This window comes from Neofelis nebulosa, chromosome 4 (assembly GCF_028018385.1).
Source record: "Neofelis nebulosa isolate mNeoNeb1 chromosome 4, mNeoNeb1.pri, whole genome shotgun sequence".
NCBI lineage: Eukaryota > Metazoa > Chordata > Mammalia > Carnivora > Felidae > Neofelis > Neofelis nebulosa.
Window position 1 is genome coordinate 12,529,010 of NC_080785.1, and position 140,279 is coordinate 12,669,288.

Below are 140,279 nucleotides of genomic sequence, written 5' to 3' on the forward strand. Positions count from 1 at the left end.
GATGAATAGACTAGCATCATAATTGTACTTACTTGTCTTGTATATAATCTGGCATCCACCCTCCCCTTGAATGTGAGCTCCATAGGGCAGGAATTTTTGTTTGTTCTATCCACTGCTGAATTTGCTTAATGTTAAAATAAGGAATAAAGTTAGTATACCTATCAAATCAGGTAATAAAAAGTGCTACAAAGGATGGTAAGAGCAAGCCATTCCTAATTGGTGTAGGATTACTGGATAGAATCCTCTGAGGAGATGACATTTGAGTAATAGGATGAAAAAAGTGAGAGGTCGAGTTCCAGACAGACATCCTAAGGGCCTACTGCCCTCATATCTATCCTTGTCAGTGCCAGGTGCCACTTTTCCTCCCTCCCAGCACTTTGCAAAACACATGGAGTTAGAGAAGAATGATTCTTCCCTGGGAAACTATCTCAAGTTCTATAGTTCTCATTTACAGATGTTTCTGCTCTGTACAATGGAAGTTTACACTCTGGGGAAAACAGAGGTGTTGGTCTTAGTCCTCTGCTGCTTTTCTACTGCCCCCACGATAAGTCTAGACAGTACTAGTAAGGATGAGGCACAGGGTTCAATATTCCATGTTTTGAACATCATCTAGAACACCTTTGTATCATCTGCTACAATTAACATAAGAGGAAATGACACAATCCCAGGCCTGGTGTGGCTGATCAACACAGCTTCATAAGTGGCCAGTTTAACACTCTTATCCTCTGTCCCCTGAGAGAAGGCATATCCAGTGGTGTAAAAAAACAAGAAAGGGTTATTATCCTCTATAGAGATGAAGGAGTCTTCATCTTCAAGACAGGTGATCTTGAGGTAGATTGGAGGTCACCACATTGAGGTGTGGCCTTGTGCAGAGCATTGCAGTTGGGACTTTTCACCTGGTCTTCAGGTTGGAGATAGTTTCTCATCCTAACCTGTCTTCCTTCTCTTTGGAGAACAGGACCATGTGGAGCCATGTTACCAGTCTTCGAGCTCTAGGTTTTACAAAAACAGAAACAAGGAGTAAATGATGAACAATCTCTCTGGTGCCACTGAGTTCTGCCTTCTAGGCTTTCCTGGGTCCCAAGAACTACACCACATTCTTTTTGCCATATTCTTTTTCTTCTACTCAGCAACGTTAATGGGAAACACAGTCATCATCATGATTGTCTGTGTGGATAAACGTCTGCGGTCCCCTATGTATTTCTTCCTTGGACATCTCTCTGCCTTGGAGATATTGGTTACAACTATTATCGTGCCTGTGATGCTTTGGGGATTGCTGATCCCTGGGATACAGACAATATCTCTGGCTGCATGTGTCACCCAGCTCTTCCTGTACCTTGCTGTGGGGACCACAGAGTTCGCATTACTGGGAGCGATGGCTGTGGATCGTTACGTGGCTGTCTGTAACCCTTTGAGGTACAACATCATTATGAACAGCCACACCTGCATCTGGGTGGTCATTGTGTCATGGGTGTTTGGGTTCCTTTCTGAAATATGGCCAGTCTATGCCACATTTCAGTTTACCTTCTGCAAGTCAAATCTGTTAGACCATTTTTTCTGTGACCGAGGGCAACTGCTCAAACTATCCTGTGGTGACACTCTTTTCACAGAGTTCGTTCTCTTCTTAATGGCTGTTGTCATTATCATTGGTTCGCTGGCCCCAACAATAGTCTCCTACACCTACATCATCTCTACCATCCTCAAGATCCCCACAGCCTCGGGCCGGAGGAAAGCCTTCTCTACGTGTGCCTCTCACTTCATCTTTGTTGTGATCGGCTATGGAAGCTGCTTGTTCCTGTTTGTGAAACCTAAGCAAACACAGGCTGCTGAGTACAACAAGATAGTTTCCCTGTTTATTTCTGTGGTGACCCCTTTCCTGAACCCTTTCATCTTCACCCTGAGGAATGACAAAGTCAAAGAGGCCCTTCGGGATGGTATGAAACGCTGCTGTCGACTGGTCAAGGATTGATTCTTCTATGTCAATTTTGTGTGGAAACACAGTCATCATTGGGGATTATTAAGTAACCTAGAAAACCCTAATTCCTCTCTTATCATTATCATCCTTTCAGAAGCAAATGGTATGTACAGTTTCCAGTCAGGCCATGGAAGAAGACAAAGAAGATGAAAATGAAACCCATCTGTGCTCACTAGAATCTCATTCATCAGTTCCTGCTGCTTCCACTATTGAACTATGGAAGCATATCTTTGGGAAGTGGGAGGAAGTAGAGAAAAGAAGCACATATATTTTTGTAGCAATCTATAGCTCAGTTAATTCGCTTATAATCCCTTTCTCAAAATGTGTATCCTGATGGAGGAAGGATATGGGAGAAGGCTAAGGGTGCAGGTCTGGAATAATTAGAGTACCAAGGAAGAGAAGCTCACTTTTGTTGTTGTTGTCACCATTGTTATCTGTTGTAGACTTTTTCTATATTTTGTCCAATTTCTTGACAAGATCGCCACGTGTATTTTAAATATTGTGTTTCTCTCTTACTCTTGTGGTTTATTATGCGGTTTATTCTGGTCCCATTCTACTGCAAAGTAAATAAAATGTTATACACATTTTTTTTTTTTTTTTTTTTTTTTTGCCACAGAAGCAACCTAGATTGGTGAGATGGGGATTGGAATACTTTTTTTTTTTTTCAGTAAATCTTTGTGAAGTAAATATATGAAATATTTTGGGATGTTTGGGAATTGAGACAAATAAGAATTAAATGACTAATTCTACAGAGAATTAGCATTCTACAGCTGCTTAAATCAACTATTTCTAGTGAGACTGCTCCCAGACCCAGACTTCAGGCTTCATGATGCCTTATTTCTTTGTCTCCCAAATCCATGTGTATTAGTACCTTTTCATAGATCTTCTCTGTGGGGAGCATCAAAGGAATGAGAAGCTACCCTCTTAACTCACAGTCCTTCAGGAATTCCAGGGCATGGCTATTTAGCAATGCAGTTGTAGGATATTCATAATGTTTGAGGAAGGGATTTGATGGAAGGTGTTGATTAAATGATAACACTCAGCACCTCCTGCCAGCCCTGAACTGGGTGGATATATTGAGCCACCCAGCAGTGGATGATGGTGTTCCATAGGTTTGCAAAGAGTGCTGTATGGGGATGCCTTCCATTTGATGAGGACAAGGAAGACCACCACATATGACCTAGCTGATTTCACCTCATATGAGCACTAGATGAGGTGTTGAGTGGGGCTTTAATCCAACCCATGTTCTGCTAGCCAACCAGTGGGTTGTCATGGGACTTCATTGGCTAGAGAAAGGGCTGAAGGTTGTCACAAAGGTATTCACCCACATCCACATTCATTTTTTGAGGTCTGTCATTTTTTTCTCCTTCAGTAATGCAGAAAGGATGCCTTTTCTAATTTGTACAAAGGCTTTTCATAGTGCAAGAATAGGAACTTTTATATATTTTTGGTGGGAATATAAAATATTTTGGTCCAAGTAATTAGACAGTAAGAAACTTAGTAAACATATGCTGTACATATATAATATTGCCTATTCTCAAATATGTTGATTCTTTTTTCAGCTTTATTGAGTCTACTGATGAGCTTATGAAAGGAGTTCTTTTCCCCTCATGCAGTATTTTTTAGTTTATAATATCTTCCTTTGATTCTTTCTTACAGTTTTTATTTCTCTACTGAAAACCCTTCTTGTTTACGCATGTTGGTCACCTTTTCCACTATATCATTTTACATATTAATCCTAGTTACGTTACTTTTACAGAAGTCAATATTTACTAGTATAATATTTTATTTATTTATTTACTTGGATTATAGTACTCTTTATTTTGAAATTGAAGTGCAATTAACATACAACGTTACACTAGTTACAGATGTATGGTGTATTGTTTCAACTATTCTATACATTACTCAGTGTTTACCACAATAGGTGTAGTCAGCAATACAACATTGTTACAATATGATTGACTATTCCCTATGCTGTGCTTTTCATCTTGGTGCTTACTTCATAACTGAAAGTTTGTACTTTTTAATCCTGTTTATCTATTTCACCCATCTCCCAACCCGCCTCCTCTGGCAAATACCAATTTGTTCTGTACTGAGTTTTTTTGGCTTGTTTGTTTTGTTTTGTTCATTTGTTATGTTTTTTTAAGACTCCACATATAAGTAAAATCATATGGTATTTGTCCTTCAATGTCTGACTTACTTCACTTAGTATATATTACTTTCTAGGTCCGTCAATACTGTCTCAAATGGCAAGAGCTTATTTTTTAATGAATGAGTACCATTCCATTTTACACACACACACACACACACACACACACACATACATTTATCCATTCAATTATTAGTAGACATTTAGGTTGCTTTCATATCTTGGCTATTGTAAATAATGATGTAATAAACATAAGAGTGCATGTATCTTTTCTAATTAGTGTTTTCATTTTCTTCGGGTAAATATCCAGTAGTAGAATTACTGTATCATATGGTATTTCTATTTTTTTTTTTTTGAGAAAACTCCATACTGTTTTCTACAGGGGGTGCACCAATTTACATTGCCGCCGATTGTGCACAAGGATTTCTTTTTCTTCACATCTTTGCCAACACTTGTTATTTCTTGTATTTTTTAACTTTAGCCATTTTGACAGGCATGAGGTGATATCTCATTGTAGTTTTGATTTGCATTTCCCTGATGATGAATGATATGGAGCATCATTTCATGTGTCTATTTGCTATCTGTAAGTCTTCTTTGGAAAAATGTCTATTCAGGACCTTTCCCTATTTTTAAACTGGGTTATTTATGGGTGGTTTTTTTTGCTGTTCAGTTGTATTGTTTTTGTTTTTTTTTTTTTTATTTTTTAATTTTTGGGACAGAGAGAGACAGAGCATGAACAGGGGAGGGGCAGAGAGAGAGGGAGACACAGAATCGGAAACAGGCTCCAGGCTCCGAGCCATCAGCCCAGAGCCTGACGCGGGGCTCGAACTCACGGACCGCGAGATCGTGACCTGGCTGAAGTCGGATGCTTAACCGACTGTGCCACCCAGGCGCCCCCAGTTGTATTGTTTTTAAATAATAATTTAATAATAATTTTAATTTTAGATCATAATTCCTATCAATATATCATTTGCAACAATCTTCTCTCATTCAGTGGGTTGCCTTTACATTTTCTTGGTGGTTTTCTTCACTGTGCAAAAGCTTTCTTATTTATTTATTTATTTATATTTTTTAATTAATTTTTTAATTTAAAAAATTATTTATAGTTTAATTTACATCCAAGTTAGTTAGCATATAGTGTAACCATGATTTCAGGAGTAGATTCCTTAATGCCTCTTACCCATTTAGCCCATCCCCCTTCCCTCAACCCCTCCAGCAACTCTCTGTTTGTTCTCTATATTTAAGAGTCTTTTATGTTTTGTATCCCTCCCTGTTTTTATATTATTTTTGCTTCCCTTACCTTATGTTCACCTGTTTTGTATCTTAAAGTCCTCATATGAGTGAAGTCATATGATATTTGTCTTTAAAGCCTTTTTATTTTGATATCTTTGATTATTTTCATTTTAAAGTTTAAAACTTTTAAAAGTTCATTTTTTTGATGATGCTCTATGACTTGCCATGTACATCTTAATTTAGAATTCACTTCACATGTATACTAACAATGCCAGTTAGCTAGGGAAACATTACTCCTATGTAGCTCTCTCCCCTTCTTTTCTTACTGTTCTTACAGTGTCTATATAGTTGCAAGCTTAGCAATACATTGTTACAATTATTACTTTATATTTTTTTATTTAAAACCTTTTTTACTTTATATATTTTTTAAAGAACATGGAAGAAGAAAGAAGAGCAAGTATATATTTATAGCATTTGTTGTATTATCCTCATTTACCTTTTCTGGTACTGTTAACTTTTTCCTCAGATTCAAGGTGCCATTTTGTGTCATTTTCTTTCTCCAGATCAGCTCTGGCTCTATCCACCTCTTTTGTGCTATTATTGGCAAATGTATTACATTTGTTTATGTTATCCATTCAACAATACAACTATTTACTTATTTTTTAATACAATTGCTTTTTAAATTAGTTAATAGTCAGAGAAAGACAGATATCATATTTTTCACTCATATGTGGAACTTGAGAAACTTAATAGAAGACCATGGGAGAAGGGAAGGGGGAAAATAGTTACAGAGAGAGAGGGAGGCAAACCATAAGAGACTCTTAAAGACAGAGAACAAACTGAGGGTTGATGGGGGGGCGGTAGGGGAAGATGGATGGTGGGCATTGAGGAGGGCACTTGTTGGGATGAGCACTGGGTGTTGTATGTAAGTGATGAATCACTGGAACCTACCCCCAAAACCAACAGCACACTCTATATACTGTATGTTAGCCAACTTGACAATAAATTATATTAAAATAAATCAGTTAATAGAAGGCAGGGGAAGAAATATACATTTATACTGTCTTACATCATTACAGAATTACCCTTACCAATGCTGTTTCTTTGCATGTATATGGATTCTAATTACTTCCTGGGGTCATTTGCTTTTAGTTGGAAGAGATTTCTTCAGTATTTCTTATAAGAGGGGTCTGTTTTAGTTTATCTGGCAATGTCTCTTTTTGACTTTCATTTTTGAAAGATAGTTTTTCTGGATATAAGATTCTTGGTTGACTATTCATTTATTTATTTATTTTTATTTAAGTATGGCTTGCACACAATGTTATATTAATTTCAGGTGTACAACATAGTTATTGACCATACTTTCTTCTTTCAGCACTCTGACTATATCATCCCATTGCCTTCTGGTCTTAAATGTTTCAATGAGAAGTCAAGCATTTAACCTTATTGGGGTCCTTTTTTCCCTGAGATGTCTTTCTTTTACTGGTTTGAATTTTTTTCTATGCCTTTTAGAAAATGCACTATTGTGTTTTAGTTTGTGGATTTCATTGAATTTATTTTACTTGGATTTCATTGAACCTTTGCGGATGTGTATATTAATGGTATTAAAATTTAGAAAATAACTATCATTTCCTTAAATATTTTTTACTATCCTTTGTGTCTCTTCTATGCTTCTAGTGCTCCCATTGCATATATGTTGGTGACCTTAATGGAGTCCCATATTTCTCTGAGGCTCTGTTCCTTTTTTCTTCATTATTTTTTTCTTTCTGTTCTTTTTGTTGCATAATTCCTATTTATTTGTCTTCAATTTATTAATTTATTTTTCTATCAGTTAAAAATCTACTATTGAGCTCTTCTACTGAATTTTGAGAGAGAGAGAGAAAGAGAGTGAGAGCACAGGGGAGGGCAGAGAGAGACAGAGAGGGAGAGGGAGAATCCTCAGCAGACTCCACACTGTCAGCACAGAGCCTGACGTGGGGCTTGTTCTCACAAACCATGAAATTGTGACCTGACGCTTAACCAGCTGAGCCACTTAAGCACCCCATCTTCTCTTCCACTGAATTTTTAATTTCACTTATGCTTTTCAAGTCTTGAATTTCCACTTGATTTTCTTTTTTAATTTTGATCTCTTTGTAGAATATCTATGTGGAGAAGCTTTAGCAACATATCTTCCTTTTTTTCTTCCTTAAGCATTTTTTCCCTTTGGTTGTTTGAACATATTTTTATGGCTACTTTCGTATTTATAATGGCTACTTTGAAGTCTTTTGACTATAAAATGTGATATCTGGGCCCTCAACAAGCAGCTCCTGTTGTGTGCCTTTTGTATTGTGTATATGTCGTACTTTGTTTCTTTGCATGTCTTATAATTTTTCATTGAAAACTAGACATTTTAGATATTATATGAAAACACTCTGGATGCTGGTATCCCACCTCAGGGGCTTGTTGATACAGTTTACTTGTTGATTTGTTTAGTATCCTGGCTGGACTACTTTAGTCCATTTCTCTGGCAGTGTGTACACTCTGGGGTCACTCCTTAGAGGCCACAGTCTTCACCATATGCACAATCTCCCTAATGTAACAGTGGTTTTAACAGGACTCTCTTTGACTGTCTCTTTCCCTTATCACACCTAGTTGTTAGGCTGTACTGATTGCTGGCTAATTCTTCTACTGTTTTTGACAATGTCCTGAGGCATAAATTGCTCCATAGTTGGATTCAACTAACTTAAGATTCCTTTACAGAGGTAATTTTTGAGGTCAGAGTTTGACATTTATTCTGACCCCAGGGAGGCATTTCTTAGCTGTCTCTTTCTCCGTTTCTGTTAAACTAGCTGCTCTATACTTTTCTTTGTACCCCTTTATGAAGTTACCACACTCCTCCTTTGCTCACCACCAAAACTTTTATTGTTTTTGAAAGTACTCTAAAGCTTGAACTTCCCCACACTGTTTCACATAGTCAGTTCCTTCAGAGCTGGCTGTCCCCTGGGAAAAATATCTGGGACATGACTCTGTAGCTGGGATTGAGGACAGTGGTGCAGTTTTTTCCAAGTGACACCCCTGCTTCAGTTTCAGGGTGATGGGGCAGTAGCAATTGTTTTTGAACTTCTTGGCTTGCCTTTCTGCAAGGGAGGGTGATTGAGGCCCTCATATTCTCAATGTGCTGTTCCTGAGGTAGAACCTCTGCTCTATGAATGAAGACTGAGCAGGAGCAGGAAGTCCCAAACCTGTTGTCTGCATTCTCCTGGCAATTAGCTTTTGCAACATGTAGTTGTGAGGGAGGAAGAGGAAGAAATGCAGACCCCTGCCCCTTTTGGGAAGATACTGTAGCCCTTGGCTTGGAGCTGGGGCTAAGGGAGCCCACTGTTCTTGGCTATATCTGCCTGAAGTGGACTTTCCTTTCCATACTGAATTAGGAAGGGGGAGGAAGGTGTTGGGTCATGTTTAAAGTGCCACAGACTCTTGCTGTTCTTGGCATATTCTCTTGAATTAATGTTTCTTCATTTGCTATATGCCTTTAGTACAATTTCCAGAGACTTCAAATATTTTTAAATAGTTGTTTTAAAGTCTCTCACTGATAGTTCCAATATCTGGATCTGCTCTGAGTTTAGTTACATTACTTTTTCTGCTAAAACTGGGTTGTTTTTCATGTGTGTGTATGTGTGTGTGTGTATGTCTCATATGTTTTAAAATTAAATTCTTGGGGCGCCTAGGTGGCTCAGTTGGTTAAGCGTCTGACTTCAGCTCGGGTCATGATCTTGTGGTTGGTGAGCTCAAGCCCTGCATCAGTCTCTGTGCTGACTGCTTCAGATTCTGTGTCTTCCTGTTTCTCATCCCCTCTCCTGCTTGCGCTCTGTCTCTCTTTCTCTCTCTTTCAAAAATAAGTAAAGATTTTTTTTAAAGTTAAAAAAAATTAAATTAAATTCTGTACACTATCTGTAGAACAGTTGAGTCTGAGGTAAATAGTATTTGTGCCTCGAAATAGGCAGACCTCTTCTTGGGTTCAGTTGTAAGTTTGAGGAGTTCAGTTAATATGATGAGGAAGTTGAGCTGGATTGGGGGTATTTTGTTGCCTTTAGTGAACCAGATGCTTCAAATTCCTTTAGTGGTAGGCTGCTGTGCCTTGGTCTTAAAGTATCTAGACTGGGTATATGCATTATTGGATTTAACAGAAAACAATAATCACCTTGATACTTTATAGTTGTGAAATGTTTTTAAATCTTCCAACTGTTTTTGACACTGTTGACCTTTCCTTGCTCTACCCATAGATATGTTTGTATGAGGGATAATCCCCTATCTTGTGGCCATTGTTCTCAGTATGCTCAGATAGTCTACTCTTGGTGAAACATTTTTTTCACTGCTCTTTCTCCCAAACTTATTTTCTATTAATCTCAAGGCCACAAATGTGCATGGTTTAAGATACAGTTTTAACCAAATCACTCATGTATACAAATGATCTATTTCCCTAGACTTCCAGCATTTCTTCCATAGGGTTAGCACTAAGCACCATTCTTTGAAAATTGACCAGGTTCTAAATCTATTTTCTCTTCTTCACCACTAAATAAAGACTTTTCTAGAATTCTCTTTTTTTAAAAAACTTTTAGTTTTACCTTCTATTCATTTTTTGAGAATAGGATGTTAACAACTGTACTGAAGACAACAAAAACTGTTCTAATTTTATAAAGAGTAATCCAGGTTCTAACATTACACACACAAACATTACATAATTTATCTATAACTCCCTTGAAATTCGCTTGTTGTTGGAATTTTCTCTAGTTACTTGAGACAATTCCATTCTTATATGAGATCTGTCTCTCACTAGATCAAAAAAAGTATGTCTTTTCTGAGGTGATTTTTTTGGAAGTTGTTGTGGAAATGGGATTGTTGGCATCCCCTACTCAGCATGTCCTCTACCAACTCACTGCATCAATCCCCCAGCTACTGTGAGGGTTGGCTTCAGCCAACGGCTCCTTCTTCAGACAACTGCCCTTGACTGGACAGGAGCCCCCTCATGCAGAACGTTTATAACCTACCCTTCTCCAGAGAAAGACTGACAGACTGAGAGAGACAGAAAACCATTCCATTTGTCTCAACATGCGACCAACTCTATGGAACAATTATTTTGTCAAAAGTCCTATGGGACCAGGCTAAACTAGTCCTCAGTTGAGACCATGTCTTTGAGTAGCTTTCTTTCCTTTTCCTATTCTGCTTCCCTCACTCTTCCTTTCCAGAGAGCACTCCCACCATAAATCACTCCTCAGAAATCCTTGTCTTAGGCCATTTCTAAGGAACCCAATCTAAAACAGTTGGTATTAGAAGCGGTCTTAAAAGCAGACACAGATGAGGAGACTCTGGAGGTGGATCACTTGTTGGTCAGATGTCAATTACTGACAGCTTGGATAGACCCTGGAATGATTATAAGGATATATCAAATGCAATTGTTAAGATTTTTTACTCTGGTAGACTAGTATCTGAGAGGTTCAAGGAAAATAGTAACTGTAAGGAAAATGGAATTTGGTAGATATTGTGAAGTGCCATTATTGAGGAAAGAAAATGGCAGGCTCCACTCTATTTAAAGCTAAGTGTGAGACTTCCAGGGCCCTCTTTGGCAACATTAAAGACACTCATTCTGTATAGTCAGAGGACTGACAGAGTGAAAAACAGACACAGAATTTAATTATAAAAGTAATTTAATTTCAAAGAAGGCTCATTCAACCTTGCCAATTCTCCTTGTTCCAAAGACAGGGCCCTGATAGGAAATGAGTGGGACTCTCAGTCTCAGTATGATGATTTCTGGGTAGATACAAATGAGAGCTTTGAACCCCCCAGATTCCTCTAAACTCTCTTGATCTGCAGTAATGACGCATTCCCCTTTTGGAAGACATGCCCCCTCCTTTCCTTTAGGACTAAAAGAAGTCAGATAAGGCACAGGCCTTATAAGACAATGCCATCTTCCTCAGGATCTTCATCCATCTCTTCTCCTTCTACCAGATTCATAAATTAAGTTTAATCTCCACATAAACTAGGGAAGAGCTAAATCTGCCAGCAGAAGAGAGATACACATCAAAGTTTCTGCAAGAACTGACTAACATGCACTAGCAGGCACTGGAAGAGCCTGCCCAGGAGTGAGTTTAGAGGGTGGGAGATCAAAGGATTGTTGGAACTTAAAACTGAATAAGAGAGAGTCTGTTGATATGGAGCCACTCCCCCATCATGCAGGATTAAAACCTTGGCAAGGGTCCTGGGGATAAGGTCTAATGTATGCAATTTTCTGACTCATAGAATTTTGAAAAAGGTGAGAGCCTTCATTAAATTAAGTAAAAATGCCAAAAATTGCCTTGGAAGACTTGGAAGGAAGGAATAAAAAGGCTTAGAAAAGTAGAAATGTATAATGGGGCTATTATATAAGACTGAGAAACCCATCAGTTTGCCATGTTGCTTGGGAGGGAGGACCAAGAAGGTGATAAAAATGTATGGTTAGGGAGGACATCAGCTGAGGCTGTTGTTAGGAGATATTGTTACAGAACTGGGCTTCCTAAGGGCAAGAGCATACAGGTGACCAGAATAACAGAGGCCACATGGCAACACTTAACTGTCAGATGCAAAGTGCACATACTTTCTCTATTAGACAGCAAGGTCAAAATGACAAACAGGAGGAGCCAGAACTGCATCTTTGGATATAGAAAATAGAACATGGTGTTCATGGGGCAAGATATATGGACAACCAACAAGAGTATTGCTTAGTGTACACAATGAAAGAAAGAATGAATGAGAAGGCTCAGATTAGCTACTCCAATGGAGTCATGATCCCTTTGCGCAACCTCTAGATTTGAACCATCTCTCAGCTCAAGTATCATCAAATAAAAGAGTGTGAAGCACCAGAAGTAAGACCCTATAATACCAGAACAAGTATATTCAATGTGATTTCTCCAGACTTGCCCCTAAAGCCCACAACCATTTACTTGGATAACCATCACTAGAGAAAGGGGGAATACTCAGATATTTTAAGAGCTGTGGGATATAGTAGGAATTGAAGCTTATATTCAGGGATATGAGGCAACAGCAATGCTCCCTTACTAGAGAAACATGTGGGAGCCAGGTAATTAATGGAGTTTGGATCCAAATATCTCATAGTAGTTTCACTGGATTCATCTATTTTTAACTCTTTTTCTCCCTGTTTTCTTCTCCATTTTCCCTCTTTCTCTCTTCTCCTTTCCTCTCCTCTTCTACCCCTCTAAATTCCAATCTCTCTCTGTCCCTCCACCCCCCCCCACTCTCCCTCCTTTATAAACACAAACTGCAAATATTCATTCTGCATCAGGCCCTATGCTAAGTACTGAGAATTCAAAGATGAGATCCAGACTCTTCCATCAAAGAGCACACAGTGCAAGGAGGGAGAGTCGCAAGTCACAGAATAGCACATTGTGATAGGATCCCTCTCAGAATCATGCATAGGGGTGTGTGTCAGCATAGAGGGGGAGCCTCCAACTCAGCTAGGAAGGAGTAAAGTAAGGAAATTATTCTCAAAATCAATCGTGTTTCACTTCATGTTTGAAAGAAAAGTGAGCATTATCAGGCAGAAAATGGGAAATCCCCTGCGTTCTTATGCTCATTTTCAACTGGACCTGACTTCCTTCAAGGTTAATCTCTTGGCATGTATTCCTAGTCATGTTAAATAGACGTTTCAGAGAAGACACAGCTGGTGTTCAGTCAACCATAAGAACATTCAGAAAGCCATCTTGTAAGCAGGCACTTCCCCCCAGGAGTTTGGATTCTAGAAAAAAACTGGCTTTTGCCAGATTATATTATTTCTCTCTCACAGATGAGCTACCTTCCTTGAGCAACCTGGAATACTCCAAGATGTAAGTAGAAAACTGTTCCAGTTAGAGAAGCTATACATGCAGAGGAGAAGCTTCCCCAGGAGCCCAGATTCTTTCTCTGAACTCTCTCTTGCCTTTGGAAGATGATTAATAGAGAAACATGAAATTTACAACCAGGCTTAGGCTCAAGGCTCTGCTCTACTGTTTCTGAGTTGTGTGACCCCAAGTCAGATACCCAACCTCCCTGAGAATTACAGGGTCAACCTCTAAGGAAGTTGCAGAGAATTAAAAATATGATATTTAAAGGAGCAGGTCCTCAACCAATGCCAAAGGTGGAACAGCTGTCTGAAGTTATCTACACTTTTCTTTTTACATAAATCATTGTCTAAATTCACATAATCAGTGCCCATGCTAGAAATTAAACTTGGATCTGCTAAATTAAAAGGAAGATGGTGGACTTAAGAGCCAAAGGTCCAAGAGAGAGTATGTACTGAATGGGCAGGTTCATGGTAACAAACACTGCAAATTGCTTAGGTCACTTAGGAATCAGTGGAAATCAGGAAAGATTCACGATCGAATCCTAGAAAGAATTTGCCAGGGAGCAGAAATGTAGGTAAAATATGAAAGAAAAAATAAACGGCTGAATGTTGGTAGATTAAGGGGTCTGTAAATTAATCTATAGGCAGGACTCCACACTCAAAGTAGGCTAAGACCTCTCTCAGAGAGCAGACCAGATGTGATGGGCTCAGGAGACTGGGGAGACTGGAGTCCACAGCACAGTGATGACATCTACCTGACAAGCCTAGTGATGGTCGTTCTGTTCTTTTTAAGGGAGAGATCTGTTTCTTTATAAGAGGAACACCTTGAGGGCCAAGCCACATTAAGGAAAAAGGGGACTAGACCAAAATGATATGTGGTGATCTGGGGAATCTTAAGAGAGGGAGGTGCTGATGAAGCGATGACTCTAGAATATTGTATGTGACAGAGGAAGGAGAGGGTAAGCTGTCTGGTAGACCTCGCTGAACTAGGAGGCAAATTATCCAAGTAAGTGCGTTGAAAGAAGTCGGTGTGCACAAGCAAGGTGTTAGAAATTTCGGGAGATTAAAAAACAAAAAAGAATTAGGAAAAGGTTGATCACATTTAGTGATATGATAAATTGGCCAATCTCTTACTTACATGTGGGTTATAATGGTGATTCTTTCCCCTTGCGTTAAAAGTATAATGCATTGATGTAATTTTGAAAAGGAAATTGGAGAGATGAAGGAGGAGACTATATGGTAAATAGATATCAAAATAAGGTCATAAACATGTAAAAGGAAAGACACAGGTAGCAGGGGACTTGACTGGATACAGAGGAAAGTACTCATTGTTTGAAAGGATGGCTCCATGTAGAAGCCAAGAGAAGATACATGGAGGCAGAGGTTGGGCCGGTGCAGTGGGGGAGGCAAAATCCTGGGACAACTAGATCAGTTGGCTGACAATTGGATAGAAAACCTGGGGTCCAATAGGAAAGGATAAAGATTGTCTCTAAATATCAGAGATACAGCAAAACTGCTTAAGAGTGAAGTTAACTTTTAGCAACAATTACCACCATTGCTGGGAACACACCTACAGACCTCATGTTGATGACCCTGTATACATTATTTGGAATCCTCACAATGACCTTGCCAAGAAAAGGTTATTATCTCCACTTTACAGATGAGGAGTAGGAGACCCAGAGAGGTTAAGAAACACAGCTTGAAAGTGACAGAAATTGTGGGGCGCCTGGGTGGCTCAGTTGGTTAAGCGTCCAACTTTGGCTCAAGTCATGATCTTACGGTTCATGAGTTCGAGCCTCACATTGGGCTCACTGCTGTCAACACAGAGCCTGCTTCAGATCCTCTCTCCCTCTCTATCTGCCCCTCTCCCCCCCCCTCAAAAATAAATAAACATTTACAAATTTAAAAAAAAGAAAGTGACAGAAGTTGTATTTGAACTCGAGTCTAGCTGATGCCAAAGCACCACCCTGGTGCTTCCTTCCCAACCAGGGTTATTGCAAGGTACTTGCAAATACGTGTGCACACCAAGCATTGCCAATACACTGAATAAATAATAGGGCCAGTGTAAATGTAGGTAGCTGCTGCTCTGATAAATGAAATGTCCATCTGTTAAAAAAACATTGCTGATTTTGCAGTTTTGCGTGAATTTTCTCAACTAAGGAATATTGAAACTATCCATTTTATAACTCGTAGTGTCAAGGGGAGGGGTTTCATAATTTGTTACCACTTAAAAGAGAGTCCTGCAACTGAAAGGCCCCATGCTGTCTCACCCAAGCTGGCCCCATCCTGCATCACATTGGCCCAGGTTGTATGTGTCCTGCAGGCCAATAACACGCACAAAGTATGTACCCTGAAGTTCTTCACGGTGTGCAAAAAGGCACTGTGTACTTTATACAGATGTGTGAATATGAAGTGCATAGAGAAACACGTTATGAAATGAATGAGAAGGAAAGGCAAATGCCTTGAGTCTAAGGCACTTAGGTAGAATTTGAATGCTGTTAATTAGAGACCAGAGGTGATAGGAGAAGCCTTTTGCTTAAGATGGTTTCTGCTTGATTATACGTATCTTCATTATATTTATCTCATTTTTTTCAAGTTAATTAACGTTCTTAAACAACTACTGTTACCCCCTACCCTTCAAAATTGAGAGCCAGAACCTTGGGAGATCACAATTCCCAAGTCTCACAGGTGTGCACCTTCTCAGAAATGTGTCTACACCTCCACCTAGTGGCGGCTCTGAAGAATTCAGCTGTGATACCTGGGAGCTGTCAGGCAACAAACTGCGTATTCCAGGGATGATGTCATAAGGAAAAGTGAGAACCAGAGCATATGCTCATTTTTCCTGAGTGAGGAAGGAAGAAAAAAAATGAAAGAAAGAAAGAAAGAAAGAAGAAAAGAAATAAGGATAAGGGAGGAAGAAAGGAAGAAAGAAAGAGAAAAGAAGGGAGGAGGGAAGGAAGGGAGGGAGGAGAAATAGAAATGAGAAAAATGAAAAGAAAAAGTTAGGGAACTTTTTTTTGAAACTTGAAAGTAGTAGACATTTCTTTTTGTAGATGTTCATTTATTTATTTTGAGAGAGAGAGAGAGAGAGAGAGGAGAGAGAGAGAGAATGGGTGGAGGAGGAGCAGAAAGAGAATCCAAAGCAGGTTCCACGCCTAGCACAGAGCCCGTGAGATCATGACCTGAGCCAAAATCAAGAGTCAGATGCCTAACTGACTGAGGCCCCCCCCCAAGTACCCCCCAAATAGTAGACATTTCTGAAACAAATTAGATTTTCAGAGATTGAGGGAGATCCATGAACAGAGAGACGCTCACTACCTGAGAATAATGAACAGAGTTCATTTCCAAGGATAGGAAAACAGAATTGAACTGATTGTTAAGAGCTGGATTGAACAATGGCCTGAAGAAAGTAGCATAGTGAAGGGGATTCAATATTATGTTGATTCCCTCCAAGACAGCTGAAGACCTGGGGACAAATGTTGGGGCCACAGTTTGAGCTATAAAACCCAGAATGCTATGTCTGAGAAGATCAAGTTCTCAGATACATACTTAACTGGGTTTACCATCTCTGGGGATTATGGGTGGTACACATGAACGTTTTTATGACGATATTGAGTGCTATTAATAATGTAGCCACCGTCTGTGAAGCCCACACCATGTCACAGGTCTGTCATGGGGATTTTGCTGCCTCATCTTCACCATCACCATGTAAAAGAAGTGTTCTGCCCCAGGTTAAGGATGAGGAAAACGGAGATACAGAGATGCTGAAGAACTTGCCCATACTGTCCTAAGAACTCACAGGTCAAGATGGGATTCAAATTCAGGACTATAATTCCAGGTCCTGTTCTTTCCACTACATCATATTATTTTCTTAGAAGTACATGCATTAAAAATTTAATTTTAATGTTTACTTTAAATTGTATTTATTTGTTGAATTATTAATAAGTTGATGTGGTATAAAGTTCAAAAAGTACAAAATTGTAAGAGCAAGTGAAAATCAAATGAAAACAAAAAGAGCAAGTGAAAAGCAATCTTCTTCCCACCCTAGCCATCCAGTCCCCCTCCTGAAGGCATCCCTCTCTTGCCAGAATCTTCTATATCTTTCCAGAGTATATTATCCACATGCATGATGACCACATGTTAACAGCAATTTATTAAGCCTCCAACATAATAGGAAATTTTATTTGTATGGTGAATGCGGAAAATCACAAGAGGTAAATTAATTTAAATATCATAATCAAAATTACCTTGCTTGCTCCAATAGAATTTTCAGTTCAGTCAAGAGTTAAGTATAGAGGATTTTCAAAATAAAATATGTGTTAATTCATCATTCAATCATTTGAATAGTTTTGAGTGACTACTAATGGGAGGCTTTAAAACAATTTCTTAAATTTTCTCCAGAGCTTGCATGGATTCCCAAAACCCTCTTGAGAAGCTTCCAAATTATCCAGAGGTTTTCCCCCTTCTTTTTTCTTTTATTAAAAAAAGTGTTGTTCTTATTCCCAGATCCCTTTCTTGGTTATTAGAGTGATCCTTAGTCAATCAAGTTAATGTTGGCTGGAGACACCCTCATCAAAAGAGTCTGAGCCAAAAATGCCAGTCTGGATTTTATTTCTGGATATATTACGGGCAAGCTAGCTGGTCATTTCTCCAACCAAATGCCTTGAAGTTTTGAAAATGCTCTAAAACTCTTTCCCCACATGTTGTTTTGTCAGTATGAGTTCAGTTTTCACATGCAAAGTGAATCAGATTCACTGCATTCAGTTTTACAGTACATTTTTGCAAGAGATCCCATTTTTAGCCAAGTCACAGCTGAGCTTTACTTTCAGCTAATTAGTACTTGTTCTCAAATTGGGCAGTTCTAACCCAAGCTAGGAGATGAGATGCAATTTACTTCCTCTCTACTCTCCTAAAATTAACTAAGCTATAAAATGTGAGTATTCCCTTGTTTTCCCCTTTGTCTGTCCCAGGATTTGGTTCCATCATAAAGAATTCAACAGAACTCAGAATGTTTCAACAAATCTTGCCGTTCTGATTTGAACAGTAATGGAGTACTTCCTTTCAAAATCTCAGCTCTTTGGTTGCCAAGCAACCATTAATTTACTGTACCTAGCTAATATTTAAAACTATACTTGATAATTAAACAGAACAGTATGCATTTCATATTCCTGAATATACACAGCTTTGGCCAGATCACGATGAATATGGCTGGTTTGGGAGCATCAAAAACAAATCACAAGGAATGCTTCTTGAGATTAAAAGGAGAGGGAATCTGCCTGTTCCTATGTACAAGCCCTGTAAGTGGTCTTAGAAACTACAGTGATCTGTGAGGGTCACACAGTTAAACTGTCCACAAAATTGGAGGAAGCCCAGGTACTAGAAGATCCTAGTCCCTAAAGAAGAATTCTATGACTTAGGGATAAGATATAGGGATCCCTTGAAAGGCCCCAACTATGCTTCAATTAACTTGGTTAAGCTGATCCCTTTAATCCATGATTTTTTGTATAAGGACATTTCCAAGTGTGTGTAACTAACATATTAAATGAGCTTAATGGGATAGAAATAAGTGGCTTTGTTTTCCTTTGAATCTTTGCTTTCTACGTGCTCCATCAGATATCCCTTCCCTCCCTCTGTGTGACATTCAGGGTATATCCCACAATTTTCCAGTCACTTTTCTTACAAAAACAGCCTCATATTGTTCACGAAGACCTGTTATCAGGTCCTAAACCACGCATGCTAGTCTATATTAGAACTTCAATGTTTCATCTCACTTAAAGGTTTTCTTCTCCCCTGGTCATGTCCGAACTGCATCTTGGAGACCTGCAGATGGAAAGCAGGAATGGTTTGCTCTTTCTCTCATCCTTGTTGATCTATTCCAATTCTCCATCTCTGCCCTGAGTCTTCTTGGGTACTGACAAAGAAGAAGAGGTTAGGGGAAAGGGACTGAAGTCCTTATACTTGCCTGGAGCCATTCATCCTTTCCTTTCCAGCTGATGCTCTTTGTGGGACAGGGGTTCTCATTGGACACATTTGTGCATTCTTTAGATATCCTGAAAGAACATGTGCATTTCAAATTGCTTAGTGACTCCTCCTCCAACTTAGAGCCTCTCAGTGCCAGGGTCTCCTCCCATACAAGGAGGTAACCCTCTTGGATCAGGAACCTTCAGATGGCTCTTACCTTCCCTGTTATCTACTTGGCTCCTTTTGCCTTATCAGTAATAGGAGGGCAGTCTTGCTATAATCCTCACCTGTGATGAGACAAAGCTCTCCCAGTCTTCTCAAACTATGAGGATGGGTATTTATTTCTTCCTAGAACTTTGTCACCATGCTGCTTCTTTAGTGGCACCAGAGTGGGTCTGTAGGGTTTTGCATCCAACCAAGCAGTGGGATAAGTAGCAGACTACTCCTGCATTTCTAAACTCTTTGGCAATTTCATTTTGGAGGCTGCCTTTACCTGCCTACAGTGTGTGGGGGCAGTTGGAGCAGGGACTACAGAACTCTACTCCTTTGAACTTCTTCCCACTAGTAACTATTGTCTTTTGTTTTTATAGCCTGGCTGGGTGATGAAATGAAGGTCACTCCATTTTTAGTAAGTCTTGCAGAGTTGTGCCTGGTACTTCTCCTTTAGAATTTGTGGTACTTGATACCTATTTTCTGAACTTTGGCCTTTGAAATTCTATGATGATGAAAAGGGACATTTCAATATGTCAGTATATAGGCAATCAGAAAATGACCAACATTTCCTCAATAGAAGCAGAGCCATGGGAGGGTGTGATGCTGCCCATCTTGGAGTCCACCAAGTTTACTTAGATGACTTTGGTTTACTTAGGTTGAAAGCTAGATGGGAAGTTCAGAGTTGGAACAAGGTGAGGGATCCCACAGGGAGAATGAAGGCATTGAGAGTAAAGCTTGATAAGATAGCAGGACATGTGGCTGGCAGGCAGACAAATACTAGAAAGTCTGGAAAGGAATCTGCAGGAAAGAAGATAGGAAATCAAGTATTATTCTGTTTCTGCTATTACCCTTCAAACCCACTCAAGGTTATTCAACTCTGTGTTAGACTCGGTTCTTCAAGAAGTAGACACCAAGCAGGATCAGAAGTCCAAGAAATTTCTTAGGGAAAATGCCCATGAAGAAGAAGGGAGGAATCCTGGAGTTGGGAAGTCAGGGAGATCCATCAGATTGTCATTCAGGTATAAGCGTTGTGAAGGAGAGAGGACAGGTTATAAGGTTGGGTGACAGAGCCTGACACTGTAGCACAGTCATAACACAGTTCAACAAGGCTATCAAGTTGTTCTTGAGCCTAAGTCACCTATCTGAACTGTCCTGATTGTCGTTCCAGGAACAGACCTGCTTTGGTGCCCCTGCCACCCACAATCATCAGCGGGGGGTAGCCATGGGAGGCATGGCAGACAGGGAAGCATTTCAAAGCACAGCATCTGGAGCTGCCTGTCAGTTACAGTCCTGCCATTAGAGATACTAGGGGTACCTTTGCATGGTCGCTTCACACCCTAGACAATGAATGAATGAGCAAATAAATAAATGAATGAATATCCTTTTCTTCTTTCTTAGCCATTGAGTTACCATTCAATCTTACCTTTCTCGCCAAATTTCCTGAAATAGAACTATACACCCACTGTTACTATTTCCATATTGTCCACTCATTTCTTCATCCACAGCAAGGTGTGTTCTCCTCCCCATTGCCCAGTGAAACTGCTCCAACCAAGATGACCATGGACTTCCCAATTACCCTATTTGAAGGATTGAGTGAGTTTGGAGTTCAGAAATAGTTAATAAGGGATAATACTTGTGGATACAGTGATGTGGAAACAGCCACAAATCTGAGGGAGGAAAAGAGGAGCTAAAAATTTGGAAGTTTTATAAAAGAGACCGAAGAAATGAAAGAGGCAGGGAAATTAAAGAAAAGTATAGGATTTTAAACTAGCTGTTGGGATATTGAAAAATCTTTTCAGACAGAGAGTCTAGGAAAACCCTTAGGAAAAATAATCAAAACTCCCATCTTCTGACTGATTTCATACTTGCCAGAAGAGGTCAGCAAAGGCATTAATATCAGTCTGCCCTCCCTAGAGGAAAGGTGGTTGGTTAGGAAGGGATTTTTGCCTCGGGCTGGGCCATATTTAACAGGGCTTCTTCCATCCAGATTTTCCTTTTTCTCAGACCTTCTTCCTAGAGGTTAGCCTTCTCTGTGTTCCTGGTGAAGGGATGGATTGGGTTATGTGTTTCATGAAATGACAGATCTTCAGTTTAAATGTATACACTTCCCCTCTAAGTCTGAGTAAATGAATTAAAACTTCTGGCATGTTAGCCAATGCAATTAGACAAGAGAAAAAAATACAGGGGTAAAATATTAGAAAAGAGGAGAAGACAAAATTAACCTTAATTTCAACTAAATTGATTGTATATCTGGAAGACTCAAGAAAATATTCAACTAAAATACAGTAAGGCAACTTGGTAATGTGGCTGGGTACAAAATATATACTCAGAAGTCAGAATCCTCACACATACAAAAAGATCCAATTAAAAAAAGTAATGGAGGAAAAGGACCCCATTTACAGAAGCTACAACAAAGAAATATAACATATTACTAGGAATAAACCCAAGAAGTTCATGATTTACATAAAGAAAACTTCAAAATACTCCTGAGAAACACAAAAGAAAAGTGAACAAATGCAAAGGTGGACTCAAAGGTACAAGGATATCAATTCTCTCCTAAGTTTATCCATAAAAACTATATACAATTCCAATGAAAGATATCAACCTTTCTTTTGCTAGACAAGCTGATTAAAATTTGTATATGGAAAATAAGCAAGAAAAGATAGCCAAAGACATTCTGAAAGAGAAGAGTAAGGAGAAACTATCTCTGTAAAACAAATTATATAGCTATAGTTAAAATGCTCAAGTATTATCATTTGGGAAAGGTGGATTATTCAACACGTAGGGAGACAACGAGGTGATCATCTAGGGAAAAAATTAAGTTGAATCCATTCCTGCATGTTTCACACCAGGATAAATTTTAAGTGGGCCAAAAGTTTAATTGTAAAAATTAAACCATATATTTAAAAAGAAAATAAAAGAATGCATATAGGAATAGATAAGACCTTTTTAAGTATGACATAAACACAAAGTCAAAAAAGAAAAGATTGACAAGTTTGATTTTATTAAGAATTAAAAAAAAAACGGTGTGGTTGATATCACCTGAAACAAAGTAAATAGACAAATGCCAAACTGAGAAACATATCTGGGACACATATCATGAAAGATTGATTTGCCTAGTGTATATAGAGCTTCTACAAATCAATAAAAAAGTATAATAACCCAACAGAAAAGATGGGTAAAAGATAAGAACATATGAGAATATCATCATCTTCACTCATAAGGAGATCAATGCAAATTAAAACAACATTAAGATACCATTTCCACTTATTAAATTGACAAATATCAAGAAGTTTTATAACACACTGTGAGAAAACAGGTAGCATAAAATGAAATAACCTGCATAAAGGGCAGTGTCATAATATCTATCAAAGATACAAGTGCTTATATCTTTTGTCTTAGCAATTCCTCTTCTAGGAGTTATCATTTAGATATTCTGGCACAGGGATATGATGTATGTGTTTAGTTATTAAAATGCATCATTGGTTGTAAAAGCAACAGATTGAAAACAACTTAAATATTGATCAGTGGGGAAACAGTAAAATAAACAATGGGACATCCATATGGTAGAATAATCTGGAGCCACTGAAAAAGGAAAAGCAAAAAAAGTGATCCCTTATGTATGGATTTATAATGATCTGCAAGATATTTTGCCAGGTGTAGGACATGTGTTTAATACACTGCCATTTGCCCAAAAAAAGAAAAATGTATTTGTGTGAATTTGCATACACATGGTTAAAATACCTCTATAAACTTACACTAGAACATTGATAACATTGGTTGTCTTCGGGGAGGGGTAGTCAGGTGGCTGAGGAACAGATGGGAAGAAAAATGTTTTAAAGTATTTTAAAAATTTTGAACCATGTGTGTATATTATGTTTTCATGCTTTAATATTTGAGTATGGTTATATCTTCCTTTGATAGTCTGGCATTTAAAAAAAAAGTCTGTGTTTGGGATACTTTATAATCCTAACTCTCTAGGTATGCTAATTAATATATACAGTAAGATCTTGTTCATCCAAAATTCAACTATAGAATCTTTTCATCTACCCAGAATCTGACTAAGATCAGGAAATAGCAAAATAAGCCATCAAGCAGGCAAAAGAGATGTCCCAAAGTCCATGTACAAAATAAAGCCTAGGCATTTTTCTCACCGGAAATCCATCAGACTTCCTTTAATATAATTATTTAATTTATTTATTGGAGGCAATTATATTAAGCTTGATAAAGTGGTTAACTCATAGAAAGTATACAGGGCAGGACAAGGCCGACTGAAAGCACTGAGCAGTGTTGGTTCACAACCTGAGAAGCATGTTGGAGAAAAGAAGCACATGAAGACCATCCAAGACCTGAAGACAGCAAGATCTGAGTTCATTAGTGCAGGCACAAACCTTCTCAAAGATTATTCCCTATGGCCATGACATCGTAACAGTGCTCTTGAGGAACCAAAATCACATTCAGGTATGCTCAGTAGGATATGTTGAGACTGATTTTTATCCCTGATGTTTAAATGAAATAGAAAAACTTTTCATGATAAAGAGTCGTAGGCTTTCTGGAAAATAAAATTATATATTTCAGATAGGTGGTGTTTTAGAGTATATTTTTAAAAACACTTAACTGGAGACATCATCAAAAATGGGAGAATAACTGGTCAATGATTCCTTTATCTAATGAGCACAGTAAAATTACTGCACAAAGCCTCAACAAATGAAAACATCAGTATCTAAAACTGACAGTAGATATGGAAAACATGAGGCAATAAAAATATTCTAGCACAAGAAAAGAATCTCATAAGAGCCCAGAAGAAATTTCTAATTTCTCTGTAATAGAATGACTTCAAAAATCATTATTCAAATTTAAAGGATGGAGAATATTTATTAGCAAAGAAATGAGAGGAATCGTAGCAGTTATTAATCTAGGACGGGTTGGAATGAAAGAGACAGTAACTTAATGATTAACCAATAGAGTAATTAAGAATGTTGCTGGCATACTCTTTGACCCAGCTATCCATTTCTAGGAATCGTTCTCTAGATATACCCACACCAGGATACAGAGATATATATGCAAGAAAATGTATACCCCTGTGGGAGACGTATATATCAAATAAGAAAGCTAGAAGCAACTAGAAATAACAAAGCCATAAGCAACTTAAAGCAACTTAAATGCCCACTAAAAAGGGAATGATTAAGCCAAGTATGTATGTCCACAAGATGGAATATTATGTAGTCATTAAATAGGAGGGAATACTATATATACTGATGTAAAAAGTTGAGTACTTTGAAATAAATAAAAAAGCAAATTGCAAAACATCATTATATATTTTGCTTCAAGGAATTTCTTTGTGTTGTGGGGCACACATGCATGTGTGTATGTGTTAGGATGTGGATGGAGAAAGGGTTAGAAAGACAAACATGAACTGTTGTATCAGTTGACCATGAATTTGGGGGAATGGGCTTAGGCCAGAAATTCACAATTTACTTGACCCTACCTATTTTATTTGATGTGTTAAGAATTATTTTTTAATGTTTAAAAAGAAGACTATTGTTAACCCTGAAAAGCCCAGTTGATGGGATACACTAGGAAATGAAACCCTGTATAGTCAAACTATAATTGGACTAAAATAAAGTAACAAAAATGACTGAACTTGAGAATGGTGTACAATAATCTGCCTTGGGTTTAATTCCTTTATAGGAATTCCTACAGAGAATATAGGTGATTTCAAATCAGCAAAAGTTACTGTAATGAATAGGCATTGTTTTGTTTGCCTAAAATTCCTCCCTCCCTTCTCTGCAGCAGCACCCTCTCCTCTTGGGAAATGCTTCTTTCCCTTTTGCAAACATTTGGCTTAAAGAATATTAAGCTCAGGGGCGCCTGGGTGGCGCAGTCGGTTAAGCGTCCGACTTCAGCCAGGTCACGATCTCGCGGTCCGTGAGTTCGAGCCCCGCGTCAGGCTCTGGGCTGATGGCTCGGAGCCTGGAGCCTGTTTCCGATTCTGTGTCTCCCTCTCTCTCTGCCCCTCCCCCGTTCATGCTCTGTCTCTCTCTGTCCCAAAAATAAATAAAAAACGTTGAAAAAAAATTAAAAAAAAGAATATTAAGCTCAGAACTTGTCTTCTATTATATTTACTATCATTTATCCTTCCTCTATAATTTAGTAGTATCTTAGCTCTTATTCTACTTTTAAACTATAAGTTGGTTTTCCTTTTAAATATAGAATGAGACCTTTTTTTCAACTCTTTCAACTCTATGCTCTTGACCACAAATAATAGGCCTAAATGCGATTACCTACCCTACCCACCTGAGCTAATCACTTAAAGACCACCACCTCACCCCAGTTGTAACTGATGATATAGGTATCTCCCTGACCCAGGCAAGACCAATCACAGCCCTTTCTTGGCATTTTTCACACTGGACTTTGAGGAGAAGGAGAGTCATTCCTTCTTCAGTGGTGAGAATTAAGGAATATGCATCCCCAGAGTTGTCACCACCCATGTGGAGGAAGCTAGTTTGCTGGAGATCATGGAGTCAATATTAGAAGCTGTCATGAGAGATGGAGAGGAAATTACCACAGTTGTACTCCTGCCCTGCTTCCCTTCTTGGGGCTACATGGAGAAACAAGTCTCCTTTTCTGACCAAGTTCAGGTTGGGCTTCTGTCCTTTACAATCCAAAACACACGGGCTAATAACAGAAAAAAGGGATGAGCAAGCTAACACATTTATTTGCTTCCACCTTCATTTCAGTGGCAGTGCAATGATGATACATGAACCTAAAAAGGAACCAATAATATTGAAAATATTACAGATTAGGATGGCTACAACTTTTAGAAGCTAAATAATAAAATCCTGGAAGAGGGAAGTATTTATAAGTTCTTAAAGAATATCTATTCTCCCAAAACCATTTTTTTCTGGTTGAGTGACCAATCATTTTGGGGGAAAAAAAGTAGAATGATATTTTACAAGTTCAAAGTCCATAGAGAGATTTTTTTTTTTGACCCCACATCTCATCTCTATCATTTAAAAGTCATTTTTGGCAGCTTTACTGTGTGGGAAGATGATGCTGAAAAGATTTAATTGAAAATTCATGATCCTCATGATCAATATAATGCTGGATTCAAAACCATATATGAAATCAAGAAAGAGAATGAACGAAACACCTACTCAGACATGAACAATTTGTGCAAAACTTAATGTCAGAGAAGGAGTCCAAAGTTTCTATTCTCGATGTTCAATGTAAATAGAGATAAGAATGTTAGTTAACCTTGTAGAATTGAGTTCAATAAAGCTATCTTCAACCCATTTTAGAAAAATAGCATGGGGCGCCTGGGTGGCTTGGTCGGTTAAGCGTCCGACTTCGGCTCAGGTCATGATCTCACGGTCCGTGAGTTTGAGCCCCGCATCGGGCTCTGTGCTGACCGCTCAGAGCCTGGAGCCTGTTTCAGATTCTGTGTCTCCCTCTCTCTCTGCCCCTCCCCTGTTCATGCTCTGTCTCTCTCTGTCTCAAAAATAAATAAACGTTAAAAAAAAAAGAAAAAAAAAGAAAAATAGTACATGTAAATGCAGTCTGCATATAAAAAGGCATAGTTGTCAAAGAAAAACAGAATAACAAGTACAGGAGGGAGAAAATTCACTAGAGTCGATTTCAGAGATTCTCAAAAAGACAAAATTCACCTCTCAAAAAAAAAGGTCTCATTCTATATTTAAAAGCAAAAACCAACTTATAGTTTAAATAAGAGCTAAGATACTACTAAATTATAGAGGAAGTATAAATGATAGTAAATATAATAGAAGACAATGTGTAAGTTATTAATTATAATAGACACTACATAAGATAATGATAGGGCACAATGAGAAAGACCATTTTATTTATTATTTTTTAATATAATTTATTGTCAAATTAGCTAACATACAGTGTGTAAAATGTGCTCTTGGTTTTTGGGGTAGATTCCCATGGTTCATTGCTTACATACAACACCCAGTGCTCAACCCAACAAGTGCCCTCCTCAATGCCCATCACCCATTTCCCCCTCTCTCCCACCCCCCCCATCAATCCTCAGTTTGTTCTTTGTATTTAAGAGTCTCTTATGGTTTGTCTCCCTCCCTCTCTGTTTGCAACTAATTTTTTTTCTCCCTTCCCTTCTCCCATGGTCTTCTGTAAAGTTTCTCAAGATCCACATATGACTGAAAACATAATGATATCTGTCTTTCTCTGGCTGACATATTTCACTTAGCATAATACCTTCCAGTTCCATCCATGTTGCTGCAAATGGCATGATTTCATTCTTTCTCATTGCCAAGTAGTATTCCATTGCATATATAAACCACATCTTCTTTATCCATTCATCAGTTGATGGGACATTTAGGCTCTTTCCATAACTTGGCTATTGTTGAAAGCACTGCTATAAACATTGGGGTACATGTGCCCCTATGAATCAGCACTCCTGTATCCCTTGGATAAATTCCTAGTAGTGCTATTGCCGGGTCATAGGGTGGTTCTATTTTTAATTTTTTGAGGAATCTCCACACTGTTTTCCAGAGAAGCCGCACCAGTTTGCAATTCCACCAACAGTGCATAAGGGTTCCCTTTTCTTCACATCCTCGCCAGCATCTGTTGTTTCCTGTTAATTTAAGCCACTCTGACCTGTGTGAGGTGATATCTCAGTGTGGTTTTGATTTGTATTTCCCTGATGATGAGTGACATTGAGCATCTTTTCGTGTGGAAAAAGACCTATTTAACAATTTTACATTCAATCAAACAATGTGGCACTTGTATATATTAATGAAAAGTTATTTGTAATGAAGGAGAATATGGCAGCCATCAGAACTCTGCCCAGTACATTGAGAGAAGCTCCAGCTACTGGGCTGTGGGATCCATCATTGTGGGAGGCTCTGGAACCCATGGGCAGCTCCCATGAGCACACTCATTCCTGGAGATAAGGAATTCCTCTCACTGAAACTTCAGCTTAGGGACTCCTCGATGAATTTCCAAGCATCCTGAGACCATGCAGCAGTCTAAAATGCTTCTGCCCACCTTCTCTCCCCCTTTCTTCCACTGAGGATCAGACTTGCATTGTACCTGATGACTCTCCCAGCCTTCTCGGTTCCTTTCCCATATTATTTCTCTAGCATTTTCTTTTCTTTTCTTTTCCTTTCTTTTCCTTTCCTTTCCTTTCCTTTCCCTTCCTTTGTCTTTCTTTCTCTTCTTCTTCTTCTTCTTCTTCTTCTTCTTCTTCTTCTTCTTGGTGTTTATTTGTTTTGAGAGAAAGGTGGGGAGGGAAAGAGGGAGAGAGAGAGGCACGACAGGCTCTACTTAATGTGGAGCCTTATGCAGGGCTTGATCTCACAAACCATGAGATCATGACCTGAGATGAGATCAAGAGTTAGACGCTTAACCGACTGAACCACCCAGGTGCCCCATATTACATCTTTTTTTATCCATGCATCTATCGATGGACACTTGAGCTGTTTCCATAATTTCGCTATTGTAAATAATGCTGCAATGAACATAAGGATGCGTATATCCTTTCAAATTAATGTTCTTGTATTCTTTGGGTAAATACTCAGTAGTGAAATTACTGAATCACATGGTAGTTCCTGTTTCTTCATATCCTCACCAACACTTGTTTCTTGTGTTTTTGATTTTATCCATTTTGATAGGTGTGAGGTGATATCTCATTGTAATTTTGATTTACATTTCCCTGTTGATGAGTGATGTTGAGCATCTTGTTCATGTGTCCATTGGCCATCTGTAGGTCTTCTTTGGAGAAATGTCTCTTCATATATTCTGCCTATTTTTATTTGTGTGTGTGTGTGTGTGTGTGTGTGTGTGTGTGTGTTGGGTTGTAGAAGTTCCTTAAAAATAACTCCTTATTGGGATGCCTGGGTGGCTCAGTCAGTTAAGTGTCCGACTTCAGCTCAGGTCATGATCTCACGGTCCGTGAGTTCGAGCCCCGAGTCGGGCTCTGTGCTGACAGCTCAGAGCCTGGAGCCTGTTTCAGATTCTGTGTCTCCCTATCTCTCTGCCCCTCCCCTGTTCATGCTCTGTCTCTCTCTGTCTCAAAAATAAATACACGTTAAAAAAAAATAAAAAGTATCCTTTGATTTAAATACCTAAACAGAACTCTCTATGCACATCCACTCATCCTCTCTCAATTTTCTTTCCCTTAGGAAATGGCACCAGAATTCATAGAGGTCTACAGGTATCAAATCTAGGCATTATGCTTGCTTGCTATATCTCTCTCTCATCTCATCTCATCTCATCTTATCTCATATGAAACCCATCAACTAGTGTCTTACTGGCACTGTCTTTGAATAAATCTAGAATTCAGCTGCTTCTTACCACCTCTATTGCTATTGCTTTAATTCATATGTTCATCTCTTACCTGGATTTTGCAATGATTCCGACAGCCTCCTAACCAGCCTTTCTGCTTTTCTTTTTTTTTTTTTTTTTTTTTTTCAACGTTTATTTATTTTTGGGACAGAGAGAGACAGAGCATGAACGGGGGAGGGACAGAGAGAGAGGGAGACACAGAATCGGAAACAGGCTCCAGGCTCTGAGCCATCAGCCCAGAGCCTGACGCGGGGCTCGAACTCACGGACCGTGAGATCGTGACCTGGCTGAAGTCGGACGCTTAACCGACTGCGCCACCCAGGCGCCCCAACCTTTCTGCTTTTCAAAAACACCTTCCCAGGAGGCTGGCTGATCCTTTAAAAACTGCCCCATGAATTCCCATCACACATAAAGGAAAGTTCAAAGTCTTCCCTCAGCTCACTTGGTTGACTCTATCACTCCTTTGGCACAAATGACAGATCACATTATCAAAAATGGTGCTACATTACCACTATCCTTCATCTCTCTCTACCCCTGTTTCTGCTTTATTTTTTCTCACTACCTAAAATTGTAGTATTTCTTTGTATATAATTGTTTTGTTTGCTTATCTCTCCCCCTGACTCTGCTCCACCTCTATTACTTCTTTTTTTTTTTTTTTAGATCTATTCAGAATCAGCAATTCCAAAAAATATCTAAGCAAGAAGGTGGATGGGAGGTTTGGAGAAGGTAGTGCATTCTCTGAGGCTGTGGAAGCTCCCATGCGTCATGGTCAGAGGCAACTACAATGAACACAGTAGTTTCAATGCATGCTAGGAATTAGAGTTTTCACACAAAATGGAGAAGCTATGACCTCAGTAGAGACTAGCTGTATTGATTCATGCCTGCTAGAAATGTAGACAAGGCCTGAAAGTACTACCTGCCATCAATAAATAGGAGAATGGGGATTCTGGGGTGGAACCAGAATGGATTCTTTATTTTTTAAGTGAGTCTCAAGATATAAACAAAGCACGCTAGCTTTCATCCACCTCTCAGAAGAATCTTAAATCAAAGAAAGGATTAAAGAGTTATATTATTGCTTCTCACTACTCCAAGTACAATGAGTATGGAAGTGCTGTGAGAAAAGTTGGGGGCAGGGGGGTCTCTTGACAGCCTGTGAGCCCTCAAGGAAATGTGTTGCCCCCAGGTTCAGTCAGTGGAGGAACAGCACTTGCACGTGGGTTTCAGTAAGCTCAGGAGTAGTAGCTCAGACAGGTGTGTGTGTCTTGTAGTTGCAGACATTCACAGTCAGCCAGCATCTGCATCACCTCTTTTTTGGAGAACCACAAAGGGTGGTTCTGAGCCTTCTCAAGAGTGATTAGGCATTTCAGGCTCAAATGACCCACCAGTCTTTTAAACATAGATAGTACAATTCCCATAACATCCTTACGTTTCATACACAGCATTGGCATCAAAACTCAAACTGCTATACTAAAATCAAGTGGCATCCTCCAGCTCTATATTTATGGACCACAGGCTTTAGAAAATGTACAAGACAATCTGGAAGGCACAGTAAGAAAATTTCAGTTCGAAATAGGGTTTGCTTGGGAAACTCCAGCCCCCGAAAGAGAATTGTCCTGGAGGCCCCTTACCAAGACAACCACACAAATAGATCTAGAGCTGGGATAGAGGCAAAATACACATTTTCCTAAATCTGGCAATCTCATCTTGTTCAATTGAAGAGAAAAAAGCCGGGGACTAGACTTAGGAGAATCTGGTTTTAGGAACCAAATGATGGGATGAGGATATGGTTTCTCCCTCTCTATTGTTAACTCCAACTCTTGAATATAAGCTCTACTTCCTCACAGGTTTTCAGCAGCTCTGGGGCTAGAGCTTCCTCCTTTATGCTAGTCTGACCTGAATTGGGGTGGGGGTGGGAGATTCTCTTCTCCTAACAGGTAGGAGCCTTGGATGTTTTTAAATTGGACACATAGGTCATGTGCCCACGCTTGAACCAATCACCGTGGGCAGTAGGATGCCAGGCACTGATTGATTATAACTGAGCTATTTGCATTGGTGAGGCAGTGTGTGTGTGTGTGAAATGACTCTAATTGCTTTAGGTCAAATGGGACCCATCCCCAAGTATGGTGGTGGAGTCAACCCACCTAAACTGCATTTCCAGTGGCATATGAATGGAATGGCTGTTGGAGAGATCATTGGAGTTATTACCAGGTCCTGGATTTCAAATGATTTTTGTTTTCTTTTTTGTGTTGGTTTTTTTGGGGGAGGGAGGGTTGGGGGGGTTGATTTTCAAATTTGCTATAAGGAACATGTATTTTGTAATAAAAAAGAGAATGCAATACAAAATAAAATAAGATTAGAAACAGAATATATAACAATGGAGAAAATGTTAAAACTAATTTTAAAATGTTAGGCACAGTAAAATCAAAAAGACAAGTGAAATGTATGAATTTTTCAAAAAGATTTTTAATGTTTATTTATTTTGAGAAAGAGAAATAGAGAGCAAGCAGGGGAGGGGCAGAGAGAGAGGGAGACAGAGTCTTGAGCAGGCTCTGCGCTGTCAGCGCAGAGCCGGATGCGGGGTTCGAACTCAGGAACTGTGAGATCATGACCTGAGCCAAAATCAAGAGTCGGACGCTTAACCAACTGAGCCATCCAGGTGCCCCAAATGTATGACTTTTTAATAAAATACAATATATCATCATTGGACTAAAAAATAGAAACTCACAAGAACTGAAGGGGAAAATGGGTAAGTTATCAAAGAGGCATACTTCCTCTATCTACCATATTCATCAGAATTTGAAATGTTTCTTTAAATTTTCAAAAAGTAAATCATCTCTTGATTGCAAAACATGTTATTATACTTATGGTGGACATTTGTCATGTTTGTGACTGACAAGTATCTTTTGGAAACCTTTCTAGAACTGGGGAACTTCCCATTTTATAAATCCCACTTCTCCAGGATAGAAGCCAGGCCGTGCTCTCTCAGACTCTCTTGTAGTCAGGCAGAGGCAGTGATGTAGGTTTTACCAACCAGAGACACCTGCACTGGACATCATTTGCAAAGTGAAAAATAGGAGAAAGAGTACATGATGTGGGTCATCCTGGGGCAAATGTGGTGCCAGAGATTCTGCTGTCTGTTCACTGATGGGAACCACAGGGCCTGGGCAGCAGCGGCCTGCAGGAGAGGTATATGGACAGAGCATGGTGTGATTCTGGTTTTTTTTTTTTTTTTTTTTTCCTGCATAGCCTTCGATTCTGTCTCTCTGCCCAACCGATTGGAATTTGTGAAATTCCAAATATCATTGAATAGATTCTCTTACTGACTAAATTATCCAGAATAGATTCTGTTACTTGCAATAAAGAATCAGATTGAGGGGCGCCTGGGTGGCTCAGTTGGTTGAGCGTCCGACTTCGGCTCAGTCATGATCTCACAGTTTGTGGGTTTGAGCCTCGCATCATCTTGCTCAGAGCCTGGAACCTGCTTCAGATTCTGTGTCTCCTCTCTCTGCCCCTCACCCGCTCATGCTTTGTCTCACTCTGTTTCTCAAAAATAAATAAATGTAAAAATTTTTTTTTAAATGTTTAACAATAAAAAAAAGAATCAGACTGATACATTGTCCAGTTAATTCTATGGGACAATTATAGAACCTATCTTGCAACTTAACTATCATTAAAAAAATTTTTTTTTTTGAGATACTTGAAGATTCACAGGCAGTTGTAAGGAATGACATGAGAGGCCCATGTACCCTTTACTCAGTTTTCCCCAATGGTAAAATCTTGCAAAACTGTAGTACAATTTCACAACCAGACATTGATAGAATATTGATATGACATTGATAGAATCAAGAATATTTCCTTCACCACCAAGGATACTTTGTGTTCCCTTTTTATAGCCATGCCTACTTCTATCCCATCTCTACATTTTCCTAACCACTGGCAACCACTAATTTGTTCTCCATTACTATAATTTTGGCATGTAAACTTTGTTATATAAATAGAATCGGTAAGTATGTAATTTTGAGGGATTGACTTTTTTTTCACTCAGGGTTTGATTCATCCAGGTATTGTTACTTTGTTCCTTTTTATTGCTGAGTAGTATTCCAGGGTATGGGTTACCATGGTTTGTTTAACTGTCTACCCACTGAAGGACATCTGAGTTGTTTCAAGTTTACTATGAATAGATCTGTTACAGACATTTGTGTACAGGTTTTATGTGAACATGACTTTTCTTTGGGACTCACGCTCGGAGTATAGTTAATGTGTAAAATAGTAGCAGCTTATTTAGTTTTTAAGAAACTGTCAACTTGTTTTCCAGAATGGCTGTACCATTTTACATTCCCATGAACACTGGATGAGTGATCTGGTTTCTCTGTGTATGCCCTAGCACTTGGTTGCCAATATTTATCTTACCCATTCTGATACATACTGGTGATATCTCATTAAAATTTTAATTTGCGTTTCTCTAATGGCTAATGATGTTGAACATCTTTCAAGGTGCTTATTTGCTGTCTTTATATCCATTTTGGAGAAATACCTCTTAATGTCTGCTGCCCACATTCTAAGTGGATTGTTTGTCTTTTAAATGTGGAGTTTTGAGAGGTTTTTAAAAATGTATGTTCCAGATACTAGTCTTTTGTTGGATATGTAGTTTGCAAGTATTTTTTTCCCAGTCTTAGTCTGTCTTTTCATCCTCTTAACATGATTTTTCGAACAGCAAACGTTTACAAAAATTCTTTTAATGTTTATTTTTGAGAGAGAGAAAGAGACAGAGACAGAGAGCAAATGGGGGAGGGGCAGAGAGCGAAGGAGACCCAGAATCTGAAGCATGCTCCAGGCTCTGAGCTGTCAGCACAGAGCCCAAAGTGGGGCTCGAATTCACAAACCCTGAGATCATGACCTGAGCCGAAGTCGGATGCCCAACTGACTGAGCCACCCAGATGCCCTGCACAGCAAAAATTATTAATTTTGATGAAGTCCAACTTGTTATTTCTTCCTTTTACAGACTGTGCTTTTGGTCCAAAGACCTGTGAAGCAGGAACACCAGTGTCCAAGGGCAGGATATCCCAGATATCCCAGATCAAGCAAAAGCAGAAAATTTGTCCTTCCTCTACCTTTTTGTTCTATTTGGGCATGTGGCACATTTGATGGTGTTTACCCACCATGGTAAGGATGACCATTTTGGTAAGGATGCTCTTGGGATATAATTGACATAGGCATTGTGTAAGTTTAAGGTGATGATTTACTACACATATAAAGAGAAGAGAAGGTGGCATGAAAGAATACTAAAAAATTAAGGACAAGGATCTTCCTTTTGAGACATTATTGACATGTACACATTTCAAACTTCAGTCTTCGAGGCATTACTTTCAAGTTTTTGCCATGTTCACCACCAATCCATATTTTTTATTAATTTGCTAATTTTGAAAAAAGTTTTTATTTATTTTTCTTTCGAGAGAGAGAGCACACATGCATGCATACACTTATAGATGAGGGAGGAGCAGAGAGAAGGAGAAAAGGAGAGAGAATCCCAAGCAGGCTCTGCACTGTCAGCACAGAGCCCGATGTGGGGCTCAAAGTCCCGAACTGCAAGATCATGACCTGAGCCAAAGTTGGAGGCTTAACCGACAGAGCCACCTAGGTGCCCCCATTAATTTACTAATTTAATTAAACAGGCCTTATGTATTCTAGTCTTGCATCTATAAAAGAAAAAGTATATATGGAAATTGAAATATTAAAAGCATTCCATCTAGACTTGTCACTTAAAGTGTTTCAAAAACATAAGTTTTTCTTCCCAGAGGTAATCTGCAACTTTCAATATGGCTTCCTTTGAAAAAGCAATTAGAATGCCCCCAACCCTGACCCAGTGATCTGGTTTTTCCTCCTCTGGTCAGTGTCCTCAGCATTGTCTATGACATCGAAGCTTACTCTGGGTCATCCAGGGTGGGACTTATTGCTCCTTAGGAAGAAGCTTCTTCGTTGTTATCACTGAAATCAAGTGATCTGAGAGGTAAACTGCCACTGACATACATCCCTGAGAGTGTAGATAAATGTCCCGTCCTTAATTTTGATGCTTTAAGCACTGTCCATGTTGGCTGGTTATGGACAACAATAAAGACACGATCTTCAAAATGTGAAATGGATGTTTGAGAGTCTGGGGAGTAACAGCCCCCAAGGCAGTCATAACAAGATCATAGTAAAGCGTAGTTGAAAGAGTTTAGACAAAAGATTCTGCCAAGGAAGAGACTTCGAAAAATAGAAACTTAATGACTGAGGGTCTCAGTAGTGAAGGCTTTCCTTCAGTTCTCAGCTCTGATGATTGCTGACTTTATAACTTGGGGCAAGTGTACTGCACTTCATGCATCTGTCTTCTCATCTGTAGAATGGGGAGAACAGTTCTCATCGCCCTCATAGAATTGAAGACTGAATGGAAAATATGTACATAAGCAAAGCATTTTTATTGGAGTCCTGGCACATAGGAAGTGCTCAGTAAAAATTAAGATACTATTGCTACTGTTATTACTAGTTAATATTATTCTGGTATCAAACAAAAGATCCTGGAATTCAAGTAGACCGGATGGAACAGTGAAAGAGACCAGGAGGCAGTGTCTGGCTGCCGTGCGAGCCTGTGGTTGCTAGCTGGGGCTCTCTCGGTGCTTACGGCTAATGATGATGGCACTGGTGTGTGGGGCTCCGGGCCGGCGGTGGTGGCGGTGGTAATGACTCACTGCACAGGGGGATGAGGGAGATAAAGGGGTTGTGCTTCTGAGGCAGCTCCCAGAACAGAGGCGGCAGGGTGGGCAGGGCGGACAGCACCCGTGTTGCCACAGGTCCATGACTGGCTCAGCTTCTCCAGGACAGAGAGACACTAAGTCCAGGCCTTGGTGGATGTTCGCAGTCACTGATGTAACACAGCGCACCTGTGCCTTAACCAGCTCTTATCTAACCTGAATTGCCCCCATTACCATTTTCCTAGAGAAACATCATCCCAGAGGGCTCCACTGGTACAAAAGGAGTGGGGAGGGAGCTAGAAGTTCAAGGCTGAGTATCTGGGGGAAGGGGAGGTAACAGACAAGGCACAGTTGATTTGTATGCAAACAGACCGAAAACCTCTAAAATCCCGAATCATCATTTTGGTGTCAAGATGATTCCTACAGACACCCTTAACCAAGGTCCCACTTTCTGCCACCGCCATCACCATGCTCCTTGTCATCCAGAAATAAACTATGCAGCTCATCTGTGACTGTTACACTCGCTGTCTCCTCCCTGACTCTATCAGTTTCCATGACTTTATTTCCTCCCATAAGATTTTTCCTTCCAAGTATTTACATCCCTTCTGCCGTCACCCTGGACCAAGCCTTCCCTCATCACCCCTGCACCACCGAAGTACCACTGTGTCTCTTGTCTTTCATCTAAGCAATCCAGATACAGTACCACACCAGCTTTTCACAGCTACTAGGTTCATCATGTGAAACTCCTCCTCAGAAGACTTCAGATCCTCCTTTTGAAAAGCCCTGACTTTTCTTCATGACTTTCATGATACCCCATAGTATGGCCTCCATAGGCATGTGACCTTTGTTCTTCTTCACCAACCATGGACCCATCCTTGCCTCCATCCCGATAAAGCCACCATAGCACAGTGTCAGGAAACACTGCCGAGGGGTCTTGAGTGTGACTGTCCTATTTTACCTGGGACAGGAAGACAAGGGACAGACGTGAAATGCCTTCTCTCATAAACGTGCTCACTGGGACCCCAGGTGAGACCTCAGTGTGGTGTGGGAAGGAGAATTTCTGGCTTGGAACGCAAGTCATTCCTACAAATATTTATAAAGCATCTCAAGTGGACATGAAAGAAAAAGGGACACTGTCCCGGCCACTAAAGATTTGCCATCACTAGGGAGGTGAAGATGCCCGTGGAAGAGAGTGCTGAATGAAAGGCATGGTAATGCCTCCTTCTTTTGTAGAAGGTATCAGACCCCAGGGCAGGGGCAAGGCAAACATTAGACTCATTTTCTAGATGATGAAACTTTCTTACCTGCCTGAGAGTTTAAATGGCTTATGTATTATCACAGGGCTAATAATTAGCTCATCTGGGTCTCCTGGTTTGTTGGATTTTCTTTGCGCTGCTCTGCTCTGCCTGCAAACAGCAGGGTTATGACACCCTGAGAGCCATCGAGCATTCCCAGGAGCAGGGGGAATGGACTCCGAGCTGTGAGAGCTCCTGGGGGAAGGTGGCATTTACCTGAGAATCGAAGGATCCGGAAGATTTCAATCAGAGAAGAAAGAAGGGAAGAAAGAATATTCCAGAAATAAAGAAACTCCATGAGCAAAGGCACAAAGCAGGACAAGAAGAGCCACCCAAGGGCAAAATTACTTGAGAAGTGAAGACTCCCTCCCTTTGCCTCCCCTGAGAGTCTGAGATAAAGGAGGAGGAGAGGTCTGGGTGTCTCTGGACTGATAAACAGACTCCACCCAGAGGCCAATAGCATGGGTATATGGGGACAGGAGGGTCAAGTGGCAGAAGTTCCCCTTCTCCAGTACAGAGGAACTGGGGGGGGGGTGGTAGGAGGGAGGCCATTTCCTGAACCCCACTTCTCAGATTCAGCACCTAGAGCAGAACCAGGAAGGATTCTGGGAGCCAGAGAGGACTGACAGACGGCAAGTCCCCTAGAGAAAACTGTTCCCCTCTGGGGTCAGGTGACTAGGGTGGGGGTGGATGGGCACTGTGTGTGAGTGCCCTGCCCCATGGGAGAGGAGGAAATGTAAGGCTTGGAGAGCAGAAACGGGAAAGGAAAGGGAGGTGTCAGGAGGGGGAGAAAAGTCGGGGTGCATCCAGGGGAGGGGCCGTTCTGAAGCCGGTCTAGGAACACTGCCCTGGGATGATAGTGGGCGCGTGAAGGGAAGCGTCAAAACCACCTGATAGACCTGATATAACTCTCTTTAATGCACCCCCTTCCTGACCCAGCTTCTCTCCCTTCTCTCCTCCTCAGTTCGAGAGGGTGGAGACCAGAGTGGGGAAGAACCCGGCCAGGGGGAATGAGCCGGGCATGGGGAAGGGGGCCTTTCTTAAGGCAGGAGGTAAGTGCGGTCCCTGACCTTTGCGGGGCAGACGTGTGACCTCCCTTCCAGCTCTAACACCCCACAGACTCTCACCCCTCACAGTCTGCCTGGTCCTTAGCATGTTTGTGCATCTCTCCCGTTTGCTGTCCCAAAAGGGTCCGAAACGGGTTGGGTTTAGGGAGAATGAGGAGAATCATCTCTCTACGAGGGGGCCCTGGCACTAACTTTTTCTTTCCCCTCTCTCCCTCTCTCCCCCACCCCTCTCTGCCAACCCCCTCTCTCTTGTGGCTTTCCACTTCCTAGTTCCCTGCACAGCGATCTCCAGTATCTCAAGTAGAGTGGCCCCAGGAACGCCACATAACGGCGGGGTTCATGGTCCGGCGGGTGCTAGTGGCTGGCCTGCTTTTCAGTCTGCTCCTTGGTTCTTCTGTGCTTTTGGTCTACATCTTCAGGAGCTGTGGCCCTAGTGAGCACAATCCTGGAATCCCCCAACCGAGCCAGCCCTCCTCATCAGGGCCTCTGTGGCTTTGTGCCCACTGACTCGTTCACCTCCCCTCCTGCCTCACCCTCTCGCCCTCTCCCTCCCAATCTGGCCCCGCTGGGCTCGGTCAGGCCTTGTCCTTCTCTTGGGGAGCCCTTCCCTTTTCCCCACCAGGCTGTCCTTTGCCCAGCACCTCGGGGGACCCCTGGCCCTTTCTTTCTCCCTCTCCCAGCTCTGAGCTCCCCCCCCCCCCCGCCCCCACCTGGCAGGGCCCTGCAGGACGCCCGAGTGTCATGATCTTCAGGCTCATTACCTGGCCTCTGGGAACACCAGTGTGGCCCCCTGCACCGACTTCTTCAGCTTTGCCTGTGGAGACGCCAAAGGCACCAAGAGCTCTTTTCAGGCTCTTGCAGAGGAGAACAAGAGGAGACTTCGGAAAATACTGGGTGAGGCTCGCTGGGTGGAAGCGTCTCTGCAAGTGGGTGGCCCTGAGCCTATAACTATCTTGCTGTCCCAAACCTGTGTGGTTTGTGGCACAGCCGCTGGTTTGCTGCTCCGTCTCAGTAGCTACCACCTCAGTACCTCCTCCCTTCTCCTCTCTGTCCCTGTTTTCATCTTTCCTTTGCCACTTGCCTATGACTACTGTCCTCTCTTCAAGCCCCCCACATTTCACCGATCTGCCCCTTCTCTGTTGCTGCGCCTAAATCTTCCATTTCTCTCCCGCGCCTGGGACCTCCCATGCCAGTGGCCCTCAGCACCTGCCGCACTAAAGTCCAGGTGTGTCGGTTGCCCCCAGCCCCGCCTGTCTGCTATCTCTGGGGTCACTGTTAGCCTCTCCCTGCAGTCACTTCCCCACCCCCTCCCTCAGACGCTGGTGTGCAAGCTCTAGGGGAAGAAGTGGGGTGCTGGGGCTGGCTGGGAGGACGTGGCCACGCGGTGAGAAGGGGAGGCATCTGGCTGTGTGCCAGGGAATGGATCCAGCCACAGAGGGCTTGCCGGAAGAGGAGAGGACCAACCTAAAGCCCTGGGGGCGCAGAAGTCGCCTGTAGGCAGTGACTGTGCAGAAGACCGAAGAATTGAGTTCATCTCTGAGGGAGCAACGGAGGCCATCTGGGAGGTTGGAAGCGGGCCCCAGGAAGTTGGAGGATGGTGTGAGGGTATGAGGAAAGGGAACAAGAACAGGTATGATAGGCACACATTTCCAGTGTAAGGGAGCCCAGGACATGTGACGGGATTCACTGGAATTTGGGAGGAGTGAATGTATCCCTCTGCCCTCTTTTTGATAGACAAAAGAACTGCAGGCAGGCTTTCTCTGGAGGGGCCATGCTTCCAGTTAAGGCCAAGATATGAAAAGAAAATGTACGTTTAGGATAAAAACTGTTGCTCACTACAGAGTGAAAGGTATGGTGACTGAGTGGGTGGGAGGTGCCACAGGGTAGGTGATTGCAATGCACAGGCATGCGGGTTACTGCCGTGTGTGTGTGTGTGTGTGTGTGTGTGTGTGTGTGTGTGTGTTTCCTGGGTCACCAGCCAGGGTCTGGACCTTGTTTCTTCTTGCTAAACCTGTCTGGATGAGTTTTCCTGTCTCCGGCCCCCCAAAGTTCTCTGGTTTGCCAAATGTTTCTAATTTCTTTACTCATCTCCGTCCTGCCTTCCATTTGGACCCATAGGTGTTGGTAGGTGCTCCCATCTCTTCCTTTTCTCCCGTGTCTTTTCCTCCCCATTTCTCTTTCGTGTCTCCTTTGTTCCCCTCTGTCTTCCTCCCTGCCCTCACTCTCCCATCGAGCTGACCCAGCCCTCCCACCTTCTGACCTGTCCTCAACCCCGTATTTCCCCCCTTCTTTCCATTTCCCTGGGAGTCTTCCCCTTCTGTCCCACCTTCCCTGCTTGGCTTTTCTCCTCTAACTCTCCTATGCTTCCTTTCTAGAAGAGCCAGGTTCCCGGCACCTGGGCACTGGGGAGGACAAAGCTTTCCAGTTCTACAGCTCCTGTGTGGACACAGGTGCCATCGAAGCCGAAGGGGCTGCCCCCCTCAGACAAGTCATTGAGGAGGTGAGACCCAGGGCAGTAAGGTTTCTAGATACATAACACGTGGGACCCATGCATGCTCAGGGCTGCCTTTTCCCCCTTTTTTTCTAGAAAGGGAGGGGGGTGTCTCTTTCCTGGGCATCTCCAAGTTCCAGGAGGGAGATGGAAATGGCAGTACCCTCTGGAAGCATGAGGACCCTGGGTGAGGGCAGAGAAAGAAGGATAGAGATGGAGCCAGCCCTGGAGGGCTCCAAGCACCCAGAATAGCAGTCAGGAAGTAGCAGCTGGCTCAGGAAGGGGAGGGGTGGGGGGGGACCGGTCTCCCAGGCCACCCCCCACTGCTGAGCCCTGTCTCTCTGCTCCCCAGCTTGGAGGCTGGCGAATCTCCGGTAATTGGACTTCCTTAGACTTTAACCGAACCCTGAGCCTTCTGATGAGTCAGTATGGTTATTTCCCATTCTTCAGAGCCTACCTGCGACCTCATCCTACCCTTCCACACACGCCAGTCATTCAGGTGAGGGGCGCACCAGCACACAGCAGGACCGGGCCTGCCTCAACTTCTAGCCTAGCATCTCCTAGAGGAAGGTTGCGGACTGGACAGATAGGACAAATGGGCAACATAGATAAGATATTTATCTTGAGGGAAAATTATCAATGTGACAGTCAGGGATACTAGGTGAGATCAGAGAAGGGAGCAGGAGAGCCAGTCCTGTGAAGATTGAACTAGTTCTGGACTAGTTATCTGGATCTAACTGCTTATCTGGATCACCCCCCCCCCCAACAGCCTTTTAATTAGACCCCTCATCTCCAGTATTGTCCTCCTCTTATCACTCTTGAGTTTTGCTGGAGGGACCTTTCTAAACCGAGAGCTAATTATGCTATTGTCTCTGTCTAAATGCCTCCAGTGACCTCGCCAGATCCAGGTCATCAGGATCTAGTTCTTAACCCCCTAGTCTCCAGCTTTATCTCCTGCCACATCCCTTTCCCCCTTAAACCTCAAGCCATGCTCTGTCACTTCTAGCTTCAAGAATATTCCTCAGTGCTTTTCATCCACGTTTCTCTTTGCTTGCAACACTACTCCCCAACGCTATTCCCACACTCAGCCTGGAAAACTCTTGCATGTTTTTCAAATTTGGGGTTTGATTATTATCTCTTCCAGGAATTCTTCACTGACACCCTAGCTATGTGTTAGGTAGACCCCTCTGTCCTCCCAGCTTCCCAAGCTCTCATCATTGAAGACCGTGTTAAAGACTGTGAGCCCCTTAAGAACAGGACCATACCTTACTCACCTCTGTTCCTCAGGACCTAGCACAGGGCCAGGCATCTAGAGGCCCATGGAAGATGTTTGTTGAGCAAGTAAATAAATATAAATGTTGAAGGCATCGGTATTGTTGTAGATAATGCAATGCCACCTATTTGGCCCCTGCCCTCAAAAATTCCACAAAATTATATGGGGATGAATATACAAGAAAAGCTGTTAATCAGTATGAGATGCTCTAAAGGGTATGTTCAGGAGCTTCTGATGTGGTCTTTAGGGAGTACCTAAGATCTGAAATAGTTAAGGAATGGCTCAGAGAAGGGAGAACGTGAGCTGAGCCTTGAAACATGGTTGAATCACGCAGGTGAAGGTGAAGTTAAGGGCATGAAAAGGACTTTGGGAAAGTCCTGAGCTAAGGCTGGAATGGTATGACTCTTCTGTGGGGTCAATGAGAAGGCTGGTTTATTGAACAGAGGATTTGGGGTAGGGGTGAGGTGCAGTGGGAGATAGGAGAAGAGTAAGGCTGAAGACATGAGGTTGGGCCTGATTATTCCTGGCCTAAGAAGTCAGATGGAGGTGATTGCTTCTGACTTCGGGGGAAAAAATATGGCTATGCATTGAGTGTAAGCAGAGGGAGCGATTTTGTAGGTCAACCTGGAGTGGTTGAGGAATCTAGGTGAGCAATTTGGAGCAGTTTAAGATGATTGCAGTAGAACTTGAAAGGAAAGGCCAGGAATGAAGATTTAGGCAGCTTCATCTCAGTGGTGATGGTCCGTGGTGCTTCTAAAGGACTTGGCAACTGGTTGAATGTAAATGCAGAAAATGGAAAAGTTGGAAAATTAGTTTTCCACAGTTTTGATGTGGTGTGAGTAGGAGGAGGGCAGTTACCATCAACTGGAGACTGGGCGGACTCTGAGGATGGACTGCAGAGGGAGTACCCCACCAAGGGGCCTGGGGGCAGGGAGGGGGTATGAAACCAGCATGGCTGTGCCACAGAGGACAGGGGAGGAGTGATTCAGCAGGGAAGGATCATCATGGATTCCAGAGATTTCTGATCTCAGAAAATAAACGATGATACCATTGAGAACCTTCTAGAAGAGAGTATTGAAAACAGTTTTGGAAATGGACAGATTGTACAGCGTTTAAGAGGAAGGCAAGAAAGTTGGAACAAGAAAGGGTCATGGATGACTTTTAGTTCTTCAAAGTGTGGACATAAAATGTGACAAAGGAGCCAAGCGAAAGATTTTTCAAGATGGGGAAAGTATACAGTCCTAGGAGTGGGCGGGATATTGGAGTTGGAGTAGAAAAAGAGCATAGTTTGGGAGCAAAGATCAGAACAGAATCAAGGACATGCCAGGACTAAGGTGGGGCAGGCAGGTGTGGTAAGTGAGCCACTCACCTATGTACAAAATCAAAGAGGCTACCAAAAACAGTAACCAAAATAAATATTTTTAAAAATTAAAAAAAAAAAAAGAGGGAGGGAGCCAAAACATAAGAGACTCCTAAAAACTGAGAACAAACTGAGGGTTTGTGGGGGGTGGGAGGGAGGGGTGGGTGGGTGATGGGTATTGAGGAGGGCACCTGTTGGGATGAGCACTGGGTGTTGTATGGAAACCAATTTGACAATAAATTTCATAATAAAAAAAAATTTTAAAAGCCAATGCAAAAACCTGTGATGATCAAAAAATATCAAATTTTTGTTAATTGTGGATTTTTTGGAAAAGAGGTCCTTTCCCCCCCTAAAATGGACTAAAATTTTATTGCAGACTTAAAAAAAATCTATAATTTTTCTTCAAAATGGGTAAAAGATACAGTCTAGATTTTCAGAAAAAAAAATCTGTGATGAACAAAGTTTTGCTATTTTAGTCAGCATGGATTTTAGCTTTGATTTTTATTTGAAAAATATCCGTTAAGACATTGATCTTCATTACTGTTTTCAGTACCTCTTAAATTTTGCACCTGAGATGGTTTCCCCCTTCCTTAACCCTGGACTTGGACCCAGCACAGGGGCTGGCCCCCTTCAGGACATGGATTAGTGGGCTTCTCCCTTGACAAACACCCCAAAACTGGTTGAAGCACTGCCCTGTCCTCACATTTTCCATGTCTGTATAATATAAAGAGTATCCTTTCCCCCCTTGCCCCCGACCCCAATCCCTCCCTCTCTTGCTGTCCTCTCTCACACCTTCTCTGTGTCCTGAGGCTGTCTCCTGTAGTACCTTCCCCATCCTCCCACACCTGTCCTCTCCTCCCTCCACGCTCCCTACTTCTCTCCAGTATCTCTTGTGTCCAGATAGACCAGCCAGAGTTTGATCTTCCCCTCAAGCAAGAGCAGGAACAGAAGATCTATGCTCAGGTAAGATGCCTCCATGGACAAAGGTCAGGCCCTGATCTCTGATGTTCAGCCTCTGGTGGCTGTGACTGATGTTGCCCCTCCCCCAGATTGTGCGGGAATACCTGGCTTATCTGAGTCGGCTGGGAGCCTTGCTAGGAGGAGACCCAGACAAGGTGCAACAACATGCCTTCCTGTCCATCTCCATTACCTCACAGCTGTTTCAGTTTCTGAGGCCCCTGGAGGAGCAGCAGGCACAGAAGAAGCTCTTCCAGCTGGTCACTATTGACCAACTGCAGGTGCCTTGAACCAGGGACTGGAGGAGGATGGGCAGGAGGGTTTCTCTCCTAAACTTTCTGGATCTCCTGAAATCCTTTCTCCTCATTCCTTAATTCCTTTCCATCCCTAACTTTCCCAGGCCCATCCCTTTCCCCAACCATCCCCTTCCCCACCCCCTCTCAAACCCTGAGGGAGAGGACCCCCCTCTCCTGCCTCCTCTCCTCCTTTTCTGTCCCCCTCAGCCTTGTGTCCCTCCTCTAAGGAAATGGCCCCTGCCATCGACTGGTTGTCCTGCTTGCAAGCGACATTCACGCCAATGTCCCTGAGACCCTCCCAGCTCCTCGTAGTCCATGACCTGGAGTATTTGAAAAACATGTCTCAGCTGGTGGAAGAGCAGCTGTTGAAATACAGGTTTGCTTCAGGTGGGACTGGGGGAGTATGAGGGCGATGAAGAGTCCGAGGACCTGGAGGCCTCAGGGACAAAGGAGATTGTGGAAACTGCATGCTGGTAAGGTCTTCCCAGGAAGATGGAAGGGATCCACGGATATGTGACAGCAGAGAAGTGTTGGGGTGAATGGCCCAAGAGAAAATTGAGGCAACAGGAAGCATGAGAGGCTTGAGGGGCACAGGGAAGGGAAAACACACATGAAATGAGGCATTCATGTGCCCAGCACCTGGGTTTGCTGGGAGTAGAACCCAGTCTTTGAAGAGCCTCTAAGCTATAGGAGATGCTGGAAGGCCAGTCACTAGGGACAGCTCAGGCATGCATGTCTTATCAGCAGCTAGGAGGTAGGGGTAGGAGGTGGAGGCCCATGGGGCCAGTGGATGGAGGTGGTGAAGGCTGGGGGTTCTCTTGGGGGAGGGCTGGGGGAGAGGCCATTTCTCAGCTGTGAGAGGATCCAGAGGCCCTTGCATGTGAGACTCTGTTGGGCTGTCTGCCATCCCCAGTAACTACATGGCCACTGCCTGAAGACAGGGGCTTCCTTCCAGGGACTTGGGCTCAGGGCCCTTCTTCATAGTACCTCAGTGGCAGCAACATCTAGAGATTCTTTTTAAGGAAGTGAAGGACCATTCTTGTGGGTGTGAGCAGGTTTATGTAAAGCTATAAATCAGACCTGGAGAGAGTTGACAGCAGGGCAGAGGAAGGTCTCAGGTCCCAGCTTTGCTGTGCTTAGAAGATACATCTTAAGGTGAGCTGAGATTTCTTGGTTGGGGAAGTAGATGAATCTGTTTTGTTACATTTTTTAAGTCTAGTCTTCATCTAGCCCAGACGCTTCACTCCCTGCAATTTGAGAAGTCACTTCTGCATCTAGTTCCTTCTATGACCATTTTCCAACTCACACCAAGAAAAGCTCTTCTTGACTTGTTCAAAGGTCAAGCCACTATTTTCTATAGATACAGAAGAGAAGGGGCTTCCTTCAGGAGTACCAGGTGACTACACAAGGGGAGGCTGTTCTTGAGGCACCTCGAGAGCCCTGAGTGTATGTGTGGGTCTCTTTTCCCTCCACAGAGACTTTCTGCAGAGCCACATGATCTTGGGGCTGGTGGGGACCCTCTCTCCAGCCCTGGACAGTAAGTTCCAGGAGGCACGCAGATCACTGATCCAGAAACTGCGGGAGCTGACCCAACGACCACCCATGGTGAGGAGAGAAGGGAGGAATTTTCCCAGATTGGGGGCTAATGGAGCATCTGTCATTTTGAGGGATAATTGTTGGTGTATCTCTCCCATGGAGACGGCATGGGGGCAGATGCCATTCAATGTCTGGATTTTCCATAGAAGCAGACAGGCTGTGCATACAGTGCTTATGTTGAGAACTGACATGCCAGGTACCAGAACTTTTGGCACACATCTGGCTACTTTTACAGCCTTTTGCTGAATATTAAAGTTTAAATATAAAACTTTAAAATTATCAGCAATTGCTTTTCCTTTCAATGACCTTTAAACTATTTGCCTAGTTAGTTATCCAGAACTCTGTGATTTAAGGACATGGACTTAAAGCTTGGGATTCGTTGGGATGCAAGACATGACCAGCAAGTGGCCTCTCCTCTGTTTAGGTGCTTCCAGTGTTTGATGTTCAAGGGTGCTTCCCAAAGAGTTCATCTCTGACATCCAGTGGGATCTGTGGGGTCATAGCATGGGCTTCACAGTGCAGAGCCTGATATATCTGAGGTGGTAGTTCTGTGCCAAACACACTAACCAAAGTCTCCTGTGTTGCATAAGATGTGGAGACACTCCTTTACCAAGAACTTTGAAATCCTAGGTCGGACACATCTAGATGCAAGTGAAGGTATCCAGAACGTTAGATATGTTCCAACCTGAGTACAGGCCTCAGTGTAGTCTTGAAAAGCACGGGTTTTTTTTTCCTTCATAATTTGTGGACCATTTCTGTGTCTTGGAGAAACTCACTGCTTTGACAACTTGAAATACCCGTGGAATTCAAAGAGGGTAAATGGGTGCACAGGGACTGGCATGTAGTTATTGAGTATCAGGAGTGAGACATCTTTCTTTTTTTTAACAGGTTCCTTTTCAAATTAAATTAAATCAAATTTTTTAATGATTTAAAAAATTTATTTATTTATTTTGAGAGAGATAAAGAGAGAGCATGAGGAGGGGAGGGGCAGAGAGTGAGGGAGGGAGGAAGGGAGAGAGAAACCCAAGCAAGCTCTGCACTGCCAGCACAGAGCCTGACACAGGGCTTGAACTCATGAACCGTGAGATCATGACCTGAGCCAAAACCAAGAATGGGAAACTTAACCGACCCAGGCACCCCAAAGTTCTTTTTTTAATGTTTATTTATTTATTTGGAGGGGAGGGGCAAAGAGAGAGGGAGAGAGAGAATTCCAAGCAGGCTCCTTGCTGTCAGTGAAGAGCCTGACATGGGGCTTGAACTCACTGGGGCTCGAACTCACGACCCATGAGATCATGACCAGAGACAAAATCCAGAGTCAGATGCTTAACTGACTAAGCCATCCAGATGCTCCAGGAGTGAGACATTTTTCTAAACCCTTTAGATAGATATGAACTGAATTAATCCTCAGAAGAATCCCGTGAGGCAGGCACATCATTTTATTCCTGTTTTGTGACAGGGAAATTGAGGCACAAAAGCTAAGGAACTTGCTCAAGGTATTACACCTAGTAAGTTGGTAGATCTAGGATTTGAATTCTGGCAGTCTGGCTCCAGGGTCTGTGTGCTTAATCCTTTGGCTAAGAAACAAACAAACAAACAAACAAACAAAACAACAGTAAAACACTCCTTTTTGGGACTTTTCTCAGGTTGGTAAGTGCCCAAGAAGCTTCTGCCCAGCCTTTCTCTTGACACGGATGAGGCTGACAGGGCTCCAGCTCCTCTTAGTTAACATTGCTACAAAATCCCTGTCAACCAATAGCTTCCTGTCAATCCCAGAACCATGGTCTGATGGAACTTCTTGAAGGATGTAAATGGGCCAATATTGAAATCACATTTAAAGGACAGGAAAGTCTTATAAATTGCTGAAGCTGCCATCTTTTGTATACTTCTATACATCTGTTATATCTATTATGTCCATCCTCATTATACCCATTAGGATTTATAGTTGTCCTTGGGCTTGAAAATTGAGTCAAGTTCTACCAACAAATAGAATAACAGTTGATATGAGGGTTACTGTGTATCAGGCACTGCATGGAACACTTTAACGTGGATGATTTTATTTAATTCTCCAGAAACACTCCGAGGTCCTCAGAAAGGGCAAGTGACTTTCCCCAGACCACACAGCTCATAAGTGAAGGAACAGGTTTCAAAACAGATCACTCCTGCTCATGAGGACATGTTGTTAATCACATACTATGCAGGATTGAGGAATGAGTGGGTAGGAAAACAGAAAATGAGTTTGAGAATTCTTTCTACAAAGGTCAAGATAGTAAATACTTTTGGTTTTGTGGCCCATTACAGTCTGTGTTGCAACCACCCAGCCCTGTCCTTGTAGCACAACAGCAGCTGCATGTGGAGTGAATGAATGGGTGTAGCTGCGTTCCCCAAAGACTCTGGCTCACACAACAAATGCTCAGAGTTCCCAAGAGGGACACATGAGGGAGGGTTTGAATGGCAGTGGTGGATCTCCATGCAGGAGGTGGGACAGAGGCAGTTGCCTAGAGAGTTTAAAGGGTTTTCTGGTGGGGTGTCTGGGCGGCTCAGTCAGTGGAGTGTCTGACTTTGGCCCAGGTCTTGATCTTGTGGTCCGTGGGTTTGAGCCCTGAGTTGGGTTCTGAGCTATCAGCTCAGACCACCACATGAACAAAAGACAGAGGTCCCTGCCCTCAGACGCTTATGCACTGATGAAGGAAGGAAGACAATAAACTAAGTAAATAAAATATAGCAGGGCGTGATTAGTGTTATGGAGAAACACTCCAGAGACATGGCGTGCTACGTGGGGAGTGTGTACGAGTGGGTCAGGCAAGCTCATGCAGACTTGGAGTCATTAATCACTAATGTTTCTTTATGGTTCAGCCAGTTATGAAGCCACACAAATTACACTATCTTCCAACACAGAGTTCTCCATCTAATTCACAAGGATTCAATTTGCGGTTTTACCAAAAGCCTCCATGAAACCAGTGCCAACACAGTGAGGGAGTACATTAAGATTTACAGAATGATTTTGATGTGTTGCTTCACCTGATCTCCTGAGCGGTGCTGCCAGGGAGGTAGAACAGGTAGTACTCTCATGGTGACAGTTCGAGTAGCTGAAGTGCAGGGGTGTAAGTTAATAACCCACATTTGGTAAATGCTGAATTCTCTGTTCAGAGGTAGTATTTGGTAGCTCCTTGAGGATGAATCTGGCCAATACATGTGTTTTCTTGGCCTTAAAGCTTTTTACAAACTTTTAATCACCAGAAGTCAAAAATTAGGAGATGGTGTGTTAATAGTCACATTTCCAGCATTTGTCTGTGTGTGTGTGTGTGTGTGTGTGTGTGTGTGTGTGTGGTACATGGGAAGCTTGAGCAGCACCAGACTAGGCTTCTCCAGGGGTCACAAGTGACTGGGGCTGAGTGGTGCAGCTCTCTTCAGCCCGGCTGTGCTGTACCCATCGCCCTGGCCCCTCCATGCCCCATGGGCCTGATGCTGGCTGCTTCTCAGTTACATCACCACATGGCCCCTACATGAGTTCATAAGTCTGGCTCTCTTAGGTTATCCTGGTTTGATGAAGCTTTGAACCAGAAAAATTGTTATTATTTTGGCATTATTTGTCCTCAGTGATCCCCAGAAATCCCTTAGTAGTTACATACTATTTTCCAAGTATTCAAAAATGATCAGTCCAATGACTCATTCTAGAATTTCCTTTAGAAATTAGCATTAAGGATTCCTGGCTGGCCTGTAATCTCCAAAATCTCTTTCCCTCTATGGCAACTTAAGAAAATTTTTGTTTCCTCCAGACTCCTGGAATTTTTTCTGATTTCCGTTATTTCTTAAAGTGTTATTACTTATGGTTCTAAGCTTATATCTGCAACTTTTCTTTTGTTCCCTAAAATTAATCTACTGGGTGTCAATATCTTGGATCTGAAGTATTTCTTTCATTTTTTTATATTATGGCAATGATTGTTCCCTATATTTCTCTTTGTCTCATATATTTTTAATACATATGGTATGCTGTGTCATTCCATGTCTTGAGAGACAGCGTGGATACTCATAACCCCCAGTAGATGAATATTTAACCTGTCAACCTCCATCCCTGAGACCGACATTTATTTAGAGATTCTGGAAGTCATTTTCCTGCTCATGGGAGATGTGACCCAGCACAACAGTGATGAAAAGAATCTCAGAGTTTCACAGGAGTTAGCAACGGGTAGTCTGAGGTGGCATCTGTGTTCTCCAGGAACCAGGTCAGAGTCTGCTGTGGCCCAAGCTATGGGCACAGGCATGGAAGAGGCAAAAGCTTTTGGAGAAATGGGTGGGCATTAGCAGAAGGGATCAGGAAACAGCTCAAGGACCAGGAGTTGTGAAAAGGGCAGGTAGATCACACTACCAAGCTGAAGGTTGATGCGTTTGCTGCTGCTCCAGCAGTAGAGCTACCTCCCACACCAACAGGCTGATGAAAGGCAGTCTCCAATCGAAGCCCTTTGTCAGGAGGGCTGTGGGAGATGCACAGACACTGAAGGTGGCCCACAGATCCTGCCCTCGACCCAGTCATGGGTATCAGATCCATGTTTCCTTTCACTTCATCTTTGCTTCTCACAGTTGTGTTTTAGAGCCGCCACTAATACACTATAGAAAGCATCTGGCTCCTTATCCTCACAAGAGGAGAAGTCCTTAACAGACCTCACAGTAAGGGGACAAGAACAAAAAATGTGGGCAACCAGGTCTGGAGCAGCCTCCAAAATGGTAAATGTCCTAACAGGCAGAGGCCCAGGAGCTCCTTCTTCCGTGACAACAATACTGGTCTTCCATTTCTGTTTCCTCTCTTGTGGGAAGCCCCACAAACTCTCTCTCTAATTTTGGCACCAGAAAGCATGGTAGCAGCCTAACCATCTTCCCTGTGAGGAGATCTGTGAAGAGTAAATAAGTTACAGGAATGGAGTCTTGTGACTTCATCCCACTTAACCCAAACTGGCATGTTAGCTGTGTTTTCAAAGTCCCAGCTCAGCTCTCCCCCAGGCTGGTGCTCTCACCCTAAGCCCCTTGGGCATGTTCCTCTGTTTGTCTTGTGTCATCTCTAGGCCCCCTTCATGGTCAGCTCCTCAAAGCCATCCAAGCCCACCACAAACATCCCCCCCGCCGCCCTCCACTGAGCATCTCTCTCTTATGTTGCTTATTTTTTCTGTCCCTGTGCTAAAAACACCCCAGTTGCCCAAGACTCTACTGAGTTTTTGTCTAACCATCTTTCTGCCTTTGAAGTTGATAATGTCCCTCATCTCATCCTATTTTCCCTGATTTGATCCAAAGTTTCTTAGGTCTCTGAATTCATGTTTAGTCTTTTCTTTTGTCCCCTTCTCCTACCAAACAGTATGGGGTCTAAAGCCCATTTTCACTCTGACAGTTTTCTTCTTTATAAGACAAGGTCCTATCATATGATCCACGGCAACCATTTGGAGAGGCAGGGAGAGGGGCAGAAAAGAAGAGCAGAATTACCTTCTCCAGTTTCCATTTTAGATAAAGAAACATGGAAGGGTGGCTGCCTTGGCTGGGCTACCAGTGTGGTGCATGTGGCGGGTGGGGATGGAGTGGCCAACAGACCTTCTATGGTAAGAGGTTTGGTATGTAGTCCTCTCCTATCCAGGAGCCTTTCTGTTCTCCAGAAGAATACCTCAGAGAGGACTTGCTTTCAATTCAATAGTCAATAAATAAGGATGATTTGCCCAATCCAGGCTCACGAGACTAATCCTGGAGGACATAAACCCCTTTTTACCAAGCAGCAATAACCCATGTGTATCACCAAAAGGGAAAATGAAGTAAAGTGGGACAAACCCAGAAAGACCAGGAAAGAGAGCATCCTCTGGGGGTCAAGATGTAGACAAGATTGACCTGGAGAGATGGATGAGAAAGAACCCTTGACAGGAGCCATTCATTCGAGCTTTGTCTCTGCAGCCCACCAGCCCTCGATGGATGAAGTGCGTAGAGGAGACAGGAGCCTTCTTCGAGCCTACCTTGGCAGCCTTGTTTATTCATGAGGCCTTCAGTCCGAAAACCCAAAGTGCTGTATGTGAGGGCTCTTCCCCAGCCCATGTCTCTCTACCCCTTCCTACCCAACCATTCTCTCCTAATTCTATTCACTGTGCCCTTCTTGATGGTCTGCATGGTTGGGGGTGGCGGGGGGTGGGGGTGTCAGCCAGTCACAGAGAGAAAGAGTGAACTATGTGAGGGATGCCAAAGGAGGCCAGGCCATGCTGTGTCCCTAGGGTTTGCCTAGTTTTGCTATGAGACACAAGTGTATACAACATGCACGAGTTTGGATAAGTTTCCCAACTTCCCTGCTCTTATGCTTCTTCAACCATAAAATGAGAAAATTGAACTCCATGGCCTCTATGGCTACTCCCTGTTTATCTATGATTTTTTAACAACACAGGAAATGGTATGAGAATGGAATGATATCATCTTAAGAAGTGCAAGTAAATGAGTACTGAGTAGTCTTTGCATGCCTACTATGTGGCTAACACTCTTGTTAGCACTTGGCATGAACTACTTTAATTGCTAGTATTATCCTAATGTTAGAGAAGAGAGAACTGAAGCACAGAGAGGTTAGATAACTTGTCCAAGGTCACACAACTACCAAAAAGTAGAGTCAGGATTTGAATTCAGGCTTCAAATATTGTCATCCATTTTCCTCTATCAAGAAAGGATACAAACAAGATGGTAGATGGCTGGGAAAGCAGTAACTACACAGTTGTGAAGCTGGGAGAACTTCAGCTTGTTGGAAAGCTGAAGAGCCCAGAAAGATGGAGAGAGGAAATGCATGCGTTAATAAAAAGAGTGTGAGGACAAGGGCTCTCAAGAACAGAGAAGGGAATGATGGTCCTCTTCCTTTGCTTTCTGAGCGGATTGTTGACCAAGGGTAAGGACAGCATCTCCCTCCCCTGGCAGGCTGAGATCTTCCCACAGAAAGGAACTGTCTCCCCTATCGACCCTCAGGACTGACCAGCTCCCACCTTCCCTTTATGTTCTTGGTACCTCCTTTCTGTCTCCACAGATCTCTGTGCCCTGGGTTTCCAGTCACCTAGTAAATATTACTTTCTGCTTTCTCTTTGGAGTTCTTCCCCCTTCTCTGGTAGCTCCCTGGGGCCAAGGCCCTTCCTAGAGGCCCAGGGGGCAGGAACCCAGACCAAGGCTGACCCTGATCCTGTGTCTCTATCCGGGCCCCTACACAGGCCATGGAACTATTCACTGCAATCAAGGACACCCTCATCGCTCGCCTCAGGAGGGTTCCCTGGATGGATGAGAAGACCCGGAAAGAGGCCCAGGATAGGGTAAGTCCAGGAGTGAGAGACAGAAGGAAGGGGGGAATTGAGTTTTGGGCCCAGAGATCACAGTGACAGAAAGACAATGCAAAGGCACAAGAACACATGGCAATGTAAACACCAGTATGCCATACACACATCCTGGTGACAATATAAAAGGTGGGACTGGGGCAGTGAACACAAGAAATTCCCTCCGATAGACTTGGGGTAGCTAGGTTTCTTCTACCTTTTGTGTCTCTCCCCAGGTCACCCAACTGCAGGTGAAGATGGGGGGCCCAGAATGGGCCCTGAAGCCATCACTGGCCAGGGAGGAATACAACGATGTGGGTCCCTGCCCTTGCCAGCTCCTCATTAGTCCTCAGCTTCTCCTCACCTTCTGACTCGCCCAAATGGCAGACAATCTGTTTGCCCTGGGCTATCCTAACTGACCCCTTGCTTGCCCTGGTGTTGGCTGGGTTTTATGGGTGAATATCCACACTGTGGGTCTTGCCAGCAGAAGAAAGGAACCTTTTCAGGTCACAATAAGTGTGTGTGCACACATGCATGCATACATTCTTGGGACTTGCCTGAGTGTGTTTATCTGTGCGCTGATTTGTGTGAAGCCTGTCTGCGTCGACGTGGTGTCATTGTGCTGCTTTCTACTGTACTGCGGATGTCTGTATGTTGGGGCTTACCGTCTGTGTTCAGATGTACCCATTGGCGTATATCAGTGTGCATCCGTATTTGTCTCTGTGTATCCGAGTCACCTCCTGCCTCCTCCCAGATACAGCTTGGACCCAGCTACCTGCAGTCCTTCCTGAGCTGTGTCCGATCTCTCCGAGCTAGAATTGTCCAGAACTTCTTGCAGTCTTTCCCCCAGCACAGGTATAGGAGCAAGGGAGACATAGACACTGCATCCCAGAAATGCCTATTCAAGATTAGCAGGAAAGAAAGCTGGGGGCCTGAGGGAACAGGAACAGTGACAGTAGTTGGGAGGGTGGGGCCTCCCATATGTCTGGTGGGCAGGGCCATACATGACGGAGCTGGTGTTAATATGTGCTCTTCCCATAGGTGGCAGGTGTCCACCTGGGGGGTCAGTGCTTACTATTCAATATCTGACCATGTGGTGGTCTTCCCAGCCGGACTCCTCCAACCTCCATTCTTCCACCCTGGCTACCCCAGGTAGGGGCCGTTCTATGAGGGTGGGCAGGGGATTTCCCAAGGGCGATGGACAGACATTATGATGTATAGGATTCATGGTTGGCGAACTGGGGTCAAAAACTTTGAAGGACTCTCGGAGTAAGATAAACCTTTGTCTTCCCAGAGCCGTGAACTTTGGCGCTGCTGGCAGCATTATGGCCCATGAGCTGCTGCACATCTTCTCCCAGCTGTGTGGGTAACAGTGGGCCATTGGGAGGTGGGACCATTGGGAATCCAGGTGAAGGCCCTAAACGAGGCCAAAGGAAGAGAAAGGGAGGGCTCCAGGTGGCACAGTTAAGAATCTTTAGCAATGCTTTCGGGGGCTAGCCCAGTCTGTGGTACCCCCTGGTCCTCATCCTTACTCCATATCTCACCATTTCTTTCCCTTGCCCCATTTTCAACAGTACTCCCTGGGGGCTGCCCAGCCTGTGACACCCATGCCCTACAGGGGGCGCTGCTGTGCCTGAAACGCCACTACCAATCCATTCCGTTACCCAGCGGACTTTCCTTCAATGGCTCTTGGACACTACTGGAGAATGCCGCCGACATCGGGGGGTTGGCCATTGCACTGCAGGTAACTCCAATCCCAAGGGCCAGGATCTATTGAGAGCCATTCTGTCTTCACAGGTTTTTCCTTCTACCATCCCTTGTGCAAACATAGTTGTAAAGCCTCCCGCCCTTCACACCCTCACTGAGCAGATGGCAGTTTGGGAATCCCCCTCTGACCCCACAGATCCCTCTTTTCTAGGTTATCTATAGATCTCACAAGTACGTTTTTTTTCCTGGCTCAGACCAGTGTGTCTGTGGAAAAGGGCCGTGAACTGGTTTTCGGCATTGTGGGTGGGGCATCAGACTTCTAAGTGGCCATGGGTCTAGAGTCTAAGGGTTACTTGCCATCCCACCCCCATATCCAGGCGTACAGCAGGAGGCTGTTAAGGTACTACGGAGAGACTATCCTGCCCAACCTGGACCTCAGCCCTCTACAGCTCTTCTTCCGAAGCTATGCCCAGGTAGGCAGTGGCCACCTCCCTCCGCAGCTTGCTCCATGTCAGATAAGTACCTTATTGGCAATGCTTGAAGAGGGGTGCCTCCCTGAAACACCTTCCCCCAAACAGCCCCAACCCTCTGCCACAGATGTCCCCGCTGTCATCTTTTCATACATGCTCCTTGGGACCATCTTTTCATATTTCTATAAATTCTTCTACCAAACTCATCACCCTCTTCAAAAACAGAAAAAAATTCTACTGCCAAATCCCTCTCTGAGATGAGCCCAACTTTTTCTTCTTTCATTTCTCCTAAAAAATGAACCTTCGACAGACTGTCTATAGACCATATTCCTTGTTGGAGACCTCACCCCCCCCCCCAGGTCCCCACATGAGTACCACATGCTCCCTCAACAGACACTGTCCCCAGTTCCTCAGTATACTTAAAGACCCCTCAGGGTGCTTGGGTGGTTCAGTCAGTTGAGTCTGACTCTTGATTTCAGCTCTGGTCATGATCCCAGGGTCATGAGATTGAGACCCAGAGCAGAGCCTGCTTAAGATTCTCTCTCTCTCTCTCTCTCTCTCTCTCTCTCTCTCCCTCATCCTCTCTAAAAAATAAAAATAAAAAAGACTCCCTCACGGAGTTTTTACAATAAATCCCACCTCCCCACCTTTCCGTCACTTACGAATGATCTGATTACACAGCCCATGCCCTCCCTCACACACATCCTGCCAGATAAATGACCTACAGGGGCATCTGGGTGGCTCAGTTGGTTAAGCATCAGACTTCAGCTTAGGTCATGATCTTGCAGTTTGTGAGTTTGAGCCCCACATCGGGCTCTGCACTAGACAGTGTGGAGCCTGCTTGAGATTCTCTCTCTCCATCTCTCTCTTTGCCCCTGTCACGTTCTTTCTCTCTCTCTCTCAAAATAAATAAATAAACTTATAAAACAATAAATTACATACAAATGTGTGGCCCTATCTCTGCTCTCATCTCTGTCTGCTGTCCCTACTCACTACATTGGCACCAGGTCTGCCTCATCCTCCTGACCCTGATGGACGCTACTATTCTGCTCTTCTCCTTACCCTGCGTGGACCTCTCTTTCTCCACAGGTGATGTGTAGGGAGCCCAGCACCTGGGAACCCCAGGATCCTCACAGCCCTCCCATGCTTCGAGTACATGGGCCCCTCAGCAACATGCAAGCCTTTGCCAGACACTTCCACTGTCCGCGTGGTGCCCTCATGAACCCCTCCAGCCGCTGCCAGCTCTGGTAACCTGGCTACCACAGAGACTCCAACTTAGATGTAACAACACCTCCCTGCCCCATCCATGGAATCAGACGCTATCTCCTTTCCCTTTCCCTTCCAAAAATAAAAGCTGGCACTTGGCTTCTTACTGTCCATTAATGACTCTTTCCTAATATGTTCTATGCCTAGAAGTCAGAGAAGATAAGAGGAGAAAATGCCAAGAGAATTCTGTAGACACAAGAAAAGCGAACAAACCAATGGGTCTAAAGGTCAGTGGGCCAAAGGTTGGGCAATTAAACAGACCAGTGAGAGACAAAAGGGCTTTGGTTAAGTCTCAGAAAGCTGTCCCCAAATGTTTTCAGGACTTTACTGCTATTACTTTTATTGTTGCTGCCTCTTTCCCCTAATGTGCTGTCCAGAGCAGAGCCGGGAGAGGTGTGGGAAAGAGAAGGCCGTGGGTCTGGTGTCTCCGGCCCTGGGAGAAGGTGCTCAGAGTGTGGCGAGGCGGTCAGGCTGGGGCAATGGACAGTTGAAAGGCCAGCACCAGGATCTCTCAGATGCTGAATCCTGAGGTGACGAGCCACTGACGAGAGGCAGGAAACTGTGTGTACACCTCCCCTTGGGAGTAGTGACCTGGAGCCCGGTGGGGAAGAGGGGGTCAGTAAGCTATCATGAAGCGGAAGTAGATAGCAAGGTCCTCATCCAGGAGCCCGGCTACCACCTCAGCCTCAATGTCCCTCATAAAAAAACCATGATGCTGGCCAGATTGAAGCAGAAGGCTAGGTTAAATAGGTGGTCACGAAGGGCTGCTGTGTCTGATGTCCCGTCATCCTCTTGTTGGGCCATGTCCACAACCTGCCACATCTCCCCCACGGAGGAGGCCACAAAGTGCTCTTCAAAGTTCTCTTGATCCTGGTCTGCAACCGTGGAGAGGGGGAGGCACTGAAAGGGCCGATCCTAACCTGCCCCCGCCCCGATCCTGGCCTATACCAGAAAGGTGATGAAGTTAGAGAGTCTGAGAAGAAGTTAGGGCCTGGGGCTTTTGGCCTAATTGTGCATCCCCTTATCCTTGGTCAGGGAGGTGGTGCTCCATCTGGAGGTCTCCTCTGGTCTGTATTCAATCACAGCCCCAACTGAGGTGCGCACATACCCCATTTCTACCTCAAACGGCCTCCTCCAAAGCATTACAACACTTGGGGTTGGAGGGACCACCCCAGGGAAGGGATGGAAACTGCAACCTCTTCCAAGATAAATGCACCCCTGCCCATACACACGAAAGCCACCTGTGTGGTGCTCTAGCCAGCCCGTGGTATGTCTCTGAATACATCCCCCGCTAAGAACCCTGCTCTAAACCCTTTACCTGACTCTCTCACGTTACAATAATAAGGGACTGGGCTTCTCTCCCCACAACCCGACCTATCTCAGGTTTCACTCTAGCCTGATAGGAACTGGGGGGCTGACTCCAAAGAGGTCTGATCCCTAGCTCCAGACACTGTTGTCCTACCTGTGGAGGGTGTTTTCTCGTTCTGACTCCTCTCGTTGGGATCCAGGCTGCCTTTCTGAAGCTTCACTCCCTTGACCCGCAGCAGCAGCAAGATGGCGGCCAGGAATGCTGCCCTGCAAAGCTGGGAGCCCGGGGAAGTCATGGGCCTGCCCATCCACCACCTTTGGTCTTCCCTACTCCCCTATGCCCAGTCGGCTCCCCCCACCTCCCTCTCCTGTCCCTGTCCCAGCCCTTACCACTTCCCTGCACCGTTTTCTTCCCTTCCCTTCCATAGGACCTCTGATTTCATGAGCTTTGTGACATCACAGCCATGGGCCTGTCCCTCATTCAGGTCACTAGAGAGTTCCCTTGCCAGGCAAGAGAGTGGTGAGTGGCCAGCAGAGGCTTCTAGGATGATCCTACTGCATCATCCTGTGGAGGGCAACAAAATGACTTCAGAGTTTGTGAAGTACTTTCACATCCATTACATCATGACATCGATATAGCAACTGGGACTCAAAGTAGTAGTGTCATCATACCCATCATATAGATGAGGAAACTGAGGTTCACAAAAGAAATGACTCTTCTGCTTAACATCACACAGACAATAAAGGGCAGAGCAGGACTCTCGACCACCTCTTTTTGTTTTAGTGTTTATTTATTTATTTTGAGAGAGAGGGAGGGAGAGAGAATCCTGAGTAGACTCCATGCTGTCAGTGCAGAGTGTAACACAGGGCTCAAACCTCAAGATCATAACCTGAGCCAAAATTAAGAGTCAGGCACTTAACCGACTGAACCACCCAGGTGCCCCTTGACCACCTCTTTTGATTTCAAACATCACAGCTTCCTCTCTTCCATGCAGCCATTCTCTAAGGTAAGTGGCTTGTATAGAATGTGGCCCAGAGCAGATGTGGAAATATCGGATCCTCAGGTCCTGGGCTGTACCTGAAACTCAGGTCCACCAAAACAGAGGAAGGTAGAGGGGCATAGGTGTTGGGGGAGAAAAGAGTACACGGTGTGTGTGCGTGTGCGTACACACACACACACACACACACACACATGCATGTGTACATAGAGAGAGAAAGACAGAGAATGGGGTACCCTGTGCCCAAGCAGAAATCATTCCCTCATTCTTCACCCTCCCCTAGACTTTCCTCTCCCTAAGCCTTTGGCCTCTTGAACTGGTAGACAAACCCCTCTTCTCTCATTTTACAGCCCCTCATACTCTCAGACACAAAGAAAAAGTTGTTAGAGGCTCATTCTCCAAACTCCTTGCTTGATGGAAGCAGAGTCTTTTTTTTTAAGTTTTATTTATTTATTTTGAGAGAGAGAGAGAGAGCATGCATATGAGCAGGGGAGGGGCAGAGAGAGACACAGAAAGAGAATGGGCAGAAAGAGAGAGAGAGAGAGAGAGAATCCCAAGCAGGCTTTGCGCTGTCAGCACAGAGCCCAGTGCGGGCTCTTGAACTCACGAGCTGTGAGATCATGACCTGAATGGAATCAAGAGTTGGACACTCAACTGGAGTCCAGTTGAGTGTCCTCAACTGGATGTCCTGGCATCGAGGCCAGGATCCCAAATAACAGATTTCCAGAAACTTGCCTCAAAGCCCCAATGCCTGCCAGGCCTGTGAAGCTAGTGAGCACAGACTGCTGGCAGTAATGGGCGGTGGCTAATTATCTGCTTCCCAGAGCAGAGATGGCTGGGGATGGGGCAGGTGGGATTGGGGAGATAGGATGGAGTCCTGGTAAACCAGAAAGCAATGCAGGCCAGAAGCTACAGGGCAGGTGCTGGGGCAGGTGGGAGGAGATTGTGGGCACACTTGAGCTATCACAACCCTCTCACACCACTCGTGGAGCCCATGCATCCCACGCCTGAGTGAACCACCAAGTGCATGTGCAGGAACGTGTACCCTTTCTGGAAGACGGAATTGTAGGCGTGGAGTACAGCTGTACCTCTGCTAGCAGAGTGCTCACCAGGAGGCCCCCCTGGGACAGCTGCAACCTCTTGTATACTTCCTGCCCACCCAGGCCAGGTGACTGGGGAGTGGTACACGAGGTCACTGGACGGTGGAGGAAGAAAGATTCAAGTAAGCAGGTGACCCTGTTCACCCCTACCGTGCACTCATTGACCTTCATGTCCAGGAAACAATGCTTGGGTGGAAAAAAGTCACTAATCTGGTTACTTTGGGGGAGGAGCTTCTTGGTTCCAGGCAAAAAGAGAAGCCAACCCAGGCTCAGTGCGTGTGGATGGGGAGGGCCGCTGGGGGTGGGACAGGCAGGCGTGAAAAGAACTGGGTTGTACTGACCACCGTTCCTTGCGTTTCCTCACCACCTGCTGCTGGTTCCCTGTGTTGGGAGAGATAATTCGAGCAGGAATTTAATTTGTTTTAGTATAAAAGCAATTTAAGAAGTCTGGAAAACAAAAAGGGTCAGTGATTCCACTATTCAGTGCTAATCACTATTAATGTTTTAAAGTGTATTCAAATCCTTTCCTTACATGGCTGTGGGTATGTGGGGTGGGAGTGTATTTCCTAAAAAGATAAAATCCAGGCATGATGCATTTCCCTCTCCCTACATCACATCCAAATAAGAGTTGTGACTGCTTTGACACCAAGAGGCTCTGGGACCTGAAAGTGTAGTGAGGGGCTCCTGGTCCCCTAGGGGACATCAGGGACTCTCCTGAGACTGAGGGAAGCTGCTACCTGGGGGGAGAGGGGTCCTAGGTGTTCTTGTCCACAGAAGGCTGAGGGAGCATGAGAAGGGACGAGGGAGAAATAAGGTGGTGGAGGGGGGTATGACAAAGGAGAAGGAGTGGAGTGAGGGGAGAAAGCCAGCGGAGAGCAGGCAACTCCTTAAAGATCAGGGGTACGGCTGACCCTGGAACAACACAAGGTTAGGGGCACTAACCCCCCAAGCAGTCAAAAGTCCAAGTATATACTTTTGACTCCCCCAAACCTAACTACTAATGGTCTACTGTTGACTACAAGCCTTACCGATAGCAAACTATCGACTGGCACATATTTTGTATGCTATATGTATTATATATTGTATTTTTATAACAAAGTACGCTAGAGGAAATACATTGTTAAGAAAATCATATGGAAGAGAAAATACGTTTACAGTATTGTACTGTATTTATCAAAAACTATCCTCATAGAGGTGCACTTGTGAATGGGGCACCTGGGTGGCTCAGTCGGCTGGGTGTCCGACTTCAGCTCAGGTCACTATCTCACGGTTTGTGAGTTCGAGCATCGGGCTCTGTGCTGACGGCTTAGAGCCTAGAGCCTGCTTCAAATTCTGTGTCTCTCTCTCTTCCCGCTCCTCCCCCGCTCATGCTCTGTCTCTCTCTCCTTCAAAGATAAATAAAGACATTAAAAAAAAAATTTAGAATTGGACCTGTGCAGCCAGCTTGGGCCAGTGAGAGGGTGAAGACCCAGAGAGGGGCACCTGTTCCTGAGCCCCCCTCTCTCCCCACCCCCAGCCCCAAGGACGGGGCCCTTGGTGGCGAGCCCCCCTGTACCTGCTCTGTGCGGCTCTGACTGGGCCGGCCCCTCCCCGCCCCCACCGCCTCCAGGATTAGCTTTATGGGTTGAGTATTTCTTAGGCGGGCCTCCTTCCTCTGCCAGTCCCTGCTTATCAGAGCATCTACAACCCCCACCTCAACCTTATCACTCAGTCCATCTCCTTAGACTGGAAGTCCCAAGGCTGCAGAGGCCATTACCATCCCACACAGCCCCAACCCCCAGCAAAGCAGAAAGTTGCCCTACAAGGTGACCCCCCTCCCCTTTCCCAGCTGGCATCTCCCTACCACCTGGGTGAGAGCATGGTTCCTCCTGGTCTCTGGCATCCCCTCTCCCTTTCCTTATTTGTTTTCCTTTCAATTCCCCTTCTATAAAGGTCACTTTGTCCATCCTTCAATCTTGTAGTAAAAGAAGACCCCTGCTCCTGAAGACCCCCCAAGGTCCTGTGTCCCCCCAAGTCTCTCATATCTGTACAGGCCGAAGATTCAGAAGAAAAAGCAAGTTATGGCGGATGATTTGGAGCTAAGTTTCCAACTTTAAAGCCAGTCTAGTTTTGTTACTAGCCATGGGCCATCACCCTCCCTCTCTGTGCTCTGCCCTTCTCTTTAGAAAATTAGGAGAGCCCTCAGCCTATTCCCAGGTACTGCATCTGTCTCCCGGGTGACTCGAATTCAGTAACAAGCATTTCCAATCAGAAGAGAAATAGAAACCACCCTATTAGAAAATAACACAAAAGGTGATGTGTCCTCAGTCCTGCCTCATCATTCCTGAAGAGAGTCCCCAGATTTCTCTGTCCACCACCTCGGCTCAGCTCCTGCTGTTCCAGTTCTGGGGTCTCCCCTGACTGGGGCTCCACAAAGCTGGGAAGGAAGAGAAGTTTCACTGAGGACGTGGCCTGGAAGCCTCCGGGAGGCTGGCTGCAAGGTTGAGAACAGAGACAACCACAAAGACCGCAATGCAGACAAGCAGCGCTCAGGGCTTGGAGCCCATCTGCGGAAGGAGAACCAATAGTCACTGAACTCTTACGCTCAGGCTTTACAGACACATGAGACAGTACAATTATTGGCCCCGTTCTACAGATTGGAAGACTGAGGCCTGGGAAGCTCACTTAACTGATCTGTAAGGGGACAAGAGCCAGCGTTCAAGCCAGAATCTGCCTGATTGTCAAGCTGGAGGGCTTTCACTTTTCTGCTTTCCTGTATCCCAGTAAGTGCTCACCTTGCATGTGGGGCCCGCATTCTGGGCTTCATCCTTGCTCCCCCTCTACATCCCACAGTCTCCTAGCCTTCCCCTTTCTCCCCTGCAGCCTCAGCCCACTGCTGGGAAGGAAGTTCCCTCCTCCACCTCCCCTCCCAGCTCTAGAGCAGGTTCTGTGCCCGGGGGCTCTCTAGAGAGAGCTCCTCCCCTCCAGGTAAAGCCACATTCTCCTGGCAGGGCCCCCAGTCGCCTCACTGCATACACACACACTCCACCCACAAACTGCACGCTGTATACACAAGTCACACTGGAGATATACTCACTCTCAGTCCCAACCCCAAACAGACCCCGCCTCCTCCTCTGTGGACTCCTAGACCAGCTCCTTTTACCACATTCCCTAACCTGCCAGTGCCTGAAAGAAGACGATATGGGGGCTCCTCCACCTAAGGCAGAGGGGCCCAGGGTCCAACTCCAGAAACTTCTGGCCTCCTGGCTGCTCAGAGAGCAGGACTGGGATCAGCATCTGGACGAGGCCCACATGCTGCAACAGAAGAGGTAGGCTGCCCCAGTCGTGCCACGTCCCACCTCCCCCTGATCCCCCAACCCTCTGATCCACTCCGCTGCTGTATCTCTGCTTGCAGCGGCCCACCATCCAGTGTCAGGTGGTTGGGTGCACCCAACCCACTCCTTCCGAACCCCAGCTGTCTCTGTCAGTGGGCAGGAGGAGACTCGGTGTAGATTCGAAGCCAGGGACAAAGTGACACTACAGCTCCAACCTGCCTGGCTGGTGGAGGAGGGGGCTGGGGGACAGAAAGGGACGGGAACAGAAGAAGGATAGAAGAAAGCAGATTGGGGGAGGGGGAGGACAGGCAGGTGAAGGCTGGTGGGAAGGCACGAGATCCTGCAGGTTTTGGAAGATTTGTTGCCTGGAGAAAGAGCGAAGCATTCCCATTAGCGTGAAGGAAAATTGCTTGTGTGAAAAAGAGGAGGAGAGCTGTGTTCTGTAGAACTTCTGGAGCTGACCAGCTGATGAGGGAAACTGAGCTTATCTACCTTTTATTGAGTGTCTACTTTGTGCAGCGGAATGCTGGGTCAGGAGGATCATCGGTAGATTGAATGAGGCCTGTGCCTGCCCGGGGAATGCCTGCAGGTCAGGTGGGGCTGATGTGTTTCACGGAAAAGCAGCGGCCAGGGCGGGGACCTATATCCTCCCAGAGGTGGGCCTCTGCCTCAGAGCATCTGGGGAACCTGTCACCCATCTGAGAGCTGCCTGGGGATGGGGTGAGCAGACAGTAGCAGGCCTGCGATCCAGCCAGGGCTGGCCTCGTGGGCAGGTGGCCTCTACAGTGGCACAGGATCCCGTGTTGCAGAAAACCCCTGCACTTGGTTTAATGCGCTGCTGTGGTCAACTTGAAATTCTTAATTTTCGAACAGGGAGTCCTACATTTTTCTTTCGCGCTGGGCTTCACAAACGGTACAGCTGGCTGTGGCTGCAGTCGGAGCCCTCATTTGGGAAAGGCTCTCTGCTTGCTCACCAACCCCCACCCCAGGCCCTGTGAGGGAACCTTTGGCCTCCCCACCTCCCTCGAAACTTCAGAGTGAGGCCAGAGCAGTCTTGGAGAGAGAGCTGGGTTCTGGACCTGCCCTCCGCAGAGGGCAGTGTGCTAGAGGCCTGGTTGCTAAGGCTGTGTGCGGTGCGTCCAGCACAGGGGGTGAAACCAGGTTAGTCCTGGTTACCCTGAGCTGGGACTATTCACCCTGAGGGTCTAGGTGAGGTGGGGAGGGCGCTGGCCCTTACTCTGCTGGTCCCTCCTGAGAGTACTTTTCTAATGGGCAGAACTGAGCTCCACCTCAAGATAAAAAGCTTCTTCTTTAAATAAAAATGTTCTTCCCCCTGGCTCACAGGGCAATTGGAAGAGAGGATGGGGGACCTGGGGACAGCAGGGGAAGCACTGGTCAGTCTGTTTGCCTCTCATTTCTCCCCTCGTGACCCTCCCCTGCCTTGTATTCACCCTGGGATCTGATTTGTGCCTGCAGCTTTAGCTTTTGTTTGGTTCATCCAGGCAGGGAAGAAACAAAGATGAACTGACAAGAGGTGCCTTAGGACGGATACCACAGGGCTTCTGCTCCTAGCTGCTAGGTTCCCAGAGGAGCCCAAGGCTATGATCCTCCTCAGTTATGAATGGGGTAAAACACGGAAGGAATCCGTCCTCCGCACCCGGCCCCCCCCCCCCCCCCCACACACACACACAGCGTGGATCTGACTCTGAGCAGCCCTGAGGGGTATTTGGAATTTTGGCAGCTTGTAAATCGCCTAAGTTCCAACAGCTGGCCCCTCTCTGCCTCTCTGCCCCTCTGGTCTCTCTAACTCCCTTAGCCTAAGGAGAGCTAGCTCAGCAGGCCTGGGAGCAGGGGTGAAAACATTTACTCAGCTTAGGTGGATTCAGCTAGGCCCGATGGCCTCCTGTCAGGGTCATCAGGGCCACCAGCTCTGCAGCATGGGCCCCTTCTGCCCCCACAAGTCTTCTGCCCACCAGAGCCTTGAGGCCCCCCCCCCCACCAACCACCCCCACCAGACTTGTGCAGAGCTGGCAATGACACAGCCACGGGGGAAACTCTCACCCCAGTCTGACCCTCAGCTAGAGTCCAGTTAACGACTCTTTGCAATGTGTCACTGCACACTTTGTGTGACTCATATCTGTTCCACGTAGAGAAGGTCTCTGATCCTCTCTCTGCCTTTGGCCTCTCAGTGATTCTGTCTCTACTGGACTCACGTTCATCTTCTCCCAGGATCCGAGAGTCTCCACTGCTTCAGGCAGCCAAGGAAAATGACCTGTGTGCCCTCAAGAAACTTCTGCTGGACCGAAGCTGTGATTTCCGACAGAGAGGTGGGTTGGGTGTGATGGAGCCAGGCCACCTGCCGTGCCTCGCCCCCGGACGCTGAGGATTTCTGCGAGGAAGCGGGGAGAGAGCCTTGAGCCAGAGCCCCTTCCTCAAGATGCTCTTGGAGGCGTTTGACACTCCTATCTTACTCCCCTCCAGGAGCCTTGGGGGAGACTGCGCTGCATATAGCAGCCCTCTATGACAATCTCGAGGCCGCCATGGTGCTGATAGAGGCTGCCCCGGAGCTGGTCAAGGAGCCCACCTTGTGTGAGCCATTTGTAGGTGAGGAGCCCACACAGTAGTTCAAGGTGGAGACAGGTGTGGGAGAGTCTGATGTCACCTCTTAAAATGGGTCTCCGAAGGGTGGCCTGGGAAGAGGTGCTAGAGGGTTCAGGAAGGTTGCCCTTGAGTTGGAAGGCATGCAGACGTCCCAGTCTTGGCCTTTAGCATCCGTGACTTTCTTTTTTTTTTTTTTTTTTTTTTGAGATTCATCTCTTCATAGAGGGCTCCAAACGCAGCTGCCCTTTATTTATTTATTTATTTATAATTTAAATCCAAGTTAGTTAACATATAGTGTAATAATGACTTCAGGAATAGAATTTAGTGATTCATCACTTACACGTAACACCCAATGCTCATTCTGACAAATGCCCTCCTTCATGCCCATCACCCATTTAGCCCATCCCCCCACCCAACTCCCCACCAGCAACCCTCAGTGTGTTCTCTGTATTTAAGAGTCTCTTATGGTTTGTCTCCATCTCTGTTTTTATGTTATTTTTGCCTCCCATCCCTTATGTTTTGTATTTTAAATTCCGCATATGAGTAAAGTCACATATTTGTTTTTCTCTTATTTCTCTTAGCATAATACCCTCTAGTTCCAACCACATTGTTACAAATGGCAAGATTTCTTTCTTTTTGATCACTGAATAATATTCCATTGTATATATATACACCACATCTTCTTTTTTTTTAATTTTTTTTTAACGTTTATTTTATTTTTGAGACAGAGAGAGACAGAGCATGAACGGGGGAGGGTCAGAGAGAGGGAGACACAGAATCTGAAACAGGCTCCAGGCTCCGAGCTGTCAGCACAGAGCCCGATGCGGGGCTCGAACTCACGGACCGCAAGATCATGACCTGGGCCGAAGTCGGCCGCTTAACCGACTGAGCCACCCAGGTGCCCGGTACCACATCTTCTTTATCCATTCATCAGTCGATGGACATTTGGGTCCTTTCCATACTTTGGTTATTGTTGATAGTGCTGCTATAAACATTGGGGTACATGTGCCTCTTTGAATCAGTGCTCCTGCATCCTTTGGATAAATACCTAGTAGTGCAATTGCTGGGTCATAAGGTAGTTCTAGTTTTAATTTTTTGAAGAACCTTCACACTGTTTTCCAGAGTGGCTGCACCAGTCTACAATCCCACCAGCAGTGCAAAACAATTCCTATTTGGGGCACGTGGGTGGTTCAGTTGATTAAGTGTCCAGCTTCAGCTCAGGTCATGATCTCGCGGCTGGTGAGTCCGAGTCCCACATCGGGGTCTGTGCTTACAGCTCAGAGCCAAGAGCCTGCTTCAGATTCTGTGTCTCCCTCTGTCTCTGCCCCTCCACCTCTAGTGCTCTGTCTCTCAGAAATGAATAAACATTAAAAGAAAAGGTTTCTCTTTCTCCCCATCCTTGCCAACATCTGTCGTTGCCTAACTAAATTGTTAATGTTAGCCATTCTGACTGGTGGGAGGTGGTATCTCATTGTGGTTTTGATTTGTATTTCCCTGATGATGAGTGATATTGAGCATTTTTTCATGTCTCTGTTAGCCATCTGGATGTCTTCTTTGAAAAAGTGTCTATTCATGTCTTTTGCCCCTTTCTTCACTGGATTATTTGTTTTTTGGGTGTTGAGTTTGATAAGTTGTTTATAGATTTTGTATACTAACCCTTTATCTGAGATGTCATTTGCAAATATCTTCTCCCATTCTGTTGGTTACCTTTTAGTTTTGCTGATTGTTTCCTTCACTGTGCAGAAGGTTTTTATCTTGGTGAGATCCCAATAGTTCATGTTTGCTTTTGTTTCCCTTGCTTCCCAAGACATGTCGACTAAGAAGTTGCTGCAGCCGAGGTCAAAGAGGTTGTCGCCTGTTTTCTCCACTAGGATTTTGATGGCTTCCTGTCTTATGTTTAGGTCTTTCATCTGTTTTGAGTTTATTTTTGTGTATGGTGTAAGAAAGTGGTCAAGGTTCATTCTTCTGCATGTTGCTGTCCAGTTTTCCCAACACCATTTGCTGAAGACACTGTCTTTTTACCATTGGATATTCTTTCCTGCTTTGTCAAAGATTAGTTGGCCATACATTTGTGGGTTCATTTCCGGGTTCTCTATTATGTTCCATTGATCTATGTGTCTGCTCGTGTACCAGGACCATACTGTCTTGATGATTATAACTTTGTAATACAGCTTGAAGTCTGGGATTGCAAGCATATGTGACTTTATTTAGCCATTCACTGTTTCCTTTCCTTTCAACTCCTCTCATGTTCCCTGTAGGGCAAAACTCTGTTTCTTTCTCTTATAGCAACATTACAGTGATCCCATGTACACCCTACCCACAACAGTCAAGAGGTGGGGACAGTGAGGTGGACAGCCTGTGAGACAAATTGCCCTGAGTCTCAGGCCACTGTGCTAAGCCAAGGGCAGAAATCTATGCCAGGACCTGTCAGGGACCTCCTGCCTGCCAGTGAGATGTTGTGTCCTTGGAAGAATTGGGGACAGCCCCATCACTGAGACGTCTCTCTCTCTCTCTCTGGGCCAGGTCAGACCGCCCTGCACATAGCCATCGTGAACCAGAACGTGAACTTGGTGAGAGCCCTGCTTGCTCACGGGGCCAGCGTGTCTGCGAGAGCCACAGGCACGGCGTTCCGCCGCAGCCCCCGCAACCTCATCTACTTTGGTGAGAGTGGGGCCGGGGCTGGGAGGAAGGGACATGGGGAGGTGAGCAAGAGCAAAGGGAGGGCAGGCCGGGGAGGGCTCCGGCCCCCGGAAAAGCCGGAAGCGGCCGGGCCTTCCAGGGTTTCAGGCCAGAGCCAAGCCTCCCCGCGCCGCGTGCTCCATCCCTGCCTCTGCTTCTGCTGACGAGCGTCCCGAGCCCAGAGCTGCCACGCGAGGGCAAGGAGGCAGTCACTCGGGGACGCTGCCCATCCCCCAGCCCATCGGGCCCTCATGGCAGCGAGCCTTCTGTGTCCACAGGGGAGCACCCCTTGTCCTTTGCTGCCTGCGTGGGCAGTGAGGAGATGGTGAGGCTGCTCATTGAGCATGGAGCTGACATCCGGGCCCAGGACTCCCTGGGTAAGAGCTGGGGGCCGGGAGGGCAGGGGCCACCCCAGGTCGGGCAGGGCATCAGCGGGGACTTCAGCGCAACGGCCACGTGATGCCCGCATCCTCCCCCAGGAAACACCGTGTTGCACATCCTCGTCCTGCAGCCCAACAAGACCTTTGCCTGCCAGATGTACAACCTGCTGCTGTCCTATGATGGGCGCAGGGACCACCTGCAGTCCCTGGACCTCGTGCCCAATCACCAGGGTCTCACCCCCTTCAAGCTGGCCGGAGTGGAGGGCAACACCGTGGTGAGGGACGCTCCCCTGGCCCCATGGCGGCCTTTCAAAGACCCTTGGTGCCCAACTGCCCGGAGGGTGGGGCCCCTTCCTCCATACTCCGTCGCTAAATGCTCAGCCTCAGGGACCCCTGGGCGGGAGGCTTTGAGAATGCCACTTTAGGACATCTGCTCTGGGAGCCCGGCGTTCTGTTCCCTTTGCCCTTCCTCCTCTTTCAGATCCTTATAGGGTGTGTGGGAAAGAAAGACAACCAGAAAAAAGGAGGCTCACGCAACTAACTGTCCATCAGTCGCAAGGAGCGGGCCGTAGCCCTCGTCAGCGGTGGAGACCCCCCGGCCCAGCTTCTCACACTGACCCTCCGACTCACCACCGTGTCTTCTCAGATGTTCCAGCACCTGATGCAGAAGCGGAAGCACATCCAGTGGACCTACGGGCCGCTGACCTCCACTCTCTATGACCTCACCGAGATCGACTCCTGGGGGGAGGACGTGTCCTTTCTAGAGCTGGTGATTTCCTCCAAGAAGCGAGAGGTATGGGTGCCACAGATGACCAGGGGCTGTCAAATGTTTGAGCAAAGCCTGTCCGTTTGCTTACATCCTGGGCTCCAGACACTTCCCTGATTTATAATAAATGGAGATGAGAACCGAACCTTGGAGCCTTTGGGAGAAAAGTCCAGTCTGACTGCGTTCTCCCTCTGCCCAGCTCCAGCCCTTTCTGCTTACCTTTCTCATACTAACCTTTTAGCTGAGGGACTCTCCAAATGGAAGCCACTTTGTAGTATTCATTCATTCATTCATTCATTCATTCAGCACACTGAGGACCTTCTGAGTCCCACCTGCTGTATAAGGAACTGAGAGTACAGAAATCAATCATAGTTCCTGTCTGCTTCCTCACACCCCACTCCCTGTCCTCAGTAAGTGCAATGGAGTACAATGTATGCCACCATAGGAGTCTGCACCATGCACAGTGGCAGCAACACTGAGGTCAAGTGACTTGTCCTGGATGGGCTAGGGAAGATGTCACAGAGGAAGGGCTTGAGCTGGGTCTTCTAGGGGAGCTGGAATTCACCAGGAAGAGGAGGGGAAAGAGAGCTCCCCAGAGAGTGGGAAACACGTGCGCCATTCTGATAGTACTGAATTGAGTGAACAGTAGGAAGGGAAAATTTGTCAAAGACTCTAGGAGCAAGGAACAAATGCTTCGGGTCCTCGGGAACTTCCAAAATAGTGGCAAGATAGAATTTCTGTTGTTTATCTGCAACCTGACAATTTCCTAAGAACCTTTCTAAGGCCATAAAATGCAGGCAATCGTTAGTAAGAGAGAACTTGAAAGGTCACTTAGTGTGATCTTACTCAGAGAATATTCCTGGAAGCAGATAAACTTCTATCAGGATTTCTTAGGAATTAGAACGCCAATCCCGCTGTGTGAATTGTGCTGACATAAATCCTTGATGTCTGGTTTCAGTGAGCTCTCGGTGTTCTCCTCCAGGTTTTATTCTTGTCTTAGTCAGCTACTTTTCCTTTCCTTCAAAATTCCTAGCCCCTTTTACATCTCTCATAGCCTTCCCCCCTTAGTTCCCTCGAAGCCCAGACTCCTACATTATGGCAAAAATTGAGGCTCTCTGCAAAAATCGGGCTCCTCCTACTTCCTGCCTTGAGCTGCCAAATATATCAGAAACTGTCTACCATCTCTCCTTCCCTCTGGGTTCAGCAGAAAAGGTATTCTGTTGGCTAATGGTTCATTCCTACAGCTATGGTTTGACTTTTGCCTTTTCTTACTTTCTCAGACGCCTCATCCCCTCCACCCCCCACTCTCATTTGTGCTTAACCCCTTGCTGTGTACTTCCGTCAGACTCCAGCCCGCCGTGGAGGCTTAGATGGTTGCCTCATCCAACTTTCCGTGCCTCTACTGCTCCCCTCCAGTGCCTAAGACTTGCAGAGAAAATAGGACCACTTCCTTGCTTGAACCCTCTGTGCTCCCTATTGCATTCGGAAAGATAATTCAAACTCCCCACTGTGCTCCCAATACCTGATGGTCTGCCTCTTATCTATGTCACCCCTTACAACTCCTGCCCGCCACTCCCCACGGGTCTTCTCATGTCCCCAGATGCACCTTGTTTGCAGATGACCACCTCTCTCACCTGGCTGCCTTGGCGACTGCTGCTGCTTGTGGACTGATCTCTAACTCCCCCTTCTTTCTACTAACTACTGCTCATCCCTCAAAGCCTCATTGGGGTTCTGGCGTCTCGTGCTTACTTCTTTAACAGAATGAATGGTGATGATGCTGTTGTTGCGCTGCCCTCTGGGAAATCCAGCACTCCTCACCGTGCCAGTCACCCCCTGCCCCCCAACCTATGCACTGCTTCCATGGTAGGCTCGCCAGATCCTGGACCAGACCCCAGTGAAAGAGCTGGTGAGCCTCAAGTGGAAGAGATACGGACGGCGGTACTTTCACATTCTGGGTGCCCTGTACATGCTCTATATGATCTGTTTCACCGCCTGCTGCATCTACCGCCCCCTCAAGTTCCGCTTGGGCAACCGCACAGATCCCCGGGACAACACAGTCCTCCAGCAGAAACTGCTGCAGGTGACTCTTCCTGGAAGGGGATGGAAGGGAGTGGGAGCGCGGGGTGCTGGTGCTGGATGCCTGAAGGATACCCACCCAGGAAAGGCACTACTCACTGGGCTCCAGCGGCTACAGGCTCCTGGTCACACAGACAGAAATTCAGCATGAGATAGCCGACCAAAAAGGGAGCTTAATGAGTAAAAAACACACTTACCCAGGGACCTGTGGTTTTTCTCGCTAACCCTGAAAGAATACTTGCTGTTACGAACTCCATACATTTGTGAACTTCCTTATAATTTGTAAGCCCTATTGTTCAAAAGGGAGGAAAATCATACTCCAAGTACATTTCTGAGTCCATTTCTGGTCTGTTAGGGCAACACAGATGTCCCTTCTGGCCTGCCCTCTCTTCTGTGTGCTGTCAATATGAGGGCATTGGCAATCCTGTGTCAGCTGTCAGACCACCTGTCAGGTCCCCTGCACAAGGTCCCTGGATTAAGTAGCAGGTTGAAGTGAATAATTTCTGAGGCTCCTTTTATGCCTTTGGGTTTGCCATTCTGTAGTGTTGTTCAGAGACCCAGGGTGTTAAGGATGGCTGGGCAGAGGTGTAGAGTAGCTGTAAGAGTCTGCTGTTGATGGGAGCAAACTCTCCCTCTCGGGTGACAACATTAGTAGGCTCTAATGGGAGCCCCTGAGCATCTACAGTCAACGAGTGTGGCTACTTTGGGTTGGTTTACAGTTCGTGGCTAACCACAGTTTTTGTCCCGGGGACCTGAAATAGCCAAAGGTGGGTGCAGGTATGTGGGCAGAAGGCAAAAGACAGGGGAAGAAGAATTTTGCCAGGCGAGTAAGAGCTAGGTGACTGGAGATTTATGTTCCATGGAGGATGGGCCAGCCACAAGTATGGCGCAGCCTCGGCTAGGAAGAGGGGTAGTTCGGGTCAGAAAGAGAACATAAGTTGCTTGCTTCGTCTAGGAACAAAAACCCCGAGTCAAGTTAGGCCAGAGAGAGTGGGATACACAGAGAAACAACAAGGCAGAGCCTCATTAAACCGCAGAGTTGGTCACAACACTCTACCTCGCTTGCTCCTGTAACTGCCTCTCAGTATATATTCAGCGTGCTCGTGTATCCAGAGCCTGTCTCTGACAAAGGAGGGTTTGCTGCCCAGAGAGGATGATCCTGAGTGTGGAGTGGCTGTCCTGTTACGGCGGGCACCAGTGTGCTGGGGGGAGGTTTTATTCCATGCATCTCAAATTGGGCACAAAGGCTGGCCCTGGTGTGGAACCCACACAGGGGAAAGTAAGGACATTGAGAAGATGGCCAAGTGAGATGGGTGAGAAACTAGACATGGGGAAAATGCACACCCATGAATGAGCTGAGGGTGACTGGGCTTTTCCAACATTCTAGGCCCTATTTCCCAGATGTGTTGTTCTCCCAGTCCCCCTTTGTCTCAAGCTTACCTAGGGATTTTCTGGATTTAGATTGTAGATAACATTCTGGCCTGAGAATTGGGTGATAACTGAGCAATTGAGTACTCTAAGTCTCCTCCCTATGTGCCCCTTTCTCTTTAGGACAGGACTAACATGTTTTTTGACCCAGATAGTCTATATTTAGAAGATCCCCTCCCCTTGCCTCAGGACTAGGTGAAGCATAGTTTTAGCTAAGACAACCTCCCCATCCTTCTCTTTTCTTTCCTCTTTCCTTCCTTTCTTCCCTGGTACCACTTTTACCCTTTTGTCTTTCACTTAGATAATAGCTACTTTAACCCAAATAGGAGACTATTGACTTTCAAATATTCTTTTCTTGGTCAGGGGAGAGAGGCTAAGGGTTACAAATGGTCTTATAAGAGGATCGGGTAGCAAAGACCACCAATGGAAGGTCCCTGTTGTTTGGTGTTACCCCTTGAGCCTTGTCCTGAATTTATGGAGTATCTGGGTCCTCTTATTCAGTAAATAAATCAACCTGGATAATATCAGGGGCTTCTCAGCTGATCACCATGATCTGAAAGATCCTGATTTCATGACGTACTGGGCTTATTAAATAATAGGAAATTCTCTCTTTTTTCTACTTTATATTACTTGAGAGTCTTAGAGCAATGAAAATGCACCAAGTGTGTCTTGGTTTGATTTTTTAAAGTTTATTTATTTGTTTTGAGAGAGAAAGAGCATGGGAGCATGAGTGGGGAGGGGCAGGGAGAGAAAAGGAGAGAGAGAATCCCAGGCAGGATTAAAAAAAATGTTTATTTATTTATTTTGAGAGAGAGAGAGAGAGAGAGAGAGAGAGAGCATATGAGCTGGGGGAGGGGCAGAGAGAGAGGAGACAGAAAATCCCAAGCAGGCTCCACACTGTCAGCGCAGAGCCTGATGTGGGGCTCAAACTCACAAACCATGAGATCATGACCTGAGCCAAGGTTGTACTTAACTGACTGAGCCACCCAGACACCCCTTAACTTGATTCATCCAGTTGTTGACATGTTAGTTGGCCCATGGGGATTTATCTTAGACAAATGAATACTTTAATATCCAATTATACTAATAAATTGGACGCACAGGGCTCTCAGTCACAGAAGAATTTTCTCTGTGGATCTCATGGGATCCAGAGAAGTCACTGTGCTCCATGAGAGCCACCCAGCCTCACCTTCTCAGGACAGTTGAAAAGAATGGAAAAACAAAAAACTCATCTATTTATATGCAACAAAACAAACTACACAAAAGCAGACATCCATGAGGATGGAGTTAGTGTGTCTCTATCCAGTTTTGGGGCTATCTTAAGGGGTTACTTCACTCTAAGATGCCTCATTGTTCAGCCATTAAAGTTGTGCTTTTCCAGAGTTTCCTAAGCACGCTATTAATTAACTGGATTGATCTCCTACCTCCATTCAACGTCTAGTTGGTTTAGGCAGAATGACATGCATTGCAGTCCTAGTTCTCTTGGGTTTCCAGGGGAGCAGAAAGTTCAAAGTGTGGGAGTCAGGTGGCTTGGATTTTAGTCCTGACTTTGAAACCAAATAGTTATTTGACCCTGCACAGATCCTACCTCTTACTAGATCAGTGACTTTTCACCAAGAAGGGAAGCTGGTGAAAACACTGGTTCCTAAGCTACACCACACCTAATAAATCAGAATGTCCATTGATGGTATTTTTAAGAACTCTCTGAGTGATCGTAATATTCAGCCTAGGCTGAGAACTACTGGCTTCCATTTCGGGTATCTATTCGTCTCTAACTTTCCAGTCTTAAGTCAGTCACTCTGGTCCTTTGGATTCCTGATGCGCTGTTTAGCAAAAGGGCATTGCTCTCTCATCAAATTTCCTTTTTGTCTCCTGAAGATTTCCTCCATCTTTCCTCTGCCTACCGAACCTAGACATTGTTATAGGTGTTAGAAATTCAACATGGTCTGAGCAAAATACACACTATCTCTCTGCCCTTTTGCAGTCTACAGACTGGTGTACATTAATTAAAAGAATAGATATTTCATTACAATCCATCATTGTTACAATTCACAATATTTTTTCCTCTGGTAAGGAAAAGGACAGGATGCTAAGAGAGCTTACAGCAGGTGCCTGGGCATGCTGAAAAGCCAGAGAAGGTTTCCCTGAGGAAGACACCTAAGCTGAGAGAGCTGGATACCAGTTAGAGGTGAAAAGTTAGTCCTAGGCAGAAAGAATGGACACACAAAAGCCCTGAGGCAGGAAGAACTTTGACAACATCTGAGGACTGAAAGAAGAGCTAGAACACAGGAGCCGCGGTGAGGGCCTCCAGATGAGATTGTCCACGTGGATCCTTCTCAAATCGTGAAGTGCCTTGTAGGCCATATTGAAGATTTTTCTCTCTATCCCAAAGGTAATGGGAAGCTGAGAAGTATTTAAAAAATTTTTTTGGTGTTTATTTATTTTTGATAGAACACAAGGCAGGGGAAGGAGAAGAGAGAGGAAGACACAGAACCCGAAGCAGGCTCCAGGCTCTGAGCTGTCAGCACAGAGCCTGATGTAGGGCTCAAACTCACAAACTGTGAGATCATGACCAAGCTGCAGTCAGTCACCCAACCAACTGAGCCTCCTAGGTGCCCCTCAGAAGGACTTAAACTCGGGGAGGGACTTGACAGGACTTCTGGTTTAGAAAAACGTCTGTGTAGGATGGAGAATAGATTTGAAGGGGCCAGGTGGATGTGGGGAGACTAGTAAAGAGGCTGTTCTAGTTCAGCAAGTAAGAGCTAATGGTGGGTTGGCCTGGGGATGTGCTGGGGGGTTGGCATCACTACTGTACAATGGATTTGGTGCAGGGAAGAAAGGAGAAGACTGTGGCAGGAATGACTCATAGGTTTCTGTTCATTTAAAAGCATGAAATCTTGCCATTTGCAATGACGTGGATGGAGCTTGAGAGTATCATGCCAAGAGAAATAAGCCAGTCAGAGAAAGACAAATACCTTGTGATGTCACTCAAAGGTGGAATTTAAGAAACAAAACAAAAGAAAAAAAGAGATAAACCAAAAAGAAAAGAAAAAAACCCACTCTTAACTACAGAAGACAAACAGATAGTTAGCAGATGGGATGGGTAAAATGGGGAAATAAGAGTTCATCTATCTTGATGAGCCCTGGGTGATGTATAGAATTGTCAAATCACCATATTGTACTCCTGCAACTGATTTAACACTATATATTAACTAAACTAGAATTAAAATGTTTTAAAAGATGAAGAATAGAAAGTAACCCTGCCATAAGAAAGAATAACTAAGAAGACAGCAAACAAATTGAATAATTCAGAAATAATTTATTAAATATTTGCTTTGTGCCAAAAAAAAAAAAAAAAGAAATTGTCTTTACCTGTCTCTACCTGTCATGGTCAGTGGGATTGATCTTTTCACATCGTTACTCCTCACAAGCTCTGAAAAACCCAAAGCACCACAGCTATTTGAAAAACCCAACTGACCTCCAGCTCTACACAACTTTGTTCAGCATTCCTAACCAACTTACTGTGAGACAAGCACAGCAAATTAAAGAAGAAAAGAGGCGAGGAGAAGTAGGGAGCCTGGTAGGTGAAAATAGCATCTAACTGAGCATCAAACTTAGTGCTTGCTTTGTGCACTTTACATGCATTTATCAGTGCTTGGGGGAGCTGGTTAAAATGCAGATTCTAGGAGGTTCCTGGGCTGCTTAGTTGACTGTCCAACTCTTGATTTGGCTCAGATCATTATTCCAGGGTCGTGGGATGGAGCCCCGTGTCGGGCTCCATGCTGAGCATGGAGTCTGCTTAAGATGCTCTCTCATGTCTCCCTCTGCCCCTCTCCCCTACTTGCACTCTCTCTCTCACCCTCTGCCCCTCTCTTCTGCTTGTGTGAGTGCTCCCATTCTCTCTAAAATAGAAAATAAAGGGGCACCTCGGTGGCTCAGTCAGTTATGCACCTGACTCTTGATTTCACCTCATGTCGTGATCTCACAGATTGTGAGTTTGAGCTCTGTCTTGGGATCTGTGCTGACAGCATGGAGCCTGCTTGTGATTCTCTGTCTCCTCTCTCTTCCCCTCCCTGCTCTCTCTCTCTCAAAAATAAATAAATAAATATTAAAATAAGTAAAATAAAAAATAGATTTATTTTTTTATAAATAAATTTTATTTCTGCGGATTCTGACAATAAAGCTCCAGTGAGACCTGAGATTCCTAACTAGTTTTGAGAGAATGCTGATGTTGTAATTCTATGAACCACATTTTGGATGACAAAGCATTAGATCATTTAATCCATATAGATATCCTAATAATTAAAGAAAATCATCACCACTTTAAAGACAGTGAATCTGAAGCCAGAGAGCTTAAGTACTTTGGCAAAGACACTCAGCTAGTAAGAGCATCACTGGAATTGGGATTTTGGTCAGCTTTATTTCAGAACTTCACCTTTAAATACCAACTGAGGTCATTTCTCTGTCCAGAGTGATGTGCCGAACACCAGTGTTCTTTCTTAGTGGACCCACTGCGTGAGAAACTTGTGTCCCCAGGCTTTGAGGGCTACCCACACTCACCTGTGTCCAGCTACAATTGATCTGTCCCTGCAAGACAAGGGACATGGAGTGTGAGGGGCAGCCTGGTTAGAAAATCCCTGAAACTCCTCATTATTAGCCAGCAGGACTCTTTCTGGGCACTTCATTCCTTTGCAAGCTGGGGTCTTGCGGAGGTAGAGAAGGTCTAGGACTGGAATTTGACCACTGTTTCTGCTGTCTTCCCACCTCCTCTGGGTGGCCCATGCTCCCTGCCTGTCTCTGAGTGGTTCAGGTGACTTTGACTCTGCTATGCCCACCCGCTCTGGGCATTTCCTTCAAGGCAATGAGCTCAGTCAGCTGGTAAATGAGAGCAAGGCCATTAGGCTCACAATGAAGTATGAATGATCAGCCTCCTCAGGGGATTTGGCTGTTGACAACTCTGAAAATTCCAAGCCATATGATGATGTAAAGAATTCCAGTCATTATTGAAAGACATTTATTTTTAGAGTGGGGTGGAGTATTTTCTCTGCATTATTAGCCAGGCTTGCTTAGGTGACCTTGAGCTACGAATATGGAAATCCTGAAAAGGCCTAATTCATTGTGACCTTTTCCCCATATGCCTCCAGAGAGGTTTCCCAGTCCCACTTCCCGATTCTGTCTTTATCTCCCCTTTGCAACTTTCTGATCATGCTCAGCTTGCACCTGCCTTCTTATCCCCTCTTTTTCTTCCTTCTTTCTTTCAAATCAATGGAACATCCACTACATGGTGCATTGTGGGTAAAAAGGAGTAGTACGTCCCTGCTCTCGGGGGACTCTGAGATTACCGGCGAGGCATTTGTGGTCTTTATGAAAAGATTGCAGTGTGCTGGGTGAGGTATGTAAGCAGAGTGGTGCCATGTGCCAGTGGGAGAGCCCCTGAGCGGGGTGTGGAGGGGCAGGAAAGGAGGCCCAGGAGGAATGCTGTGACCTGAGTCTTAAGGCTTAAGTAGATGTGAGCCAGTAAACTTATAGAGGAAGACATCCTAAGAAAAGGGCACAGTCCATGCAAAGGCCTGACTTAACAACCGAGAACCCCAATAGTTCGATGTGCCCGGAGCACCACACAGAATATGGGGACACAGAGGAGAAGCCAGACCAGCAAGGCTTCTGTACATCACGTTTGCTAGTCTGGCTCTTATTGTTCTTTATTCTCATCTAATCAAAAGAATTAGAAGAACACATGCACATGACTTGAAAATCACATGGCAGGTATAATGAAGAGCAGCAGTGTGGGGGCCTCTCCTGACCCAATGTCTTATTCCCTGGAGGTAACCCAGGTTTTACCTCTTCAAGTTTTCATTCCTGTTGCTGTCTCCACGCTACTGAATAATATGCTTCCATCTTTATTCATTAATTAAATCTATACATTATTGGAATATAATGGGATTATTGTTGGAATATTTGGAATTTCTGCTATAGTAAAGATATAGAGAGTGCCCTCCAATCTTATCTCCCCTTCATTTCTATTCTGAAGACTTCAGGGAACTAGGAATGGTAGTGAGCAGCTCAGCCATGTGATGCTACTTGCATTTTAGAAAGACCAGTCCAGAAGCATGGTGGATGGTGGGTTGAACGAGGGGAAATGGTTTCATGGTAAACCAGATGACAGATGCTGCAGGTTTGCATTAAGAGAGTAGTGCTGTGACTTGAGAATGGACGGGGGAAGCCTTTGAGAGAGAATTGAGAGACTGAATGTATAGGACCTTGAGAATGAGTGCCTCTTCTACTTTATTTTGTCGAACATGACCTTGATTCCAAAATCCTTTCAGAAAGACCACACATCCCAAAAGCTGTGGATCAGCCTTTCAACAGAGACAGAAAATCTCGAATACAATCTCCAGAGAGTAAAATTCTCAAAATTTAAGGGAAAACTCATTTACCAGTTTAAGTTTAGGGTTCAATTCACAAAGGTAGTTAATTAAGAGGAAATTCTTATTATCAGTTCAATAGACACCAGTAAGTCATTTATAAAATTCAATGTTCCTGTCCATTTTTTAAATGTTTATTTATTTATTTTGAGAGAGAGGGAGAGGCAGAGAGAGAGAGAGAGAGAGAGAGAAACCCAAGCAGGCTCTGCACTGTCAGCGCAGAGCCTGACCTCACAAACCGTGAGATCATGACCTGAGCTGAAATCAAGAGTTGGACGCTTAACCAACTGAGCCACCCAGGTGCCCCACTCCTGTCCATTTTTAAACCATTAAAATCTTTCTGAAAGATTTTACAAACAAAAGAGTATCTATTCCGAACCGAGAGCCTATGTTAAACACCTGGTGTGAAACACTAGAATTCCTTTAAAATCAAAAGAAAAACAAAGTGTTTTAAAAGCCGAATAGTTCCTTTATTTTTTCATCTTTATTGATGTATAATTGACAAAGAAAATTGCAAGTTTCCTAAAGTATACATTGCGGTTATTTGGAATACGTACACACCATTAAAGGATCCCCACCATCTAGTTCATTAACACACTCATCACCTCACATATTTATCTTCGTTCTTTGCTTTTGATGAGAACAATTAAGTTCCATTCTCTTAGCAAATTTCAGTTATATAATGCAGTGTAATTAACTACAGTCATGTTTTACATTAGATTCTTGGAGCCTATTCATGTTATAGCTGAGAGTTTGTGCCTTTTTACCAACGTCTCCCTATTTCTTTCACCCCACCGTCCCTTTTCTACACTCTGTTTCTGGGATTTTGACTTTTTTTCTTTCTTTCTTTTCTTTCTTCTTCTTCTTTTTTTTTTTCCAACATTTTTTATTTATTTTTGGGACAGAGAGAGACAGAGCATGAACGGGGGAGGGGCAGAGAGAGAGGGAGACACAGAATCGGAAACAGGCTCCAGGCTCCGAGCCATCAGCCCAGAGCCTGACGCGGGGCTCGAACTCACGGACCGCGAGATCGTGACCTGGCTGAAGTCGGACGCTTAACCGACTGCGCCACCCAGGCGCCCCTCTTTTTTTTTTTTTTTTTTTAAGATTCCACATATAAGTGGTACCATGCAGTGTCTCTCTTCTCTGTTGGGCTTATTTTACTTAACATAATGCCCTCAAGGCCCATCCATGTTGTTGCAAATGGCAGCATTTCCTTCTTTTTTGTGGTTGAATAATATATATATATATATATATATATATATATATATATCCCCCATATCTTCTTTATCCACTCATCTATTGATGGACAGTTCCTTTATATAGATGAGCCAAGGAAAAAAAGGTCGGTGGCAGTTCTTCAGACTACTAAACCAAGATACAAAGTTTTAAAAAGAATTCAAAGTTTTGTACAAACACATATGCGGTTATTTTATTTCTACATTTAATATTATTTTGTTTCTGTATTTAATATACTTACCAGTTATTCCACTACTCACTACCTAATTCTCCAAAAGGAGTTGGAATGTTTTACAATTAAAGAGAGATGCTATAGGAACATTAAGATAAAGAAAAAGAAGGAGGCCCGTGAAGTGAATTTCAGGACAGAAGAGGGGGTATTCAGTTAGAGCTGAGGATTTAAACAAAACACAAAACAAAACAAAATAAAACCAACCTCTGAGCTTCCTTGGAAGCAAGGCAAAAGGGAAATTTCCCATTAGATGATAAAATAAAATTGACCAGTTTGTCAAGAGAACATCAATTCTCTAAACAACAATAACAGCAACAACAGCAGCAACATCAACAATAAAGTAACTGAAGTCTAGCCAAGTTTGTTAGATCACATTGCTCACCAACCACATAGACATCAGCTATTTTTTTGATCTCTCCTGGTACCATATCATTTACCTGAAACATTTTCACCCTCTGTTGGTAAGTCTGGTTCTACTCTTCCATAAAGGTTATATCCTTGTCTTCTACTGAGCTGTCAGTTTCTGAATATCTGTGGGGCTCCTGGTGGGTACCTTCTTTATATCATAGATCACCTTCTACTACATAGCATCTCTTCCTATTTCAAAACTATGCCTCTCACTGAACCAGTGAATACACACTCCAAGTAGCCTGCTGAGGGATGCTCAGAGGTTCCAGTTTATCAGCAGAGCAGAGATGATTAGCATTCCTTATGCCTAATGAGGGATCACATCCTTCCTAGTTTAGATCATCAACTTTCCCACTGGCCTCAGGGACTCTCAACTCCGTTCTTGGGTGCACTACTCAGAGAGGTGACCTTAGAGAAGAGATTTCCTAAAATTTTGAAGTGTACCTGAAAGTGTTGAAATTATTTGTACATTTCATGTGGGGATGACATATATATGAACACAGTTTTCTGGTAAGAGGGTCCACAGTCTTAATGATATTCTCCATAACCCTCCAAAAGTTGAGGATCAGTATTGCAGCATTCTTTCACTACATGTGTGTAATGTTGTAAGCCTTTTACTGTGAAACAACATGCCCAGAAGAAGGATGGTCTTCTTTTATCTTGACCTTAGGACTGTACCTTCTACACCTACTGCTCAGGATAAGATGGGGACCCTTCCTCAAAACTAAAATCCATTCAGTGTCTCTAACCCTCTTTTCTGACCTTTTCTATATTACCACATCATAATATAATCATAACTATATCTATAGTGATTTATGGCTTATAAAGTACATCCAGATACATCCTCTAATTTAATATCTACAATAACACTAGGAATAAGCATTAGAGTCTCCATTTTTACAGATGAGAAACCTCAAACTCAGAGAGGTTTAGTGCCTTATTCAAGGTTCTGCTAAAACTGGTAGATTCTGGGCCTATTCTGGAATCTGAATTCTGTGAGGTGTTTATAGAGTAGTCTACCTTCCAAGGACCACATGAGATTGGAAAAGTTGGGCTTTCAACATAGCCAAAACCATCCCAAGCCAATAATGCCTCTTCCTGTTGGTTTAGTCTTCTTAACTTGATGCTGTGAAATGTGATTTCAGCCCCTTGGTACACACATCATAAATTACCACTCATAATATATATTATAGTGATTTGCTAGGGGGTGGCTCAAGTTATTTAGAATGTATATTAAGCCTTGAATACATAGGTTAATGGCCTGGTCATAGAATTAAGCACAATTGACAAATACAATGGCAGGGGAGGAGGGTAATGGTGGTGGTGAGGGGAAATTTGCTTCATCTGGGATGGACTTTAGTTGCTTTAGACCACCTGCCCCAAAAGACTTGATTCTCAATCCATCAAAAAATACTTCTTACTCCGAATTTACTCCCACAGGAGGCCTATGTGACTCAGCAGGATAAGATCCGTCTGGTGGGGGAACTGGTGACCATCACGGGGGCTGTGATCATCCTGCTCCTGGAGGTGAAGTACAACCAGGGTCCAAGCTGAGGCCATCCACCTGGGGCCCCAGACTGAACTGCAGTCCACATTGTCTTTTTGTTTTACTGGCCTTTTCCCAGATCCCAGACATCTTCAGGGTTGGTGCTTCTCGCTATTTTGGACAGACTATCCTCGGGGGACCGTTCCATGTCATCATGTGAGTGTCTCTTCCTTTCAGTCCCATGTCTTCCCTTGCCAGAATTGTTCCAGGTCTCTATTCACTCTTTGGGACCTAGACTTCAGCTGACTCTCACTTCTAGGGATTTTTTGCCCAGTGGGCTCATATGTGTGTTTTGGGTGTAAGGACTAAGCCTGAGTGGGTACCACCCAACTCATCACCATGCTAGAGGAGACCTGGAATATTTCCTCTCTCACTCCTTGTTCCCTGCCCCCTCCCCCAAGCATCACCTATGCCTGCATGGTGCTGGTGACCATGGTGATGCGGCTCTCCAACATGAACGGGGAGATGGTGCCCATGTCCATTGCCCTGGTGCTGGGTTGGTGCAGTGTTATGTACTTCGCTCGAGGATTCCAGATGCTTGGTCCCTTCACCATCATGATACAGAAGGTCAGTGCCTTCCCCAAAGATTCCTCTGGCTTCAGCAATAAGTCCTTTCCAGACAAAGGGAGGAGATGGAGCTAGGTGGCCTCCAGTTTAGCAGGATAGCTGCAGAGAAGCAGGTAGAGAAGGGTCATTCCAACCTCCCTCCCTTTCCCTTTCCTGTAGATGATTTTTGGAGACTTAATGCGCTTCTGCTGGCTGATGGCTGTGGTTATTCTGGGATTTGCCTCAGGTAAGAGCACTGTCCCCCCACACTACTAGGTCATGGGATCCAGTTCTCCAGAAAGTTCACTCACTCTTGCTCTCCGTTCTCATTTATACTCTCTTTTGCTTATTTCCCCCCGGTGGATATTGAGTCAAAAAGCACACTCATATCCATAGGATCAGGGTCACTTAAGATGACCTAGAAGGTAGATGATATGCTCTGAATTTATGGGCTAATAACATTCATGTTGACTAACAGCCCAGGAAGATTTTTAAAGAAGAGATAGATAAAGGGCTTTGGAGAGACAGCGCCATTAAACAGGAAAGACTGGCCAGTTGTGGATCTCAGAAAACTATGTGGGCAAACAGAGTCAGTGCAATATTTAACTCTTCTGTCTCTACACTTCAAAAGAAGAAACACAGAGAATTCTATAACCCATAGCATCCTTTTTTTTTTTCTATGTGCATTTAAAGTTGGGAGAAAAAGAAAGAAATCAAAGAGGAAGTACAGAAAATTATTTTGGAGAGTTTGAGGATGAGAGAGGAAAACAGAAGAAAAAGAGCTGTAAAGAGAGATTGGGGAAAGAGGGAGCAGGGACTTAGTCGCAGCCCAAGGCACACGTGGAATGTCAGGGTAGAGAGAGGAACACAGTGAGAAAATAACAGCCAGGATAGAGGATGAAGGCAGTAAGAAAGTAGGAGAAAGTTCTTATGGAAAGGCACTAAGAGGAAGGAAGAACAGTGAGATATGGCAACTCAAATCTAGTCTTCTGTGTCTGCAACCAAACATCCGTAAGACAAGGGGATGCCCTAGGCACTATTTGAAGACCTCTCAACTCTAAAAGACGATGGCCTTTTAGAACAAAAGGCACTATTCTTGTCCTAGGAATTCTCATTTAACAGGAATTCCCACCAAACAGACCAAAAAAAAAAAAATACCCCAAGATCTGAGCTTATGAAAGGGTAAAACTGTGGTAGTCTTGCCTGTTTGGAGTATTCCTTACATATTCTTTCTCCCCACCCTCTACCCCATCTGCACACATCATGAATTACTGCTCACATCATGTGTGCATATAGTTACTCGGTAAGCATATGTTATATATAGTATATGTATGTTATACAGTACATAGTATCATGACCTGCCAATTGAAGTCATAATGACAGAGTAGTTTTCTGTAGATGTCTTATACCCAGGATCTCCTAAATTGTCTCTTCTTGGTTGTTGTGCTTGCCTTGTCCATCAGTAAATAAAAAAGTGATGTTTTGTCATAGATACTATTTCCATTCTTGAGATCATTTAGTTTATATTTCAGTTCCCCACACAGAGAGAAGTCTTTTAAAGGTTCTAATGCTGTACTAATGTTCCAGGATGCCCAGTATCATCCAGTAGGCTACACACTGAGCAGACCTTTTCCATGATGATCCAAGCTCACCCAGGAACCTCAGAATGATGGATGGTCATCTAGGGGCCACTGAGATTTTTTTTTAAAGGTGCTTTTCTTTTGGCCATTTCATATGGTCAGTTCTTTAAAATTGTTGGAGATTCCATGCATTCTTGTAACAAATTACCTTTTATTTATTTTTTAATTAATTAATTAATTAATTTTTAAATTTCCATCCAAGTTAGTTAGCATATAGTGCAACGATGATTTCAGGAGTAGATTCCTTAATGCCCATTACTCATTTAGCCTATCCCCCCTCCCACAACCCCTCCAGCAACCCTCTGTTTGTTCTCTATATTTGAGTCTCTTATGTACAAATTATCTTTTAAATATTCGATTTTCTAAGATGTGAAAAGCAGTTAGGTGACTTATTTTGTGTATATCTATCATATATATAATACACACACACATATTTTATGTACACATTTTGCTAAATGGCTGGGTGTTACCATTGTCCAGAGTAATGAACTTGGTCATAAGACATCTTAAGGCTAGCCGGGTCCACACATAAAGTGTGACTTACATGTACACAGTCATATATGTACATTTATGGGCGTGTATGTGTGTCTGCAAGTGTGCAAATGTATGGAGATATAACCGGGCCCATGCTTATTGTGATAATTCCCTATTTCCCCATCTCCATGCCCACTTCCTGGGCGGAGCAGCGTTCTATGTCATTTTCCAGACAGAGGACCCATCCAACCTGGGGCAATTCTATGACTATCCCATGGCACTGTTCAGCACCTTTGAGCTTTTCCTCACCGTCATTGATGGGCCTGCCAACTACGAAGTGAACTTGCCCTTCATGTTTGGCATTGTCTACTTTGCCTTCACCATCATTGCCACGCTGCTCATGCTCAACCTGTTCATCGCCATGATGGGTGATACACACTGGCGGGTGGCCCATGAGCGGGATGAGCTCTGGAGGGCCCAGGTGAGTTTACTAGTGTTAGTCTTACTAAGGGGAAGAGAATGGAGAGAAAAATCAAAGTGGAAAATGTTATGCTACACGACTCTTAAGAGAGTCACAGAACAATCCAGTGTTGTCACCTCAGCAAAGGTACATTTGGACAGAGGAGGAGATAAAAGGAGGGGCAGTTTAACACCCAAGAGCTGAGGTGTTGATCACAGGGGAAAAGTAGATACAACAGTCAACCTCGAGCCCAGTGAGAACTAGAGACTGTCTTATATATTCTAGTGGGTTTTTTTTATTTTTGTAATTTTACCTATTTTTTTTAAGATTTTTAATTTCAAGTAATCTCTATACCCAGTATGGGTGCTTAACTGACTAAGCAAGCCAGGCATCAGCTATATATTCTAGTTTTAAATTTTAATTTTTAATCTTATCTTCTATTTGCTTCTCCCTGTTTCTCTATGATTTTTTCTATATATCAGTGAAGATAATATAATTTTAGAGTTGGAATTATCTTTAGTGGTCCTGTAGTTGAGTTCTTACTCAGTGATTAGTTATTCATTGGTCAAAAGGTCATTTAATATCTTCTTTAATGCTGATTAGGACCTTCTTATTAACATATGGATTTGGGTAGTGGTTGGGAAGAAGAGAGTTTTTCATATTTCAAAACTGTTTGTTATTAGAAATGTCCATGTTGCATGGAGCTGAAATCTATCTTTCTACAATTCCATTCTTTGGCCCCAGTCTTTTCTTTTAATATACACAGAACACACTCTTCTGTATGAACACCATCCAAAAATTTGAATACAGCTGTAATTTATCCACTCAGACTTTCCATTCACTTAACAATAATTATGTAGAGACTGTTATGTGTTGGGAAATGTCTGGGAGCTGGGGACACCAGCATGAACGCAACAGATGCCATCTGTGTATCATGGAGCCCACAGTCTGGTTGGGAAGACTGCCATTAAATAAAGGACTTCATGGAAGTCTGTAAAACTACAGTAGTAAAACTATCACACAGAAGTAGAAGATGCTAAGAACAGGACACAACAGAGGAATCTGATTGCAAAGTTAGGAAATGCTTTCCTGATGGAGTGACATTTAAGATGAACTCCTAAACATGGGTAAGAATTATCCAGTTAAGGAGAATGACAGAAAAGGATAGAGGTTAGGATTTATATCAGTCAGGACTCTTGGCTATAGGGACAGAGAACCAAATGCAAACATACTTAAAAAAAAAAAAGAAAGAAAGAAAGAAAAGAAAAAGAAAAGAAAAGAAAAAGAAAAAGAAAAAGAAATAAATGGCATTGGAAGCAAGATGTGTTGGTCTTCGTAACTGGAAAGTTTAAAGAACTAAACTATCTTTAAGCATATCTGGCCAAAGTGTGTATTTCCATTTCAGTAACTACATCAGTTTCTCTGTTCTGCTCTCCTATCCAGTCTGCTCTCCTAAGTCAGTCTCTCCCATCACGTTGGTGAAATGTCTTCTAGAAGCTCCAAATTCCCAAAGGAATGAGCAGGTGTACTGTATTGCACAATTCCAAGGGCCCCATCTGTTGTATTCACTGTGCCTTCTGATACTGTGCGAGGTGTAACCCCTCAAAGAGCATCTTTTCCCCCAAGAAGCCAGTCTAAGTTCCATCTCACTGCAACAGGTTTGAGCTATAGGTGCATCCTTGAATTTGAGGTTAAGGCCAAGGAGTGGTGATGGTGGTAGTGGAATTTAGGGGAGAATCAGCTAATCAGCTGGGGTGCAGTCCAGTCTACCCTAACTGATGGACAGAGTGGTGAAGTGACAATGGTCCAAGAAAAAGGGGTCTATTACCAGAACAAGGTGGGGGCCTACTGATGGCACAACAGGACACATAAATGTCCTCTTCAAGATAAAGGAGAGCTTCTATATAGGGAAAGGGAACACATGATTAAAAGTCCTGAGGTTAGGGGCACCTGGGTGGCTCAGTCGGTTAAGTGCTGGACTCTTGATTTCAGCTCAGGTCATAATCTCACAGTTTGTGGGTTGAAGCCCCGCATTGGGCTCTGCACTGACAGTGCAAAGCCTGCTTGGGATTCTCTCTCCTCTCTCTCTGTCCCTCCCCTGCTCATGTGCTCTCTTTCTCTCTCTCTCAAAAAAGATAAACTTTCAAAAAAAAAAAAAGTCCTGATGTTGGAGGGAACTTGGTCCAACTAAGAAATCAAGTAGCAAAATACAACATGGGGAATTGGGCTACTTTAAGAATTGCTAGTTTCTTCAACTAACCAAGCTTTCTGCACTTGTTCATGCCTAAGAGATCATGGTCCTTTCAAAAGTAGAGTGTTCCTGTTAGGATTGGAGTAATACAATATAAACAGGGGTCATGCCTTCCCTTGCTTTGGACACTGTAGTAGAAATAGCACCTCAAATTGAGCCAGGTCTTGGGGCACCTGGGTGGCTCAATCATATAAGTGTCCAACTCTTGACTTCAGCTCAGGTCATGATCTCATGGTTTGTGGGTTCAAGCCCCACATTGGGTTCTGCACTGAGAGTGAAGAACCTGTTTGGGATTCTCTCCACCCCCTCCTTGCCCCTCCCCCACTCTTGAAAGAAAGGAAGAAAGAAAGAAAGAAACTAACTTAAAAAAAAATTGAGCCAGGTCTTTAAAGAAATATACATCTGGCCCTTATGAAGTTCATGATCTACTAGAACCCATGCATCTTTGTTATTCAACTTAATTAGTAAAGCCCCTTTACCACTTCCTGTACTTACCCAGATACTTTGTTCTTAAATATAAGTGTAGTAACTTACATTTGGTTCTCTTAAATTTCACATTATTGGTATTTGACTAGCATTCCAGTCTGATGAGGTCATTTTTATATGGCTTTTGTCACCTCACATTATTACATATCCCTCCCAGTTTTGTGTCACAGTCATATTTGATAAGCTTGTCTTCTATGTTTCATTTAAGTAATTAATGAGGGCTGGGCAAAGGACAGAACATGTGACATGCCACTAGAATTTTCCTTGCCAAGTTTGCAGTCATTAACCCACTCTTTTTCTTTGGAGGATATGGGTATTTAATTTGCTGCAAATTCCCTGAACACTAGCAGCGTCATTTCATCCCACAATCATAGAGATTCTATTTAATCATTTTATTTAAATCAAGATAACTAGTCTGGCTTTCCTATGAAAAAGCAAATGAGATTAGTTTGGACTGACTCATTTTCTATGAATGTGAATAGTAATGTAGGGGTCACAGTTTTATTCAAAACACTCATAAAATATTCTCTCTCCTTTTATGATGAGTGAGTAAAGCAGATAGCATGATGCCTGGCACAAGCTAGGGCATGGCTCAATGGCTGTCATCTCCTCAATTTCTGGTGTCACCATCTGACAGATTCCTCTTTGTTCCCATGTTGGTGGCTTCTAGTGTTCCCTGAGACCTCATCACTCTTCCTGAGTTTCCTCTACCTCTCACTCCTCCCAGGTGGTGGCCACCACAGTGATGCTGGAGCGGAAACTGCCTCGCTTCCTGTGGCCTCGCTCTGGGATCTGCGGGTGCCAGTATGGGCTGGGGGACCGCTGGTTCCTGCGGTGAGTGACTGTGCATATGTATAAACTGCCAACAAGCATGAAGCCATGGGAGTAGGGTGCCCAGTTTCACATTTATCACACATATTTCCATTCCTGAGATCCCCAACTGGACCCAAAGGAGACATCATCACTCTATAAAGTGAGACTGCATTAGCCTGTTTAGGGGAGGGGGGTGGAGCCAACAGGGAGAGCAACAAGATGGCTGATAACTGATGCCAGGCTGTGAGTACATCAGGGTAGTAATGTGTGTGAGGTTATATACGTGTCCATGCTCAGATGTGGGCATGGGCTACCCAACTTGTTCTAGTCTTGTTCCTATCTGACCCCCATTTCTAGTAAATTCTTGCCTTGAACCTAACCTTCTCCATACTCTACCTTCAGCTCCTGACTTGGCTTTTCTTCTCTCTTGGTTTTCTCTTTCATATTCACAACCACACACACACACACACACACACACACACCACTACCCTCCAAATCCTGATTGCTTACCTCTTTGGTCTCTATCCCACTTTACCCTCCATTCCACTGCTCTTCCCTTCATTTCATCCTAGGACTCTGGTCCCTTCCTTGCCCTGTCCTCTTGGTCCTGTTTCCTGCAAGTGCTCTTCCCCCCTCTCCTTCTCCTCATGGCCCTTTTTCCTTCACCTCACCTGAGTTCCTTCCCCTTTGCCCTCCTCAGAGTTGAGAACCACCATGATCAAAATCCTTTGCGAGTGCTTCGCTACGTGGAAGCTTTCAAGGGCTCAGACAAGGAGGATGGACAAGAGCAGCTTTCTGAGAAACAGCCCTCTGTTTCTGTGATCGAAAGTGGGACCCCAGCCAGAGCCTCTCTGGCCCCTCCAACGCCTTCCCTATCCCGGACCACATCTCACAGCAGCAGCAGCCACCGGGGCTGGGAGATCCTGCGTCGCAACACATTAGGACACATGAATCTTGGGCTGGACCTTGGCGAGGGAGATGGAGAGGAAAATATCTATCATTTGTGATGAGGACCCCTGTTACTATTGGCCTGACAAACAGGTGGGCCTAAATGGAGGGAAGTATCTGATTGTTTTGCCTGTTAATCATGAGAGGGGATAGGCAGAATAATTCTTCAAGGTCATGTCTCATCCTTCACATCAGCATTTCTGGAGATGGGCAATGGACATCTGTTGTCCCACATATCTTCTGGTTTCCTGAAAGTCCCACATCTTGAGAAAAGAAGGTGTCTCTTAGAGCAAAGTTGGATTTAGCCATCAAAGACATGAACTAGGGATGCTAGACTAACATCTGGATCATCTTTCTTTCTGCCTCATGCAGGCACTAGAAAGTAGTGAGCTGTGAAGCCTGCTTGGTTCCACAAGGCTTAATGTGGGAAGATCCAGGCATGGCACTGAGGTTATGGCCCTTCCCTTTTCCCCTGTAGGACTCTCTCTCACCCCGCAACCAACCCCCAACTAGAAAACTGCAATAAGAAAGGTTCTTTATCCTTGCTTTATTTTTCAGAAATTTTATTGTGGGAAGATACACATCATATAAATTTACTATCTTAACCATATGTAGGTATACAATTCAGTGGCATTAGGTACATTTACACTGTTGCATAATGATAACTACTATTCATCCACAGGATGCTCTCATCATCTCAAACCAAAACTCTGGTACTCATTAAACATTAACTCCCCACTGTCGCCTCCACACAGTCCCTCATAACCAATATTCCACTCCACGTCTATGAATTTGACTACTCTAGGTACCTCATACAGGTGGAATCATTCAATATTAATCCTATTGTGTCTGGCTTATTTCACTTAGCATAATAGTTTCAAGATTCATCCTTGTTGTAGCAGGCATCAGAATTTTATTCCTTTTAAGGGTCAAATAATATTTCATTGTATGGATATATCACATTTTATTTATCCATTCATCCACTGATGGGTATTAGAGTTGTTTCCACCTTTTGGCTATTATGAGTAATACTGCTATGAACATTGGCATATAATTCTCTTCAAGTTCTTGCTTTTGATTTCTTTGGGTGTATCCTTAGCTGTGGAATGGCTTGGACTTATGGCAATTATTATTTAATTTTTTGAGGAACTGCCACACTTTGTTGTTTTTCTTTTCTTTCTTTCTTTCTTTCTTTCTTTCTTTCTTTCTTTCTTTCTTTCTTTCTTCTTTCTTGTTTTCTCCTTCTCCTTCTTTTTGATAATAGCCATCCTAATGGATATGAAGTGGTATCTCATTGTGGTTTTGATTTGTATTTCCCCAATGACTAATGACAATGAACATCTTTTCATATGCTTATTGGCCATTTGTATTTGGAGAAATATCTATCAAATCCTTCATCTATATTTTGGATTCTGTTTGTTTTTTGTTGTTTTTGAATTGTCTTATCCTTGATTTTTGAGACTCAGAGTCTAAAGGGTTTGTATCTCATTTGTGTCTACATGTATTTTAAATAAGTGGTAAATTATGCCTTTTGTGCTTGAACAGCTCAATCATTTCTTTATGGGACTCTTCCCGGTCTGTCCCTCAGGTGGCTCATTAGCAGCTAATCACCCTTGTGCCTGGGGGTAGCAGATTTCTGGCTGTGTCTCCTGCAGCAGCCATCTTTTGCCCCCACCTCCCTCTTCCCCTGTGCTGAGTTTTGGGATGGACAGCAACAAAGCAGGATGGGCCATCCCTCTCCAGGGAGGAAAGTGGGAGCTAGGTGTCCAGGGCACCCAGTACCAGGCTCTTGACAACCTCCCTCTTGTCTCCAGTCCTTTACGTCTCACCTCAATCCTAATATCACCCTCACCCAAAAGCCATAATAACTTTTAAGAGGACTGTGGTCTGGAATAGCAAAGAGGTAAGTCGGATTTGTGAAACCACAGGCAGGTTCATCCAGATACTCATACAAAGCATAGATGAGTGTGGAACGGGGAGGAATCACACGAAGGTACAGGCACAGGGTCCTACACACTTGACCACCAGTGGCATGATTTCTAAAAGTGCTTAGTCATCATGACTCCTCTTATTTTCCTTACAATGGAAGCACTTCCTCTCTTGTGTAAAGCTAAACTCTCATCTGAGTCCCAGATTCCGTTTCCTTTCTGTCTCTTCAGACAGCCATATCCATCGCTGTTCTCTCTATACTTCTCATTTGTATATCTCTTCTCCTCCCTCTCCACTAGTTCCGGGGATCAGCAAATAACGATGCTCTATTCTTTCCCATCTCCAAAGAAATGGAAAACACCCTCCCTCAACCCTTCCTCCTTTCAGCTACTGCCCTATCTTTTCTACTCCCTATTCAGGGCCAAACTTCTTAGAGAAGGCTTTATTGTCTATTGATCTCATGCTGAGTCCTCAACCCATTGTGATTTGACCTTGCCTCTCCGAGCTACTGACATCTATGAGGGAGGTTATCTACCTTTGGCTAAGCCCACTGAACAGTCTCAGTCTTGCTTGAACTGTCGGTAGCCTTCAGACTACAGTCGACCACTCGCTATCTCTCAGCATGTCAGTGCCATACACTCTTGTCACGCTGGCTGCTTCTCTTCTACAAATCTCATAAACATTTTCGGTCCACAAGCCTCTCTGTTTTCCTCACCACCTGGGCAGTCTCACCTGCTTCTGTAGATTGTATTAACATGCACATGTTCATGACTCCCCGTTCCCTATCTTCGGTTCACATCTGTCTCCTGAGCTCCAGGCATGAACAGCTTGGATACCTATCTATCAGACAGCTGAACCTGGATATTTTACAGACACCTCAAACTCAACATGTCCCAAACTGAAAACTGAACAGCTTTTTTTCCTCACCAAACCTGCTCCTCCGCCAGAGTTCCTGACCAAATAATAGGCAAAGTTGCCTAAGCCAGAACCTGGGTGTCGTCTTCAACACGTTTCTGTGACTCTTAAATCCAGTAAATCTCAAATCTTGTGGATTCTGTTCCCTAAAACATCTGCTTCGCAAAGAATTAATTTTGGTTAGATAATGTAACACATAGCACAAAATTCAAAGAGCACGCAAGAAATACAGAGACAAAAAGCTTTCCTACTTCTGTGCTGGCCCCTTTGTTGTTCTTTCCAGGGACATTCACTAATAAAAGTGTATTTATCTTTCCAAGAATACTCTGTATATCCAAGCGTATGTATGTACATATTTCTCTTAAAAAGACATATAATGGCACAGTTTATTAGAAAAAAGTTTTTGCTTTTTTCACTTAATACAATTTGAAGATTATTCCATACCAATATAAAACCTTCCAGTTGTCCCTGCTTCTTGGGACCCTACTGTACAGAAGGAGGTTCCTAACTGCTCTGTTTGTATGTAGTCTCGGTTTTCTTCAATCCATCACCCACACTATGGCCAGAATGATCTTTGTAAGATGCAAGTCCTACCCCTAAGTATGGTCCTTCTGGAAGCCTTCCATAAGCCAACGCTGGGCAACCCTCCAGCCTCCTCACACCTCTCTTCTCTCAGGCTCTATTTCACCAAGCTGGATTTCTATCAGTTCCTGGATAAGGCTGAGTTCTTCTTCTTCTTGGCCTTCACAGTCTCTAGATCTTTCTACCTCCTTGCACTCTCCCTTCCATCTTTGTAACTTCTATTCATTTGTTGGTCTCAGCCTAACGGTAATACATTGGTTGTATGTGTAATTGTGGGGATGCTGATCCGTGGGCAAGGTTAAAGTCCATCTGCTCTATGTTTCCAGACTACCTATGTTTTCTTTTTAATTACACAGCCTGCACATTATTGTACTTATTTGTTCAATGTCTGTCTTCTTTAGTAGACTGTAAGTGCCACAAAGACAAAGATGGTGTCTATTTTATTCATCATTGTGTTCCCAGTGTCTGGTGTAATTCCTAGTACAATGTAGTATGCAATAAATATTCATTAACTAGATCTATGAATGATTGACCTGTTTTTATTCTAAGCTCTCTCACTGGCCACACTGGAGTCTTTTTTCACCTGTCAAATGTGGCACAAAAATACTTGCCTTTCAGTGGGGTTGTAATAATTAAAGATAAGCACATAATATGGGTAGAAATGCTTTGGAAAGGAAAAAGAAAACAATGCAAATGTTAAGTGATCATTGGGAAATTTTTTCAGGTTAAATATACTTTGCACGTATGTGTGTGTGTGTGAGAGAGAGGGAGAGAGGGAGAGAGACAGCGTGAGAGACAGAGGAGAGAGAGGGAAGGAGGAGAAGGCTGGAGGAGGAGGAGGAGGAAGAAGAGATGCGGAATATCATAAGGAAGAGAGAAAGGAGGGAAGAACCCCAGCAGCAAAGCTCTGGAACAGATCTTCCTGAACCTCTCATGTGTGGTACCCTGTAAAGGAGCATTTGAGGTAACAGACAAGATCCCACACCTGCCCTCTGGAGCCCAGATGAGAAAGGAAAAGAAACACACACAGACATCGCCATACCAGCAGATGCAGCACGAGAACTGTGCGCTGAAGGGTTAAAATAGTTGGTGGATGTTTTGTGCCGCCAGGCAGATGCCAGCTTTATTTACGGGGATCCAGAGACAGGGACGGGGAACGGGGTGAAAGGAACACTGATGTTCCTGCCTCAGGAGTTCTTTGGGTACCCCCGAACCGTGACCGTTCTCCTTCCCGTCTCCTCCCCGCTGGCTACTTTAAAAGACAGAAAGCAGAAAACTCTTGCTCCTGTGTGCGCCTCACAGACCAGAGGCAGGGAGGCACAGGAGGTTTTGTGCTCCCAGGGATCACTGGACTTCAAAACTATGTCCCCACCCAGCCGTTGGCAAAGTGTTTTTCTGACAAGTTTCTGGGTTCTGGTAAAGAATGGTGGTGTAGCCCCTGAGGGTTGGCCTGCCTGCAGCCTTGGGAAGGAAGGGCAGAGGTCGGTGTCCCTCCCTCGCGCTGCGCTGGGGAAATGCAAGATAAGGTCTGGGACAGAGACCCAGGAGAGGGGACAGCAGAACGGAGAGATGAGGGTAGTTAGCGCTGGCTCTGTAGGTGTCTGGGCAGAGACACGCAGAGAGACGGAGCTGGACGAAGGGCACACTATGGGCCCTGGCACATCCGAGACCTCTCAGTGGATGGGGTGTCAACGGTCATTGTCAGAGGCTAATGAAGGAAAAATGAGAAATGTGCAAGGAAAGGAATACTTTGACCAGTACACTGAGTGCTGTCACACCGACAGGAGAGGCTGGGTAACGTGGCCCCTCTCTGCTGGGGGCAGGGGGGTGCAGCCAGACAGGAGCCACCTGGGGCAGGACTGGACACACCCACCTTTGTCTGTGCCACCTCTTTGTTAACCCTGGCACTGGGGAGGCGGCAGTTATGGCCATGAGGCCCCAGGGAACGAGGCTTGTGCAAGGCCAGGCTGCAGCTGGAGGGAGTGACTGTGGGTCCCCGCTGGGGTCAGTGCCCTGTTGGGCTCCTTGGAGGGGGGATCCGTGCGTCTGTGGGCGTGCACATGCGCGGGGATGGCTCTCAAAACACCACTCTCTACCAGGAGTTTTTCGTCCCTTCCAGCCCTTCTGCTGGACATGCTCCCCTAACTGCTTCACGACCAGGCTGTGGAGCCCTTTAGGGATGAGATGGGCAGGTGAAACCTGATTTCAGTTCCCCCTCCCCGCCCCCCACCCTACTGCTGGAGTATTAGCTGATGACTTATGCCATGTCCACCTGCCATGTCCCTGACAGTAATATCAGCACACACAGGAGAGCGCGTGGCTCACTAAGATCTTACTGCTGTCACGGGTTGTCACTGCAGTATCCCTGCCTTCCCCTAGTTCGCTTCTCCTAGGCTCTCGCTCCCTCTGCTGTTCCTCCACCCTAACTGAGCACCTCCTTCCGATTAAGAGATAACAAGGTCAAGAAAGAGGTAGATAAATCAGTGACTGTGGCTCCATGAGGTGACCCGAGACCGGGTCCTTAGAGGTTCTCTCCACCCTGGGTCAGAGGGTATCACCCTCAGATGGGTGGCTGGGCCTCTCCTCCCAGGGACTCCCAGACTCCAGCACCTGCTCTTTCCACATCAACCAGGTGCAGAGAGGACAGTGGCAAATTGTTCTTCCTTTGCTGGCAGGACGAGGAAGTGTCTGCCTCCTCACCTTCTCCCTCCCTCCAAGCGTGAGCCTGGTGGGCAAGAAGACAGCCCCCCGGGGTCCCAGTGGCCTCTGTCCCAGCACCCTCTAGACCTTAGGTCAGGGGTCACCGGCTCCCCCTGAGTCCCTGGCCAGCCGGGAGGGGGTGCTCAGGGTCGGAGGGAAGGGCTTCCCAATACACACCACACCCTCCCCTTCACCCCAGCTGCTGACTCCCCACCTTTTGCAGACTAATGAATCTTCCAAGGGCGGAAGTCATTTTCTCTTTGTGTGTGTGTGTGGGGGCTGGGGTTTAACAAACACCCTCCCTCCTCCCGGGACACACACACACACACACAGGGTTCCCTGCCACATCTCCTTGTTCCCTGGTCACCTCCCCGGCCCCTTTCTGCACACGGACCCACCTCTGCCTTGGGGACCTAAGATAGGAAGTGTACCCACTAAATAGCTTGCAATTTCCTTGGCACAGATCATTCTCCATAAGACACAATTCAGCATATATTGTACCCCAGGTACTCCGATGGGGAGAAAGAAGACACCTTGTGCTTTAACCTCATCCTGTGGGCTCTGCCCACAGGGGAGACGGGCAGGTGAGGGGCCGCGTGGATGCAGCACCATGCTTTACACAAGGGCATGAAGGCCGGAGATGGAGTGGAGGTGGGACCGGCCCTGGGAGAGTGGGGACAGGCGCAGAACGAGGACAAGAGAATGTGATTTTGAGTTGAGCTTCAAGGGATGAGCAGGAACCCATGAGCCGGATAATTAACGGGAAGCGTCTTCCCCAGCTGGGGCAGGACTGATGCGGTGACAAGGCCTGGTATAAGGTAGATGCCACAGACCCTGTTTCCTCCCTACTCAGTTCAACGGTGAGCAAAGGAGTTCCACAGAACCGTCTCTTTGGGAGGGCCGGGGGGTGTGGGGTGAGGCCCATGGGATGGACAGCACAGAAACCCACCCTGTGCAGATGGCAACAGCCTGAGGTTGGATCTGCTCCGGGGCCCCAGGTGGAGGGGGGGGGGATTTGCCCACAAGAGGATAGGCTGGAGACTGAAAGGGCTCCTTGACACAAAAACAGCAGAAGAGAGGGACGAAGGATCAGGAACGGAGGCTATCACCATGCATTCGCCGTGGCCGGGAGCCCCACCGGGCTCACCCTGTGCTCACAGGGAGCCTGTATGCCAGCTCTTGTCAGCTTGTTACAGACAGGCAGCTGGGGCCCAGAGAGGGTGAGCTCCTCACCTAAGATCACATGAGTATGACTGTGCTCACTTTGTGGACGGGAGACCGAAGCTCAGAGGGGTGGACTAATTTACCCAAGACCGACTGGTAATTAGCAGTCTGACTTCGAGTCCAGACGTATCTGATCTCAAGTCCTATGCTCCTTCCGCTAGGAGATCCAGAGCCCCTGAAACGAGACAGTCGACCGTTTTCTACTGGAAAGTTATTTCCTGGAAGTTTTGATATCAAATGCTCCCACCCAAGCCAAGATGATAAAGCAAATGACTTGCATTCATGCGACACCGTAGGGCACATAAAGTCCTTTGCGCCCATTATCTTCTCTAACCCAAATAACAACCCCTGTAGAGTAAATAGGACAGAATTACTATCCTCATTTTACAGATAAGGAAGCCGATTCTCAGAGAGATTGTATGATTGAGGTCACGGATCTCACCAATGCAGAACAGGACAATAACTTGGGCTTCTGGGCTTTTGGAGAGAGCTGTCTTCACGATAGCTCCCTGGCTCACCTGTATGGAGAGATGGGCAAATCCAGACCGGGGCGGGGGGGGGGGCACCACCCTCTACACCCAGTCTGCAGCAAGGGCTGACTCAGAGGGTAGAACTCAGAGTTACCCGGGTGTGATGCTAGCTCATGGCACTTGCATACCTATGACAGTAAACGTTTTAGTACCTCCATTAGCCCCCCTTGACAATGTGCGCACAACCTTGAAGAACACGCTAGCACCTTCGTCATAGACTCGACAGGCAGCCCTGTGCTCTGCTGTCTCCTGCACTCTGGTCTGTGTGTAAGGATTTGGGGCCCAGCCCTGTCTGGGTGATAGTTCCTGGACTTCCCTGTAGCTTGGGGACACATCAGAGTCAGCTCTTGGGAGTTGGGAACCTCAGCCAGGCCTGAGAAGAGGGATGGGTGAGGGAGGGGAGCCAGTGATCTGAGAAGGGCCCCCAGGGCACAGTGTGAGGCTGGATCCCTTGCTGATTCCCCTGGGCCAGTGAGCAGCTCCCTATCAGGAGATTCCACCAAGTGCCCCCATACACATGCCAGTTACCAGTGCACTCGCGTGTAAATAACTCCCACACTCCCACCTGCACAGGGTCCTACACACAGAGGGCACCATGAGGGGGGAAGCCTGTGCCTTGTGGGCCCCGGTGGGGGCTGGAGGGGTACACAACAGCTAAGATCATTTTATTTGCCAGTCTCTCTTATTGTAGTGGCTGGCTGACCAGTGACCTCAGGCTCTTGGTGCCTAGGCAGGTCCAGTATTGCCCAAAAGCCTTCTGGAGAATGTTCTGTTTGGCTTAAGTCCCTCCCTTGTACCTGCTGGCCCCTGGCCCCCATGTCCCCACCTTGCTCCCAGCCTCCCACCACACCCTGTCCAGGTATCTGCCCCAGAATCTGCCTTGCCATGAGGGGAGGCTTCCCCCCGCGCCCGTCCCCGTCGCCGTCCATCCAAGCCCAGCTTTGGGAAGAGAAGCCCCAGTTCCTGCCCAGCTGTGCCTCCCAGTGTCCTGTCCCCCAACGTCAGCACATTTCTGCTCCTTTCCAGCTGCTCCTTGAGTCCTCTGTCCTGGGCTCTCAGACCGGCCCTCGGGAGGCAGGAAGCAGCCAGCTTGCTCCCCTCCCGGTGTGCGCATGCCTGTATGCATTCAACAATCGTCCCGACTTTTAGAACAAGTCTGGCATTTTGCTTGGTTTTTATGACGGAGGCGCTGGGGCATCTGCGTGAGCGCTGGAGCTAAATAAATAGAATTTGAAAGAGCTCTTATCACGGCCTGTTGCCCTTTCACTGAGTGTGTTGGGGTGGGGACAGAAGAATAAGAGGTGCAGGTGGGGACAAATCGGGAGAAGATTGCTGATAAAGGGCTACCCCTGAGGGCTGCTGCTGGAGAAACCTGCTATGGCTTCCAGGTTGAACCCAGGCTTTGGGTTTGGGCTTTTTGTAACAGTGATCCGATTTGGGATAATGGCTAGACCCTTTCTCCTGAGCCCTAAACCGATGCTTTTTACTCTGGGCCTAGTGGCCCCACAGCTCTCCCACCCCCAGCACGCCCCAAGCCCAGTGTGGGGAACATCACCCAGAATGCAACAAAGTGGTGGAGAGAGCCAGCCCCGCCCCACCTTGGCAGAGGACCTCAGCCTCCTCTCTGGCTGTCGGCGCTCAGGAAGTTGTCGTGGTGGGGGAGCTTGGCCCTCTCCCCACCTAGAATGTTGGGGATCCCAGGATCCTGCCATTTGTAAGGCTAGAGGGTGATCGGAAGCCAAGTGGCCCCACGTTCTGCCTGCTGACCTCCTCTCTCTTCTCTGCCTGGTGGAGCTTCTGCCCTAGTGATTCAGAGACAAAGACGGACACGTTCCTCCTGAGAGATAGGAGGTTGCTCTGAGCGCCACGCTTTCTGCACCTGGAAGCTGACGGGGAGCTGTCTGGGGGAGCAGAGTGTTGAAGGCAACAGGAAAACCTGAGAACTTAAGAGTCCTTTTTGCACATCAGGAAATGCAAAGGTAAGTGACTTGGCCAAGGTCTCACAGTGATTTCTGGTCCAAGTGGGGTTGGAACGCAGCCATCCTGGTTACCCGTCTTGCTCTCTTTCACCTTTTCCAGAAACCAGCCTCATGGCACATTCGTCATATTTGGAAAGGTCTTTGAGGGCTGTATACCCTTCAGCCTCTTTCATGGTTGTCTTTAGTACCTGCTAGAGAGGAGTCCGGGGCCAGGTAAGGTGGGGTGACAGAGGGCGGGGCAGGTGGCTGAGCAGAGGGGTCCGGCTTTGGGAGGGAGAGGCCTCGGGATCTGGGGAAGAAGGAGCAGGAGGCTGGGGCAGTGTGGTCAGCGGGAGGGCTGTGGACTTTGACACCCTCCTTCACAGAGCCCTATCTCCGGAGCATCTGGCCCAGGCCATGGGCCACAGGACTCCAGCCTGTAGAGGCCTCAAGAAAAAGTTAGAGGCAGGTCACAGCTTGGTGGGGCTCCTTTTAAAGCTTCACCTTCCAGATGGGGGGTTAGGAAACCAGATGCTCTGATGGGTGGGGGAGGGGCTGTCAACCAGGGAGACCTCTCGGGGCTGGCTCAGAAAATCTTCCATTCGAGGCAGGGCGGGAGGGGAGGGGAGAATGGCTGGCCATGGAGGCACATGCTCGGGGGTCGAGGAGGCTGCTTCCCCACAGCCCACAGCCCATATGTCCACCTTTGCCCTTTGGGCACTTTCTGCAAAGGGGTTAGCATCCAGGAGAACCAATGCCTTTGAATTTGAAAACCTGCAGACTTGTAGGAGATGGTCAGAACATATATGCACACACCATGACTGCTCTAGAATCTTGCTATGACATATTGGTTCATGTGACATAAATATTCCGTGCAGAACTACATGTGCAATACCGTGCAAATGCCTGTCTGAGGGGGTGGGGCTGGTGGCGCCATCCCGTTGGTCCTGGCCTCTGCCCTCTCCCGGGGCCCCCTTTCTACCACCAGCTCTGTCGTCCTCGACCGTGTTCCTCTGGGCTCCAACCAGATGTCTTGGAGCAGCAGACAGAGGCTGGGGGTCCTGTGCAAGGTCCCCCGTCGTGTGAGCGTTTAGGCCAGCCGAGGCTGGAGGGTGTAGGAAACAAAGGCAAAGGGTTGGGGCCCCACTTAGCAATGGGGGTGGGGGAAGGGGGCTGGGGACGAAGGCCACACTTTGGGCGAAAGTATGACCTCCTGACCTATGAAAGCTGAAGGGACTGTGCACCCACAGAACCACATGTGACTCCACTTCATGCAGAATCACAGGACTTTTGAGTTGAAAAGGACTTTGGAGGGTTTCAAGCCCAAATCGCTGCCCAGGCAGCCCCCCATCCAGTACCAGAACCCAGTGCTCCCAGCGGGGCAGGCGGCTCGACAGCCGGTCCTCCACACCCGCCAAGTCCCTGGGTGGTGCTTTGTGGTGCATGGCTCTGTGTGTGCGTGTGTGTGTGCGTGTGTGTTTGTGTGTGTGTGCGCGCGCACGCGTGTGCACCTGCTGACCTGCCGTCGCTCTGTGCAGGCTTTATGAGCTGGCACACAGGGCTTGTGAACCCAGTGACTGGAACAAACTCCAAGCTGAGTGAGCAGCGGCTTTGACCCCGCTGCCCTGTGCTGGCTCTATCCCCAGCTTCTCGCCTGTTTGTCCCTTGTGGCCAGCCCTGCACACGGCAGCAGAGCCCGGGAGACACCCTCCCAAAGGGCACCGGGAGCAGGGATGGGGTGACGCAGTCAGCTGGGCCAGGAAACAAAGAGCAGAGATCAAGAGACAGAAGGAAAAGAAACCCAGGGTTCCACAGAGAGACCACTCAGAGTCATGGTCACACACACACACACACACCCCACACCATACACCACACACACATGCACACACACACGGACACCTTACATACACATGCATACAAATGCCACACATTAGCACACAGTCTAAGACCAAGGGAGCAGATACAACTGCAAAGAGAGCCAACAAGAGAGGAAAAACAGAGGGAAACACAGGAAGGCAGAACAAACAAAAAGAGGGACAAAACCGGAAAAAATTAAATGTATATTTTTGGCCCTCAATTAATGGTTCTTGATGGAGAGTGATCTTGCCTCCCCCAAGGAAATTCCAGCAGTGTCCAGAGACTTTGGCTGTCACAGCTGAGGGAAGGGGATGCTACGGTCACCCAAGAAGTGGCAGCTAAACATCCTGCAACGTGTGGGACAGACCCACACTAAAGAATTATTTGTTCCAACACATCAGTATTTGAGGTTGAGAAAGCATTCCTGAAATGCACACATCGGCGGCATGCGGTGGCTACGGTCCCAGACAAGGCTCTGCTCCAGTCCTGCACGTACTGAAGCACACGTCATCTCCCTGGCCACCTCCAGCCCTGCCAGTGTGGCCCTCGGAGGGGGCTGGTCATCCCCTGTTTCACCACTGTCCCTCTGTTGAATCCTGAGGACCTAACACGGCTTCGAGTTCAAGCTCGGCCTGAGGCAGGAGAACTGGCTGGAAACCCTTGGCATGTTGTCACAGGCCAAGTGGAGCCTCCTTCCTGTCTGTCCTCGCCTCTCCCACCCCATCCCCCCGCCATGGGCCTTGGCGTCTTCAGTACCCACCCCCCCCCCCCCAACGCCACCACCCCCAACGCCCTGGCGAGGTTGCAGACCAACTGCCGTGAGGCCGAAGGCAGACTGGAAGTCCGTATACTCATCCTCACATGGGACCATTGAAAGGGACAATGACTTGCTGGGGTCATAAAAGTCTTCCTAAATTTGGAGTGTAGGCAAAAGGATTTGAGAAGATGTGATGGCAAATCTCCCCAAACGAGGCCAGTGGCTGTGACCACTCTCCCGTGAGCTCTAGTCTCCCTCTCACCCCCTCAGCCCCTGCATCTATAGCCTCCGGTATTCGGACACTTGAGTCAGGGATTCTGGGCTGTGGAACCAACCGCGTCCTCATGGAGGCGTTCCAGGGCGACCTCACTGCCCCCTCAGAGCCGCAATCCCTGGGAGGAACAGGCAGCGTGGCTTCAAGATGTGAGTGGGCCAGCGTGGGCAGCGGCACTCAACCCTCGGCCCACCGTCCCCACGGTCCAAGCCCACGGTGCTGCGTCCAAGAACCGAGAGAACACTGTTGGCAGAAGCTTGCACTCGGCCATCTGCCCCCTCGTCTCCCTGCCCTGCGTGCCCTTGTGAGTCTGTTCTCCCTGAAGAGTCGTGGTGACCCAATGCAAAAAGGCAGTAGCAGGTAGAGAAAGCGGCGGAAGGCAAAGAAAGTCGGGAATGACGGTGTCCTCCTGCAGCCTCCACAGGACAAACACCCCTCTGTTTCCCACCAGTGGCTGGACTGGGGTCTTTGCCTGGAGCCCAGCAGTAAAGAGAAGGTGGGTGGGTCCGCCGGCAGACGCACTGGCTTAATGGGCACAAAGGTCCTGGTTGAAGGTTTGGGTCCTAGCGCCTCCCCCCGACCCAACCCGAACCCACTGACCCCTGGGTGGGTGGGGAAGGCGGCTAATCAGACTGTGCTGTTTGCTCAGGGCTCTATGGCCTGGCCTTGCGCCCGACAGTAGGGACAGGAGTGCAGCTTTCCCTTCAGATTTGAGGGTGGCCCTCCTACCGCCTACCCACAGAGACACCCCACCCCTGCGCCTACGCTTCCCCCCCCCCGCCCCCACACATACAAACCCATGCACACACGCGCACACAGGCGCATACCTCACACACACACACACACACACACAGTCCTCGCTGAATCAGAGACACGTAGGAAAAAAGATTCTGAAGCTAGGGAGTGACCCACACATACCAGTGGCTCTAAGTGCCCAGACACCCATGCCCCAGGCCATCAGGTCCCTGCTTTGCCCCTGGACTTTGCATAAGCTGGGACTCTGGTCTCTTTCCAGCAGAGGGTTGAACTAAATGCCCGCGGTGGCTCCCGGCTTGCTCCTGGGCAGTGCGACAGGGATGGGCTGCGCTCTCTGTCATCTATCTTCCCTGCTGCAAACCACCTCACTGCCCTGGGCCTCCATCCGCCCATGGGGGTGTGGGAGTGGGTCTCAATCTGGCCGCTGCCACCAATTGGCTATGGGATCTTGGGTGATTTACTTTGCCACCTTGAGGTTTATCTTTGTTTTTGTTTTTTAATCTGTAAGATGTGGACAAGAATACCTGCCCCACAGGTTTGATGTGAGTTTCTGTGGGCCCAGAAGGCAGTCACAGTGGATAGAGGCTGCCTCTACCAGAGGTGGCCAGAGAACAGGCTTGCAATACTGGGGGCAAAACAAAACAAAACAAAACAAAACAAAAAAAAACCTTCATTGTTTACCTGAAATTCCAATTTAATGGGGGCGTCCTGTATTTATTTGGTAACCCAATACATGTGTTGGGGATGGGTTCTAGGACTCCAGAGTAGGAGTCTATGCAGTCCAGGGGGGCCAAATCCTGCCCACGGCTGCCCACTTTTTTGCCCTGGCCTGGGAGCTCAGGATGGATTATCCATCTCTGAGGGGCTATCGGAACAAAACAAAACATGGGTGTCAGAGGCTACATGTTTGTATGTGGTTTTGCCACCCTTAAAATGCTTACATGTACTATCTGGCCCTTTACGGGAAAAGTTTGCCGGCCCACACTTGGTTTTCATGCTTACATACCTATTTGGGGCCAGGCTAGAGATTAAAGTGGAAGAGTGAGAAAAAGCTGAGTCTCCAGGAGGGAAAGACACAGAAAAGACCCTGGGAGAGAGGTGGGCGCTACTCATTCCCTGTGGGGCCCGTCAGTCCCCAAGGCCTGCGACTCCTCCCCTCCTCCCTCAGGCCTAGTCTCTCAGGCTAGTCTGACCTGTCCAGGCCTTTCTATAAAAGGTCACCAGGTGTCCCAAAGTCCAAGGGAGGCCTCTCCATTCTTTGAAGGCCTCCCCTTCCTGGACTGGCCTGGGGGCAGGGAGAGAGACCCAGGCGGGCAGGGAGGGAGTTTACGCAAGGCCAAGGCCGCAGATGGAAGGCAGGTCGGCTGGCCTGTCTCTTTAAATCTCAGGTAATTTGGGAGGAGGGTGGGAGTGTCTGCAGGCTCGCTGGCTCCCAGGAGGAGCTCCCGGGGAGGAACCCAGCCAAGGGAGTCCCAGCTCTGCCAGGTGTAAGAACCTCAGAGCCCTCTGGAGTCCGGCTCTGGAGCCTCGGGGAGACTCCTCAGGGAGGTAGGGACCAGGGAGGTAGGAGACGGGACCTCTACAGGGCGAGGGCAGGCCGGCCCTTGGGGGTGCTGATGTGGCCCCAAGGCTGAGTCCTCTGGGGGTCTGGCCTCGGCCTCGGCCCCCCAAGGAGCCGGCCCTACACTCCATGGGGTTGCCGCTACCCAAGGACAAGGGGTTCATTCTCTGCCTGTGGAGAAAATTCTGTAGTTGGTTCCAGAGACGGGAGTCATGGGCCCAGAGCCGAGATGAGCAGAACCTGCAGCAACAGAAGAGGTAAGCCTCAGTCTGCTCCCTCGCCCCTCCCAGCCCTCCCTGCCCCCCCCACCCCCGCCTTCCTCCCCCTCTCCCCCTTCCCCTCTCAGTCTTTGTTTGGCACCTCTATTTGTACAAACTGTGCTTCCAGGCCTGGCTCCTGGGGAGCATTTTGTCTCAAAGGTCTTAGCCTGTGGGGCTAGCTCCCCTGGACGCCAGGTGGAAGGGGAGGGAGCTGGCATGGGCACAGGTACCACCGGCTTTAAGATCCAATCTAATTATGCAAGCCCTTCACACTTCCCTAAAGGCCCGGGCCACCTTGCTGGGCCCTGGGAAGATGTGGCATCATGGAACCGCCAGCACAGAGGTGCTGGTAGGTCGGGACAATGCCGGATGGCTGTATTCCCTGGCCCCAGAGCAGTCTGTCCTGCAGAAACACGTAATGCAGGCACATACACATGCGGGGAGTGGATGAATGAGTGATTGAATGAATGAGGCAGACAAGGAACTGCAGGCATCAGTGACCACAGAAGACAAGAGGTGGTCACGGCTGCCGTTCCTATGCATTATTGCCACCAGCAGGCATTGACCAAGGCTGAATGCCAGACACGGGGATGATTTATAACCAGAGCTGGGACCCAGCCCTGGACTTCCTTACCCTCTACGGGGGAGAAGGGTGTGGATGCTCGGCCACATACCAGATGTGCATAGGACCCATGCTCACCTGAGAGGCTCTAAAGTTTGAGCCCCTGAAAACTTCCCTAAACTCTGATGTCCCCACCCCCTAGGAGGGAGAGGAGAGGAGACATCCCTGTGTGAGATGTCCTCTCCAAAGTGTCCGTGGGTCTCCCTACCCAGGTGCTGATGCCCTAGAAGGGAGTCCTTCTGGTGGGGTGGAGCACCCCACCAGAAGGAGCACCTTCTCAGGGTCCCTGAGAAGGCAGTTAGCACATGTCTCTTCACAGAGGAAAGCCCAAAGGTTTTGCATCTGAGGGTCTTTCTCCATCTCCAAGAGCAGAGGCCTGCCTGAGCCTGCCAGGGAGCGCCTGTGGTTTTTCTTCCTTTGCCCCAGGATTCTGGGCTGGGGGTGTGTTCCTTTTTGAGCTTTGGCTTCCCCTCTCTCACACCAGCCGCCCACTTCTCTCCCCCCCGGGCCTGGGAGAGTAGGGGCTGAGCGCATGTTTGACTGATGACATCTTGAGGCACAGAATGGCATTGTTGTTGGAGAATAGGCCGTCACTGGTTCCACTCTTCCCTACCCACTCAGGACCCCGGGGCTGGGGGAGCCAGACACAGAGCACAGAAAGGCCTGGGGCTTGGAAGGGGTGGCAGAGTCGTTCTGTGTGCCAACAGGGCAAAGCAGAGGCAGGGACCACAGTCTGGCTGCTTCCACTCATCTTTTCGGCCTCTATTTCTTCTGAAGACCATCGGTGGGCCTCCTCTTGCAGCCTTGGGCCAGGAGGGCCTGATGTCACTTTGAGGGATCCCCTCCTTTCCTGATCTCCCTGCCTGGTTCCATAGTTTCTCAGCCCTCTCCTTCCCACCCAGAGCCTGGAGTATTGATTCCCCTCTGGGTGGGCACTTCCAGGAAGGACACTGAAATTGCCGGAAAGGGAAGCGTCCTAGGTTTTGCAGTCAACCGGCCTTAGGGGAGACCTGCCCATAACTGGGCAATTAGGAGATGACCATGTAAGTGGGGACAATATGACAGGTGAGGAGGTGGGCTGATGGCAGAAAGCAGCAGATGATGTAATGAGTACCTATCTTGTCTTCTATAACCCCAAACCTGTGGGAGGCAGTGCCGGTATCCCCTTGGGAGTGAGGCTGGCCCAAAGCGAGCAAGTGGTGAAATCAGCTTGGTGCCAACAGCTCAGAGGGGCCTCTGGGTGGGGCTGGCAGATTCCAGGGAGTGGAGCGTAGTTCAGTGAGAGGGAAAGGCTCCGTGGTCTCCCCAGGATGACCAGGAACCCAGCATTCCTCTCTCTCTAGCAGATGTGTCTTGGGTCTTGGTCCCACTGCCCCCTCTGCTTAAATCCACAATGCTGGACCCAAGCTGAACCATTACCTTTTTCCTGTTTCTTCTTCGTCATCTCTCCCTGGACCTTGACTTGTCTTGTTTCCTGAGATTCAACATACTAAACACTTATGGAGCATAAAGCACTCTGCCAGACTTGTAGAAAATGAACATGACCTCCCTGCCCTCGAGGAGCTCACGTTCTCATGGTCAAAATGCCTCAGGATGCCTCTACTTGGGTGACAAGTGAGCTTGGTGAGTGTCCTAAGAAGGGCATATGCACGTGTCATGGGAGCAGAGAGGACGACACTGCGGTATCTGATTCTGCCTGGTGTCGGTATGCTGGGCAGCTCCCAGAGGCTCTCACATGACCCCGTTGCTGGCACTTTCTCCCTCCCACTAGATGGTGGGAAGGCAGTGAACACGGAAGGTTCTCCTCTGCTTAAATAGATAGCTGTATAAACACGTGAAGCCATGGGTCTGTGAAAAGTAAACTGGGCCTCTCCAGTGTGTTGGGACTCCCTGCCTCAGGAAGCACAGCAGACATGCATGTTGCAGGCACTTGTGCTAAAGCTGCAGGACTTGGAAGGGCGGACCGATTCCAAGTTTGCAAATAACCACTTTTCTCCCAGCTTTGGCTTCCTCATCCACTCGCCAAGAACCTGAGCAGGAGGGAGACAGCCCACAAGTGGCCAGCGTATGCACGCATGCTTCCTCCCCACACACGACTGCCTTCATCTGTGGTCACTGCTCTGGGCTGACCCCCTCCCCCTGAGAGAAATCAGGAAGAGCCATAAAACTAGAAGAACCACATAATTTAGCGGTAAGAGCCTGGGGCTAGGTTCTTGGCCAACCGTTCTGCTTTTAACTCTGTGTGATCTAGCCACAATCTGGTTGTGCTGCCTCAGTTTCCTTTTCTGGCAAATGAAAGACTCATTCAGCCCATGCCACAGGGTTGTAAGGAGCAAACGTGATCATATCCTTACGACCTCTATACCCTTTTGGAAGCTGAAAAGCACATTTAACAAATGGGATTACTGTGATGAGAAAAACCAAAAATACAACAGTCAAAGGCAACACCCAACATTGGCAGGAGTTCGAGGGGCTGGGCACCTCCTTTCTATCAGGGCTGTATCCTCCTGGGAACCTGTATGCTGAGCTCCACGTCGCGTGTGCCCTCCCTTTCCCAAATGGCGTGCTTGTCTGACAGGGTGCTTGGAGAGAGACCAGTGGGACCCATGTCTGTGGACATGGCTCCTGTGCCTCTAAGCCCTCTCCAAAGCCTGATCCACAGAGAAGAGGGATGGGGAAATGGCCAGTGGGGTCCCAGTCCCAGCTCTGCCTCTGACTTGTTTGGACAAGTCACCTCGGGACTCCAGGCTTCTTTCTCCATCTGTGACATGGACAGATAGGTTAGATTTCTAGCAACTTTCTAGCTCTAAAATTTTGGTTTGAATTCTCCTCCAAAGGCGCTCTGGATCTTGTCTCGTTTCCAGCAACCAAATGCAGACCTTTGCTCATGTGCACGTAGGCATGGACACATTCTCAAGAAGGAAGAGGTTGAGTGTGGGACTTCAGCTCAGGTCATGATCTCACATTTCATGGGTTCAAGCCCCGTGTCCCCACATGGGGCTCTGTGCTGACAGCTCAGAGCCTGCTTCAGATTCTGTGCCTCCCTCTTTCTCTGCCCTTCCCCCACTTTCACTCTGTCTCTCTCTCAAAAAATAAGTAAAACAAAAACAAAAACAAAGAAGGAGGAGGAGGGGAGGACAGAGTGCAGGAAACAGGGAGAAAGGGAGTGAGAGATCCTTTCTGCTGGCCCAGAGGGAATCTTAAGGAGGAGATCAGTGATTTGTTTACTATGTAAAAAATGGGCTAGGTTTTGTAATATGGTTTTCAGCAGTCTAATATTGAGCAAAACCATTCAATTTTATAATTATTGTTCAGCAAAATAAAGCATGCTAAATTCTGAAAACAGGTTTCATACTGCTGTAAGTTCAGATTTTGTCTGTAATTTCTTTTTGCTACTTAATCAGCAAGTGCTCCAAAGGCTTTACCTTTTTGTTTCTCTCTTAAATATTTAACAATCTGTAAGAAAACACGTATAGGGAGTTTCTCATTCTTTTTAATGCGAAGAGTCCTCTTAAAAAAAAATCGTTTATGAACAATTCAAGCTATAGATCAGGAATTCCCTACCTTGCAGATGGACATTTTGGACAGAATAATTCTTCGTTGTAGGAGACTGGCCTGAATAAGATCCTCCTGAACAGTATCCCTGCCTTCTACCCGCTAGATGCCAGTGGCACCTCTCCACCCTACCCCAGTTGTGACAACCAAAAATGTCTCCAGGTGTTGCCAAATTCCTTGGTGGGGGGGGCGGGGGGGATTCACCCCTGGTTGAGAGCTACAGCTCTCAACCACCATTTGTAAATAAGAGATTCTGGTAGCGATGTTAACTAATCTACTAAATAAAGTAAAATTTCCTCCTGGAAGGGACCAAGTATAATGTAACCATTCAAACCAGAAGGTATGTTATCAGTATCTCCTCTTCCTGTCTTGGGGAGGTGCCTGGTAGAGACCTAGTAAAGACGTGTAGATTTTGCTCCAGATCTAAACGTCTGTGCTGGGTTGCTCTGGTAGAAGACACTCGTGTCTCAGGCACAAAAATTGTTGGATGGGTCTGCTCTTGTGCCTTTTTTCTGGGTCCCAAGGGTAGTCAGGTTTTGGGGTTCCGACTGACTGCCAAGATCCTGACTGAGGGCTTTCTCTGCTGTCCCCTTGTGGCCCTATGGTGCCACTGCAAGTAATTGCTTTACCTGATCCCCTCCGAACCATTCATACACTGCCCCCTTTTTCGCTGAATTCTGGACTTTGCCACCCAAAAGAGACCAGTTCTCTACAAACTTTGCCAGATAAGATATGGGACATGGAGTTAAATTCGAATTTCATATAAATGATTAACAAGTTGTTAGTATGTCCCAAATGTCACATGGGACATAGTTCTATTAAAAAAGTATTGGTTGGAAATCTAAAATTAAAATCTAAAGGAGCATCCTGCATTTTTATTTGGTAAATCTGGCAAGCCCCAATGGACAGTAACTCCTCGTTGTTTTCCAGCCCACTAGGGCAGTTGGCAAGGCAAGAAAAAGAGCACATAGGAATGGAGGCTTGTCGGGGACATTTGTGGCCTTCAGAGACATGTAGGGACCCAAAGGGTGTCTGTGGGCCTTCCACCAACTAGCCTCCCCACTCATATTTTAGGAAGTAGGGAGCAGAACCCTGCACTTGGGTAAGAAGCTCCCTTGGGTCCATTTGTAACTTTGCCATTAACTTTAGTCAAAATAGGCCATAGAGCCAGAAGCTAATTGAAAGAGAGCAGGGAAAGGAAACAGACAGGAGAAAGCGGCTGACCTCCGCCCTTAAGTGTCCCTTGTGTAGAGGAAAGACAGTACTAATCACAACACACAGTGAAAGATGCAAAAATAAAGGGCCAGACTATACAGTGTGGAAAACTTCCTGGGAGGGTGTGTATGTGTGTTGGGGAATAGGGCTGGCTCTAGAATATTTACAGAGGAGGGGTTTGGGCAAATTGTTGGAAAGGCAGTGGTGGTGGTGGTGAAGGGGGTGTGGAAAATTTGCTTTGCAGCTGTGTTTGTATATTAAGCATACTGTTTTTTACTTAGATTATATGTTCGCCTAAGGTTGGCTTAAAGGGTGGCCAATGGAGATAATAAGCAGGGGCAGTGAGGCCACACTACCTTCTGGTACTGCTACAAATTCATTCATTCTGCAGATGGTGGTGGAGTGTCTACCATAGCAGAGCACATCCCTAGGCATTGGGGCTACAGAACAGAAACGAACAGGGTGAGGCAGACGCTCTGGATTCCAGGTGGAAGTTACATATGGCACAAGCCTCGGGAGAATGGAGTGTTCGGGGGCGGGGGGTGGCAGTGGTGGGGCCAGAATAGCTGGGATAAGGAGTGAATGGGAGGAGGAAAGAGGGGAAAATAAGGTCACCGAAGCTAGAAAGGATCTCTGTATTCCTTCTCCATGGGCATTTAAGGACCCATCAGACTTTTCTTTTCTTTTCTTTTTACATTTATTTATTTTTGAGAGATGGGGCACAAGTAGGGGAGGGGCAGAGAGAGAAGGAGACACAGAATCCAAAGGAGGCTCCAGGCTCTGAGCTGTTGGCACAGAGCCCGACGCAGGGCTTGAACTCACAGACCGTGAGATCATGACCCGAGCCGAAGTCGGACGCTCAACCGACTGAGCCACCCAGGCGCCCCTCCCATCAGACTTTTCTAAACGGTGATGGCAATGCCATTTAGAGGGTGTACCTTGGCAGCATGGAGAAGGACGGATTGGGGGTAAATAGGGCACGGGAAACTAGCTAGAATATTTTGCAAACGAGGGGCAGAATAGAGAATGAAGACATGAACGATGAGGGTAGGTAGGCACGAGGATGTAGGGATTGAATGTTGAATTGACAAAGCCTGATGGCCATCCAGGTGGCATGGAAACGGGGGCGGGGAAGCTGGGGCCAACACTCTGGGGGATGTGAGTCTTGTGCTCCTTCCTCCTCTCCTGATCACCCTCCCGTCCCAGCTCTTGGAGTTGATTTCCTGCCAGCACCAGTGTGTGATCTTCCATTCACATAGTTGGCCATCTATGGGTAAGTGGCGTTATTTCATTTAGATCCCATAGAAAGACCAAATGGCTCTGGGCCAAGAGAGAAATTGAACAAAGGGGGGCCCATGGGTCTTAGTTGGGCTAAGTTTTTATAGTAATACAGGTTTTTAGTTCATTGTAGGAATAAAAGTCAAAAGGGTTTGGTGAATCAGAGAAGATGATTTGTGTGTGTGTGTGTGTGTGTGTGTGTGTGTGCCTAAAACAAGTGAGAAGCAGACAGAAGTAGAAAGAAACTATACTCTGCTTAGGGGTCAGAACAAAAAGGATCCACTGTTGCTCTCTGACTGAGCTCTGAGGATGCTGTTGGAAAGGAAGTGCCAGGATCAACGGGCTTTGCTGAGAAGGTCTGGAAAGGCAAGCATCATGCCGCTGGGGAAATCTAGCCTCTGCATGTTGACTTTCTTCACAAATATGAGGGAGGAATTCCTTGTACCCTTAGTCCATGAAAACAAGGCTTATCTCGGGGGTAATCACAGGGCACTTAGTGAAGCTAAACAGGGTTGCCCCAGAGGTCAGTAGGTCAGGAGGTGAATGAGTACTTTAACTCCTCCCCTCCATACCCGATATGCACAGATAACACACACATACACACACACACACACACACACACACATGTATTCTGGTCCCAGCACTCAGGGGATGGGAAACCAGTCACTGATGCTTCTCCCACACAAGCTGAAAGGGGGAACAGTTGGTTTGGGGTAGCTAACCGGTCAAGAAAAAATCCGGCAACCCTCCGGATGCTGCTGACCTCAATTCCCTGGATCAAGTTCAGGGTCATGAGGTGCACGTGTCTGTATATGAAGGAGCCAAGCCATCAGCCCTCACTGCACCACTGGGCACGCTCACCATCGCCACCTTTCTGATCCCATTCCCTTCTAGGATCTGGGAGTCTCCTCTCCTTCTAGCTGCCAAGGAGAACAACGTCCAGGTTCTCAACAAGCTACTCAAGTATGAGGCCTGTGAGGTGCACCAGAGAGGTAAGGGGCAGAGCCCTCAGCACCCGTCAGAGCTACACATGTGGCTCCCAGTATAGCCCAGGACCTTCTGTGGTGGGCCCCTAAATGCCTATGGTCACCATGCCCCTGCCCCATGGAAGCCATATGACTCTTCTTTCTGTCAACACCAGGAGCCATGGGGGAGACAGCACTGCACATAGCGGCCCTCTATGACAACCTGGAGGCCGCTGTGGTGCTGATGGAGGCTGCCCCGGAGCTGGTCTTTGAGCCCATGACATCGGAGCTGTACGAGGGTGAGGGTGCTGGGTGTTTTAAGCCAGTCTCTGCAGTGGATTAACTCGGGACGACCAAAGAGGGCTTCGTTCCTCCCCCATCTCCCTTTGTTCTTGTCATCCTCACCGCGCACTGTTAGAACACCAACCCCCCCAAAATGCAAGGGGAGAAGAGGCAGCAGCTGGTTTCCCTGGGTACCCTGCCAGACCGGGGGCTCCGTCACACCCCCCTGCCACCTCAGGCTGCGGGAGTGAGGAGGACTGGGTGTAGATATGGGAGGGACCCTTGCAGGATCCTGGGGACAGACCCCATGACTGAGGCTCTCTCTGGGCCAGGTCAGACTGCCCTGCACATAGCCATCGTGAACCAGAACGTGAACTTGGTGAGAGCCCTGCTTGCCCACGGGGCCAGCGTGTCTGCGAGAGCCACAGGCACGGCGTTCCGCCGCAGCCCCCGCAACCTCATCTACTTTGGTGAGAGCGGGGCCGGGGCTGGGAGGAAGGGACATGGGGAGGTGGGCAAGAGCAAAGGGAGGGCGGGCCGAGGAGGGCTCCGGCCCCCGGAAAAGCCGGAAGCGGCCGGGCCTTCCAGGGTTTCAGGCCAGAGCCAAGCCTCCCCGCGCCGCGTGCTCCATCCCTGCCTCTGCTTCTGCTGACGAGTGTCCCCAAGCCCAGAGCTGCCACGCGAGGGCAAGGAGGCAGTCACTCGGGGACGCTGCCCATCCCCCAGCCCATTGGGCCCTCATGGCAGCGAGCCTTCTGTGTCCACAGGGGAGCACCCCTTGTCCTTTGCTGCCTGCGTGGGCAGTGAGGAGATGGTGAGGCTGCTCATTGAGCATGGAGCTGACATCCGGGCCCAGGACTCCCTGGGTAAGAGCTGGGGGCCGGGAGGGCAGGGGCCACCCCAGGTCGGGCAGGGCATCAGCGGGGACTTCAGCGCAACGGCCACGTGACGCCCGCATCCTCCCCCAGGAAACACCGTGTTGCACATCCTCGTCCTGCAGCCCAACAAGACCTTTGCCTGCCAGATGTACAACCTGCTGCTGTCCTATGATGGGCGCAGGGACCACCTGCAGTCCCTGGACCTCGTGCCCAATCACCAGGGTCTCACCCCCTTCAAGCTGGCCGGAGTGGAGGGCAACACCGTGGTGAGGGACGCTCCCCTGGCCCCATGGCGGCCTTTCAAAGACCCTTGGTGCCCAACTGCCCGGAGGGTGGGGCCCCTTCCTCCATACTCCATCGCTAAATGCTCAGCCTCAGGGACCCCTGGGCGGGAGGCTTTGAGAATGTCGCTTTAGGACATCTGCTCTGGGAGCCCGGCGTTCTGTTCCCTTTGCCCTTCCTCCTCTTTCAGATCCTTATAGGGTGTGTGGGAAAGAAAGACAACCAGAAAAAAGGAGGCTCACGCAACTAACTGTCCATCAGTCGCAAGGAGCGGGCCGTAGCCCTCGTCAGCGGTGGAGACCCCCCGGCCCAGCTTCTCACACTGGCCCTCCGACTCACCACCGTGTCTTCTCAGATGTTCCAGCACCTGATGCAGAAGCGGAAGCACATCCAGTGGACCTACGGGCCGCTGACCTCCACTCTCTATGACCTCACTGAGATTGACTCCTCAGGGGATGAGCAGTCTCTCCTGGAACTTATTGTTACCACCAAGAAGCGGGAGGTACGGGTCGTAGGGTCAGAAAGCAGCTGGCGAGGGAAGTCAGCGTCTCCGAGGTGCCCGCTCTATTTTCTTTCTGCCACAGGCTCGCCAGATCCTGGACCAGACCCCGGTGAAAGAGCTGGTGAGCCTCAAGTGGAAGAAATACGGGCGGCCGTACTTCTGCGTGCTGGGCACCATATACCTGCTGTACATCATCTGTTTCACCATGTGCTGCGTCTACCGCCCCCTCAAGCCCAGGACCAATAACCACACTGGTCCCCGGGACAACACGCTCCTACAGCAGAAGCTACTTCAGGTGACGCCCTAGGGGCGGCTGAGCTCAGGGCAGGATTCAGCTCTCTGTCCTTCCTCAGCCCCGCATCACTTACCTGCTCTCCAGCCCCCGTTTCTCCCCTCACCCAGCTCTCAATTACGTAGGCACAAACTCAAAGTACAGGCACACAGAAACACACATATGCTCAAAGAGCAGTTTGAGAGATCCCAGCCTACCAGGTTAAAAACAATCCTACAGGGCTGGTGACTTTATACAGGAGACACGGACTCGTGCCCAGGGACAGACAGGCAGGATGCATGGGGTCCCTGAGTGTTCTGACCCTGTTTCCCCTTCAGGAGGCCTATGTGAGCCCCCAGGATGACCTCCGCCTGGTGGGGGAGCTGGTGACCGTCATCGGAGCTGTGCTCATTCTGCTTGCAGAGGTGAGGATGGTCAGGATCTAGGGTGAGGCTGTTGGCCCCAGGGATCCAGCCCGAGCCCCAGTCTACAAGTGCCTTTGTGTCTTCCTGGCCTCTCTCCAGATTCCAGACATCTTCAGGGTGGGGGTCACTCGCTTCTTTGGACAGACCATCCTCGGGGGGCCATTCCACGTCCTCATGTGAGTCTCCTTGCTCTCCACCAATGCCCCCATTCACTCCCTGGTTTCCCGGCCCCTGGACAATCACTGGAGAAAATTAACTCCAGAGATCCTTCTCCAGTGATTGTGTGCCCTTGTGTACTGAACTTGGGGAGGCCAAATGTGAGTGTGTGGGTGCAGTCCCCAGGACAATCCTGGTCTCTTCTCATTCCCCCTCTGCTCCCCACCCCCAGCATCACCTACGCCTGCATGGTGCTGGTGACCATGGTGATGCGGCTCACGAACGCCAATGGGGAGGTGGTGCCCATGTCCTTCGCCCTGGTGCTGGGCTGGTGCAATGTCATGTACTTCGCCCGAGGATTCCAGATGTTGGGCCCTTTCACCATCATGATCCAGAAGGTCCGTGCCCCCACCCCTCCCCAAGCTTTCTAGAGAAAGGTCCTGGAGTGGGGGCTGTGGCAAACATTTTTCTGAAAGACCAGATAATAGATGGAAGATTTTGCAGCCACATGTGGGTCTCTATTGCATTTTCGTTCCTTTTCCTCCTCCTCCTCCTCCTTCTTTTTGTTTTCTCAATCCTTGAAAAATGTGAAAAGCATTCTTAGTTCAAGGGCCATACCCAAACAGTCCAAGGAGATTTGCCATGCAGCCACAGCTTGCTAACCCCTGGAGGGCAGAACTGTGGGACTTCTCGGGGTGAGTCCAGTGAGAGGCCGCAAGGGGCAGTTGCTCAGGGGACCCATGTGGAGGTATTTTCCTTCCTCTCCTCCCTTTAGATGATTTTTGGCGACCTGATGCGATTCTGCTGGCTGATGGCTGTGGTCATCCTGGGCTTTGCCTCAGGTAAATCATCTGGCCGGGAAGGGGCCGTGGGAAGGGGAGATTGGAGGAGGCTGGAGAGCCCAGAATGCCTGCAGATAAATGTGGGGGAAGCTGGGAGGGAAGACAGGGATAGGAGGCTGTCAGGTCTGAGGATGGAACATGCCTGGAGGTGAGACAAACTGGGAGTGCTTTCAGACGTGCCTCTTGGGATCAGGATAAGCCATACTGAAAATAAGGGAATATAAGAACCCAAAGCATGGAGCATGGAGGGCTGGATGGGGACACTGGATGGAGAAGAGGGAAACAGGGCTGGAATGGGCAGCAAAGAGCTGGCCGTGGTCCAGTCTGGTATGTGGTTACCATGGTAACTCTCACCCCCTTGGGTGGAGCAGCCTTCTATATCATCTTCCAGACAGAGGACCCCGACGAGCTGGGCCATTTCTACGACTACCCCATGGCGCTGTTCAGCACCTTCGAGCTGTTCCTCACCGTCATCGACGGGCCTGCCAACTATGACGTGGATTTGCCCTTCATGTACAGCATCACCTACGCTGCCTTCGCCATCATCGCCACGCTGCTCATGCTCAACCTCCTTATTGCCATGATGGGTGACACTCACTGGCGGGTGGCCCACGAGCGGGATGAGCTCTGGAGGGCGCAGGTGAGCCCCCTGGTGGCCGGGAGGGCTAGTGCAGGCCATTCCCCCCCAGCCAAGGAGCAAGCTGAACTCAGACAGAAGCAGGATATTTTGACCCCACGTAGGTTTAGACGGTTTTACTGCGCAGGACACAAAATAACGCAGAGTATTCGCAATACAACGAACTAATACCTGAACAGCTGAAAAGAATTCCTCATCATTTTCCCAAAAAGTAAAACCTCAGGCTTTTCTAGAAGAATCAACAAGAAATACAACTAATGGTGGCTGAAAGTGCATTTAGGAAATCAGTCTGTAAAACCTGACGCAGAAAACTTGGACAGGTTTAAAAAAATGCTACAAAAACTTCCCAGAGGAGTGGAAGTCATCTTCGGTCAGATCATCACGATGGAGACAGAGACCATTAAATGAGTCAAAGCACCGCTTAAAAATATACTTAGAAAATAATTTCTCTCCACAAAAATAAAAATGCAAACCCCCCAAATTGAATGGCACTTTGCTGTGCTGTGTAGAAAACAGAGTTAAAAGGCCCTAGGTTGGCTAAATGGGGTTTGCTCAGGAAAATAGGTTCCCATGCACATGTCCTGATATTCGATTTCTCAGTAGGGTGGTAGCATTTATAAGTGGCCTTTATGTCTGTAGGGTCAAAATATCCTGTGGCCCTGAGGATCCCTTTCTGTCTGCTTTGCCCTCCTTCCTGTCTCCTTGGGGCGGGGTCCCTCAACCTCCTGCAGGATCTGCGCGGATGTCGGGTCCCGGGGGTAAAGAGCTGTGGGCTCATGTCCCATGGACTCTGTCCCACAGAAGAGGGTCAGCCAAGCTGACACCCCGCACCCCCCAGCTTGGGGGTGTTGTCCCCTCTTGGAGGCCATGAGCTCCTGCGTTTCCTAGCTACTGCTACACTGTCCTTCCTCCGCCCGACGCCCTCTCCTCTTCCCGCCCTCCTCAGTCGATTTCTCGGTCAGCACCCCACCTCTGATGGCCCCTTCGGCCCCCACACGCAGGTGGTGGCCACCACGGTGATGCTGGAGCGGAAGCTGCCTCGCTGCCTGTGGCCTCGCTCGGGGATCTGCGGGCGCGAGTATGGGCTGGGGGACCGCTGGTTCCTGCGGTGAGTTCCCGCCAGGCTGGACAGCCTCGTGCTCCCGGGGCCCTGCGCCCGTTGACCTGCGTTGCCCGGGGGGTCCCTTAAGGGATCCCTGCTGTTAAGGGAGGGGCCCCGCTAGATGCTCGGGCCCCCGAAAGCCGCCGCTGAGATGCCGGCAGCCCCCGTGTGCGCACTAGCCGCAGTGGTGGGAAAAGGCCGGTCACGGTAGGATGGGGTGAGCGGAGGACACGACGCGGGCGCGGGTCCGGGCCTGCCCGTCCATCGTCGGCTGCCTCTCACGGCCTTGCGCTCCACAGGGTGGAAGACAGACAGGATCTCAACCGGCAGCGGATGCGGCGCTACGCACATGCCTTCCACATCCCGGGCTCCGAGGACTCGGACAAAGCCTCGGAGAAACTGCGGCTGGACCACCCCTCGGGCCCCCACCTGTGTCCGTCCACCCCCTCGGTGTCCCGAAGTACCTCCCGCAGCAGCGCCAACTGGGAGAGGCTTCGGCAAGGCACCCTGAGGAGGGAACTGCGGGGGTTGGTCAACAGGGGTCTGGAAGACGGGGAAGGCTGGGAGTATCAGATCTGAGCCCACTCTGCCGTCTGGCCCCAGCAGCTGCTCTCATTTTCCCCGGGGTGGGGCATCAACAGGCAAAACCCAAACACCTCTCCCCAGTGGGGGAGGAAGGCAGAAGGCACCCCCCCCCCCCGCCCCCTTGAGGAATGCAGCTGGGGAATCGCTGCCCCAGGTCCCCACTACTCGTTAGGCTCAGGGGGCCAATAGAAAGCAAGGGGGGAGGTGGCCCTCGCCTCACCCCCAGCACAGGGCTGGTGCCAGTGAGGACCAGGCTGTGGGCTCTTCGGCCTTACTGAAGTACTCTGCACTGTCAGAGCAAAGCACTTTAAGGACAGGCTTGCCGCCTCTGTCCCAGGGTCATGGTGGGAAGGGGACAGTCCTTCCCAGGGTGCTCCAGACAGCTGGGTGGGGGGAGGCACGTGGAGAACAGGAGTGAGGGGGACAGGAACCGCTTTGGGGGTGGGGTAAAGCTGCTTGAGTCTTGCCACCTTCTACCTTCCAATAAAGCCGTTCCCTGCTCTGCTTCCTTGTGCATTTGGCTCTGCCGTGTCCCCTTCCGGCAATGGCCCTGCGCTCCTTCTCCGAGGCCTTCCCAGCCCTTCCTCGCAGACTCAGCTCTCACCACACTTCCAACTTGCAAAGTTTCTTCTTTCCCTTTAATGCGGGGGAGGGCGGAGGAGGGCAGAGGAGGACTAGGGAGCGAGGCGTCCAGGGGGTTGGGTGTAGTGAGGCAGGCGCCTCTCGAGGAGGCCAGGACAGAGACTGGCTCTGGTCTTGCATATCGCTCCTGGGACCTACGGCCGGGGCTGTCCAGGGCATCGCCCACGCACAGCTGGAGCCCAGGCCTCAGACCTCCACTGAGCCCGGCTGCGTCAGGTGCTGCTGAAGGAGTTGGATGTTGTGCAGCAGTTTCTTCTGGTGGCCAGCCAGGGTGATGCCCAGGGCAGGCAGGTCTCTGGTGGGGAAGGAGTGCATCAAGTCTGGGCCCGCTTCTCTAAGATCCCAGGCATGACCCCTGGCCTGGGCCCAGAGGAATCCCCACCCCACCTCTCTCCCTGCTTACTCCAGGCCGAGCTGGACCACATCACTGAAGGTGCAGAGGCCAAACTTGGAGAAGTTTTCTTGGTAGCACTCCAGTCCAATGGCCAAAAGCCAGGCCTGGGGTGAGTCCAGAGAAGGAAAGTCCAGGGCCACAGGGTTCAGAAGGGCCTGGGAAGGTCTAAGTGAGGGGAGGTGGGTGTCAAAGTCTCCCCTTCATCTTAGCCCCCTCGCCTCAGTTTGTTTTCAGTTTGTATCTACCCTCCCTGGTTGTCCCAGGCTCCAGCCCCAATCTGCAGACCTGTCCCCAGGGCCACCGTCAGCCTGTAGAGTGTCTGGCTTTCGGATCATCTTGTCAAACGCAGCCACCAGCTGGTCAAAATGGGGCCGCTGGGTACGGTCCTTCTGCCAAGTGTCTAGCATGAGCAGATGTAGTCCAGGAGGACAGCCTGGAGGTGGGGGAAGCCGGAACTCCTGTTCTATTGCATTTAGCACCTGGGGGTTGGAGGAAGACGGTGGTGATGAGAAGCTATTGCTAGTGGAAAGGAGTATCTTGTTGGTTAGGTCAGTGGGTGGGCTGGGATCAGGCGGAGCATGAAGCTGGAGCGGGGAAGGGACTTAACGATATGGAAGCCAAAAGAACTTCCGGTGTGAGCGGATTAGAGACTAGAGGCTAAGAACCTATGAGTCTGTGAGGCTGGTGGATTGGAAGGATGGGGGCGGGGGATCAGCAGTGTCTAGGTCAAGAGCTCACCTCCTGGTCACTCATATCCCAGTAGGGTCGCTCTCCATAACTCATCACTTCCCACATCACTATCCCAAAGCTCCAGATGTCACTGGACGTTGTATGTTTTCCGTGAGCGATGACCTCTGGGGCTGCCCACCGAAGCATACAACTTGGGCCCTGAGGGGTGGGGTTAGAAATAACAGCAGCAATAATGATCTCAGTGGCCGCATTTATTGAGCGACTGCTATGTGCTCACATGTCTGCCCAGCATTCTCTCCTGGATGGAGCCCTGGTGAGCCCCATTCCTTCAGACACTGTGATATGCCACGGGTGGTTCAACCCTGGGTCCCAGCTGGGCCTCCAGCGCCCTCTGGAAAAGGCTGAGCCCCCCAGGCAGTGCTCTCACCTGAGGACTGTGGCCAAGACGAGCCACTTTGCACACCAGGTGGCTATTCACCAGCACGCTGTGGGCAGAGAGGGCACGGTGCACGAAGGCAAAGCTGGACAGGTACTGCATGGCTGCGGCCACTCCTCGCTGCATGGCCACCAGCTGCAGGCTGCTGAACTGGCCCTCCCGCTGCTGAGGGGCAGGGGGGCAGAGTTCAGCCTCCAGCAGCGGGGTGGGAAGCCTTGACCCGCTGCACAGCCCAGCAGGTATCAGCATGAGAGGGAGCGGGGATTAAGGAATCAGAAAATGGCCTGGGAACGAAGGATGAAGACCAGTGGGGGTGGGGGAGCAAAGATATAGGACTCTGTCTCCTGTCTCTGGGACAGCTGAGAATTGTAAACCTCCCCGGACCCCAGGCTTCCCCAGCCGTACCTCCCGGCCCCCAGGCTGGACTGACCCTGAGGAAGCTGTCCAGGGGACCCAGCTCCATGAGTTCCGTCAGCACCATGAGGGGCCGGCTCTTGGTGACCACGCCCTCCAGCCGCAGGATGTTGGGGTGCTGGAACTGGCCCAGGACTGCAGCCTGGCCCAGAAAGGTCATCTGGAGGCTCTCAGTGCCTCCAGCCCACAGGGCCTGGATGGCCACAGCCTGTTCCCGCCGTCCCCGGGGCTGCAGGCGGCCCCTGCGTACTTCACCAAAGGAGCCTGGGAGGACAGGGGCAGGTCGGGGAGTATGGAGGAAGGACTGCAGGCTCACGGTGTCCTGCCCCAGTTTGAAGGGATCCCGTCCCTCCCATCCCCTTCCTCTGCCCCTGCACACCTGCCCCAATGACCTCCTCGATCTTGATATACGTGGGATCCACCTCCCTGGTAAACTCCCGGATGGCCTGGCAGGGGTCCTCGTACGTGGAGGGGTCGATGTAATACTTCACCCCAAGTCCTGTGGGCAAATGGGGCGCGTCATGAGGACGCGGTGCAAGGCCAGGCTGCCCGCACACGGTGGGGGGGGGGGCGTGCCCTCTTACCTACAAAGGCAGGGTCAAGGGCTTCCCCTCAGCCTCGGGGGAAGCTAGCCTTGCCTGCTGTGCTCAGCCCCCAGCTCTTGGTCTGGGAGCCCCCCCCCTCCTGGCCCCGCCCCTCCCCACCCCACACCTGGACTGCTGTACTGCTGCAGCTGCTCTGTGTAGCCTGTCCCACGCCGCTTCCTGAGGACAAACCAGAGTCCTGGAATGACTCCCTCCCGTTCTGTCCCCGTTTCGGCCCCCACGCCGGCCACCCTCCGGCGGGGGGTCTGTGATCCCTCCTTCCCACCTGGGCACAGACCCCAAGGGAAGGGGCCGGGTGGCGGGAGGTGGGCGCCGGTGGGGGTTTCTGCGGTGGGCTGCGGGGCTGCAGGACGTGGGGCTGTGCTGCGGGGTGAGCGGTGCTCGGACACGGCCGGAAGGGGCTCACCTCCGGAACACTACAGCCAGCACGGTGATGGCCGCCAGCAGGAGGAAGGCCAAGGCCCCCAGGATGGACCCAATTACCAAGGAGAGTCTCTCTGGCAGCTGGGTGGACAGCTCACCTGAGGAAGCAGCCACCCAGGATCACTCGTGGGTAAGGCCTTCCCTGCACGCACACCTACATACCCCCTGCCCCCCACCATGCACCTGCTCAGACCCACCCACAGACCCAAAGGCCAGGCGCTCAGCCATGAGACTATCCTCAGCCTCCTGGCCCACACGATCTCTAGGCTGGAGGGTGCTGGGTGGGGGGTCAAGGCCTGGAGGGCCCCCGGGCCTCTCCTCACCATTCCCTGGTGCTGCCCCCTCCCCATCCAGGCTTCCTCTCACCTTGAGGCAGCGTCTGGAAATAGACCTTGCCCCCGTAGGGGCCGTGGCCTGCAGCAGTCCGCGCCCGCACCTGGAAGCCATAGATGTGGCCAGGGCTCAGCTGGGTCACGGTGGCCGTGTTGGTCTCGCTGGTCAGGGTGAAGGAGTGGGATTCATCTTCTGCCTGGGGGTGATAGCCGTTCACTCCCTGCTGCCCAGTCTGGCCCCTCAGCCCTGCTCCCACCCCCAGGCTTCCTGGCACCTCTCCCCCACCCCTGGCCCCACTGTGGGGCACCCCCTCTCCTCCCCACCTGGTCATAGTAGCGGAGCTGATAGTCCAAGATATTCCCGTTAGTTTGGTCTGGCTGTGGCCAGGACACCGTGATGCTGTTGGATGCCCGGCTCACCTGGTGCAATGCAGGGACTGCAGAGGGAACTGGGGTGTGGGGGGTTAGTAGGAGGGTCTCCAGGCCCTCCACCCCCCCTTCCCCCCCCCCACCCCGGCAGCAGGAGTGGGGGAGGGGGCTGTAAGGAGGCCAGGCCAGGCGTCAGGCAGAGTAAAAGGCTCACCTGCGTGGCTGGTGCTGACATTGATGGCGGCAGCCTGGGGAGGGTCGGGGCTAAGCTCTGACACCCCGTTCACAGCCTGCACCTCCAGGATGTAGGGCACATGTGCCCGGAGCCCCCCAACTAACACTCGGCTCTCAGTCAGGCCCCTCTGGCGGGGGTCGAAGTGCACTTCATCCCTGCAGCGGCGACAGGCGCCCGGGGTGCCTGTGCCAGGCTCCTGGTGGCCTCCGCATTCCTTGCACACGACATTGAAGAGCAGGTCCCCGCGTCCCCCCAGCTCCTGAGGCAGGCGCCAGTGCAGCATGAGCACTGAGCCTTGCACCTCGAACCAAAGCTCCCGGGGAGCCGAAGGCGGGCCTGGGGAGGCCGGCGGGGGTGGGGGCAGCGAGGAGGGCCAGGGAAAGGAGTCGTTGGGGTTGGGGTAGAGGTGGGGGAGGAGGGGTGGGCATGATGGAGGAAGTTAGGAAGCAGGGGACAGCAGGTGGCCCAGAGGGGAGGAGACCAAGAGCATGGGGTGGGGACCAGAAAGCGGAGGTGGGTGGGAGGAGGGGTAGGAGGTGGGCCAGTGCAGATGGAGTCAAGGTGAGAAGGAGGTGTGTAGCAGGGAGGGAGAAAATGAGGGAACAGGAGAAAAGTCACTGCAAATGCACACCAGCCCCATGTGTAGCCCTCAGGCTCCCCTTCTCTGCCGCCCCCGGTCCATTTCCACCCCCTGGGCTGGTGGGAGACTCACCAGTGCAGGGGGCCTCTGGGGGGTCGGAACCGGCCCTGTAGAAGCCCTCAAGGCAGGGGCAAACAGGCGCCGCAGGGTCGGGGGCGTGGCTGCGGGCTGGGCAGGGCAAGCAGGGGGCGTTCCCAGCCATGGCCTTGTAGGAGCCTTCGGGGCAGGCTGAGGGGCAGAACCGGGTGAGGACTTCAGGCTCACTCCACTCACCGCCTCCGGAGCCCCACGTGCGTCACACAGGCATCCTCCCAGCCTTCTACTCCCCAGGGAGGTCTCTCCTTTCCTCCTGAGACCTGCCCCCCACCCCCTGTTCCCTCTTTCCCTCACTCAGGCAGATTACTTCCACCAGGTGACTGGGGTGGGAACTGCATTTCCTTGGGTGGAAAAAGTGAGGTGCAGTGGGGGACTATGGGCAGGACAAGCCCCTGATATAGGTGTCTGGCTAGACCGTGTAACCTCCCTCTGCAGAGGCCTTCTGCAGCCTCTACCCTGCAACAGAAGCATCCCCCTTGGCTGGTATCCACTGCCTTCTCCTACCTGCATCCTGGTCACCTGGCCCTGTGAGGATCACTTCTGAATTACATGGCATATAGGGACAAAGGACCCACCCCAAGATAACCTAGGAGTGTGATCTCCATCACTTCCCAGGCCTGCAGCCCCAGGAGGCTCAGCAATGTGGAAGTCTCCAGAAGGTTCTAGAAATTTGAGATGAGCCTATGACACCACATTTGTGTGCTTTAGAAAATAAGTCTGGAGAAAACAAGAGTCCTTTCCTAAAATAGCTTATTCCTGAACTTTTGGAGGACAAAGTAAAGTTTGGGGTATTCAGCAGAGGCGCCCAAAGGTCAGGAGACGGGTGGGGAGATCTTGGGCACGTGCACAGCGGCAGAATCTCACCTTGGCAGGCCTTGTCTCCGCGGGCGGGCTGGTGCCCTGGCTGGCAGCGGCAGCCCCCAACAGCTACCATCCACTTGCCCTCCCCATTGCAGTGCAGCCTGGGGGGGCTCCCCCCCGCCTGTCCCCCACCTCCATCCTCCTCTGGCTCTGCGTGAGCCACACAGGTGCCCACGGCGGCCACCAGGGAGGCGCCTCCAGCCCCACTGGCCTGCGTCTCAGGGAAGGAGGCGAAGGCGCGGAGAACGGAGGGGCAGGTGTAGGAGAAGAGCTTGACCGCCACTAGGGCCAGGCAGGCCCCCGTGTCCTGGAAGGCCACGTAGAAGCCGCGCTGGGTGAGGGGGCCGAAGCTCCTCTCTTTGACATTCAGCTGCAGCCCGGCCCGCTGCCCAGCGCCGCGCGGGCCCACGGCCCAGGCGGAGGAGGCGGGGAAGCTCTCGTCCGCTGCGATCGTGTCCACCTTGGTCCAGCGTTTGAGGTGCCAGGAGGAAATGCTGTCGGGGCCATCGGGCTCCTCCGCCTGGCGGTAGTAAAGCGTGAAGGTCTCCCGGCAGGTGCCTCCGGCCACGCCCAGGCTGGCACACGCCCGCACGGAGAAGTGGAGTCTGATGTGTGCCCTCTGCGCTCCTCGTCGCTCCACAAAGTGTGTCTGCAGCCAGTTGTCTTGCCCGGTGCCCGGAGGGGCCCCTGCCACATGGCATGCCTCGAAGGTCCGAGTCAGGCGTCGCTGGTCGTCCAGAACGCTCACTTCATCCCACTGTAGGGAGGGCGGCCGGGGAGACACTGTTAGCTGCATGCAGAGCAGGGTAAGAACACGCGGAAGTCCTGTTCCTCTCGGGAGAATGACTCTTACCCCATTAGTCTCTACCCAGGGCCTCCCTCCCAAGTTCCACACTCTAGGAGCAGGGTGGGGGAGGTGCACTGGGGTCAGGAATGCCACTCACCCCGCCTGGTGGGTAGGTGAGCCAGCCAATCTCGGATGTCTCTCCAGTGGTGTCCAGAAGTACCTCTGCCCAGAGATAAGAAGGGACACTCAACGGCCAAGCCTCCAGCCGGTGCTGCTAACCCTCACCACATTCCCATGAGGAAAACAAGAATTCCCCTCCCTGGTCCTTTGAATCCACCAGCAGGGGCACAGCTGTCTGCCGGGAGCCTTTCTCAGAAACCTTCCCCATCCTTTTCCCCTTCTTGACGTCTTCACTCTTTTCTGCCTTTTCTGAATCTTTCCCATTTCCCACCCACGGTGGCAGGTAGGGAATTCTCCAGTCTCCCCTCCCTCTTACCTTCCAGAGCCAGAACTGAGGACGCCAGCCCCAGGACCCAGAGACTGCACACCATGCCCGCCACTCCGCTCCCTGACCGGGCGGCCCCCTCAGCAGCCATGGGGCATCTTCAGGGCTCCCACCATTGCCCTGGCCACCACCCTGCTCCCAGGCGGGGCTGCTGCTTTGTAAGACTGGGGGTCTGCTGCCGAACTTGTTTCCTAGGGAGACACATGGGACCAGAAGAGGCAGGTGGCAGGGAACTCCACTGCCACACAGATGGCCCAGACCCCAAAACCTGACTCTGTGTCTTGTCCAATAGCTCTCAAACCACCCCAGCACCAACCGAGGGGTAAAGGCCTGTAGGAAGCCGACTTTCTCCTGACTTGCGCTAAGTCTGCCATCTTAGAGGGCCCTGTGATGGGTCACTCCCTCCCTACTTCCCACAGGTGACCCATCTCTGAGCATCTCTTATGGCCCTCCCTTAGAGCACAGGGTAATTCTGGGCCAGTCTTACCCTTTTCTTCTGGAAGGAGCTATTTCAGTTCTTTCTCTTCATTTCCTCTCCTCTCCTCCTCCTACGGCCACCCTGCGTTGGAAGTCAGAAGATTCTTCTCATTAAAACAAGCAGAGTAGAAAGCTGCTCCTTCCCTAAGGACACACGACTCCCCCTCGCCAGCACCTCCTGACCCACATAAGACCTGGACACTCTAGACATTGCAAAGAGGCAGTGAAGCAAGAGGGAACACAGGAAAGAGCTGTGGGGTATGATGGGAGGGAGGGTGGGGGAACAGACATGAGAAGAACACAGGCATAAAGATGCCGTCTGAGGAGTGGAGAAGGGGTTGAGCTCTGGGGGACTGGCATGCCTACATTTGTGAACAGAGGTCTCCTGTCCACAAGGGGTACGCTTCTATGGCTTGCGGAAAAATAAATGTATGCCACATATAGGAAAAAATGCTTCTGGCACGCTCACAATGAGAGGACAGAAAGGGGAAACAACAGTAGCATGCCATCTTGTCCTAGGAGATGAAAAGTGCCCTGGGTTGAAGGAAATGTGAGAAACAGGCTCTCTAGATTCATGGCGCTTGTAAGTTCAAACTGGTGTTTTCTCTTGGAAGGACACTTGGCAATGTCTAGCTAGCAGCTTCACTTCTGAGAGTTTGTCCTTCAGGTACTGTATCCTTTTTTTTTTTTTTTTCAACCTTGATTTATTTTTGAGAGAGAGAGAGAGAGACAGAGTACAAGCAGGGAAGGAACAGAGAGAGAGGGAGACACAGAATCTGAAGCAGGCTCCAGGCTCTGAGCTGTCAGCACAGAGCCCGACGTGGGGCTCAAACTTGTGAACCGTGAGATAGTGACCTGAGCTGAAGTGGGATGCTCAAGTGACTGAGCGCCCCAGGCGCCCCGGTACTTTATCCTTGGATCTGGTTGCACAGAAGTTCAAACACAGATATTTATTGCAGAATTGTTTGGAAGGGAAAAACCTGTAAAGTAACTGTTCATCAAGAGAAAGATGGTTAATAAATTATGGCGCAACCTTAAAAAAGAATAAGGACAACAGTTTATGCACTGATTACAAAAATAATTTCTAAGGGTAAGTAGTCCATGCAGAATGGTATAAAGTGTGTTCCCAATTGGGAACCTAAAAAGGCCATCCCTGTACAAGCACACCCCCACGGCTCACAACCACATGACGAGGGGGCATGGCTGCCTCCAGGGTCACGATGAAGACCAGTGGGCTCAGACCTGCCTTTGCTCATTGGTCTAGAGATTAGTGGGGACCCATTTCTCTCCTTGTGACTGAGTCTCAAAAGTCTGCAAGTTGCATGGACCAGAGCGGTGCATTCCATTTATTTCTGTGAAGAAGAAAATAAGAGGCAGGTTGTTCAAAGCCATCAAACTGAGAGAGAAAAAAGAAAGCCATTGGAAACTGGAACCTATTTCCTCCAGGACAGTAGTGGCCAGGTGATCCACACCATCATTGAAAACTGCACATTTCATAATGAGGTCAAAATCAAACTACTGCACTATTTAACTTCGATAAATAAGAAAGTCATAATTTGATTCCTGCTAATCTAATTTCTCCTGGCAACGCTGGCTGTCTTGCAAGATGAAGCCTTCAGTGTCACCCCCATGTGGTTGTCATGAAAGGGCACAGCTTTTGCAGCTGTGTGGGCTGGTGCATAATGGGTATCTGCCCATCAGCCACTGAAATTTCCCTTTCATGACACTAGAACCCTACTTGTGAGATAGAGTTTAACTTAGAGCATATAGCAAGTAAGAAGCATTTCCAAATCACCTGGTTGTACACCTTAAACTTACACGACGGTATACGTCAATGGTCTCTCAATAAACCCAGAAAAAAAAGGAAGCATTGCCATACGACAAATGATTCCTGAGAAACAGAGGTTCTTTGCAAATACTGTCCTCAATGCTGCTAGAATCATTCACAGACTAAATGTTTCAAAGAACAGGGAGACCGTGAAGTAAAAAAGCAGGGCCCCACCACCAATGGCTGCTCAATAAATATCCTGAAGGAACTCATGTTGTGGCTGCATCCCCCAAACTCTCTGTGGCTTAATTTGGAGACATGCTTGTCACACCAAGGCAGACCAGACTCTGTCCAGCGCTATAGGGTCTTTAGGAATGCTGTTATCAAGAACCGAAAATGCCAGCAAAATGTCTTTAAACAAGGAAAGCTATTATATCATTTGCCCAGCAGATATTCTCCAAAATAGCCTCTTTCAGGCAGAAGATGGATGGATTTTGGAATATGTAACAAAGAAAAAACTGTAAGCACTGTGTCTTCTTCAACTTAAAGCTAGACAAATAATCATGGAGAAGGAATAATAAACACTTTGGATGCATCTCAATGAATTTTTGGGGGGGGTGGGGGAGACAACAAGAGGGAAGAGATATACTGCAGATCATATCAGCTGCGCAATATGGAACATTCTAGAAGATGAGGGATGGCAAAGTATTTGCTTTGATGACCCACAATACAAGCAACACAGTCGCTTGTGGCTACAATAGGGCGTGTATGCACAGCCTCAGCGTGCATCTTAATGACAACATGAAGCTGGCCTGTCTCCAGAGGATCCAGAAAAGAGCAAAAGCAAAAGCAATTAGAGAACACGTTAAAGCCACTCAGCTTCTGTCCTCAAGAGGCATCAGGAAGAAAAGAATTAAATGGAGACATTGCGTGTGGATTGCCACTTTCCAAATTTTGTACAGATTTTTGCCAAGAACAAAGATATTCATTAAAAAATGGTTGAGGATCTTCAAGTACCCAGAAGTGTCCCTTGCTGTCCGAAGGGACCTCTTTTCGATGTGGATCCAGAAAGCTGAAGGTTATAAATGAGTTCCTTCAGAAAACAAAAACTGGTTGAGTGAGACTAGGAGGTTAGGTCAATTCTCGCTTATCAAAAAAAAAGACAGATAAATTCAAGTCTTTTCCTTTTTAATATATAAAAAGAACTTGGGTGTATCTCTATGGCAAGAATAAAAATTAGGAAAGAGGAAACTTTAAGATATGGAAGAAACTGCTGTCAGCTAATTCCTACCACCGCAGATTCTTTTGAAAGAAGTTTCAAAGGCAGAAATGTAAGTGACAAGAACACGCGCTCCATCCACCTGCCTGGAATACTAAACAAGCAGGACTTAGAACTTGATTTTCAAAGGTGCCTTCAGTGGCTGAGGACTAGGACATCTTTCCGCATTTAGTCTAGGAGTGTGTCCTAGAAGCAGTCAAGGGCATCCCTGTTGCAACACAGGCGGGGGTGGGGGGGTGGGGGGGTAGGGGGTGTGTGTGAGGGTGGGGGGGTGGGCGGGGTGGTGTGAGGGTGGGCCTGCTTTGGATCCCTCTAACTTCTTGAGCTTGTGAAGGGAACTGGTCCATGTTGAGCAACCCTTTAAGCCATGAAAGAGCAGAAAACTTCTCTCAATCAGGGAAACATTCACATTTCAGATGTGTGTATGGTTTGAAAAACAGAACCCCAGAAGCAGCAGAAATGTGGATGGACAATGGTAGCTCAGAAAAGAAGACTGATTAGACAAAATTTCATATGACAAAAATTGCATTCTATGACTTCACATTTTTTTTCTCAGCTTCTTTTCTACATATATCACTTTACATCGTTTTGCTATAGCAGACACACTGCATCCACAAGCCTGCTACATTTCTTTGGTTTATAAAAATAGGACAGTTCGTAGGCATCAGAATTGTGTTTTGTTTCCAGAAACTGGCAAAGACGAAAGATGTGTAGACTCTTAGCTTATAAATCATAGCTTCTGAGTTCTGTTATCTTTAAAAATGAGAGACTTAAAAATACATTAAATGAGTACATCTGTAAGAATTTAACAAATTAACTGTCCTCGAATTGAAATGTTAAATACGGTAATTTTATGAACAAACTGAGATGGCTTAATATAGTTTATGCACCTCAATCCACAAAATGAGTCTTAAAAACATTAAGTGATATAAACCTTATGAATAAGCTTGAAGGAAGGTATGGCAGAAAATACACTGAGCCGTTAAGACTGGTTCCTGTAGGAGGGAGAAATGAACGATGGTAGGTGGGGGGTTATTAACTTTGTCTTACGTATATTCCAGTGGGTTTCCTTGTTACAACGAGCATATCTCATTTTTACAATTAAAACAAAATCTCATCATGACCATCGAAACAAAAAAAAAAAAAAGGAAAAGATTTTCAAAACCCAGACTAACCTAGCGTATGTTTACATTTGATCCTCCCCCCACCCCCTTTTTCTCTCTGGGTTTCAAAATAATCTAGAGATTTTCATCTATAAGAAGAAAGCAGAGAGAAAGAGGCAGTAGGAGTTGGGAATAAATGAGCAAAATAACTTTATCCCTGGATTTCCTTTAAGCTTCTCTCCGAAGAAGTTCAAATTGCCCCACTGATAGTACCATGCTTCTCTTACTCGGTCCTAGGCAAAGGACTGCAGCTTTCAAGGGGGGACCAAGGCGGCTGGACACTCAAGCACAAGACAAGGGCATCATCGTCACTAAGTGAGCCCAGACGGGAACATTCGGAGAGGCAAAGCAGGCTGCGGGGCCCAGCAGGGCGAGGGAGGTCCCAAGGGCAAAGGGGCCAATGGTTAATGTGTGGTGTGACAGGTCCTCACACCTGTTAGCCACAGGGTCGGCGTGGGAGGGGTCAGAAGCACAGTCCCTGTCCTCGTCCTGTTCTGCAGCTGTTAAACGCCCAGGAAATTCCAGGATAATCCTTGCTCAGCTTAATGCTGCTGCCTCTACCCTTTAATCTCCACCTTGGACATGGTCTCAGTCGCTGTCTCTTGGAGCTCTGGCTGCCAGCCTTGAAAAGGATCCCCTCAGCCCTTACAGCGGCATCCAGAGCACACAGTGAGGACGTGGCTGTCCTCTGGCGCTTCTGGCCCCTGCTGCCCTGCTGAGAGAAGCCAATTTGTGGATTACCTAGCAGAGGAGAGTCCTGTGTCCCTTGAGGCCTCCAGCCTCCAAGAATGTCCCCCAGAGCACGCAGATGCAGACGAATGTGCCTCCCACTCCCAGGCTGTGGAGCTGGGGGAGGCTTTTAAGATGCAGGCAGTGTCTGGGAGTGGCAGACAGCCACGTAGACTGAGCCACTCTGGCTGTGCAGGGACCATGGACACACGCATGGCTTTGGAAAAGGGCGGAAGGGAGGATGTTGGTGCTGTCAGTACGTGTCCGCGGGAGATGAGTACATGGAAGAGTGTAGAAGTCCCCAAGAGCCAGGACTAGTGCCCGTGGGAGCAAGTGCGAGAGCGTGTGAGGCAATGTGTGTGAGGCGAGATGGGTGCAGGGCAGCACGCGTGCTGGGAGGAGTGCGTGTGCGTGTGTGTGCGTGTGTGTGTGAGCATGCACATCAGAGCAGATCCAGAGTGCTCCTCATACTGATGCCCACGAGCCCTTCTCCTCACCCTGGGTCTGTCCCCACTCTACCCCCAGTGGGCCTGTCGACTGCTCTCTACCCCAGGAGTCGCTGTTGCCGAAACATCTGGGCTGGGAGAGTGCGAGTTGAACGGGAAAGAAGAGAAAGGGAAACCAAGGCTGCCTCAACTCCCCAACCCCGCCAACCTGCCTCCACCTAGTGGGAGGGAGTGCGGCGGGGACATGGGACCTGGGGCCTAGCTCAGGAGAAGGTGAGGAGCTGGAAAAGCGGCCAGCAGAGAAGAGGAATGTTCCAGCCCTTCACATGCTCAGACTGCTGGTGCCTGTTGCTCCTAGGCACTCTGGTGACATAATCGTCACTGCCAGCCATCTTCTTGAGCCCTGAATGAACCACCAGACTCCCAAGGAGTCCCCTCTCTAGGCCACTAGGTAGGTACACAGAAGCCCCCACCCTCGCCTTCCTGCAAGGAAAAAGGGCCACTGCTCTGAAAGAACCAAGCAGCCCCTCAGAACAGCACCCTCAACAAACGACAAGTCGCAATCAGACAATGCCCATTACCTGGACATCTCCCCGCACTGCCAACGGTTCCACAGCACCTTCCCACCCAGCCAGCATCTCCCCTTCTAGAACCTGAGTCAAGTTCTCCTGGCGGGTGGAGGGCCTGGCCCTGGTTTAACTTATTGGGAACAGGCCCAGCCGCTTCTCTCCACCGGCACCGCCAGGGACATTACAACATCAGCTATGCTGGGCCCAGGCCAGCTCCCCCAGGGATGGGAGGAGCGAGGGTGCCAGACAGCCAAGATTGGAGGGTGGGGGTGGGGGGCAGGTAGGGCCAAGCATCCAGATGCAAAGCGAGGGGGTGGAGCTGGGGCAGAAGCAAGCAGCAGACTTTGGTTGCAACTTGGGGGTTACGGGGAGCACGAACGGAGCCTTCTCTCCGCTCCACGGCTTACGGGTGGGAATGGGGGTGGGGGAGCCGGGGGCAGGCGTGGGATCAACGTCCTCGCCCCTCCCAGCTCCGTGGGGATTGGAGAGATGCCACGGGAGTCAGAAGGGTGGGCGATCCTCTTCTGAACGCTGGGGGCCCGGCTTGGCGAGGACCCCTACTTCAGGACCCCCAAGCCAGAGCCAGAGCAGCGCCTCGGGAGACACAGTGGGGGATCGCAGCAGCGAGGGTGACAGTGGTGTCAGTGATGGCTGGTCAGAGGTCGGGCAGCCAGCGTGGACAGTTTTGCACCCCTCACGAACCCACCTTCGCCTTGGGGAAGGACACTCAGCACTCCCCCAGGGGCCCCCCAGGATCTGCAGAGGCCCGGTCTGGAGGGCCCCTCCACTTTTGCAAACCTGGACGCCTCTGTCCCCAGGCACACCGCCCCCCCCACTCCACCCCCTCAACGCCGCCTGGCACCCCGGGGCTCACCTTCCGCCGGCCGCAGGCTCCGCAGGTCTGCGCCCCCCACCCTCCGAGGCCCCGCGGTGGAGCCGCGGCGCCCGCGTCTCCGCTCGGGTGCGGGGACCCCGCTGCCCGCGGCCCGGGTCCGCTCGCCGCCGCGCGTCTCCGGGGTTCCGGGGCGGCCGGGGGGCGGTGGCCGACGGCGGGGGCTGCTCTGGAGGCGGGGCGCCCGGGGATCGCGCGGGGCCCGCGTCGCGCTGGCCGTCGCCGCGCTCGGTCGCGGGTCCCGCCGCCCGCTGCTCGGCTCTGGAGCGGCGGCAGGGGCGAGCGCAGCCCGGCCCGCCCCCTCCGCGTCCCTCCCAGCCCGGCCCGCCCCTCTCCGGCCCCTGCGGCCGCCCTACTTCTCCCCTCTTCCGGGGAGCCGAGCCCGCCCTCCCGGCCTGGGCGGCGATGCGCGGGGGAGAGCGGGGTGGAGGCGCGGGGCTCGCCCTGGGCCCGCCTGTGCGCCGGGGCGGGGGCGCCTCCTCCTCCCGGCCGCGCGCGGCGGGGGGACCGGGCGCCGGGGGAGGCGCGCGCGAGGGGCCCGGAGGGCGCAGGCGGCGGGCCGAGGTGTTTAGACCCCCGGGCCGGGCGCGGGCTCGGGTCCCCGGGAGCGAAGCGCACGGGCGGCCGGCCGACGCCCGGGGCACCGCGGGGCACGGCGGGGAGGGCAGGGCAGCGCGGCAGCCGGCCCGAACGCCCGCGCCCTCTCCCCAGCCCTGCTTTTCGGCTTCAACTCTAGGAACTAAACCCGCTGTTTTAGTTCCTACTCAGGTTTAAACTAAGGTGGGCGTGAGCTGCGAAGAAGAGAAAGAAGGAAAAGAAGGGGGTGGAGGGAAAGACAAACTGAGAAATCTCGGAGGGTACGGGGGTGGGGTGGGGATGGGTAGGCAGCAGTGGAGCGGTGGCGGGGGGGGGGGGCGCATCTGGGTTATGAAAGTGTCTGTGATCTAGCCTTAAACTCTTCCGCCTCTTCGTGACCCTGGATCTTGGTCAACGTTGGGGCTGCTGACTCCACCCTCCCCAAAGGGCTGGGAAGCCTGGGTCTGAAAGGGGAAGTCCAGATGTAGGTGCCTGGCTTTGCATTGCCCGGGCAAGTCGTGCACCCGCTCCCCAGGGAGAACCTACCCACAGGGATCTGAGGCGTTGGGAGGTGCCTGGAAGGTTGGAGGAACCGAGGGGGCGCCGCGAGGAAAAATGTTTCCGCCCACCCCGAGCCTCTCCTCCGACCGGGGACAGGATTTGGGGGGTCTATTGTTCCGGTCCTGCAGCGCTGAGCCGGGGCTTTCCCACGAAGTGCTGCTACCACCTGCTGGTTCTTTCAAGGAACACAGGCGACTGGTGGAAGTCCCTCTGGCCTTTCCCCCCTCCTTCCCGTATCACCGGGTGGCATCTCAGTTCTCCCACTTACTTACTTCGTTTATCCAAGACGAGGGAAAGCGCAAGCTAGCTAGCTGCAAACGGGCTGATCACAAAAGTGGTACTTAAGGAGCATTCAGAAACTGAGGAAAATTGTGAAAGAGATCTGTGAGCCAACAAGCACAATAAAGGAAACAATGCAACTCATTAGAAGGCACCTGGGAGAAACAAACCGGCTTTAATGAATTGGCTGAATGAGTGATGGAAACTGAAAGGCGACTGAACTAGTCCCCACTTGGCAAGGGGGTTGTTTCCTCTCGATATCTGCAGTCAATTAATAAGCCTAATGATGTTGAATGATTCTGCATTTGGGCAGCTTCGATAAGTCCTCTTGCACCCGTGAGCCTCACCAGATCTTGTTTCTTCCCCTTGCTCTGAAATCCAGTTGGTAGAGAGCTGCTTTCATTTCCTTTCCAAACCAGGCATCTCCCAGGCCTGGAAACACTTTTGTGAAGAAACCTGAATTTACATTGTATGTGATATTATATAACTCATTATCCTAGTTACAGTAACAACATGACTGCCAGAAAGCTCTGGGTGCAGTGGAAACTTTTGTTTTTTTCTTTAAAGTGCAGGATTAAATTATGTTAAAAGCAGCAACAAAACAAAAACAGAAGTTACTTTATAAAACCCAGAAATTCCAGTAGTAATTTGCAATGCATGGTATATGCTGACAGCATAGTAAAAATATCTGTTCTTTTCTATTGCCTGATATATCCCATTGTTAACACTGCCCATTAGGTGCCTATGATCTGAAATTAAGTGTTTGTTGTGTGAGGCTTATGTAATGAGTATTTTTTCTCTTGTTGATAACATTTGCGAGGGGTCCAATCTTCAGAGAAAGCACCCTTGTACTCTGCAAGCAAAGAGGTGATTCCGATTGGTCCTGTATCATCATCTGTGTGTTAAACCACGTTTTAAAGGTAGGTGGAGAGCACAGAAAGCATTGTTAAGTTATGTTGCCATCTGCAGCATTAAAAAGCAATGTAATGAATCTCTTTTTAAAGTTGAACATAAATCTTTGCCATAATTTGTTCAGTGCCTGGCACACATTGGGTGCTCCGAAGTGTTTTAGAATAAGTGAATCAAACATAATAGTATTTAAACTTGTTCTGCACTGGGGGCAGGACCTAATAACATTTGTGGCTCACAGAATTCATTATCTTGGGACACAGCCCTCTATCATGTAAATCTGGAGCCAGATTACAAAACTCCAGGTGGCTTGGAATGGATCTTTGATTCTGCCTCTTTTCTTTTTCTGTTTTTGCCTCCTTCTCAGGCTTTCAGTACCCAAGGATGCTCAATTTCTTCCTTCTTCCTTATTTCCCTTTAGGATGATGGATGCAGCCTATGTTATTACAGAGAGCTTTATAAGTAACTTCTGGGATAAGCATTCTAGTAAAAATCAATAAAGGAATTTGCAGAGCCCCCAGATCTCTCATACCAAGACATTAGTTATTTAGTTACGGTTCCAGATACACAACCCTACAGGGGCCCAGTCACTTCCCTGACCTGTCCCGAGGTCCTGTGGCTTTTAAAAAAAATTTTTTTTAATGTTCATTTATTTTTGGGAGAGAGAGAGAGAGAGAGAGAGAGAGAGAGACAGAGTGCGAGCAGGGGAGGGACAGAGAGAGAGGAAGACACAGAATCTGAAGCAGACTCCAGGCTTTGAGCTGTCAGCACAGAGCCCGATGTGGGCTCGAACCCACGAACTGTTAGATCATGACCTGAGCTGAAGTCAGATGCTTAACCGACTGAGCCACCCAGGCAGGTGCCCCAAGGTCCTGTGGCTTCTAAATACAGTCTTATTTGCCAAAAGCTGGTGTCTGGTCTCTAAATATTGTGCCCCATAAAAATGCCAAGTGCCCATTTATACAACTCATACTTTTTCTCCCCGTTCAGAAACTTCTAGAGTGTTCTAGGGTTTTCCTACAGTACAGGTTTGTTTGAAGGACAAACCCAGTTTGCAACTGACTTTTAGACCAATGGTGATTGATATCCTGGACGCTCACTGAAAGTGAGTGATCTTCAAAGTTTCCCCATGAGAGCCTTACACTATGACATTACTTTAACCAAGCAATAATCAAAAGACATTCAGAAGTATCAGTGCGCAGAGAGAAAAAGGAGGGCTCTTGTCTCACAACAGAATGTTTTCTCACTTAGAGACTGACTTCCGCTGCATGACACGGCAGCAGTGTTGCACAGAACAAGTGCAAAGTCACAGGGCGGTGGTTTAAACAAATGGAGTGATTCAGGAATACGGGGGCAGCTCCTGGTCAGCAAGACTTAGGCTCCTGCCTTCCATCTTTCAGGCGATGCCTCGTTCTCCGGGTTCTCAGCATGTCAGCACTGCTCCAGCTATAATGCCTGTTAGCTCTGGTCAAGAAGAGGATGGACCCAGAACCAAGAGCAGAGCTTTGGCTGCGTTAGCACCTTTAAAGAACCTTTCCGGAAGGCCCACCCGCTGACCTGTCCTTGTATGTTATTGGCCAGGGTTGTGTTGCATGACCACCCCTACCTGAAAGGGACAGGGAAGTGTGTGCTTCACCAAATAAAACTCAAGTTCTGTTTGTGAGAGAGGAGAAGAGAGAGAAGTTTAGGCGACCAGCAGCCTCTGCTACGAATGAGCAAAGATGATCACAGTTTCATACGATTTCCTGCAATCTGTAAAGACAGAAGCTTTCTGTAGGACATCCTTGCTGGTATTTTCCCTCCAGTCCATCATCCTCAATACGTATTTTAAGTGCTCCAAGGTGATTCCTAGGAAAGTTACTGTAGTGAATGGAAATGCTAAGAGCTTCCTATCACTAAAATAATTATGACCTCATCTCAAAAGAAAAATAACAAATCCTCCGCAGTTACTCATAGAAACAATCAGAGTTGCAAGCATTACGCATTTTAATAAGAATTCGGGCAGCCCCCACTGGCAGGACAGGGTTGATGTGGGCTCCTCTCGCCACACTGCATCTTCCCTTTGTCAGCTTGGTCTTCGTTCTTCAGATCCAGACAGGATGTGAGGCACGACATGATGCCCCAGATGGAGCAAATGATGCCTACTCTGCTCTTCCAGTCAAATGCAGTCTTGTCCTCTCGCTCCAGTCCCAGATAGCGTTCTCTGAAAACACCCTCACGACCCCACACAGGAAAAGTGGCCTGTGTTCCTGCAAGATCTGCCTCCAGCTCTAGACGGACATCTAGAAACAGCATCTTCTGTTTCCCAGGCTGCTGGGTGTTTCCTGGGCTTAGCTGACAGCTCTCTATCTCTACATTTATCCGGGATTCTGGAATCTCTCACATCAGACCTTGAAGCACCAACAAAGGGAACAAGTCGCTACCAAGAATGAGTCAACAGCACCATCCACAAGACTTGAGCCCTTTCAAACATATGAGGCAAAGTTGAAAAGGAAGAGCAGTGTCAGGTTTTAAAGAACAAGTCTTCCCCTTATATTCATACCGATTTGAGAACAGATCCGAAAACTATTTTAAAAGGTTGGAATAAAAAGGGAGTGAGGAAAAAAAAAAAAAAAAAAAAAGGAAAGCACAATAGCCAAAATAAAATCTTAGTCATGCAGAAAGAAAG

The 140,279-nt window shown here is 47.6% G+C and overlaps 6 protein-coding genes across 21 annotated transcripts; 4 read left to right on the forward strand and 2 right to left on the reverse strand.

The window, feature by feature from the left end:
- The first annotated feature begins 927 nt into the window (after nt 1-927).
- LOC131508374 (olfactory receptor 9A4-like) lies at nt 928-1,969 on the forward strand. The gene has a single exon (XM_058723474.1). The coding sequence runs from the start codon at nt 1,025-1,027 to the stop codon at nt 1,967-1,969; it is 945 nt and encodes a 314-aa protein (XP_058579457.1). The 5' UTR covers nt 928-1,024.
- Nucleotides 1,970-38,271: 36,302 nt separating this feature from the next.
- Nucleotides 38,272-57,627, forward strand: KEL (Kell metallo-endopeptidase (Kell blood group)). Of its 12 annotated transcripts, none has more exons than XM_058724008.1 (19): nt 38,437-38,468; nt 38,697-38,784; nt 39,070-39,232; nt 39,517-39,693; nt 41,175-41,299; nt 41,643-41,789; nt 44,824-44,886; nt 44,973-45,161; nt 45,404-45,552; nt 46,652-46,781; nt 52,698-52,808; nt 53,975-54,073; nt 54,310-54,387; nt 54,828-54,928; nt 55,115-55,225; nt 55,368-55,435; nt 55,648-55,817; nt 56,158-56,253; nt 57,340-57,627. In XM_058724008.1, exons 1-19 carry the CDS (start codon nt 38,452-38,454, stop codon nt 57,499-57,501), a joined length of 2,244 nt encoding a protein of 747 aa, XP_058579991.1. In that variant the 5' UTR covers nt 38,437-38,451; the 3' UTR covers nt 57,502-57,627. The 12 variants fall into 12 exon arrangements, with proteins under 12 accessions (XP_058579997.1, XP_058579991.1, XP_058580001.1 ...); XM_058724009.1 differs by lacking the exon at nt 38,437-38,468 and having other exon boundaries at nt 38,510-38,784; nt 41,643-41,664; nt 41,741-41,789; nt 44,808-44,886; XM_058724012.1 differs by lacking the exon at nt 38,437-38,468 and having other exon boundaries at nt 38,510-38,784; nt 41,643-41,664; nt 41,741-41,789; nt 44,808-44,886; nt 45,081-45,161.
- Nucleotides 57,628-57,796: 169 nt separating this feature from the next.
- On the reverse strand, nt 57,797-59,333 carry LLCFC1 (LLLL and CFNLAS motif containing 1). The gene is made up of 3 exons (XM_058724020.1): nt 59,215-59,333; nt 58,979-59,099; nt 57,797-58,391 (listed from the first exon to the last, which is right to left on the reverse strand). The coding sequence occupies exons 1-3, from the start codon at nt 59,248-59,250 to the stop codon at nt 58,213-58,215; spliced, it is 336 nt and encodes a 111-aa protein (XP_058580003.1). The 5' UTR covers nt 59,251-59,333; the 3' UTR covers nt 57,797-58,212.
- Nucleotides 59,334-60,529: 1,196 nt separating this feature from the next.
- TRPV5 (transient receptor potential cation channel subfamily V member 5) lies at nt 60,530-92,802 on the forward strand. The gene is made up of 15 exons (XM_058724021.1): nt 60,530-64,230; nt 66,466-66,563; nt 66,718-66,840; nt 69,361-69,498; nt 69,795-69,893; nt 69,996-70,171; nt 70,543-70,689; nt 72,530-72,742; nt 83,911-83,997; nt 84,096-84,172; nt 84,418-84,583; nt 84,743-84,809; nt 86,889-87,157; nt 90,601-90,707; nt 91,387-92,802. Exons 1-15 carry the CDS (start codon nt 64,103-64,105, stop codon nt 91,691-91,693), a joined length of 2,202 nt encoding a protein of 733 aa, XP_058580004.1. The 5' UTR covers nt 60,530-64,102; the 3' UTR covers nt 91,694-92,802.
- Nucleotides 92,803-106,534: 13,732 nt separating this feature from the next.
- TRPV6 (transient receptor potential cation channel subfamily V member 6) lies at nt 106,535-120,963 on the forward strand. 2 transcript variants are annotated; one of them, XM_058724028.1, is made up of 16 exons: nt 106,891-106,934; nt 111,166-111,276; nt 114,502-114,599; nt 114,749-114,871; nt 115,187-115,324; nt 115,622-115,720; nt 115,823-115,998; nt 116,370-116,516; nt 116,599-116,811; nt 117,126-117,212; nt 117,312-117,388; nt 117,601-117,766; nt 118,144-118,210; nt 118,582-118,850; nt 119,849-119,955; nt 120,249-120,963. In XM_058724028.1, exons 2-16 carry the CDS (start codon nt 111,221-111,223, stop codon nt 120,526-120,528), a joined length of 2,103 nt encoding a protein of 700 aa, XP_058580011.1. In that variant the 5' UTR covers nt 106,891-106,934; nt 111,166-111,220; the 3' UTR covers nt 120,529-120,963. The 2 variants fall into 2 exon arrangements, with proteins under 2 accessions (XP_058580010.1, XP_058580011.1); XM_058724027.1 differs by lacking the exon at nt 111,166-111,276 and having other exon boundaries at nt 106,535-106,934.
- A 187-nt stretch (nt 120,964-121,150) lies between these two features.
- Nucleotides 121,151-135,408, reverse strand: EPHB6 (EPH receptor B6). 4 transcript variants are annotated; one of them, XM_058724023.1, is made up of 19 exons: nt 135,269-135,408; nt 129,296-129,431; nt 128,451-128,522; nt 127,955-128,154; nt 127,616-127,680; nt 126,675-127,428; nt 125,787-125,942; nt 125,054-125,410; nt 124,795-124,919; nt 124,505-124,667; nt 124,122-124,236; nt 123,822-123,874; nt 123,490-123,609; nt 123,127-123,374; nt 122,688-122,861; nt 122,309-122,458; nt 121,856-122,049; nt 121,580-121,735; nt 121,151-121,471 (listed from the first exon to the last, which is right to left on the reverse strand). In XM_058724023.1, the coding sequence occupies exons 4-19, from the start codon at nt 128,052-128,054 to the stop codon at nt 121,363-121,365; spliced, it is 3,039 nt and encodes a 1,012-aa protein (XP_058580006.1). In that variant the 5' UTR covers nt 128,055-128,154; nt 128,451-128,522; nt 129,296-129,431; nt 135,269-135,408; the 3' UTR covers nt 121,151-121,362. The 4 variants fall into 4 exon arrangements, with proteins under 4 accessions (XP_058580006.1, XP_058580008.1, XP_058580007.1 ...); XM_058724025.1 differs by lacking the exon at nt 129,296-129,431 and having other exon boundaries at nt 124,795-124,907; nt 135,269-135,403; XM_058724024.1 differs by lacking the exon at nt 129,296-129,431 and having other exon boundaries at nt 122,688-122,858; nt 135,269-135,403.
- Nucleotides 135,409-140,279: the final 4,871 nt, after the last annotated feature.

Bases quoted from the DNA above. Each gene is read 5' to 3' on its own strand.
- LOC131508374 (XM_058723474.1), top strand. From the start codon at position 1,025: ATGATGAACAATCTCTCTGGTGCCACTGAGTTCTGCCTTCTAGGCTTT.
- KEL (XM_058724007.1), top strand. From the start codon at position 38,650: ATGCACCCCCTTCCTGACCCAGCTTCTCTCCCTTCTCTCCTCCTCAGT. The intron at 39,694-41,174 runs GTGAGGCTCGCT...CTTCCTTTCTAG, and splicing joins GAGACTTCGGAAAATACTGG to AAGAGCCAGGTTCCCGGCAC. The intron at 52,809-53,974 runs GTATGTGAGGGC...GCCCCTACACAG, and splicing joins GTCCGAAAACCCAAAGTGCT to GCCATGGAACTATTCACTGC.
- LLCFC1 (XM_058724020.1), bottom strand. From the start codon at position 59,250: ATGGAAGGGAAGGGAAGAAAACGGTGCAGGGAAGTG. The intron at 59,100-59,214 runs GTAAGGGCTGGG...CCGGGCTCCCAG, and splicing joins GAAAACGGTGCAGGGAAGTG to CTTTGCAGGGCAGCATTCCT. The intron at 58,392-58,978 runs GTAGGACAACAG...CCACGGTTGCAG, and splicing joins CGAGAAAACACCCTCCACAG to ACCAGGATCAAGAGAACTTT.
- TRPV5 (XM_058724021.1), top strand. From the start codon at position 64,103: ATGGGGGCTCCTCCACCTAAGGCAGAGGGGCCCAGGGTCCAACTCCAG. The intron at 66,564-66,717 runs GTGGGTTGGGTG...ACTCCCCTCCAG, and splicing joins CTGTGATTTCCGACAGAGAG to GAGCCTTGGGGGAGACTGCG. The intron at 84,173-84,417 runs GTGAGTGTCTCT...CCCTCCCCCAAG, and splicing joins GGACCGTTCCATGTCATCAT to CATCACCTATGCCTGCATGG.
- TRPV6 (XM_058724027.1), top strand. From the start codon at position 106,807: ATGGGGTTGCCGCTACCCAAGGACAAGGGGTTCATTCTCTGCCTGTGG. The intron at 116,812-117,125 runs GTGACGCCCTAG...TTTCCCCTTCAG, and splicing joins TACAGCAGAAGCTACTTCAG to GAGGCCTATGTGAGCCCCCA. The intron at 119,956-120,248 runs GTGAGTTCCCGC...TGCGCTCCACAG, and splicing joins GGGGACCGCTGGTTCCTGCG to GGTGGAAGACAGACAGGATC.
- EPHB6 (XM_058724023.1), bottom strand. From the start codon at position 128,054: ATGGCTGCTGAGGGGGCCGCCCGGTCAGGGAGCGGAGTGGCGGGCATG. The intron at 127,681-127,954 runs GTAAGAGGGAGG...ATCTCTGGGCAG, and splicing joins CTCAGTTCTGGCTCTGGAAG to AGGTACTTCTGGACACCACT. The intron at 127,429-127,615 runs GTGAGTGGCATT...CCCTCCCTACAG, and splicing joins TCACCTACCCACCAGGCGGG to TGGGATGAAGTGAGCGTTCT.